We start from the raw sequence: 113,160 nt of genomic DNA, 5'->3' as shown, positions 1-113,160 counted from the left end.
CACCTCTTTTATTTCCCCTTAAACTTTTTGAACTTAGGGCCTAGGCGCTCTCCTTGGGCTCCTTTTGCTCAAGGCTAGCACTCTACCACTTGAGCCACAGCACCACTTCCAGTTTTTCTTTTCTTTCTGTGACTTAATGGGAGATAAGAGTTTCATAGTCTTACCTTCCTGGGCTGGCTTCAAACCACAATCCTCAGATCTCAGCCTCCAGAATAGCTAGGATGATGGGTGGGAGCCACGGGAGCCATGGACCCCATGACATCTTCTCTTTGGTGACTCGCACTGTCCTGGTCTTTCTTTAAGCAACAGCAGAGCCCAGGCAAGAACCTTGATCCGTACATTCTTGTGGGGTGAGCACCTGGGCCAGACAAGGAATGAGAGTGTCATGGACAACTAGGGGGATAGGCTATGTTCCCTCAGAGAGGAAAAGAGTGTACTACAAACTCAGGAAGCTCCTGTTCAGGTTTAGGATGGCACAGGGGCAAAGGCCCTCCTGGGAATGGACTGAATAAATGGCACCTAGGCAGCCCACCGACTGAGGACCCAGGAGGAGGGGGCCCCAAGGTGACCGCTCCCCGCACGGGAGGCCCTGGTCACCAAAAGCTCAGGTCCCCAGGCCCTAGTGACCATCTGCAATGCCACAGCCCCTCCCTGGCTAGCAGGTGCCTTTATTTACGATCACCTTGGAAGGGGCGAGCAGACATATGTTGCTAAGGGTCGTTTCTTCTTGTTTATAAAATTTATGGCTTCACCTCGATTACACACTGTCAAAACGGGCAAGATCGGGCCCCAATGCCTCTTGCCGCCTGACTGCCTCTGACGTGCACGCATCTGTTAGCTCTGTGGGAGCTGTACAGGGAAATAAGCTTTGCTATAACTCAGAAACGCACGGCCTCACCACGAGGTGGGAGCAGCAGGCCTTGAGAAGAGACGTGTGTATGAGGGAGAGGGTGGTAGTTGTGGATGGGGGGGTGCTAGGGAGCCCAGGAACCTTGCTCTAGCCAGATCACAGACTTTGAAGGTGCTCTGAGCATGGGAGGGAGAGCTGGAGCCTTATCTGGAGGGTCCAGCTGCACAATGCCAGCAGCTGGGAAGAGATCCATGCCTGGGGCTCTCCACCTGGCCCCCCTTGCTGGTGTGTGTGTGTGTGTGTGTGTGTGTGTGTGTGTGTGTGTGTGTGTGTGTAGAAATGCTTATTTCTCTGTGGGGGAAGGAGAGATAGGAATGAACTTGGGGAGGGCCACTAGAAACTGGAATGAAGTCTTCTAGGCCTCCAAGTCCATGTCTCAGCCTTTCTCAGGGTAGGACAATGATTAGAGCCACAGGGACTTTCTTCAATACAGTGTCCCCAAGCTAGGGAGTAGTTTATAACTAAATAAGTAAAATCTTTTTCTGGAAGAGTCTGGAAGGAGCTGGGTGCTGGTGGCTCACACCTGTAACCATAGCTACTCAGGAGGCTGAGATCTGAGGATTGCAGTTTAAAGCCAGCTGGGGCAAGAAGTCTGTGAGACTCTTTTTTTTTTTTTTTTTTGGCCAGTCCTGGGCCTTGGACTCAGGGCCTGAGCACTGTCCCTGGCTTCTTCCCGCTCAAGGCTAGCACTCTGCCACTTGAGCCACAGCGCCGCTTCTGGCCGTTTTCTGTATATGTGGTGCTGGGGAATCGAACCTAGGGCCTCGTGTATCCGAGGCAGGCACTCTTGCCACTAGGCTATATCCCCAGCCCTGTGAGACTCTTATCTCCAATGAACCACCAGAAAACCAGAAGTGGCATTGTGGCTCTAAGTGGGAGGGCACTAGCATTGTGCAAAAGAGCTCAGGGATAGCACCCAGGCCTTGAGTTCAAGCACCATGGCTGACTAAAAAAAAAAAGTCTGGAATGAGTCTCAAGTGGTTCCTTCTACAGGATAGTGATTAGCAGCAGCTAGTCAGGGAAGAAAAAAAAAGCAAAATGCCATGTAAGGGATCTACTGAACTCTGCACAAACATATATACATGTGTCTGTACACCACAGAGTTCACTTCTAGCTGAGGCAGATTTGGGTGGCCTTAGCATTTGCGTCCATTATCTGTGGTTTCTCAAAGTTTTCTGTAATGAATTTGGTATGGATTTGAGCAGGGCTTTCCTGGGCAGAAGACATGAAGGAAAAAAGGGGGAAGAGACTAGAAGCCGGTCCTGTCAGCACCGACTCGCCCTTGACCCTTGGGATGGCTGGAGACACACAGAGAAGCATCCAAGGGGATGCCATCCCCTCCCCCGGGCCCTCTCATCGCCTGTGGGGGTGCCCTCAGGTTACCCAAGCCATTGGCCCCTTCAAGTCTGGAACAGTGGGTGAGGGCTGGCTGGGGCCTACCCTGAGTACACATGCCTGGCTGATGCTGTAAAGCCACAGGGGAAGGAAGGGAGAGGATTGCAGGCTCATTGGGGCACCCCTGCCAGGAAACCCCATCTCACTAAATGGACATTGGCAGACCTTGCTCTGTTAGTGACTGACTGCAGTGATACACAGAGAACTTTTTCTCCTGATTGTCTCCTATGCATTTTCATCCTGGAATACCATCCTAATGGACAAAGGAACACCCAGACACGCGGAGTAATGGGTCGCTGTTGGCAAGCAAGCAGCCAGGACCTAACTTCTGGATCAAAACCTGGCTTCCTTCCTCCTCTCTCTGTTCTGCCAAAAGCAAGACAGGATGGCATATGCCAGGAAAGGAAAAAGATACCAGTTCCAACTGATTGTCACGGGAGAAGGAGCCTGAGGCCCTGTCAGGTTCAATGGGAAGAAATTTGGCAATCCATTAGTAATGTCTGCCATGGCCTCAGAAGGAGGTATGGTGTGTGTTTGATGGTTGTGGGCTCCTAGGATAGCATCCTCATTGATCTCAAGGAAGTAGAGACTTCAGAGGGAGATGTGGTTTCCAAACTGTGTTGGGGAGAGGGGAAGAGAGTCAGTCTACCTTTCAAACTAGCCCATAAAGTAGATCTCCCAGCCCCAAGGCTCTTCAAGAGAAATTTCTCAGAGATTTGAGCCAATGATGCATCAGGGCTGTAGATCTCCAAAAGCCAAATACTTACAAATCTGACTAATTAATTAGTCAGCCCTGACGCGCTCCACCACCATAATTCAGTATGTGAAATTACATTTCACATTAAATCATGCAAATTTAAAGATTAAAGACAGTGAGAAATGGTGTGTCATCCCCTCCCCCCCATCTGCGGCCTCTTCCATCGCCAGTCTCTTCCAGCTGCTGTTCCAGATGCCACCTCTTTGGGCTGCCTTGTCTCTCCATTCCCTGGGGTGCTGTTCCCAGCTGTATATGGAGCCGGTTGCTTCCTCCTGTGAGGTGGCTGCCCTTAGTTAGGGTAAATATTAGGATGTGCTCTTCACTGCACAGCCTGTGGGGGTAGGGAGAACCAGGAAAGAGGCTATAGGGAAGGACTTATAGAGTGAGGGGCTATCAGCATGTGTTGGGTGATTCTGGGGAGGGTTCAAAAACAGCTGGGCTTTGCAGGGTGCTGGTGGCTCATGCCTGTTAATCTGAGCTACTCAGGAGGCTGAGATCTGAAGATCATGGTCCAAAGGCAGCCCAGGCAGGAAAGTCTATGAGACTCTTATCTCTAATTAACCACCAGAAAATGAGAAGTGGAGCTTTGGCTCTAAGTCGTAAAGCATTAGCCTTGAGCAAAAAGAGCTCAGCGACAGCACCCAAGCCCTGAGTTCAAGCCCCATGACCTCCAAAAGGAAAGACTGAGAAAAAGAGAGAGAGAAAAAAAAGCATGTCCAAAAGTGAAATTAATTCTATGATCACCAGGTATTTTTCTAGATCTTTCCAAGAAGGGGGGCTGGTTTAAGGAGGCTAACTCAGAGTCTGGTCACTCTGTCCCTTAGCTTTTTTCACTCTGCTACATGAGCCACAGCTCCCTTGCAGGTTTTTAAAGATTAATTATAGATAAAAGTCACAAGAACTTTTCTAGCACAAGCTGACTCAGAACCATGACCATCAGATCTCAGCCTCCTGAGAAGCTCCAATTACAGGCCACCAGCACCTGGCTTCACTATTATATTTATGTAGCAGAAAATCACTCAAGAGCACATTTCTAGTGTGCCCTATAGGATTTTGAAGAAGTGCTTTGAATTCAAGATTATTGCAAGTCCTGATATTTCTCTTCCTGAATTTTCTCTGGTTTTCCCCAATGATCCTTGCACGTACTGAGCAAGGACAGGTGATTGCTTGGGACTAGCTAATTCATGCCCATGGCATGCTGTAGAGATCCAGCTTCTATCCCTACTGCCTGGGCCCTGAACTGCCCTGGTGTCCACCTGCCTGCGGCTGGGGCCTCCTTCCTCCATCACCACCAGCATAATTCTCTTCTAAGGGGAGCAAGATGCCGGGGCCTCCTTCCTCCATCACCGCCAGCATTTCTCTTCTAAGAGAAGCAAGCTGGCTTGTGTGGCTTGCAGCTCAAGCCCCATGGTTTGGGGATGGGCAGGGCGCAGCTGCTCAGGAGTGAGGACAGGCTGCCCAGCATGGTCAGTAGAGCCATGGTGGCCTCAGTGGACCATGTTCCCAGCTACAGGGGTGTGAGGGACATGGTGGGCATTGGCCTTCGTCCCATCTGGGTTTCTGCCTTGGCTGGTGAGGAGAGAGGCTGGGCCCTTGCCATTCCTCTTACCTCCCTCCACCTGGTGAGCCTCCAAAGGAGGGAGCTCCACCTTAGCTCCGGCCCACCCTAAACCCCAACAATGCCTTCTGGCTCTGTAGCTGGGGACCGGCTACTTGCTGTCCTGTGACCTGTCATGGGTCCTAGGTTTGCAGGACTGGAGAGCCCAGCAATCCTTCAAAATCAACATGGGTGTCCCGCTGACCATTTCTAAGACTCTGGCAAGCCTAATTCACCAGGGATGGGCTGAGATGAGAGCGGCCCCTGGGGCTTTGCATGAGCCTGGCCCTTCACACAGAAGGCCCTCTCCTCTCTACATCCCAGCCCAGGGGAGGGCTCACTCACGGTCCTCAACTATGGGCTGAGCATCTCTGAACTTGGAATTTTCCCAGCTGCCAGGTGGGCGTCATGTGAGGGTGGGCGTTGTGTGAGGGTGGTATTAAGCAAGGCAAGGATGTCTCAGGCCTGTCATCTTAGCTACTTGGGAGGCTGAGTTTTGGAGGACCACAGTTTGAGGCCAGCCCAGGCAGAAAAATAATCAAGATTCCCTTCTCAATGGATATCTGGGTACAGTGATATGTGCTTATCATCCTAGTTATGGACAGGAAGCCTAAAATAGGCAGATAGTAACTCAGGAGTATGCCCAGGGAAGGGAGTGAGACTCGATCTGGAAAATAAGCAGAGCAAAAACAAAAAGGGCAGGAGGCATGGCTCAGTGGTAGAGTACCTGCTCACAAGTACGAGGCCTTGAGTTCAAGTTCCAGTATCACACACACACACACACACACACACACACACACACACACACACACACACCCTTTGGGGGCTGTGATCACTGTCTTCCCCTCGGATTAGCTAGAGGTCCTTCCTCACTGGAAAGTGAGCAAGCTGGGGAGGAGGTGGGTATGTGGCCTACACTGTCAGTGGCTGCCGGTCCGGCACGACATTCCACCCAGCCTAGAGCACAAGGGCTCCTCCATGTGTTTGGATGATGGAGAGCAAGCCTGGGCTCCTGGGTCGTCTGGCTTCCTGAGCTGGCTTGTCTCTAGCTTGGAACACCTGCCAGCTGCCTGGCCCATCTGGCACCATCTGTGCTGGTGACAAACCCATCCGGTAGACTGCACACCTTGCCCTTGCCACACACACAGGGCAGGGCGACGCCCCTCGCTGGACAGGCAGGCTGGCCCGCTGTAGGGAGAAGAGTGTGGCATCCGAGGCCTGGCAGGGCTGCCTAGGATCACCATGTCCCCTTTAGGAACCTCTTGGGAGCCTGGCTCTCCCTGCCATTTGAGCCCATAGCCTGGTCTCCAGACCTTCCCCAGATCCAGAGGTGGCACCCTCTAGCGGTATGAACTCCTGCAAGTGAATTCACCTCTGCATCCAGCAGAGTCAACCGCATTCAGTTCCCCACGGATCACGGGGTGGATGAAACACAACTGTCTGTGCAGAGAGGCCTGAGTGCGAGCCTGGCCCAGAGCTGGCCCCACTGGGGTGGTGGTGCTGGTGATTAGAGGCTGCAGGGGTACAGTGAGGAGCCTACAAACCTCTCTGTCTAGATTGTTCTAGATAAAGCCCCTTTGCTTATGTACTGTTCACTCTAACCACTGGCATACAGGAGAGATGCTCTGGACGGGAGCCCAAGTATCTTATGAGCTACTCCAGTGAATTCTTATCACCATTTGCTTTCCCAGGAGACAGGGACAGAGCCTGACTTGGTGACTCAAGGCCAGAGCTGCAGATAGGGTCTGTAGCCTAGGCTGGCCTCAAATGCACAATCCTCCTGGCCCCACCTTCCCAAATGCTGGGATTACAGGCATATAGAACCACACCTGGCCCATGTTATTTTATGTTATTTTTGTCGGTTGTGGGGCTTGAGCTCTAGGCCTGGGCACTGGCCCTGAGCTCTTTAGCTCAAGAGTAGCACTCTACTACTTGAGCTGCAGCACCATGTGGTACTGAGTAGTTGAACCCAGGGCTTCATGCATGCTAGGCCAGCACTCTACCACTAAGCCACTTTTCCAGCCTCACCCATACTTTTACAAGATATTGTTTGTGTGAAACATGGACTGTAGTGGCGCCCATGGAGACCGAGGTGCTGGCTGCTTCTGAGAAGGGCTTGGGGGTAGGCCCCTGGGAATGCTGCTTGGAAACGTGCCACCACTGAAAGCAAAGCCAGGGGCCGGCAGAACAGACCAGCAACTGACACTCTCAAGGGCTGCAGGTCAGCACTGAGTCTTCTTGCTCTTTTGGGTCAGCTCCGTGTGCTGAGCCCAGACACCCAATCCTGAGCCATCCAGGCACACAGCTGGATAAAGGGCAGAACAATGACACTGCACACTCCAGTACAAATTTAATAAAGCCTTCCATACATCTGAATCCATACATCATCTACAAACACCAAAGCAATGACATTTCAAGAGCCATCAGGGTGTCAAGCAACACCAGCTATGACAGTGGACTCAGCGTCTCAGTGCAATGCCACACCTGCTAGAGAGGACCGGGGTGCAGCGCTAAGCACCCCCTCCTGGCCAAGAGGACAGGACAGACGGGTCTGGGGTGTGGGAGCTGCAAGCCACCAGCTCCCCGCATCACCCTGCTCTGGCTCAGGAGGGCTCCATCTTGCTCGGGCAGGTGGACAGTTGACTGGGCACCGGCATCTATGGACAGATTGTCCCCATGCAGTTGGCAGAGCTTCAAAGGTGGAAAATATGCAGGAGCAGAGGTGACAGCCCTAACTTCCTGCCTGCAAGTGCCTTGCCATCCCAGCCTCAATGGAGCCTGCCTGCTCACTGACCTGGGGCCTGGTGCTGGAAGGTGTCCTCAGCTCTGAAGAGAGCAGCAAGGCCAGAACAGGACTGTGGAGGGAGGCCAGGCACTCGGGCAACCACTCTGGCTTGTCTGGAGGCAGGGGTGCTAGAGGCATGGGTGGCAGAGGGGGTGTCCTGGCTTGGAGACAGTCCTCATGGGAAGGGGAACAGGAGGGCAGAGGAGCATGGTGGGGTTAAAAGGAAATGAAGTTAAAAGGATCAAACAAAACAGAAAGAACAAGAAAAGACAGAAACTACAACTCGGTGTGTGTGTGGGAACACAAAGGTGGGGGGGGTCTCCCCAGCCTCCTAGGCTCGCCCTGCTGAGGAAGGATGGCGGCAAGACCCACGATTCTCGGGATTTCGCCGTCTGTGGGGTGAAGGCACTGCCCACGTAGGGAGATGCCTGTGTTGGCTTCTAGCGAAGGGCGGGCGGGGAACCAGGATGGCTGTCCCCTGAAGGTGCTGCTGTGTGGGTCAGGAGTGGAGCGGGCTGGGGAGGACCCCTGGAAGCTCAGAAAGGAGGGTGGGTGGGGCCAGGCTCGGGGCTATGCAGTAGGGGACTGCACCCTCAACTTCCTGTGCTTGGTGGCCTCCAGGGGCAGAAGGACCGCACGGAGGTGGGGACTCTGTCAGGTGCATAGCGGCTGGACAAGGCCTTACCTGAGTAGTTTTCAGAACGGAAGGAGAGGCCCTCACGTGTGGCAGGCCACACCATTGAAAGCACTGAAGAATGCAGTTGCAGGGGCTTGTCAGACATGGCCCATTGAGGAATCAGGAAGACCCACTGAAAGCCCAAAGCAGGGGAGCCCCTCTGCCGTCGCCAGCCTGGGCCATGAGCCCCTGAAAGCACAGAGAGGACCACTGGGGTAGAATGGGAGGTTTATTTCCAGCAGTCCTTTCCCAGTCCCGTTTCCTGCAGGCCACGGGAGTCTCACAGCTGCAGAGAGGCTGTGGGGGCTAATGTGGCCTGGCCCGTGGTCACGCTCCCTGGAGTGGCCGGCGATGGACAGGTGGGGCTAGGACAGCTCGAAACCCGTGTTCATGCTGATGGCGTAGCGCAGCTTGTCACGAAGGGCGCTCTTCTTGCTGTAGTTGGGCAGTTTGAGCAGGTTGAAGCAAGTGGAGGAGGTGGGTAGCCGGCCGCCTGGCTCTCGCTTTCGGATGGTGAAGAAGCCCCGGAGGACGCTGCCCAGGGTGTCTCCCGTGTCCTGTGAGAACACAACACCATGTGGGTCAGGAGATGCCTGGTGTTGGGACCTGGCCACTCTCCAGGCACCAATTGGAGCATGCGTGGTGGGGGCAGGCCCACGGCTTGAGGTCGAGCCTCAGGGCAATGGTCTGAGTGGCCAAGGATGGAAAAGAAAAATGCCTGCTTTGAGACCCCCACTGGGAACCAGGCACTGGGCCGGGCTCAGCAATAGACCTTGTGCTTAACAGCCAATTGGCAGCTGGAGGATTTCCTAAAGTAAGAGCACTCAGGGTCCCACCGCTCTTGTCCCTGCCTCACCAGTGCTGCGGCCCATCCCAGCCGTCGCCTGGGCCAACCTTCCCTGAAGTTCAGAGCCTACCATTCCACACAGCAAGTCCACAAGCTGGCAGTGTCACTTCAATGGCAGCTTCTCCTCCTTCCCCTGGGCTGGCCCTTCACCAACACCTCAAGGCCACGGGTCCCACAGGGTATGTGGGGCACACACCCAGGGGTCACCAGCCCCGGGCCACTCTCATCTAATAGACCACCAGTGTCCCTCAGCCTGCCCACATGCACAGGACTCCAGGCCCGCACAGGACTCCAGGCCCGCACCGTCCACCGCCACGGCACCAGTCACAAACACACAGCACCCCGATCTCCATCCTGACTCCCCTCCCCAAGTGAGGAAGAGGGAGGCCTCCCACCGTGCTTGCATGGTTGGCTCTTTTGTCAGAACTTCAGACCCTCCGCGCCAGCCCCACGGAGCCCAGCGCCCACCTCGCTGGGGCGGACCTGGGGAAGGCCCGCGTGGCTGGCACGGGAGCCTGCCCCAGCTCCATACCTGATCGTCCGACACCTCCACACAGCGAATGGAGAATGGGGGCTTGAGGTAGGCGAATCCCAGGAGTGGGGGCCTGGAGCAGCTGGTCACAAACTGCAACACAAGACAGGGTCAGAGGGCACAGGGAAGAGTGCTGCTCCTTCACTGGCAGCCGAGTGACAGTGGGGCAGTGGCCCAAGTCCCCAGTGCACAGGGTGCATCTTAAGGGCACTGCTGTGTGGGCCCACTGGGGGTGAGACTCTTGCCCATCAGACAGGCTTGGGCTTTGTGAGAGAACACGTGACTGAGAGCTTAGGTGCAATGCACGCGTCCACCAGGGCACTGGTCACTTCCAGGAGGCTTGTGACAGGCAGAGTGGTGAGTGACGCGTGTTCTTAGAGAAAGGCAGTGGCAGCCCTGCGGGGGGCTGAGGTAGAGTGAGACACAAGTTTGTGTGGTGCCATAGGTTTGGTGTGGAAAGGGAAGTGTGCCCATAATCTGATGCCCCAGAGTTGGGCACTGGGAGCCCTGGTTCAGGGTACCTGGTGTCAGGCTGGGCTGCTCAGCTCCAGGGGAGGCCTGGACAGGAGGGGCCTGGTCCAGAAGGGCCAGCCCAGGGGAAGGAGGAGAAGCAGCCACTGAAGTGACACTGCCAGCTTGCCTCAGCCACACACGGCTGCCCAGGGCATAGTCCTAGTATATGGCGAGGTGTCAGGGCTTTTCAGAGAGCAAAGCAGGTGGTGAAATGATTCCATTCTTATAAAACGGTACCACTTTGTAACATACACAGACAAACATGAACGTCATCCAGTGTCCTGTAGCGCTCTGTTGAGTGTGTGCCACCAGAAATGTAGTGACGGGGTGTGGGGGGTGGGCATTGCACAAGTCACAACTTCACTAACATTGGACAGGAACTGATAAACATCAGCCACTCCATTTGCCAAAACACACTGATAGCAACCTAAGCAATTATTTGTGGCTCTTCTTTTTTTTTTTTTTTGGCAGTACTTGGGTTTGAACTCAGGGCCTCATGCTTGTTGCACTTGAGCATGCTTCCAGCCTAATACTGTGTTTTATTGGGAGGGAGGGAGGGAAAGAGGGAGGGAGGGAGGGAGGATAGTCCTTGGTAGACAGGAATGTGGACAGTGGACAATTCTATACTGTAGATTGTTTAGGACTGTCTGGTCTGCAGGACCAGCCCCGCAGTAAGAGGCAGGCAGCAGGCATGGTCTCAGCCTTTAAGTCCCTCTCTGGTAACTGCTTGGTCTAAGGGGTAGGCCAGCCCAGGGGCCTGGCTATGTTGATGATCTAGGACCTTCTTAAAATTCCCTCGCTCCTGGTGTGGCCTTCTAGACTCATGAGAATATCACACATCAAGTGCACACATGTAAGTAATAAATAAGATACCTTCAGAAACATGGCTCTCTCATCGGGCGTGAAGTCGGAGGCTAGAATATCCCAGAGCCAGATGATGACCCTGTGACTTCCGTGAAAGCCACCATAGTACACTGTGTGCTTCCTGCAAACAATCCAGACACAGGGCTCAGCGGAGCCCCCACAGGCAGTGTGTGGGGCTGGGGAACACTAGGGCCCCAAGTTCACGCCTTAATGGTCCCCTTCCCTGGCAGCTAGTGACAGAGAAGCCAGCCTAAGATCCCATGGTGCCCTCAGCTAGACTTCTGGCGAGCCCAGCCCTCCAGCCCCGCCGCTGCTTTGCCAGTGGAGGCCCCTAGGGGGAGCGCTCTGCCTCCGCGCGCAGGGGCACGCTGCCCTTCACAGCTTCCACAGAGAAACTTACTTCAAGTCTTCTAGATCAATCTCGGCGTTGTCTCCAGAGATGAGCCGCTGCAGCTCCGGGGTCGAGAACATTCGGATCCACTCTGGCTTGATGATGGAACGGAACCCGCTGATGAGGGCGGCCGTTTGGTTTTTGATTTGGGTGTGCATTCGAAAATGTGCCATCAGATGGATGTAGCTAATTCTGTGAACAAGGGAGAGAAAACAACCCAAATGACAATGGGGCAGGTGGTTGCCAAAAGGGCTGCATTTCTAAACCACTTCACACAACACCAGTGACCCCCAGAACAAGGACCAGGGCGCTCATGAAACCTCTCCTGAAGGGCGCAGCGGGGCCGCTGAGAGCAGCTAATGTCCGAGGCACTGGCTTCTTCACTTGCCCCCAGCCCCCTAGTTCAGGATGATCTCATGGTGTCAGGAATTTCAGTGAGACAGTGCCCGCAGGTCCTAGCATTCAGATCTCTGTTTACTTTCATTCTTCAGGACACCATCAATTAAGACAAGATTAAATCCTGGAATAATGTTCATGTTGACCTGTCAGCACAAATGCTGCCGACTGGAACCCAGAGTTTGAAGCCATGAAGAACGAGGTTAGAGCTGAAGGCTGTGGCGCAGATGCAGTTCGGTTACACAGAAGAGTGCAGCAGGGCAGAGCTGCTGGCCCAGCTCTCTGGGATGCTCTCTAGTGTGCAAGCCCCTTAGCTGGGTTACACACTCCCACGCTGAGGGCACAGCTGATTTCTTAGCAAACCACTGACTCAAGGATTAAACCTGAACCCAGCCCAAGGAAAACTCACAAGTTCCAACTAAATCTGTTTTGCTCCAGAATAATCCTTTTTTTTTTTCATTGGTGCTGGTCCTGGGGCTTGAATTCAGGGCCTAGGTGCTGTCCCTGGGCTTTTTTGCTTAATGCTAGCATGCTAACAGTTGAGCCACAGCTCCACTTCCAGTTTTTTGGTGACCAACAGGAGATGTGAGTCTCATAGACTTTCCTGCCCAGGCTGGCTTTGGGCTGCAATCCACAGATATCAGCCTCCTGAATAGCTAGGATTCTAGGCATGAGCTATCATGCCCAGCTCGAATCTTGATAATCCAATTTTAAAAATATCCAGTGAATGTATAGTAACACAACCAAGCAAGAATTTTTCTATGACCATCCCTCCTCTCACATACTCTTGGAAGGTTACGAGTGATATTTAGCCAAGAGAAAGAGAACGAAACCTAGAAGCATGGGATCAAATACCCCCTCTGAGGAAGGGGGAACCATCTTGTGCAGGCCTGGTTACCTTGTCTCAGAACGCCAGGCGCTCTGAGGAGTTTGCATGTCCATTTCCAGGCATGGCAGGAATTCCACTCTAACTCAGGCTGTCCCGCCCCTGTCCTCTGGCCATTGTTCCCATGTGTTACACACTTACACACATGCAGCTCTCACTGCCCCCCCCTCTGCTGGGTCAGCTGTCCTGGGGGAGTGGAGGTTGTATGTCCTGCACCTGCTGTCATTTGTTAAACACTCCCCTCCCCCCTCGTTGGGTCTGAGTTCAGCAATAATCATCCAAGTGAGCTGCCCCACCAAGATGTCCATGTCTATGCTGCCTTCCCTGGGTTTCCTGAAGGCTCAGGATCCATCTGTCTCATCGAGAGCCATCGTTACCTTCCTAACACTGCAGCCTCAGGGCCTCTGACCTTAACAGTGCTACTGAAAAAAAAAAAATCGTCCTTTCTTAGCTTGCAAATCGAATTTAACACAATTCCAACTATGAACTGTAATCATCAAATTCCATTACAACATTGATGGCATCTTCCTACTTCCATCCATCTTAATAAACTCTCAACCTAAGCCAGAGAGTCAGAATGAAGTCTTCTCAAGTGGTGACCTTAAGAATGCAATTGCTGTACTCACTTGTTTTCATTTGTAACAGGAATGGTCTTCCCTCCAGGAGTCAGTTCATGGCAGACAAGCTGGGGGGGGGGGCAGGGAGGAAAGAGGATGATCATCACTAGAGAAGACTAACCTGGAAGCAAAGCCTTCTGAAAGGGCTTTGTGCTGACTCTGTGAGAATGATGGAATTAAGATGCTGTATTTGGAAGTGATCCCCCACCCCCTGCCCCCAATCCCCAGGGTCGAAGATCAACAAGCAGACCTCAGATGAGCAATATGAAAAGTTTCTGCACATGGGATCCTGGTTCAAACACATCGGGCTCCAGGATATCACAGAGGGAAATATGTTGGCATCTAGGACCACAGCAGGGCATGGAATAAATGTTGGTACTGTGTACCTACTGGAAAATATGATAAGTGTATAAGTGTGTACTTTTGTTTTTTGCCCATCCTGGGGTTTGAACTTAAGGTGTAGGATGCACTGTCCCCAAGTTTTTTTTTGTTTGTTTTTTGTTTTGCAGTTGTGGGGCTTGAACCTGGGGCCTAAGCACTTTGAGTCACAGGTCCACTGCCAGTTTTTGAGTGGCTAATTGGAGTTAAGGGTCTCACAGGGACTTTTCTGCCCACGAAATGTGAGTCTCAGATCTTAGTCTCCTGAGTAACTAGGATTACAGACCCAAGTGTGTATTTAAAGGGTGGAAAAAAGAGTGATTAGATGCAAGGGTGTGTGATGTGGTATCCCCTCTACACTCCACCCACTACCCCTCCCCTCCACCACATGCACCATGCCCTAAGGAAAAGTCTGGAAGGACACAAACGCCAAGCTACCCCCCCCCCCCCCCACCAGACACGGCGTCACAGGGGTTTTCCTTCTTTATGCTAATATGCTTAGTGATTTGAGATGCTTCTTTCAGCCCGGTGCTCCCAAAGAAGGGTGTAGGGAGCACAGTGACTGCCAGCCACTCTCTAGAGAGCTGCTCTCAAATGAACCATGTACTTGTGGGCAGGGACAAGAAGGGGAAACTGAGAGAAAGCAAGGGAAGGGGTGACATTTTCCAAACAGAAATGTACCCGTTGCCTGACTTATGAAATGGTAACCCTTCTGCACAACACTTTAATACAGTAAAATTACTAAAAAAACAAAAACAAAAAACTGTTCTGTGAAAGTGCCCTTTCCTTCTCTGAAGGAGGAACTCTCTATGGGCAGTGAGCTGGGGCAACCTGGGGTCCACACACCCACACTGGGGCTGCTTCCTCACAGGCTTCCTGGGGTGCCACGTGTCACTGTACGCAATGGCCTCCAGGAGGCAGGTGGGCCTGGCAGGAGTTCCTCCATGTGTAGACACTGGTCCCAAGGACTCACACCTGGCGAATGGTGCTTTTGTGAGCTGTGGACATATGGCTCAGAGGGGCAGGTGGCCTCTAAGGTCTCCCAGGGGCAGGTGACCTGAGGTCTCGCAGGGGCGGGTGGCCTCTGAGGTCTCACAGGGGCAGGTGGTCTCTGATGTCTCATAGGCCCATGTCCAGGAAGCCAGCTCTGCAGCGAAAGCTCTCAGTGTGGTTTCCAGAGCAGCCCTCAGGTGAGGTACACAGAGCGCCTCACTCAGGGGCCTCCCCAGACACAGGTGAAGGGGGACAGAGGGCACCAGCGTGAAGCCCAAACAGTATTTCCTCTAGCAGCAAACACTTGTGCTGACGTGATTTTAAGAACCACGTAGGTAGGATTACAGGTGCGAGCCACTGCCTGGCCTAGATGTGACTGACCAGGAAACAGGGTAGGCTCTGTCCGAGGCACAGGTGTGCCAAGGCCAGGTGCATGGGGAGGGAGGTCAGAGGAGGAGTGGAAGGAGGTGAGAGCAGACGATAGATACAAAGTTTCTGGAGCTCTCTGTAATGAAAGTCCCAGGAGGAGGGCAAGCATCAGAACGGCCACCTACCTGACCCATGACGTCCTCGTCGTAGGACAGGGTGAGGCCGAGGTCTGCCACGTCCCCATCATAGCGCTGAGGCAAAGAGAGTGAGAAGGTTGACTGAGGCTGAGGAGCACCAGGCCCTAGGAGCACCCCCTTCTTCGGGGAACAAAGAACAACTAGGATGTGGAGCAGAGCAGGCTGCCAGTCTTCCTGTGGGGGCCTGAAGGGGAGGGCTGGATCCTGCAGGGCCCAACTGAGTCATCCGCCATTGGGCACTGACCTTAATGGAGGTGAGGTTTTTATAGAACTCCGAGTCAAGGGAAGGAAGTTCGTCCACGGAGCTGTAGAAGATGCTGTGGTGGTGGCCGAGCAGCTGGCTCAGGAAGAAGGAAGCGAAGGGCACATCCACCACAATCCCCTGCGAGGGAGGACATGGAGCTCAGGGTCCTCTCACCAGGATCCCAGTTTAGCAGTTGGCTCAGGCTGCAGGGGGCCTTGAGCGTGCTACTGGCCTAGATAGCTGTACCTTCCATTGTTTAAGGAACCGACTGTCTGTTTGGGGACCTGAGTGCAGGGTTCACAGGTACAGGCCTATAGGCCACAGAGAGCAGAGGAGATGCAGGTGAGGCCACTGCCAGGCCAGGCTGTGGCCTCTCTCAATGTGGATGGGCCAGCACAGCCTTGGTTGCAGGAGCCACGCGGCTGTCACTCTCTGCCAAGCTCTCTACGCCAAACACAGGCACAGGAGCAGGGCTAGGCTCTCACTGGAGGCTGGCTGGAAGCTTCTAGGAGGGAGAGACATCTAAACACAGCCTAGAGGAGCACTGTGGATGGAGCCCGCAAGCCTGCTTCTGGTGCAGAGAGGGAGGGCGTGTTAGACGTGAAGGGTTGTAAACTGGCTGCAGCCTGCATTCTGCAGGGATATGACAGATTTGCACTGCATGTGGGGAGTAGACTGCTTTGTCTTTCACTTCCATCCCACACTCCCTCACGGCCTACCTCGTACACAGCCTTCCCCAGCATCTTCCCCACGAACTCGAAGAGCTGCAGGTAATTCTCGTGGATGTAGGATGTGGGGGAGGGGTACAGCCGCTCATCCCCACTGGTTGTCTGCCAGGAGAAAGGACAGGGAGAGCACAGAGGTCACCTGCCTGGCACTCCACTTGGTCAGTCCCTGCCAGGCCCGCCAGCGCCCCCTCCACCACCTTGAACAGGTTGAGGGCTGGGTCGAACACCCTCTTGATGATTTCTTCCAAGAACTCCTTAAAAACGCCATCCTGGTCAATTCCAGCCTCGTCCACACCAAGGTCATTGACAAACTTGACGCGGATCACGCCCTTCATGCCATGCTGGGAGAGCTGCCGAAGCTGCTCATAGCCGTCCTGCGGGACAAGCACAGGGCCGTGGAAGCCGCTGCCCAGCCCAGGGTTCCCCTGCGCTTGCCCAGGACAATCACTGAGTGCGCAGGAAGGACCCACAGGCCTGCAAGGACAGGGCGCTTGCTGCTTCCTATTAGGGCTGGGGACACAGAAAGAAAGATTTACTCTGGCGATGCGATGTGCTTGTTCTCTGGCAAGGGGAGACTGTCCTCCAAAGGACACAGGGAATTCAGACAGAATGCGTCATGCCAAGCTCATGACCAGCCATCAGACAAAGGGTGATGGAAACCCAGACAAGTCATCTCTCTCCCTTTGAATGTCAAGTGTCTCGCTAAGCTCATGAGGGGAAGTCAGACTTACACAAGCATCTCCACTTTCCTGGAGCCTTTCCCCAGACTGTGAGAGCCCTGCTGAGGAATTAGGCTGAGAGCAGCCAGGGATAGAGGGGGAGGGGTGGTGGTGGAGGGGAGGGGAGGGGGGTGGAGTCCCATGAGTCAGGCACGGAGCAACTTGGCTGGCTTTGGGTTGTGCAGACGGAAGCAGGCTAGGTGCAGGAAGATGCCAGGCCCAGACCAGGTAGGGGCCTCAGCACCTCGGGCTGTGGGTCAGTCCCTCAGCTCAGTAAAGCCTGTGGCTAACTGTGTGCTTAGCACGCATGACATCTTGTGTTGGATCCCTAGTACTACCAAAAAAAAAAAAATTAACCACCACCGCCAACAAAATGCAGCCGTTGACATGGCTTCCATCTCTAGAGCTCAACCTGCCCGGCTCCTGGGGAAAACTTTCCGAGTTTTAATATCCCATTCTGTTCGTGGTTCAAGGTAGCTCTTCCAGGCTTCGGGGTTGTCCTGCATTCCCAGTAGATGGGGCACTGAGGTTCTTACTTTGGAGCAGCGATCATGGACTTCAGTGAACAGGACAGCTGAGGGAGCTGTCTTCTAGTCCAACACCAGTGGCCCTACCACCAGGGCCAAACTGATGCCTTTATACACGGTCACACGGTGAGTTGTCAATCCACCTTCACACCTCCCTCTTCCAGTCACAACTGCAGCACTAGTCGTGTTCTGCTGATATTAGCTAGATTTCCACAGCATCCTCTTACCCATCTGCCCATCAATCTGGTCACCTTGTCACAAAGCCAATGGACAAGCTGCAGGACGGCAAGCTGAGGCACCCCTTGCTGCCCCCTGCTGGACTCACTGAGCAATCCAAAGCACTGTCCTACATGATTAGACCACAGGGTCAGCAAGCCAGGGAGAAATGACCTGTGAAGGCCATTTCTCCATCAAGAAGGAACAGGAACAGTTTTGCCCACACATCTACAAAGCATTTCTTGTGCACACAGAGAAGGAAAAACAAGAGGAACATGAAGGAAGCAAGCAGCTGTAGCAGCGTTTAAACCTCAGTGCACAAACTGAGGCTTATCCTCCTGGCTCTGCTGTGAGGATGCACAGAGGACTCGGCGAGCTCCTGAGGATGGGAAGGGCCTGTCTGATGCCCTCAGCCTCACTTCCCAACCTTAATCCACTTGGCAGACGTGCGGGGTTGTGGGGATTAAAAAGACAGCATATGTGATGCTCTTAGCACATGGCTGTCCACAGGAATGGCTGCCGGAGCCTCTTTAAGAAGGCAGCGGAGGCCTGGGCCCTCTGCCACTTGCACATGTCCTGCCCTCCAGGGATTGGTGGGGTGGATTTCACCATACATGCCTCTTGGGAAGGTGACCGTGTGCCCACTCCCATGTCTCACCATACAGACGCAGCAAACACTGAGCTGGGAAGCATAGGCTTGGCTCCCAGGTCTGGCTTTGGAGTCAGCGACACCTGATTTGAGACTCTGAAGTCCTCTGGCCTCAGGTGTGCTTTTGATAGGGCAAGGCTTGGGCTAGATCACATCTGAGGTTCCATTAGTTTCGAAGTATGAGAGCTGCAGCTCGAGTGTGCCCTCAGGGAGAGAGGTGTCCTGCAGGACTGGAGTTAAGCCAGGAGGTCTACACAAGTGTGGCCTCCCATACAAGCCACTTTGGAGGCAGAGAGTCCAGGACAGTATGAATTGGGAGCTAACTTTCCGAGGCCCCCTGCTGGGCACACTAAGCAAAGTCCTAACAACCAGAACACCTGGTGTTTCAGGATAAAGTACACTTCCATGGAAGCAGAGAGAAGGACACTTCCTACAGGGGAAGTCGAAGGCTCTTCCTCCATGGCCTTGCAGAGCAGAAGCCAAGTGAGTTTCCATCAGCAATGGCACCAAGGAGGAGTGAGGGGGTCTAACACTACTGGGGGTGGGTGCTGGCCCCATCTGTGTGGTAGAGACAGCTGGTAGGACGGGGGGCGCTGCATCAGGGTCTGCTGAGGAATGTGCTGGAGAAGGATGCAAACCACCACCAAGCCTTCTCATACCCTCCAGACACAGTACCCACCTCTGATGCAGGACAGGGGCTCTATAATTCTCTCACCTCCAACATCCGGGACCTTCGGATGGTGATGTGAGTGACGTGAGGGGAGGCAGAGCTCGTTTCCACAAGTCCCAGTTTCTCCTTCTCCTTGGTAACCATGTTTCGGAACAGGAGAACTCTCTGGAAGGAGCAAAGGTAGGACCAGACACAAGGAAGACAAGTCACTGTTTCCATAAAAGCCATGCCATGAAATGACTGGAATTAGAGTTGCTTGGGAAGTAACCAGAGTGGGATGCCTTGGTTTGTATTCTGGGCTGGAGTCTTGTGAGATCACTTTTGGGAAGTTAAAACCCAGCTGAACTTGCACGAAGGGAGAAATGTCCCCAAAAGAGTAGTCTGAGGAGTTGCAGGCCTGGCTCAAGTGGCAGAGATTGGCCTGGGGAAAAAGGTACAAGAGATTATTAAAAAAATAAAACAAAAAGGGGATGTGAGTGTAGTTCAAAGCCTGCTTAGCAAGCTTGAGGCCCTGAATTCAAAACTCAGTACCAGCAACAACAACAAAAATCCCAAATAGCAGCTGGGAATATGGCCTAGTGGTAGAGTGCTTGCCTTGTATGCATGAAGCCCTGGTTCAATTCCTCAGCACCACATACATAGAAAAAGCCAGAAGTGGCTCTGTGGCTCAAGAGGCAGAGTGCTAGCCTGGAGCAAAAAGAAGCCAGGGACAGTGCTCAGGCCCCGAGTTCAAGCTCCAAGACTGGCCAAAAAATATTCCCAAAACAAAACCGCTAGGTTTGCAAACACCACTGAAAAGAAGGCAGTACAACTGAAAGCTAGAACCCTGGGCACTGTACTACAGGGTCACGTGGTGTCTCACTACCCCTCAAAGATGTAAATTCGTTTGGCAGCCTTGGGTACCCCAGCACCTCCACTGCAGATCCATGACACCCCGACTTTAGGATACATAGTACTGAGATGCTAAGGTAAAAAATATAAGGTCCTAGATACATGTCTAGGACAAGGGCTGTGTTTTCAATAAAAAAACCACCACACTGTAGGCAGTCAGGTGATAAAGGGCCGAAATGATTTCACATGCAGGAATATAGCTGGACAAGCTAAAGCTGCCACACTTGGGCAACGGAAGACTTAAAAGACCAGGGAATCTGCAAATCTCTGGCTTCTTAGTTCATAGATTAGCAATCTGCCTTCTGGGACTGTTTGAAGACCAAGAACAGAAGCCACAGAGCAATGGATCAGCTACAAGAGGAGGAATGGCCCATGACTTACAAGACACAGTTCATAAGGCCTGCTCTGTAAAGCTGTATTTACTACTAGATGCAGAGACAGGTGATGGTGTGCATGCATGCATCGACTCCATCAACCAGAGAGATCCCCTGATTCCTAAAAGTCTATCAAAAGCAGTAAGAATTTAAATAGCCACATCATTTGCATATCATTACTTGAGGGAAATCAACAGTAAGTGTATAAAAGCTGAGGTTGAATAGGATGCACACCTGTGATCCTAGCTATGCAAGAGGCCCTTGGCACGGTCAAGGCACCCAGCAATACTGCCCGCTACTCAACAGAGACTTAGCCACGCATTCCCAGACTCTCTAGGGGCTCCTGACCCCATGCTTGACCTTCTCAGATCTCAGGTCCCCTGAGGGATACCACACTCTACTGGTTTCCCCTCTTCTCTAAGAAGCTCACCTCCCTCAACACCCACACTGCCAGTCACACTGCCTTTTCCACACCTGTCCCAGCCTGCAGCATTGCCTACTGCAGTAAGATCACTGTGTATGTACATGTGTGTTTGCGTGCATGCATGTGTGTGTGTGTGTGTGTGTGTGTGTGCATGTGTGATGTTACTCACTCATTCCCAATCCCATAACAGACTTGGAGCCAGGCCTGGGAGGGCAGAGACACACTAGGAGACTTGCCCCCACTGCAACTCACATTTTTGTGTGGAATGACATGAGGGATGTGCTGTAGAATCAGCTGTGCGCGTTTCCGGTCCTTGTCGAGTTCCTGAAAGAGCACACTGGGCTTGAGATCCCTAGGGAAGGAAGAGCCAGGGCTGGGTGAGCAGAGCAACAAAATGGGTCTCAAAACAGAGCAACAAAAACAGCTCACAAACTATAGCACCTGGGCCAACTTCCGCCTGATTAGGCCTGCCTCTGCAAAGTTACTGCCCACCCACGCATGCTTAGGGACAGCAGAGGTATTGGCTGTGACAAACTAGGGTCCTCAGTCAAAAGCCACTGGTCTTTTCATGACTTTCATGGAGTCCAGTTTTGAAGCCAGAGCAGCGGCAGCAATGTAAGTGACAGACATGCTCTTAAGAGTACCAGCTGTGGGAGGATTCCCCTGCTCCCCCACTCTGCTCCCCAGCCTTTAAGCCTAACCTTCCTTCCTCCTTTCCTATTGGCAGTACTGGGGTTTGAACTCAGGGTCTTATGCTTGCTAGCAAGTGCTCTACCACTTCAGCCATGCCCCCAGCTTCATGAGGGTTGGAAGTATGGTTCAAGTGGCAGTGCACCAGCCAATGAGCTAAAGCAAGCATCAGATAGGAAGTCTGAGTCCTTGATTTCAGACAATTAAAAAAAATGTTATGAGATTCTCATACCCCACTGCTCTTCCCAGTGTGGGTAAGGAATAGCAGCTGAACACAATCTGGCTTTGCTGCTACTAATGAACTCTGTAATGATACTAGTGCAACAGAAGTGATGCTAGGTGTTGAGCCCTCTCTGCAAACTATGGACAGGATGAAGGAAGGAAAAGGCCCAGCTCTGAGCACCTCCACAGCACTGCCATGAGGCCTGCCCTGCCCTTCCCTGCCCCACCCCGCCCAGCCAGGGGCTCACTTTCGCAGCCAGTGGTCTTCAGGGGCAAAGCGCCGCCGGCAGTCCCGCTCATACAGCACCATCAGCCACCCATGGACAGACTGGAACAGCTCCAAGGTCTCACCCTTGGCATTCTCTGCAGGGGAAACAGAGGGTGAGGTTGGTATAGGATAGGAGTGGAAAGACAGGGCCTACCTCTTTCCTCAGGGCATGTCCTTGGTGCCTGGGGTGCCTCTCAGACTCATCATGGCCCACTAGGACACAACCCAAAGACTCTTCACCTTAAGTGAGTTAGGCAAGGAGCAACTGTAAATGGGTCAGGATGTAGACTTGCATTTGACGTGTGAACGGGAATGTAAACACTTGAAAGGAGATTTAGGCAAGTCATTAGCCTCTTTCCCTTACCCCCTCCCCATGCACGCACACACGCATGCAGGCACACGTAAACCCTGAGTGGGACTTCTAGGAGCACATTATTCTCTCGAGGTCCAAGAAAGTGAAAAACAAAACTTCTCTATGTGAAGAGATGTGCATTTTCTATTAATTTGGGTAGATAACACAAAGCTAGGTGCCAACAGACATTACAGACTTTGGCCTCCCTCGGTCCAGCATTGATCTGTGGTGGACACCTGTACCTTACCTACGATTCCATCCCAGATCATCTTAAACACAAAGGAATTCAGAAAAGAGGAGATGGTGACCAGCTCTTCCAGTTTGAATGAAATTTGTTCTTCATAAACTTCAATGTCATCAAGAATCCTGTATCAGACAGAAAAGTATTCAGAATTTCCCCCATGAGGAAAAGTTAAAGAAAAAAAATCTTACTGATTTTAGACAAAACTAAGTTAATTAATGTGAAGCTCTGCTTTGCACAGCCGCTTCCTTCAAGTTACAGATCAAATGATGCATTCTAAGAAGTGGTTGGGCCAGGTGCTGTGGCTCATGCCTGTAATCCTAGCTACTCAGGAGGCTGAGATCTGAGGATCATGGTTCAAAACTAGCCCAGTAGGAAAGTCCATGAGACTCTTTTTTTTTTTTGCTAGTCGTGGGGCTTGGACTCGGGGGCTGAGCACTGCCCCTGGCTTCTTTTTTTGCTCATCGCTAGCACTCTGCTCCTTGACCCATAGCGCCACTTCTGGCCATTTTCTGTATATGTGGTGCTGGGGAATTGAACCCAGGGCCTCATGTATACGAGGCAGGCACTCTTGCCACTAGGCCATATCCCCAGCCCTCCATGAGACTCTTATCTCCAATGAACTACCAGAAAACCACAAGTGGCGCTGTGGCTCAAGTGGTAGAGTGCTAGCCTTGAGTTGAAGAGCTAGGGACAGTGTCCAGGCTCAGAGCTCATGCCCATAATAGAAAAAAAAAAAGTGGTTGAGAAAAATTTGGGTGAGGGGAGTCCATGGTGATTTGGCTGGAGTAGGATTGTGAGCTGGTAGCTGCTGAAGCTAGTGGTGGCACATAGGGTTTCATTGAGTATTTCTGCCTCTGTTTACGTGAAACTGTCCACAGTAGATATATTAAAGAAAAATACAATTAAGAGAAACACCACAAAACCACGATTCCTGCATTTTTCTTACTGGCAGGCAAAAGTAAGGGTCAGATACTAAGTTCAAGTTCTGGTCACAATTTAAAAAGAAAAAACAAAACCAAACAACTTTGTTAAATCAAGCCTCCTTCACGCCTGAAGAGGAAGGAACCATGATCAAGTCTGTGGAGCCTGACACTGCAGCACATGACAAATATTTATGAGGGAATGAACATGTTAGGAAGAATATATGAATGAATGAATGTGTGAGACACAGCTCTCCCTAAAACTACCTTACAAGCTTTCCAACACAACTCACTCCAGGGCAGCCTGGATGGATGATAGCAGCTGAAAGCAGTGCCTTTCCAGCCCAGAGCCTGCTCTGGCCTCCACCTGCTCACCCAACTTTTCCATGATGCCCACTCCCGGGCCCTAGGTCCTCTCTCACCTGAACGCAAGTGCCAGAGACCCACTCTATCTTACAATTCTTCATCAACGTTCTAGGAGATAGAATAAGTGCACTAGTCAATATCCCACTCAGAACCAAGGACTAAGTTTTTGACAAATGCTGTTTTAAGTCCTTGACATGCCTTCCCTCACGGACTCTAGTAGATTTGTAATTTCTCTATTCTACTAGTAAGAAGGCTGAGGCTCAGAGAAGGAACTTGCCCCAAATTGGCATTCACTCTCATAATCCTTACCACATGCCTAAAAGGGAAGTGCTGCTGGGATTCCTCTCTTTTTTTTTTGCCAGTCCCAGGCCTTGGACTGAGGGCCTAAGCACTGTCCCTGGCCCCTGGCTTCTTTTTGCTCAAGGTTAGCACTCTGCCACTTGAGCCACAGCGCCACTTCTGGCCTTTTGTATATATGTGGTGCTGGGGAATTGAACCCAGGGCTTCATGTATATGAGGCAAGCACTCTTGCCACTAGGCCATATTCCCAGGCTCGGGATTCCTATTTCTAGAAGAGGAAACTGACTCTCAGCGAGGTCGAATCCCAGGATTGTCTCAGTAACTGGCAGAGTCAGGTTTTGTTCTCTGGTTCTGGAATTTTCAGTAATCTACGTAGCACGGTAAGTAAACCATTTGAGCTGTGATTTGAAACCATTTCTAAGAGCTCCCCTGGTCTCATTCAGACTGACTCAGCTTCCCTGGTAGGATGGGCACAATTGCTGAATGTGAAGTATCTGCTATCCCCTTCATAATGTTCCCTTCCTTCCTTCTCTTTTTCTTGAGATGACACAGGGCTACAATGCCCAAACCTGGTCTCAAGTGACCATGAACTCAAGTGATCTTTCCAACTCCAGCCTCCTGAACCACCACTGGGACTACAGGTGTGCACCACTGCACCTCAAGTCTAATTCCTATGTCGACCCTGTCACCCCAGGTCCACATGTCTGTGGTGATCCCCCACCAGCCACTTGCTCCCCACCACGGTAACCAGGAGCAGGTCCTCGGCCCCTCAGGAGCCACCTACGTGATGAGGTGTCGGGAACAGTCACAGAACAGCATCAGCATGGCCAAGAGCTGCTTGGACTCTCTGGTGTCGTTGTTCAGGCATTCCAAGAAGAGCTTTAACCCTCCATGGGGCCCCAGCTCACAGATAAAGGCCCACAGTTTGGGCAGCAGGTCATCAAGGTAAGTGAGACCTGAAAAAGGACAAAGAAACCCAAGCTTCAGGTGGGGGCTCCAGCTGATCCGTTGTTTCTCTTTTCCCTTGGAAAAACAAACACTGAAACCTATTAGTGAACAGTCAATGTGTGCAAATCAGAAAAGCATCACCAGGGCTGGGAATATGGCCTAGTGGCAAGAGTGCTTGCCTCCCATACATGAAGCACTGGGTTCAATTCCCCAGCACCACATATACAGAAAATGGCCAGAAGTGTCACTGTGGCTCAAGTGGCAGAGTGCTAGCCTTGAGCAAAAAGAAGCCAGGAACAGTGCTCAGGCCTGAGTCCAAGGCCCACGACTGGCAAAAAAAAAAAGAAAAGCATCACCAACAGAATCACAATGATGCTAATGGTGAATGCGTGTGCCAGGTACCACGCTCAACACTTGCCTGCACAGGCTTCGTTTTCTGGGCAGCCCGAGTTCCTCTCTGCTTTGGGGGAAGAGGAAGGGAGGAGGAAGTATGGAGAGGCTTCACAATTTGTACAGAGCCAGTAAGCATCAGAGCCAAAAGAACCCAGATCTACCTCTCTTAGCAATTACACTTTGGATCAGCACATTCCTTCTGGAGAGGGCCAGAGAGGTGGTGTTTTTATACTTTGTGGGCCAGATTGTCTCTTGCTATAATCATAATTTAAAAAAAAAACTTCAAACAAATTAAATCTAGCAGAGTTTAATTGAGCAAAGAATGACTGGCATCTTGGGCAGTGCTGAGCCAGCAGAGGCTCAAAGAAGTCTCTCTGAAGGTGGGTGGGTAGCCTTTATTCCAGCGCAGCGCTTTCCTTATGTGAACATGGGCTCAGTGGGCCGCCAGGGCCTGACTAGAGATTGCTGCTCTGGATGGCTTAGTGGTACACTGCAATACTCTCCTCCGGAAATCAGGTTCCCAGTGATTTTACAAGCTAAGTAAGGGTGTGGTTCACCATGTGAGGACACAGTAGTGGGCATCTGCATACTGCTCAAGACTAACCCAAAGGGGCACCAGGCATTCAGTAAATGGATGGGTTTGGCTGTGATCTAATACAAGTTAATTTACAAAAATGAGTAGTGGGCTGGCAATGATGACCCACAAGCAGACACCTGTCTCTCACCAGGTTTAGTAACGTGTTCCTCTTATCTATGATTACTTTGAATTCAACATGGTAAGGTGATGAACACTGAGCAATAAAGAATTAATCTTGGGGAGCAGAGGTCATTCCAAGTCTACTTCCTGAGGCCGTGTGGCCTCAGACAGACAGATGCATGGCCAGTGTGTCTGAAGCACAGCCAGTGACTTAGTAAATATAAATCTGGATAGTAAGGTGCGCGCATCAGAGCATCAGTAGCCTACTTTGGAGCCTGTATTCTTTTCATGTCATAAGGCCCTCTGTGAGTTCTTTAGTTCTGACTGGACTGTTTGGGCAGACACAGTAGCATGAGGCGGGGCTGTGGGCCACCTGGTCAATGCTACTGAAGGCTGCTTAGAGGTGAACAGAAAGAACTGCAAAACACACACAGAAATGCAAGCTCAGGAACAGGGTCAGGGAGCCCGCTGAGCCCGCTCCGCCCGCTCCTCAGGCCATAGCAGGGAGGCTGTGCCCTGGGCAGCTGTGGAGGGGAACCGGCACAGCTCCCATGCCTCCGGGCACAGAGATATTCCCTTAGCTGTGAGATTACAAAGGCAGTATTTTAGAAGATGCTTGCTTGCCTGCCTCCCTCTCCTTTTCCCTTCCTTTCTTTTGTGCTGGTCCTGGGCTTTGAACTCAGGACCTGCATGCTGTCCCTGAGCATTTTTGCTCAAGGTTAGTACTCTGCCACTTGAGTCACACCTCCACTTGTGGATTTTTTTTTGATTGGGTTTTTTTTTCTTTTATTAAAAACTGTATTTTGTCTTTTCTTTTTTGGTACTGGGGATCAAACCCAAGATGTTGGCAAGTGCTTTGCCACTGAGCTACACCCCAGCCCCCACTTCTGGATTTTTGGGTGGAGGTAAGTCTCACAGACTTTTCCTGCTTGGGTTGGCTTTGAACTCTGATTCTCAGATCTTAGCCTACTGAGTGATTAGGATTATAGGTGTGAGCGACTTGTTATCTGGCAAGATACTATTTCTATAATCAGACTTAAAATGTATACAGCTAAATGATAGACTAAACATCATTTTATTCTTAAAAATATGTATTTTCATGTTGGCCAAGACAGTTTGTTTTTTTTTTTTTTTGCCAGTCCTGGGCCTTGGACTCAGGGCCTGAGCACTGTCTCTGGCTTCCCTTTCACTCAAAGCTAGCACTCTGCCACTTGAGCCACAGCGCTACTTCTGGCCGTTTTCTATATATGTGGTGCTGGGGAACTGAACCCAGGGCTTCTTGTATACGAGTCAAGAACTCTTGCCACTAGGCCATGTTCCCAGCCCCCAAGACACTTCTCACTTGGGAAAATGAACTGAGATATGAGCTCATTTTAGAAAGCTGGACCCAGGCAGTAACCTCAGAATTCTCTCCCACAAGATGGTCCCAGGCCCTCAAGTGCTGGGGAGCCCCAGCTGTGTGTGGTCTCTACCCCCCTCCTTTCTGGTCTCTCCTAGGACCCTGTTCAAGGCTCCATTCCATTCAGGCCGTGTTCACGAAGGAATTGGATACGCCAGTGTGCAGGCTAGCAGGCACCTACACTCTCCTGGACCAACACAATTCAGTTCTCCATGGGCCATGTCCCTTCTCCAACTCAGCTTCTCCACCATCTGCACTCAGGCTCCAAGCCTAGGATCACTTTGCCACTTTTAGTCCTCACACCCCAAATCCATTTCCCCAGGATGCATGCAGTCTGTGCCTCCAGCTCTAACACCTCCACGAGACCAGAGGGGTCCACATGGGACCATCCAGCCATCTCCTAGACTGACACAATGGGGAGCAGGTGTTACTGTGCAGGGCTGGCAGACCTCTTCTCACACAGGAGACGGCCTTGCAATGAAGACACAGCGGGCCCTGTTCCAGGCCGAACCTTTCATTTCTATGGTGCCCTTCAGGCACCTTTCCTTCCACACAGCTGTTCTCTCCGCTCTACAAGACACTCCCCTTGGGACAGCCCTGAGCTTGTGTCCACCTCTGTACACACAGGGCTTTGCACAGATAGCTGCTGCTCTGTGGATAGGTGAAGACGGAATAAAGCATGAAATACAGAGGCGGCAGCAACTTAGGATTTCAAAACGATGCAACACAGCAGAGAAACTCTTAACCTCAAAAGCTTGCATGGCTCACAAAGACTTTTTGTGCTCAGAATACGAACTCCTCCCCATCCCTGCTAGGCTGTACCCCCAAAAAGCCCTGATACCCGATTCTGTGCTTACAGAACAAACTTTCCTTGCTCAACTAAAAGGAAAAAACCATTAGGCCTATCCACAAGATGAGTTATCATCTGGCCAATGAAATGAGGTTTCTGAAGAGAATTTCTGACATGAGAAAATGCTTATAAAATGGCTAATGAAGTGGGGAGAAGGGATGACACATTAGTTTAAATATTTCTATAACTCAGGCATAGTGGTTGTTTGGGGGTTGTAAAATTATTATTTTTTTCCTGCCTTCTAGTCTTTTCTAAAGTTCTAGTCAGGCAAAATAACTTGTTAAACATACTTCATAGCTAAAGTAAGAGCCAGGTGAGAGAAACCTAGTGGAGCTGTCTGAGGCATATCAAAGCTCAAAAACATTTCCCCTCAAAATATACATTTTTGTCTCTCATTAGGTGTAGGATTTGAATTCAGAACTTTGTGCTTGCTAGATAGGCACTAAATAGCTTGAGTCATGCCTCCTGCTCAAAATCTAATTTTTTGAGTCAGCAAAGAAGAATCCACGTTTTCTGAGCACCCCCGCATGGTGCTGGTGAGGGGAGTGGCAGCCAGGCCCACCTGTGAGGATCTGCAGGCGGATCTGGGTGAGCGTGGCCAGCGAGGTCTGGTAGAGGACACAGATGCTGCACACTCTCTGCACCTCCGCCGAGTCCACGCGTCTGCCCCCCACAGGCCTCAGAATATTCCGAACTGATGCAGACTTCTGGAATGCACGCTTGAGAAGACCTGCCATGGCAGAGAGAGAGAAGACATCAACCCAAGTTCAGCCATCTGCGGTATCCACCTGGTACAGACAGAGGAGTGTTGATAAAAACTCCCAAATGCCACACATAGGGCTAGGCCACGCAGCAGGGCTTCTGCCTGGCTTGGCACAGTCCTGCAGGATAAACTGGAAGAATGGAACAAATGGGTTTCAGCTATCACCCCAAGACCTCTTCAGGTTATCAACACCTTTCTTAGAACAAGCCAAACATGTTCGAGTCCCATATAGGATTCTTTCATCATCCCAAAGGTAACAACCCAAAAGGACCATACTAGGGGAAGAGGAGAAAGGTGGGGGTTCATCCGAGTCTCGCTTCCCTGGGCTTCAGGGAGAAGTGGTCTGGTGGTCAGGAAGCTGACTCAGGGTCTCCAGTGGTTTTCTACTTTTGTCTTAAGCCTTCCACTTGCATCCTGAAATATAAGTAGGTGCTCAGCTTATGCCCATCTCCAGCTACAAGACACAGCCATGGGAAACAGAATATGCCGTGGGAGGTAGCCCTATACAGTATATGCTAGACACAATCTTCCTAGCTGCTAATATGACAGACATGTGCCATTATGTCTGGCTAGTAATTCCTTTTGAGTGTGAGCAAGAAATCTTTCCACTGCACCCACTTCTGCCCTGCAGAGTAAGTGCTGAGGAGCTGGGACTCAATACTTTTTTTTGGTATTGGTACTAGAGTTTGAACTCAGTTTGAACTCTCACTTGGCTTGAACTTTGTCACTTGAGCCACACTTCCACTTTTGGCTTTTTCCTAGTTTATTGCACAAGAATCTCAGGGACTTTACTACCCAAGCTGGCTCTGGACTATGACTCTCAGAGCTGAGCCTCCTGAGCAGGTAGGCATGAGCCACCAGCACAGAACCCAGGAAAGCTTCAAGTTCCCTAAGGAATCATCCCCATTCCCCCTCACCCCCCCCACACACTTTGGCCACTAGAAAGTTAACACAAAGCTAAACTAAGGTTCAGAGATAGGCAGTGCAGCCCTTGTAGAATGTGTATCTGTGGCTGTTCCATACGTACAACTGGCTGCTTCCTATTCCTATGGTTTCTTGTCACTGTTTTGCTAACAGTGGCCTTGACTGAAATCACCTGAGAATGTCCTTGGGAGAAGTCAGAGCACCCCACAGCAACAGGCCTCCCTGTGGGAAGAAATGGGAACTGCCCTCTGACTACGAAGAGCACCGGGCTCACTTGTCACTTACTCTTCATGGGGAGCACGTTCTGGGGGGATGCCGGCTGCACGGGGGCAGGCTCTGGGTGCTCCAGCAGCTTCCTGCTGAGGATGTCACTGAAGAAGATGCGGATGAGAGGCACCCCCCACAGGAACTGCAGCTGCTTGGTGACCAAGTACATGGACTCGTTGAGGCTGGGAGAGAGCAGGAGATCCGCATGTCAGCCCCACCTCTGCCTGGCCAGGGACTGGCCACTCCACCCCCCAGTGGGCCTTCACTGTGGAGATGCAGCCAGCACTCCCACAGCAGGGAAGTTAATAAAAAAAGATGAGAAGTGAGCCAGATGTGGTGATGCACACCTGTAATCCTAGCACTCAGGAGGTAGAGGCACATGGAACATAAGTTCAAGACCAGCCTGGGCTACAAAGCAAGATCCTGTCTCAAAACAAACAAAAACAAAAAAACATTCAGAACTGACCAGACCAACCACCAAGGGTCAAATATGTGAAGACATGGAAGAGAGAGAGAGAGAGAGAGAGAGAGAGAGAGAGAGAGAGAGAGAGAGAGAGAGAGAGAGAGAGAGAGAGAGAGAGAGAGAGTGTGTGTGTGCACGTGCATGCGTGCATGTACAAGTCCTGGGGTTTAAACTCAGCCTGGGTCCTGTCCCTGAGCTCTTTTGCACAAGGCTAGCACTCTAACACTTGAGCAACAGTGCCACTTTGGGCTTTTTAGTAGTTAATTGGAGATAAAAGCCTCACAGACTTTTCCTACCCTGGCTGGCTTTGAACCATGATCCTCTGGTTGCAGCCTCCTGAGTAGCTAGGATTATAGGCATGAGCCACCAGCGCCCAGCAAGACATGGAATCTTTAATTGTGTATCATTCCACCCAGACTTCCTATGTTGCCACTAGCATGACTGAATTCTCCAGGTCACTGTCATCTTGCAGACCTCTTACCACTCCCACTGCTTTGTGCCAGCTGCCTGTCTCCCCTACGCTCCATCTAGATGGCTCAGAGCATCCCTGCCTCCAGGGCTTATCTCTATTCCAGACAATAACCCAGGTCAATGCCCATTCCTGAATCTCCTGCATCACCCAACTGCTCAAGGCCTCAAGCTGGCTTCCTCCCACCCCTGGTGGGGACAAGCCACCACCCACTGAGCACAAACCAGCTTGCATCCCTCTGCATGCAATGTGTATGATATATTTCCTGTGCAGTATGTCTCATTCTGTCCTTCAAGATGACCCTGTCAGAGAGGCTAGGACGATTATCTCATACTCCAGATGAGGAAACTGAGCCACAGGCCCTTGGGGCAGAGGCAGTGGTGCCCAGACCACTCAGTCTCTAAAATCTCTTGACTCCAAGCACACACCACCCACTCTCTCCAGGATGTCATTCTGCTGAAGGAAAAAGGCCGCACCACTGCCTAAGCCCCAGCTCTGCTCAGCTCATCCATACCAGTGCCGGGGCTCTTCCCCAACAGTGTTTCCACTGCTTATGTTCTGAATGAGAAAGGGCAAAGTTCACCTCCAGCTCCTGTAAAAGACAAGGGTGACTGTTGTCCCTGTCAATCATCTATCTTGTTCTAGAATCTCCAGAATATGGCAGCTCAGGCAATCAATAAAAATGATGATTAAGAAAAATCACCCACAGATAAGGTTCATAATTGATTAATAGTGAATAAAATATAAAATCATATGATCACCTTTTTGTAAGAAAAACTATCAACACTGAGAAAGGCTGAAAGAAGCCAGGCATTGGTGGCTCATACCTGTAATCCTAGCTACCCAGAGGCTGATATCTGAGGATAGAGCTTCAAAGGCTGCCTTGGCAGGAAAGTTTCTATGACTCATCCCTAATTAAGCACCAAAAAAGTAGGAAGTGGAACTGTGACTCAAGGGGCAGAGTGGTAGCTTTGAGCAAAGAAAGCTCAGAGGGCAGTGCCCAGGCCCTGAGTTCAAGCCCTAGTAAATGGGGAGAAAAAAAAGAGGCTGAAATTCTGCTCACTCAGTCATCTTTGGGTACTAAGGTTATGGGTTATTTATTATTGTCTTGGTCCTATCTTGTTCTCATTCTTTCTCTCTTTCTCTTATTGTTTTATGGTGCTATGGATAGGACCCAGGACCTCAGCCATGCTGGTCAAGTGTGCTACCACACATGATCTCTATTTTATATCTTTGTATAAAATAGAATGCACATTATTTTGTAACAAGAAACAAACAACAGAAGCTGGAAGAAATAAAGAAAAGAGAAGGTTGAGATCTGAGGATCTAAGCCAGGTTCTAAGGTTCTGAGGTTCTAAGCTAGCCTGGGCAGAAAAGTCTGTGAGACTCTTATCTCCAATAAACTACTCAGAAAAAGGCAGAAGTAGTATGGTGGCTCAAGTGGTAGAGTACTAGACTTGAGCCTAAGAGGCTCAGAGACAGCACTCAGGCCCTGAGTTCAAGACCTAAGACCAGCAAAAAAAAAAAAAAAGTGTGGAGGTAGCAAGAGGAGGGGCAGGAAAGGAGGGAAGGCAGCCACATATCTCCAGGACTTACCCATAGTCCACAGACTGGGAAAACCAGCCGAGGACTGGATGCCAGTGGGTCAGGTTGGATTTCTTCTGGGACACGTACTTCTGGCAGTAGCACAGCATCTGGGTGAGCAGGCTCACAAACCCATCTGTCTCCTCCTCTAGCACTCTGGGGTTGAGGGAGCCCAACTGTAGGAGGTTGCCTATACCGAGAGAAAACTGTATGATGGGCTAGACAGACATGCTCAGGGGTCTCCCAACCACATTCTCTGCCTGTGGTTCAGGCAGCCACGGGGTATGTGGAGGAAGAGTTTACATGAGAGAGGCACTTGTCAGTGTGACTACAAACTGTGGCTTGGCCACAGATATGTGGCTGTCGATTGTTTCTCCCTATCTCTGAGGCTGAACAATGACTCCTCTTCATAGAAGATGGTATGAAGAGGCATGTGCAGTCAGGCACACAGAGGTATACAGAACTTACTATCCCACTTAATGACCCCAACATTAAAATGAGAAATGCGCACAGGAAAAGGGTGACTGAATTTCCTGCTATCCACACATTCCCTTAAAATTCAGCCCCAAGATCCCTTCTCTGTCTTCTCATAAGCAATGAGGATTTTGCCACCACCATTTTCTAACACTTTCATCCACAAGCCCTTCCTTTATCTAAGTGAAAGCACTACAGAAGAGGTGAAGCACTTTAGGGCTCTTTCACTTCAAGGCTCACTTCGAGGTTCCTTCCTTCCTTCTTGAATTACCTAGGCCACCCATCAACTTTCAATTTTCCCTTAGACGCTAGAAAGCCAAGAGCCGAAATCCAGTGTTCCCTTATAGTCAAGACATCTAGCTGGTCAGGCCAGTTTTCCAGATCACTTTTAACTTTACATCTACTTTAACTACCTATCTGAATACATGTATTTATAATAAGTACTTCCTGGTGTTACTAAAAACTGATGACTAGAGCAAAACACTCAGGCTTCACGTGATAGCCAGAATTCTCCAATATTCACCTGTCAGACAGAGCGTGTGGCACCCTTCTAAAGTCTCACACACATCACGGCATCGCTCTTCATCTCTTAAGAACATGATGAATTTCCGCAGCATGTCATGAGATTCTAAGACAGCGAGGCGCTGCAAGTGGAAAATGATGGCAGACCAGACAGTTAGAAGTAGAAACTGACCCAAGTTTCCCTGAGGGTACAAACTTGACAGACTGCTGGTTGCCATGGTAATGCAGAACACATCTCCATCGCCAAGAAAAAGGATCAAGACACTGCACTGGGTTCCTAACACGAATGTGTCTACACTGGTTATTGGTTTAGAGAAAAGGGGAAGTAGTGAGAACTGGCAGGGAAATCCTTTTACTTTCTAAATTCTAAGAAAAGTTAAACAGTGTTGGTTTTGGGGGGCCACCCATGGGGCCCGCTTACCTCTGGGGTCACTGTGCCAAGATGAGTCACAAGGGCAGGCACTGACATGATGTGGATGAGGAAGGGCCGGAGAAGATTGTCTGAAAATTGTGCAGCAGTCACAGGGCTGGACACAGACAGATGAGCTTGTTGAGACAGGAACCCGTGCGCACTCAGAACTAAAGACTGAACAGCAGCCTGTCAACACCCTCGCGCCCAAAATGTCTGATTCCCAGGACTTTCCCAAAGTACTGACTGAAAGTAGGTTATGTCTACAGTCATTATGGAGCAGAGCTGGGTATCTGTGAAAAGCCATTCTACAATAAAGAAAATGCTCACTCTATAATAAATTGTAAAACAAAGAAAAGAAGCTCCAAATCTACATAGATGTGAGAAGTGAGAGGGGACTGTGTTGAGAAGGAGGGAAAAACGCTTCTAGTACAATCTATTTCTCAATCCAATGAGTAGTTCTTACTCAAGTATATTCACTTGGTGATAATTAATTAATGCACTATATAGTTTATTTTTTAAAATTAGCTTGATGTTAACATTTAAAATATACATAAGCATAAATATAAATGAACACAAAAAGGCTAAAAAGATAGAAAAATAAAGGTCACCATAGCCAGATATGGAGGCACCCATCTGCCTTAATTCCTAGCCATCCAGAAGGCAGAGATTAGGAGTATCATGACTTGAGGGCAGCCCAGGCAAAGTAAGGTGGAAAGACCCCTATCTGGATAAGTAAACCAGTCATAGTAGTATGCATCTGTAATTCCAGATATACAGGCTGTTCTAGGTAGGAGGATCTTAAGTCTGGGGCTAGACCCAGACAGAAATGTGAAACCCTATAATAACTAAATAATACAACTAAAAATAATCCAAAACAATAAAATAACTAAAAAAAAATCCAGAAAATAACCATAGGGGGAAAAATGCTTGGAGGGGTGTGGTTGAAATGGCAGAATAGCTGTCCAGCAAGTACATGGCCTTGAATGCAAACCCCAGTACTAAAAGAAAAAAGAAGCTCGTGCTCACTTCAGCAGCACATATACTAAAACTGGAACGATACAGAGAAGATTAGCATGGCCCCTGTGTAAGGATGACATGCAAATTTGGGACGCGTTCCATGTTTCAGGGTGGGAATATGGCCTAGTAGCAAGAGTGCTTGTCTCGTATACATGAAACCCTGGGTTCATTTCCCCAGCACCACATATACAGAAAACGGCTAGAAGTGGTGCTATGGCTCAAGTGGCAGAGTGCTAGCCTCGAGCAAAGAGAAGCCAGGGACAGTGCTCAGGCCCCGAGTCCAAGCGCCAGGACTGGCCAAAAAAAAAAAAAAAAAAAAAAAAGAAAAGAAAAAAGCAAGGAAAGGTGCAACCAGCAGTAGCCAGCCTCTTAGTAAGGCTCTACTTACCGCAATGCTAGAGAAAAGACTGCCGTTAAAGTGGCTCTGGACAGACAAGGCCGGGGCCTGGCCAGGCCCCGGGTCAACAACACCTGGAAAGAACATTTCACTGGTCAGCGGATAAGACCAACTTATGTCCATTGGTACATGGGGGGAGGGGGAAGGAAAATGAGTGCTTCAGAGCCTTTGGAAAGGAAGCAGAAGGAAAGTTCTGAATCCTGAAAGTTTGTTCTACTACTCTCTTCCTACTTGAAATACGCTGTTTTTTTTTTTTATATAGTAAACAGTTTTAAAAGTTAACAGTGGCAAGCTGAGCATAGTGGCATGCTCCTGAAGTCCCAGCTATTCAGGAGATTGAGGCAGGAGGATGTCTTGAGCCCAGGAATTTGGGCCAATCTAGTATTAAGAGCAAGACCTCACTTTTTTGAAAAGGAACAACAACAAAAATCAAGGGTGTCAAAATGAATTTTTGTCTTAAATATGGAGACAGCGCCTCATTTCAACGTAGCTCAGTATTAGTACAGAGCAGATGATGAAGGATTGACAGACCCCTCACACCACAGGGCTTTCTTGAAGAGAACATGATACCAGACCAGGAAACAGCTCAGTGCAGTGCTGGGCAGAAGGAAGATGAATGCTGCTTTTCAGAGCAGCAATGAGGCTTTGCCAGTTCCTCAGGTGTGAAGGGACACTGTAAGTGTGGCATGGGCAGGGGGCTAAGTGAGTGAGGAGCCCAAAGGAACAAGCCTGAGGCCTCCCTTAAGAATAATGGCCTACAGCTGTATCATCCTCATGGCTCAAAGACAAGAGTGTGAACTGTGTCCTCCCCATACGTGAACCCACAGGCCACCAGAGACAGAGTGCAGGAGGGAAGGACACTGTGAATCTGCCTCTTCCTGAGATAAATGCTTCTGTGAGGAGGGCCCCAGGCATGCCAAAACCCATGCCAAAGCCAATTCAGTGATTCAGAGTAGATGGGCACAGACCTGCAGCACAGAATAAAATCCACGCTGGTTCAGATGCCCCATTATATTTGCACAAATGTGGTTCATGGCTGGTCGAAGGCTCTCACCTAAAGGAAGAGAGAAGTCTGAGAAAGTATCTCTTGCCATAATGCGTCCTAATTCTGTAGGACAGAAATTGATGCCCTGGGCCCAAGGCCATGAGGAAACATGACACTTGCGGCTTGCCTTCCTAGTTCCTAGTACAGCATCAGATCCTATCTCTCCCGGAAGGCTTGGCTCAAGTGTTCCTTCTTGGGGTTGGGCCCTTTCCTCCTGCTGGCCAAGAGAACATGGCTGCCTCAGAGCTCTGGTGGCTCCTTTCCCATCCCCCTCCCTGGGCTGCTGCTTTCTGCTCTCCCTGTGCCATCTCTGCTCCCTGGCAGGGCTCAGGATCTCACCATGTTTAGATCATGCCAGCCCCTTGTTACATTGGTCATTTTCAAGATAAGGTCTTGCTTTGTGTCAAGTTGGCCTGAATGTGGTTCTCTTAATTTGTGCTTTCTCCAGTCTCTGGGATGACAGTGTAGGACACTGAGCCCAGTCATTAGATGAGATGGAATCTTGTAAACTTTTTCTTCTTTTGGCCTGAGCTATCCCTGAGCCATGATTCCCCCATGCCTAGATCTTTGCTTCCCAAGTAGCTAGGATTATAAGCTTAAGACACAGCATAAAGATGTTTCTTACAAAGGAGAAAAAGTGTCTCCCCCATACAAAGCTGTTTAGGCAGGTATTTTGAGGTGCTTCCCCCCATGTAGGTATTTTGAGATGGGTCCCACAGACCTTTGCCACGGAGAATTTTCCATGTTGAAGTGTCTGTGAAGGTGACAAGCATCGTGAGGTACAGAGTGATGAGTTTGGAGTCTTGTAAGATTTCAGGCTGGTAACAACAAAGGGAGGATTAGAGCACACCCTCCATCCCCACACAGAGAAGCATCCCTCCACAACTCTCCTCCCTGCATGAACTGGCGTCACTGAGGCAGGGTGCAGAGGCACGTTTTCCACTGCAGGAGTTGTACCACCACAGGCTTTTGTCTACCACTACTTAGCCAAGGAAGCCAATGTTCCTGGGAAGGGAGAAGTGAGCGTTCTCCAGAAATCATGTGAGCAGGCTGGCCATATGTGCCTGTATCTGTCTGTGTGTTTGGACACAGTTGGCACAGAGCAAGAAATGCTGCTGAGCCTGACAGTGATTCAGAATTTTTGACTTTGGGCTTGTCATCTTGGGCAAGTTTCTTCACCTCTCTGTGCCTTGATTTCTAATTATTGCTCTAATTAGAATGATAAGTAACCACTGTTTGCAGGGGGGGAGTTGGGGAGGTGAAAGGATGAATGGTGGTGGTGATGGTGGGGTTATGATCAAGTACGTTATATACATGGAAGAAAATAATGGAGGGGGGGAAGAAAAGCTGTAACAGAAGAGGCAAATTTGGTAACAGCATAAATACCACAATAAAAAGTATCCACTATACCAAAAGAACAAGAAGGAAGACAGGATTCCTTAGCATTGATATTTGTAAGTATGTTCCATAGTTCCACATATGGTAGCAAAGAGGGGCTCAGAATGACCACATCAAACTAGCTTCTAGCTTTCTCTCCCAACAGTGGTTCAGCCAGGTACCCCTTACTAGATGGTTATTGATCGATCAACAAAGGCATAGACAGTGAGGAAGGATGAGAACTCTGAAAATATCCACAAAATCTGTCTGATGAGAATGAGATTTACAGATTTTGCTTTTCTCTTTTTACCTTGAGCTGCTCAAGATACTGACAGCAGTACCACAGAACATCCTTGATGTGTTTAATCCACAGGAGAGTGAGGTCCTTGGAGAGAGCCAGGGACACGTACCACACCTACAAGCAGGACAAAGAGGAGTGGTTACAGGACCTTACTACACGCCACATGGTTTGACCACTGGAACTAGACCTGCTATTTAGAACCATTGTACAATAAGGAAAGGAGGAAAAGGGATGAATAAGCAGGAAGTAGTGCTTTTTAACACTAAATCCAAAGAGGAGGAGCCCAAGTCAGATGCTGGTAGCTCATGTTCTAATTATAGCTACCTGTAGGTTGAGACCGAGAGGATTGGAGAAGTTTGTGAGACCCCTCCTTAACCTATAGCTGGGTATGGTGAAGCATGTTTGTCATCCCAGCTACAGAGGAGGCTGAGATTGAAAAGACTGGTTCCAGGCCAGCCTGGACAGAAAAAACCCTAAGATTCCATTTCAATGAAAGAAACTGGGTGAGGTGTCATGTTCTTATCATCCTAGCTACAGCCAGAAGGCAAAATGTTGGAGGATCGGGGTCTAAGTGTGCACCCATGCAGAAAGTTGAGACCTAGTTCAAAAATAACCAGTGTAAAAAAGGGCTACAGGCATGGCTTAATGGCAGAGCACTTATCTAGCCAAGACTCCTGAATCTCAAAAATAAATAAACAACAACAAAAAAGATGAGTCTAGAAAGATATCTGCACAGACAGAACACAGCTTCTTGGAGAGGATCCAGGAATCATTTGCACATACTTTTGTGTCAGTGCAACCATGACTTATTTGCACAGGTGTGTAAGTTAAAGTCCTAAGCTCAGCAGGCACTCTCAGAGCGGAAGCCACTGGCCCTCGGGGCTGGGGGAAGGCTCCTGGCTCCTCACCCACTCACCTTGGGCTCGCTCTCAGCATCCATGCTGCTGAGGATGCAGCGACACAACTTCTCGAACCGCTGTGGAGACAAAAAGGGTCGAAACGTGGGAAAGGGGACAGGGGGAAGGTGTGTGTGGTAGGGCCTGCCACATGCAGGCAACATGCCAGGTGAGTCATGTCACAGTTCCTTCTTATAGAGGTGGAAGTTGGCTGAGAATATGGCCTAATGGTAGAGTGCTTGCCTTGTATACATGAAGCCCTGGGTTTGATTCCTCAGCACCACATATATAGAAATAAGCCGAAGTGGCGCTGTGGTTCAAGAGATAGAGTGCTAGCCTTGAGCAAAAAAGAAGCCAGGGACAGTGCTCAGGCTCTGAGTCCACGCCCCAGGACTGACAACAAAAACAAAACAAACAGATGTGGAAGTTGAGGACCAGAAGGCTAAAGACAGGGCCTCAAACTGGTGGCCTGTAGGCCAGATGAGCCTTCCAGATGTGTTTTAGTAATGTGTGTATTCCACACAGAAATCCAGCATGGGGCTTCTTTTGGAAAACCGGCCATGGATTCCTGCAGCCTGGCAGTTGTCTGCTAACCAGTGCTCTGTAGTCTGTCATGCTATAAGCAGGAAGGACACTGAGCTCTGCTCACAGCCCACGGCTGTGGTACTCTGAGCCACTTTTCACAGTATCACTGCTTTGGTCCTGACACAAAAAAGAAAAATGGAAGCAGGCAAACCAATGGCACTGTGGCTACAGAAGCCCCAGATGCACCCTGAAAGGTGTGTGGCCCCAGAGTTTTCCCGCTTAGTGGAGCTTGTCTGTACCTATCTTCATGACAATGTGCTCTTGAGTTCGACTCCCTCTCCTATTGGGCTAGGAGTGCCATGAGAGTACACACTTGTCTGTCTTGTTTCCTTGCAGGACCTCACGGTATCCTCAGCACTGAGAGGCCCACTGCCTCCCTAGGGATACATTTTCCAGTTACTCTAATCCCCCAAATACAGACTGGTATGTTTTGTTGGTTTGTAAGATGTGAAAGAAAAATCAAATTAGCCACTAATGTTTACACATTAGAACATCAAGCATAAAGACCCAGATCTCCAACATCTCTTTTAAAAAAAGCAGAGTATGGGTCTTCTGCCATGGGAGCTGATGAGCAAAGACATCCATTGGACATAGGAAGAAGCAATCCACAGCTTCCTTGAACCTGCCAGCCACTAAATGTTCTGATTCCTACTTTACATAGTACTTTGTCCCAGGCTGCACAGCAAAGCCCAGCTCAGGCTCTGCAGAGCAGATCCCAAGGAAAGAGAGGGGACAAGTGTAAGGGTATTTTTGTTTTGTTTTGTTTTTGTTGCCAGTCCTGGGGCGTGGACTCAGGGCTTGAGCACTGTCCCTGGCTTCTTTTTGCTCAAGGCTAGTACTCTACCTCTTGAGCCACAGTTCCACTTCCGGCTTTTTCCTATATATGTGGTGCTAAGGAAGCGAACCCAGGGCTTCACGTATACGAGGTGATCACTTTACCACTAGGCCATATTCCCAGCCCCAAGTGTAAGGGTACCTCCTTGCAGAGGTACTATAAGGATAAAAGAGTTTATATCTGGAAATATGGTATATGGGAGTACTGTGTACGTTTATTCTTATGACTTACCTCATTATCTTCTTTGATTCTGAATATGAACAGCAGTTTTCTGGCAGTCTTAAAAATACAAAGTGCACTTCTTTTACTGGATCCAGAGTCATCTGCTTTAAAAAACTCATCAATCTCTCTTCTATGGAGAAAAGGGTTAAAGAAAAGGTGTTTTTGATTAGGAGCTCACAATTGCTGGAAGGCTAAGCACTCTATGGGAAAACTTATTCGTCTTTTTTCTTTTTGCCAGTTAAAGCTTGAACTCAGGACCTGGATGCTGTGTGTGTGTGTGTGTGTGGTGTGCGCGCGCACATGTGTGCTGGTCCTGGGGCTTGAACTCAGGGCTTGGGTACTGTCATTGAGCTTTATTGCTCAAGGCACAATGAAGCCACAGCTCCATGTCTATCTTTTTGTTGCTTCAATTGGGGATAAGAGTCTCACCAACTTTTCTGCCTAGACTAGCTCTGAATCATGATCTTCAGATCTCAGCTTCCTGAGTAGGTACAATGACAGGTGTGAGCCACCTGCATTTGTTGTCTACTACTAAGGAGCAAGAGAATTCCTGCGCCTACCTGATATCTTTGTGCAGGCGACTCCGACTCAGGAAACTGCGCACATGGGCCTGAATCTCCACAGCTGCACGCTCCCGCTCCTTCTGCACCAGCCGTTCTTCTCGGGCCTGCCGGGCTCGATCGATGAACCACGCTCGTGAGGTCTGAGATACTGTGAACATGTTTGCTAGCTGGCACAAATCCTACAAGGCAAACAGCAAAGAGCTAATGGAGACCAGTGGGTAAAAAACATCCACAGAAAGGGGCTTGAGTGTGCAGGGTGGCAGGGACCCAGTACCAGGTATTCAGAGTCAGTATTATCTTAGTCATCCACTCACTGAACAAAAAGCTTGTATGTGGTGCTGAACACACACACAGACACACACACACACACACACACACACACAGAACAGTCTTTCTTTCTTTCTTTTTTTATACTGGGGCTTGAACTCAGGGCTTCGCACTCTCCCACTTGAGCAATACCAGATTCTAGCTTTTCATTGGTTAACTGGAGATAAGGATTTGTCTGCCCAGTGTAGCTGGGAACTGGGATCCTAAGATCTCAGCTTCCTGAGTGGCTAGGATTATGTGAGCCACCAGCATCTGCCTTTTTTCCCCTAGTGGCCATTTTAACATTCAAAAAGCAAAAGGTACTGTACATGATTTCAGAATGTAGGGCAGTCCAACTCAAGTATCACTTGTTCCCAAATCCTTACTGCTCCTACACTGGTGGATTTTGCAGCACAGTTGCTCATATCCACAGACAGGTGGTTTGCTGGACAGAAGCTCTAAAGCACACTGTGTGGTGATCATCTAAGCACAAGTAACGGTCCTTCTTCCCCAAGGATGGCTTAGGTTAGCAGCCAGAGACAGACCTTATCGACCCATGCAGCCTCCATACTGAGATGATTTCTTTAGGGGCTTCATAAATTTGTCATTCTTTCCAAAATACACAATCTGGGGCTGGGGATATAGCCTAGCGGCAAGAGTGCTTGCCTCGTATACATGAGGCCCTGGGTTCAATTCCCCAGCACCACATATACAGAAAAAAAATGGCCAGAAGTGGCGCTGTGGCTCAAGTGGCAGAGTGCTAGCCTTGAGCAAGAAGAAGCCAGGGACAGTGCTCAGGCCCTGAGTCCAAGACCCAGGACTGGCCAAAAAAAAAAAAAAAAAAAAAAAAAAAAAAAAAAAAAACCAAAATACACAATCTGCCTGGCTGACCAAAACACGGAAATTAATTATTTAGAACTCTAGACTTTTGGAAAACCATCTCTCCCTATGCTTTCACTCTCATTTTCTCTTGGCAGTACTGGGGTTTGAACTCAGGGACTCATCTTACTAAGCAAGTACGCTACCACTTGAGCCATATGCTGATTCCTAGAAAAAGCATCTTTTTACCAAAATAACTCACTCAAAATTCACACAGGCATATCGAACCTTCTTCTTCACATGATAGGTTCCTACCACATGACCACAGCCAGGGACCTCTGCTACCCTACTCAGCAGTGACTCCCACCTGTCAACAAATACATGTTGGTTTATCATCAGTTAAAAAAAAATTGGGGGGCTGGGGATATAGCCTAGTGGCAAGAGTGCCTGCCTCGGATACACGAGGCCCTAGGTTCGATTCCCCAGCACCACATATACAGAAAACGGCCAGAAGCGGCGCTGTGGCTCAAGTGGCAGAGTGCTAGCCTTGAGCGGGAAGAAGCCAGGGACAGTGCTCAGGCCCTGAGTCCAAGGCCCAGGACTGGCAAAAAAAAAAATTGGGGGGGGGGGGCAGTCCTGGGACTTTAACTCAGTGCCCCAGTGCCACTTCCAGCTTTTTCTGCTTATGTGGTACTGAGGAATCAAACCCAGGGTTTCACGCATGCTAGGCAAGCACTCTACCACTAAGGCACATCCTCAGTATTTCCAAAACAAATGAACAGAGCCTGTCTAGCCATGGGAAAGAAAAAGGCAGCTGGCTTTCAGTCTTTCCACCCAACTGCTGGCCCTCCTGAGTCTGGACAGCTCACCTGAGGACCTGCCTGTGTAGCAGGATTGCTAGGTAAGCATTAGTAATCTCCCACAGGAAATGTGGTGGAGGACAGCTTCACGCTTCAGAGGAGCTTGTGCTTCCTGATAGAAGCAGAAGGAAAAAAAATTCCAGATTTAGGGGTAAGCTTTACAGATGTGGAATGATCTATCTTAGCACAAGTAATTAATGCTATGATTAAACAAACTCTGCTTTAATATATCATCTGTTTAGACTCTTTTCTAGTACTTGCAATTTCAGAAAAAGGCTGAAAATCATCCCAAATAAGTTACTGAATTAAAGCTAGATATGATAAGCAAAAAGAGATGACTGAAGATAATGTTTAATTTTGTGATGTGTGTGTGCTGGTCCTGAGGCTTGAACTCAGGGCCTAGGCACTGAACTTTTGTGCACAAGGCTAGTACTCTATCATTTGAGTCATAGCTCTATTTCTGGCTTCTTTCTTTCTTTTTTTCTGGTGCTTAAACAGAGATAAGTGTCTCACAGACTTTCTTTCCCAGACTGGCTTCAAGCTTTGATCCTCAGATCTAAGCCTCCTGAGTAGCTAGGATTACAGATGTGAGGCCACTGACACCTGGCAGTGTTTAACATTTTTAATGTTAAACTCTTGTGCCTTAGAAGTAAAAGAAGGGCTGCTTATGATACAACATGTTCCCAATTATCTAATGGAAAAGGAAACTGAATGTGCACATAGAATAAAAACTGCAGTAAAATACACTAATGTGTGAAGACTGGTCAAGTGTGAGGTCTGGTTCTATCTGAAACACTGTGGAGTCAGGAGGTGGAAGAGTGCTCATTTTTGAGGTCGGGGGATTGAGTCCTTGCTTCTATTTTCTAAATTTGCAACAGAAAGTACATAGTAAGTTGACCTAGCACAGGAAGAAGTGCTGTTTTAGAGTCACACAGCTGGAGGCAGAGCCAGTTCCTGGTTATCAGCACTGTCAGTTGAGTTATAGTCTGTGTGTGTGTGTGTGTGTGTGTGTGTGTGTGTGTGTATGTGTGTGTGTATGTGATAGTGGGGTTTGAATTTAGGGTCTCATACTTGCTTGGCTGGCACTCTGTCACTCGGGCCATACCTCTAGCCCTGATTTTTGCTGGTTATTTTGAAGATGGAGTCTCAAGGACTTTTCTGTCCAGGCTGGATTTGAATCACAGTCCTCCAGATCTCAACTTCCTGAATAGCTAGAACTACAAGAGTCACTGGTGCCTAGCTAGTCTTTCTTTAATTAGCTGTTCAGAGGCCCATCATGAGGACTATGGGATGATGTGTATCAAGTTCCTACTGAGGTGCTGACAGAACAGTTAATATGGCTAACTAATGGTTGCATTTTTTTAAATTTCTTTTTTTTTCCTGTCAGTCCTGGTTCTTGAACTCAGGGCCTGGGCACTGTCCCTGAGCTTCTTTTTTGCTCAAGGTTAAAACTCTACCACTTGATCCACAGCGCCACTTCTGGCCTTTTCTGTTTATGTAGTACTCATTGAACCCAGGGCTTCATGCACGCTAGGCAAGCACTCTACCGCTAAGCCACATTCCCAACCCAGTTGCATTATTCTTTTTTTTTTTTTTTTGCCAGTCCTGGGGCTTGGACTCAGGGCCTGAGCACTATCCCTGGCTTCTTCTTGCTCAAGGCTAGCACCCTGCCACTTGAGCCACAGCGCCACTTCTGGCCATTTTCTGTATATGTGGTGCTGGGGAATCGAACCTAGGGCCTCATGTATACAAGGCAAGCACTCTTGCCACTAGGCCATATCCCCAGCCTCCAGTTGCATTATTCTTATGAACACAAATTTGTAATTAAAAAAAAAAACCTTTTTCTAGAGCTTACATAAGTAGTTACTAAGGTTCTTAGGCTCACTGACATTCCATTGAACTTTTTTCTATTCTTGAGTAGACTAAGATTTATCTGTTCTAGTGCTTGGGCTATGAGTCCCTGGTCCTATTCCAACAGTAGAACAGCTACAAGCTCCTGAGAGGTGCATATGAGCAGGGCTCAAGCCCTGAGCCCAAAACTATATTCTCTCTCCATAATGTGTTCCTTTTTGGGGTTTGTGGGGGCATGACATGGAGATCACAAGAGGAAACTTCTTCCCAACAGAAAAATATGTTGTATATTATACCTAAATATGTGTAAGACTATCTCAAAACTTACTTCTCCCAGGGGTTCTCCTAGAATACAATCCCCTTCCTTGAGATGAGCATTCCTGAAGCAATATTCTGTATTGGTTTCAATTTACAGTGTGTAATAATCTATGCTTTATAGCTTTTCTTGTTCTTCCCTAGATACTTCCTTTGCTTGCATATTACAGTCATCAACTGAATAAGACATATCACTATTAACTACTATTTGGCTAAATGCCAGAGAATCAAAGACAATCTGAATCAGAAAATGCATTGAATTAGAAAAAGTAGCACTGGGTCTTTTTCATCCTGACTCTACCTCTCATTTCACCAAGATAATTTATCTACTATTCTAGACCTCAGTTTATCTGTAAGTTGAGGATAGTAACAGTACCTATGTTCTTGAGTTACTAAAAGCATCAGGTGAAGCATTTACCATTCTTGGACCTGAATTTAGTGTCCAAAACATTGTGATGGGGCTGGGGATATAGCCTAGTGGCAAGAGTGCCTGCCTCGGATACACGAGGCCCTAGGTTCGATTCCCCAGTACCACATATACAGAAAACGGCCAGAAGCGGCGCGGTGGCTCAAGTGGCAGAGTGCTAGCCTTGAGCGGGAAGAAGCCAGGGACAGTGCTCAGGCCCTGAGTCCAAGGCCCAGGACTGGCCAAAAAAAACAAAAACAAAAAAAAAACACATTGTGATGGAGATTAAATGTGAAATTAGCAACAAAGGATATCAGAAAGCATACGACATGTGACCTTTACTGTCCTTATAGAGAGCACAATTTAGTTAAAAGGAATAAAATTCTACAGCTAGAAAGATTGGAAAACAAAAGGGAGGTTAGTTGTAACAACAATCACTTGAAAAGGGAAATGAGTGGAGGTCCCTAAGTGTCAAGTGACTTTTCTAAGTAATCGCCTCTAATAAGGGCAGCAACTGTGTGAGAGGACCACACAGTTAGACCATTGGTTAAGTGGCAGGGCCAAACTTTTAATACTAACAAGACAGGATCCCAACTCTCTATTTACTTCTATATTCCAACAAGATTTGCTTCAAAACATTAACTTGTTCTGGAGAAGGCCAACTTTAAGAAAAACAAATGACAGAGCTGGGCAAGGCATTGCACACTTGTAATCACAGCACTCAGGTGGTGGAGGAAGGACTGGTAGTTTGAAGCCAGCCTGGGCTGCATAGCCAGACTTTGGGGAGGGAAAAAAAGACGCTGGACAATCTGGAATATCATCCTAAAATGAGGTGCCATATATGACAAGTGTAATTTTTTTTTCTTTCTGGTGAGATTTAAGGACAGACAATGTATCAGATCCTACACAGACACTTAACCCTGTTTCAAGAGCTCTATCCTGTTAGGTCAGTCCAAAATCTTAAACTCTAGAATGGGTAACATGACTTGGAGAAACCATCAGTAATACTATCATTTATTGAAAGCTACAGCCTATTTGGAAGGTTATCTATCATGGATCCCACATTGGACGGGGAAAATGAAATGCTGAGAGAGAACAAGCCTTGTCAGAATTCTCTCCCCTTCTGAATTGGAACCCCAAAGCAATTATTTATTGGTAATACAACAGACCAAGCCCCAGAGTTCCCCCATTAAAAGGTATTACAAAGAGCTGAGAATGCACGACTGCCCAAGAGACTACGTTTGGAGTCAAATTACAATCAAGTCTTTCTTTTATTAAACAGTGAGCATCCAGCATTGTACTAAAACACTCTGGGAAACAACCTAATGACTCCAGTCTCCAGAGGAAGAAACAGGGTCAGAGAGGTGAGTGGACTCACCCGAGGTCGCAAAGCGAGAGACTAGGATTCGAACTCCAGTTCAGGTGACTTCAGATGCCCAGCGTCTTTCCTCAGGATTAACAACCAAAACGACAAGTTCTTTTCGCCCAGCATTAGTCCTATACTAAGGCCTACAGCCTCACGGATGAAAAGAGACGAAAAGGGCTTCAGAGAGAGGATGCCTGGATGTCGAATGCCAGCGACTCGGACGGGGCCAGACACGAACTCGGTCCCAGCTCCACCGCCCTGAGAGTCCTCCGCCCACCACTCGAAGGATCGTTCACCCGATTGCCCACTCGCTACCCTTTATCCGCTTAAGGCCCCCACGCTCGGGGTCCGAGCCACAGCTGCCGCCTCAGCCCAGTATCCCCGAAATCTGCCAGCCCCGGGGCAGCGGACGAAACACTACCGCCATCTTGCCCCGGGTGTTCGCTGCGCAGGTTCCGCCTGGAAACCAAGTTTCCGGTTTGGGGAAACAACAGTTCCGCAGAGCTTATTTGCTTGGAAAAGAAAAACACTCTGCAGCTGGTCCCTCCACCCACCCCCATTTTCTCGGAAGCTGAAAAAAATGAGAACATTCAGGAAAGGGCGAAATTCCTAACCCAGTTGGGAGGAGGTGAAACATCACTAGCCGCGAAGGTTGGAAAGAAAGCGTTCCATAGGTAAGGACACTTTAAGAGGGTGCTCTGTGCGGGGCGGAAGTGAAGTCAGAACAGCGGAAGTCCCACCCCCTGCCCCGCCTCCGCCTCCGGCTCCGGCAAGCAGGGAGTTTCCTGCCTCTCAGTCGGGACTTGGAGACTCCGGCGTCCTCCGGCTTTTCATGGTGAGGAGGGCGGTGCCCATAGGCTGGGGCTCTGGGCGGCCGGGGGAGCCTGGCTGCGGTCGAATAAAAAGGGTGGTGGCCGCTGGGTCGGAGTGCCGTGGGGTCTGGCGGTGAGGGGGAGGCTGTGGGTGGGGGACGGGTCGGGGGCGACGCCGGAAATGGGAGGGGGGGGGGGTGGAGAAGGGCTTTGAGTGGAGAAATGGTGTTTGTGTCTGTCTGTCAGTCTGTCTCCCAGTCTCCTTGGCCGGTGGGGTCCTGGAAGGAGTTTTGGAGGGGTTGGAGGGTCTGTAAGTCTTGAGTGGAAGATGGTGAGAACAAAGAGACAACAGTGGAAAGTTCAGACATTGGGTGAAAAGTGAGGGTTTTGAGGGATGGTGAAGACGAATGGTGGTTTATGAGGGGGTGAAGTGAGAATCCTTGGAGCAAAGCGTTTGGCGTCTTGGAAGCCTGCAGACGAGTGAGAGTTCCGTGCTTGGAGTCCAGGGAAGGGATGCCAGCCGTCTAAGGTCAGGGTACCTTCGTCCCGAGCCTGGCCACGCAAGTGGCCGCCTGGCTCCCTTTTCTAAGTCACTTTCCTCGAGGCCAGTGGGTGGCCACACCTCAGGCTGGCTCACCTCGCAGTCTCATCTCTGGGAAGCTTTCTGTTGGCTTGAGGTCTTGAATAGCTTTTTGTCTTTGGGTGTAGATGACCAAAGATCAGCCTGAATAGAGCTTCTTTCTTCTCCACTGATCACTCGCCTAAGTAGACGCAGGGAAAGATCAATTCCAAGCTGAAGAAAACTGGCTTAAATCTGCATTGGATTGGATTTTCCATTTTGGGCAAAAGAAATTCACCATCTTAGGGAAGGGAGGCTGCCTAAACAGGTGGTTCTCCTAACCACGGTCTTCAGACCTGCAGCAAATATCCCCTGGGTGCTAGTTAAAAATGACCAGATTTTCAAAGCCTTGCCACGGGGGCGGGGAGGGGGGTGGTGGTGGTGGAAGAGGGGGAGCCCATTGGTGTGTGTTCCTTGCAGAGATTAGTGATTTATTGATTTGGGCTGTGAAATAAGAGGTTCAATTATTTGAATGGGGAGGGCCCTGATAGTTTTGTTGTTGTTGTTGTTTTGTTTTTGCCAGTTCTGGGGCTTGAACTCAGGGCCTGAGCACTGTCCCTGGCTTTTTTTTTTTGCTCAAGGCTAGCACTCTGCCACTTGAGTCACAGCGCCACTTCTGGCTTTTTCTATATATGTGGTGCTGAGGAATCGAACCCGGGGCCTCATGTATACGAGGCGAGCACTTTACCACTGGCCATATTCCCAGCCGGCCCTGACGGTTTTGATTCTTTGTTTTCTTCCGTGAAAAGTGGGATTGGTGACAATGCAGACTGAGCTAAATAGGCTAGAGATGTTGTATGCTAACCAGAAGAGAAGAGCATCCATTAGGAATCAGTGTCTTATAAGCAAGTTGTGGTTGCAGAATATTGCTACAGTTAGGTAGTTGATGTGGTTTGGTTTGGTTGATATGGAACAGACTTTTCTGAGTTAAAGTAGTACCCTCAGTTTGAGAAACTGTTATACCTGCATTCAGTGCAATCTTTGTTAAACTTCCCTGCAGTAAGAACCTCCTCCCCCTTCCCCACCCCCGAGCTCTGGTTTTCCCTCACATCTCTTGTGGTTTTTGGACCAAGAGCTAGTTTCACAAACACCTTATTTAACTCGGTGATACTGAGCCCCAGCAATGCATCTGAATCACCTGAAGAACTTTTTAAACACCAGCTACTGCTCCTCCCCCTCCCTGGGAGTCTGATTAATTGATCTGGGGTTTAGCCCAGGCAGATACCAGCTGCTTTTGTTTGTTTGTTTGTTTTTTGCCAGTCTTGGGACTTGAACTTGGGGCCTGGGCACTGTCCCTGAGCTTTTTTGCTCAAGGCTAGCACTACCACTTGAGCAACAACGCCACTTCTTGCTTTTTCTGCTTATGTGGTATTGAAGAATCTAACCCAGGGCTTCATGTATGCTAGGCAAGCACTCTACAACTAAGCCACATTCCCAGCGACCCCCTTCCCCACTTATTTTTGTTGTTGTTGTTTTTGGTGCTGGCACGGGAGCTTGAACTCAGAGCCTGGGTGCTGTCTTTTAGCTTTTCCACTCAAAGCTGGCATTTTATCACTTGAGACACACCACATCTGGCTTTTCAGTAATTTAATTGGAGATAAGAGTCTCAAAGATTTTCCTGCCCAAGCTGGCTTTGAACCATAATCCTCAGATCTGTTTCCTGAGTAGCTAGGATTATAGGTGTCAGCCACTGGTACAATGGCACTGTCATTTTTTAATGCATACCCAAGTGACTAGTAACCTGGGCTGGGAACAGCTGGTCTTAAAGCTTGAGGGATTTAAGGGAAACTAAGAGGTAGGTGCCAAGTGCTTTACCAATAGGTTAATTACAGGTCCAAACATCAGGAAGAAAGTGGTGGTACTGGGGTTGCAATACAGGTGCACAGGACTCTTAATCATTTCCGTCTGTGCACAGGTACACATATATGCTCACACTTACACATGAGAAAATATTACAGATGTAGCATCTTTGTTCCTATCATCCTTACCCATGCCCAACTTTGTCTGCAAGTCATTGATTTCCCCCCTTAGCTGATTTCTTTTCCTTCCTGTCCATCGTGAAGCTTGAGCTCACAGCTCTGACACTGTCCCTGAATTCTTTTTTTTTTTTTTTGGCCAGTCCTGGGGCTTGGACTCAGGGCCTGAGCACTGTCCCTGGCTTCTTGCTCAAGGCTAGCACTCTGCCACTTAAGCCACAGCGCCACTTCTGGCCATTTTCTGTATATGTGGTGCTGGGGAATCGAACCCAGGGCCTCATGTATATGAGGCAAGCACTCTTGCCACTAGGCTAGGCCATATCCCCAGCCCTGTCCCTGAATTCTTTTGCTTATAGCTAGTGCTCATTGGAGATAAGAGTTTCATGGATTTTTCTGCCAGGGCTGGCTTTGAACTGTAATAATCAGATCTCAGCCTCATGAGTATCTAGGATCACAGGTGTGAGCCATTGGTCCCTGGCCCTTTAGCTGATTTTTATTTTTACACAATAGCTTCCTGCCTGTGACTTGAAACTGTGAAATGAGGTTTGATTTTATTTATGGTGCTTTGGTTTGTTTTTAATGCATGGGCCAATAGAGCAAGAAGTCTAAGAGCCTTTTCAAAACCACTGAGTTGATTATAGCCTAATTAAAGGTTACAGAACTTTTTAGAGCAAAGCATTGCAATATTGGCTGCACATTAGAATTACCTGGTGGAAGTTAAAATTTCTGTTGCCTAGGCCAAACTCCCAATATTCCCACTGACAGCAGAATTTTAATGTGTAGGACCCAGACATTAGTTTTTTTTTTTAATTTTTTTGTTGTTTTATTTTCATTATTTTTACTGGTACCAAGGTTTGAACTCTGAGCCTCACCTTGCCCAGCTTGTTTTTGGCACTTAGGTCTTTGAACCATGCTTTTTTTTTTTGCTGGATTTTTATTTATTTATTTTTTGGTCAGTTGTGGGGCTTAAACTTAGGGCCTTGGTGCTATCCCTGAGCTCTTTTGCTCAAGCTAGTGCTCTACCACTTGAGCTACAGCACCACTTCCAGTTTTCTGGTGATTAATTAGAGATAAGAGTCTCACAGACTTTCCTATTCAGGCTAGCTTGAATTTGTGACTTCTAGCTCTGATCCTCCTGAGTAGCTAGGATTACAGGCATGAGCCACCAGTGCCCAGCTTGCTGGATATTTTGAAGATGGATTCTCAAAGACTTAACTGCCTACACAAGCTTTGAACCTCAGTCCTCTGGATCTAAGCCTCTTGAGTAGCTAGGATTATAGGAGTGAACCACTGATTCTCAGCTTTGGATATCAGTTTTACTTTTATTTCAAATTTTTATTTTTGCTGGTACTGGGCATGAACTTAGGGCTTTGCATTCGCTCACTTGCTTGTCATAGCTTTTTTTTTTTTTTTTTCTTGCCAGTCCTAGACCTTGGACTCAGGGCCTGAGCACTGTCCCTGGCTTCCTTTTTGCTCAAGGCTAGCACTCTACCACTTGAGCCACAGTGTCCACTTCAGGCCTTTTCTGTTTATGTGATGCTGGGGAATTGAACCCAGGGCTTCATGTATACGAGGCAAGCACTCTTGCCACTTGGCCATATTCCTAGCCCTTGTCATAGCTTTTTATGGCTGACTCCTGACTACTTGAGCCATACCTTCAGATTTTTGTTTGTTTTATGGTTACTCAGAGCTTGATAGAGTTTAATAGACTTTTCTGCTTGGGCTGACTTAGAACCATGATCCTCCAGATCTCTCTCCCGACTAGAAATATAAGCTCAAGCCACTGGCAGTTGGCAACATCAGTCATTTAAAATTTTTCTCCAGTGATTCCATTGTCAGATCTGATAGACTGTTACTAGTTTTTGTTTTGCTTGTTTGGTTTGGTTCTTTTTTTTTTTTTTTTTTTTTGCCTGTCCTGGGGTTTGAACTCAGGGCCTGAGCACTATCCCTGGCTTCCTTTTTGCTCAAGGCTAGTACTCTACCACTTGAGCCACAGTATCCACTTCCGGCCTTTTCTGTTTATGTGATGCTGAGGAATCAAACCCAGGGCTTCATGCATGCTAGGAAAGCATTCTACCCAGCCCTGACAGTTACTGTTTTGAAGCAACAGTAGTAGTGCTGAGGGCAGTCAGGCAGGAGATGAGCCTTGGTTTACCCATCTTACTGGAATAAGCTGATTGAATCCAACAGCAATATCTTAAGTATTAGTGACTTAACTTTTTCTCCTGCTTCCCCCCTCCCTTCTAGCCTTATTAACAATGGCATCAAACCTTTGGAAGGGGGAGCAACAAGATCTCTGGGGGACAGGAGGGCCACTGGAGAGAGTAGTAGCGAGAGGTCCACTGCTTACTGTCCTTGGGTCACTGGGCTGAGAGACTTGTTTTGGGCCAGTCCTGAGGTTTGAACTCAGGGCCTGGACTCTCTCTCTGGGTTTTTGTGCTCAAGGCTGGCACATCTACCTTGTAAAGATCACACCTCAACTCCTGGCTTTTTTTTTTTTAATTTATTTATTAATTGAACACAAATTTTTTTGACAGGGTGTTGTGCAAAAAGGGTACAGTTACATAGTAGGGGAGTGTGTACATTTCTTGTGATATCTTACGCCCTGTTTTTCTTTCCCTTCTCTAGGTCAGATAGACATATATACAATATACAATGTATCAAGAACATATAAGGTAGCCACGTGGCTGCGCCCAAGAAAATTCGCCTAGGGCTTTAAATGCAATGTCGATATTAGACAATATGTCGACAGTAGTCTTATATGAACGTACATACATAGATTTTGAGCTATTGTATTCCACTGAGAGGTCAATTTTTGACCTTTATTTGTTGAGTAATTGTTTGGTTTTAGTTACATACTGTTGGGTCGCTGCCCCAATCCTGTGGGAAATACTATTTGACAAGCAATTTTGGGTTTCACAGACTTGGTCTCTACTGTCTCTCCGTCTCCCTTTCTTAACAGCCATATATCAGGGAGATCATGCCCCTTTGTTTTCTGTGTTCTAGGCTTGTCTCGCTCAACATTATTTGTTCAAGTTCTGACCATTTCCCTGCGAATAACAATATTTCACCATTTCTAATCGCTATGTAGTATTCCATTGTATATAGGTACCATATTTTTTTGATCCATTCATCTGTGGAGGGGCATCTGGGTTGTTTCCATATTTTGGCTATTGTGAATTGTGCCACGATAAACATGGAAGTACAAATGTCTTTTTGATATCTTGGGGTTTGCTGTTTAGGATAGATGCCTAGGAGTGGTACGGCTGGGTCATAGGGTAGGTCTATGTTGAGCTTTTTGAGAAACCTCCATACTGTTTGTCAAAGTGGTTGTACTAATTTGCACTCCCACCAACAATGGAGAAGGGTTCCTCTTTGCCCGCACCCCCTCCAGCATTTGTTGTTGCCTGAGTTCAGAGTATAGGCCATTCTAACTGGGGTGAGGTGGTATCTCAGGGTTGTTTTTATTTGCATTTCCTTTACTGCCAGGGATGTTGAACATTTCCTCATATGTTTCTTTGCCATTTTTATCTCTTCTCTTGTGAAGTCTCTCTTTAGCTCCTTTGCCCATTTCCTAATTGGTTTATTGGGCTTGGAGGGGCTTAGTTTTTTGAGTTCTCTGTAGATGAGATATTAGGCCTTTGTCTGTTGCTGTGCTGGTAAAGATCCTTTCCCGTATTGTTGGCTGTCTTTCTGTTTTGGTGGCTATGTCTTTAGCTGTGCAGAAACTTTTTAATTTGTAGTAGTCCAATTTGTCGAGTCTTTCCCCTATTTGTTGTGCCCCTGGGACTCTATTCAGGAAGTTCCTTCCTGTGCCTATAAGTTCTAGCGTCTTTCCTACTCTGTCCTTCAGTAGTTTCAGGGTTTCAGGTCTGATGTTGAGGTCCTTGATCCATTTTGAGTTGATGTTGGTGCATGGTGATAGGCTTGGGTCTACTTTGAGTTTTCTGCATATGGCTGCCCAGTTCTCCCAGCACCAGTAGTTGAAGAGGCTATGTTTATTCCATTCTATGTCTTTAGCTCCTTTGTCGAATATCAGCTGACTGTGGTTTTATTTCTGGATCTTCAATTCTAATCCATTGGTCTTCAGATCTGTTTTTATATCAATACCAGGCTGTTTTTGTTATGATGGCCCTGTAGTAGAGCTTGAAGTCTGGTCACTCCTGGCTTTTTGATAGTTAATTGGAGATATGAGTCTCATCGACTTTTTCCCCCAGGTTTACTTTGAACCTAGATCCTCAGTTCTCAGCTTTCTTAGTAGCTAGGAGCACAGATGTGAGTCACCAGTGCCTGGCTGGGCTGAGGAACTTGAACAGCCACTGCCCACCCTCCAAGAGCCCCTCCTGGTATTTGGTTTTTGTTGGTTGATCTGGAGTCACAGGCTAGATTAGGAAGGCTTCTGACTTTGTCTTGTAGTAATTCAATCTGTCATTAGGGCTGCAAACAGTCTCCAAAGAGAAGCTAATTGGAGATTTTGAGAGTATTTCAAATAATAATTGCAGTGTTTCTTGTCCCAGTGTTTATTCAGAGCCATGGGCTAAACTTGAGTACTTGCTGTGGTCTCCCTCATAGCAGGGACAGGAGGACATTGCCCCGTTGAGAGATGGGAATGGATTCAGGTATTTCACCCACACCCCCAAGCAGGGCTTGGGGGCTTAAACACAAGTCTGAGAGTCAGACTGTCCCTTAGCTTTTTCTGCTCTAGGCTAGTGCTCTACCACTCAAGTCACAGCTCCACTTCTGGCTTTTTAGTGGTTAAGTGAAGATAAGAGTCTCACAGAAGGCTGGGAATGTGGCTTAGTGGTAGGGTGCTTGCCTAGTGTGCATGAAGCCCTGGGTTCAATTCCTCAGCACCAAATAAATAGAAAAAGCAGGAAGTGGTGCTGTGGCTCAAGAGGTAGAGTGCTAGCCTTGAGGAAAAAGACCAGGGACAGTGCTCAGGCTCTGAGTCTAAGCCCCAGGACCGGCAAAAAAAAAGAGAAGAAAAGAAAAGAAAAAAAGTCTCAGACATTTCTGCACAGGCTGGCTTTAAACTGTGATCCTTAAATCTCAGTTTCCTGAGTATCCTAGTAATACAAGTAATACTGTACAGCTGGCTCTCTCTTTTTTTTTTTTTAAAGAAAGGAGATGGAGGGCTGGGTTGTAGCTCAGTGGCAAAGCCTAGCAAATGTAACGCCCTGGGATCAATCCCCAGTACCAAAAGAGAAAAGAAAAAAAAGAAGGAGATGGGCTGTTTATGCCTATAATCCTAGCTACTGAGGAGACTGAGATCTCAGGATCAGGATCACAGTTTGAAGCCAGCCCTAGTGAGAATGTTCGTGAGACTCTTATCTCCAATCAACCACCAGAAAACTGGAAGTCAAGCTGTGGCTACAAGTAGTAGAGAGCTAGCCTTGAGCAAAAAATGCTCAGGGGCAGTGCTCAGGCCTTGAGTTCAAGCCCCATGACTTACCAAAAAGAAAAAAAAAGAATTGGGACTTTTCTTACATATCATGGTTCTAAATAGACAAGCATGACAGATTCTGGGCTAGCCCATCAGTGACTCCATTTCTGGCTTTGAGATGTGACTAGCACTCTCAGGGCCAAGGTACCTTTTGTTGTTTTGAGACAAAGTCTGGCCATGTAGTTCAAAATCCTCCTGCCTCAGCCTCTTGGGTATTGGAATTACAGATGTGCACCACTACACCTGTCTGAGTCCTGGTGTCTGCATCCCCAAAGTGGAAATGACAGTATGTCTTCTAGCATCTCTTGGATTTCCCAGTCACATGGTAGAAATGAAGCGGGGGCAGGGGGGGGGGCTTCTAGAGCTGTCAGCCGCCATCACTGCCTTGACTGGAGCCAACCGCACATCCAGCTGTGCACTTAAAATACACTTGGTGTTGTGCCAGTGGTCTATACATAGGTGTTGATAGCTCTGAATATGTACATGCAGTTAATGTGAAGTCTTTTTTTGGGGGGGGTCTGTTTTATGAATCCTTACAAGATGGTGGGCCATTCCCCATTAACATATAAATTGTGTAAATCTAGATCTGCAAAGGTTGCTAGAAAGGTATTTCCATTTTTGGACAAATTTCCTTTAACACACCCCGCACACACAAAAAGCCCCAAAATCCCAATCACTTTTTTCCTCTGAGTCTCTTCCTGTAAGCCATTTCTGTCATTTCATAAACTCACCTAGGGTGTCTGCTCAGATGCCACCCCAAACAACGGAGGCAGCTTCGCTGGGGCCTTGGCCAGCATGCCTTGTTGTGGTGCTTTTACTTGAGCAGTCACGTCTCTCACAGCAAGGGATCCTGAGATGCAGGTGATTCCAGGCCACCCTGGGGGCCAGAGGGCAGGAGGTGTGGCCAGCAGAACATGCAACTAGAATGTGCCCATGGAGCTCCCGCGCACTCTCTGCTGTTTCAGGTCATCACTGTGTCAGCTCCTTCCCCACTAGCAATGCCGTTCTTGCCTTACCAGTTATAAACGTATCACCTTTGCTGTGGGAAATCATTCTGGAAAAGATAGAAAAGCATGAAAGTTGTTTTCCAGGATGGTTCAAAAACTGTAGCTGGGGGGCTGGGAATATGGCCTAGTGGTAGAGTGCTTGCCTAGCATGCATGAAGCCCTGGGTTCGATTCCCCAGAACCACATAAACAGAAAAGGCCGGAAGCAGACAGTGTGGCTCAAGTGGTAGAGCACTATCCTTGAGCAAAAATAAGCCGGGGACAGTGCTCAGGCCCTGAGTTCAAGCCCCGGGACTGGCAAAAAAAAAAAAAAAAAACACAAAAAAAGAAACCAAACAAAAATGTTAGCTGGGTGTTGGTGGTACACACCTTCAAATCCAACACTGGGAACACTTTTAGGCCAGGATTTTTAGGACCAGGATTTTTGAGGTCAGCCTGGGCCATCTAATGAAGCCTTCCCTCAGAAAAACCACATACAAAAATAATGTTTTGTGCCATGAGTGCCGGCCCTGTAGCCAGAAACCACCTGCAGCACACCAGCTTTGCTGGGTATGTCTCTGTGTTGCCTGGAGGGAGGGCAGGACAGCCCCTCGGAAAGGATTTGGGGTGGTTTGGAGAAGGGTCTTTGCTCTATGTTGGATGCTGTTGACGGTGGCTAATTCTGTGGCTGGATCTCGGCGATTCCTCTGAGAGGTGGGAAGATGAGACTGGCGAAACCCACCATTGGCAGAGGCTGCTGAGACTTGCGTTAGCCAGATGAAGGGGTGTGGCTTTGTGTTTTGAACACTGTGCATGTTTTCTGGTATGTGTTCAGACACGATTGTGGGATGGTCTTGTTTTTGTCTCGTGACAACACAGCCCCAGCATGGCCTTGTCTGATGGTGAAGTCCTGGAAAATTGTTCTAGGGAAAGGCCAGGCTCAGCCTTGGCTATCGGATGCTTTTCTCTTTCTCAGTGCTGGGCCCCAGACATCTCCTGCTTTAGATCTTTACAGAATCATTCATTCTAAAAAACGATTTCTTGGGAGTATGTATGCAAGTGTCAGTCTCTTTCCCATGCCTGCTTAGCTCAGACATTTCTGTGTTTCTTTCTTCTCTCCCTCTCCCTCCCTCCTCCACTCCCACTCTTTCCCTCCTTCTCCCTCCTTCCTTCTTTCTTTTGTGATGGTCCTGGGGTTTGAACTCAAGGCCTGGGCACTGTCCTTGAGCTTTTTTGCTCAAGGCTAGCGCTCTACCACTTGACTTATAGCTTCACTTCTGGATTATTGGTAGTTAATTGGAGATAAGAGTCTCACAGACTTTCCTGCTGGTTGGCTTCAAAATGTGATCCTCAGATCTCATCCTCCAGAGTAGCTGGGATGACAGACAGGAGTCACCAGTGCTCAGCTCTGTGTAGCAGTGCTGTCAGATTGCCAAAGGATCTTGTGTTTTGGAGTTTCTTGTTTTTGAGAACTTCTAGGAGTTTCTGTTTGTGCATAGAAACTGACCTGTAGGAAATGTTGGGAGTGGGAGCTGGATCGCATTTAACATTATAAAAGTGTATTTTACCCGAAGTTAAGTGCAAAGAGGGTGCCTTGAGTTTTCATGGTGTGTGGCGGGGGTAGGGGGTTGGAGGTGGTTTATTCTGGCACTGGACAGAAAGGAAGTTCTTACAGCACAAGAGTTCACAGCTAACTTGTGCCTTTCTAGGTGAGGCGAAACTGTCTTGAGTGGGGTTAGCTCCCCTGGCTACCGGGGTTGTTGTCCTCCTAGCTTACATGGTTTCCTGGACTCTGATGTCAGAGCTTTCCTGGGTTATCAACATGAGAAACAAAAGTTTTAAGTTTTAATTACCAGGGACTGAACAAACAACCCCTGGGGGCCAAATGGAGCCCACTGACTGAAAGGACACCGGCTGAAGGGCTGAAAGGAGGCAGGCTCCATGTGCTGACCCCATCTTCTCCCCTGGCAGGAAGAGATGTCAGGAGAAAGCGTGGTGAGCTCAGCCGTGCCAGCGGCTGCTACCCGCACCACCTCCTTCAAGGGTGCGAGTCCCAGCTCCAAGTACGTGAAGCTGAACGTGGGCGGAGCCCTGTACTACACCACCATGCAGACGCTCACCAAGCAGGACACCATGCTCAAGGCCATGTTCAGTGGGCGCATGGAGGTGCTCACTGACAGTGAAGGTAAGTCGCCCTACCGCCGCCATGGCCCGCTGTGGCAGGGTGCTGGGTGCACACCTGCCACCACTCTGCATGCCCAGGACCTGCTTGTCAGCTCTGAGGGTGAACACCAGTGGGGCTGCTGTACATACAGATGGCCTCTCAGTAGACAAGGAGGCCCTGCCAGTCCTGGGGAGACTAGATCTACTCTGGGAGTGCTTGGGAAAGAAGCAACATTGGGGTCTGGGCCTGATGATGGGTGGGACTTAGTTGGATGGGGACTCGTTAGAGTCTTCACTAAGTTGACTTAGCTGATTTGCTATGTGACTTTGAGAAGAGGCTTCCTTCCTCCAGGCCTCGGCCTGCCTCTCTGAAATGGAGGTGAGTCTAGCTGCCCTAGTAGTCTCCTTTTAGTTCCCTGACTTGTGATGCTCAGGCCTTGGGAGACATGTGCTTCTCTCGCTTCTCTCCTAGCACGGGGTCCTGACAAAGACTACTAAGCCTGAATTTGAGCCCAGCTTCCTACTTAGTCACCAGTAGTCTTAACCAGGTGGCTTAGTGCTCAGTGTCACATTTTTCTGGTATGGTGAAATGGGTGCAGTGGTTCCACCTCATCTATTCAGTGCCTCTGTGTGTCATGCACACACATGCATACACACACTCTTCCTGTGGAAAGTCATGTTCATAGAAGGCAAACAGTTGTTTAAAGCACCCTTCTGGAACAATCACAGAGCACTGGGCAGGGTGGGGCCCCACCTTTACCTGGTGAGCTAATGGCAGGCCTTAGGAGGTGTAAACATCCCTTTCCTTCATTCCTTGGCCCTCCATTGCTTGGGACCCACCCTCTAGGGAGCTTTGGGAGAGTGGTGAGTTTTGACTTATGCCAGAGCTTGGGGCCATAAGCCTGGAGGGTCACATTGCACTCTCTAGTTTGGCTGCCAGCGAGTTAGGGTATTTTCCCTCTGAGTTCTGGAGCAGGCTGGACTGCAGGCAGAGGCTCTGCTCCCTGGTGCCCAGGTTTTGGTCAGGCAGTGGTTAAGCGTGATGAGTGTTTTATGAGTGGGAGACTCCCCTTTGCAGTGTAACCCCACTACCCAGGGGGATTTGTGGAAATCAAGACAATGGCCCTCCAGCCACAGAAGGAAGCAGATATTATCTGAGATCCAGGGATTGTTGGGGTTTTTCTTCCTACCCAGTCCAGAAGAGCAGGTGAGTGGCTTTGAAGGCTAAGTGGAGGCCTCTTCCAGAAAGCCCCCACCCAGTGGCCTAGTACCATAGCAGATGTCCACCGAGCTGGACAAAGAGTACACATGCACACCAGCAAGACTACGCCTGTTCTAAATCCCTGCTAAACTATGGCCTTTGCCCAGTGCCACTGGCACCTCCGTCTCTGGGAAAACAGTGTGGCCACTGACATGCTGAGTGTGTGATGTGTGTCCCATCGCTTGAACTCCAGCCCCCCCCCCCCCCTTCTTTCTCAATTTGAACAGCCCATGGTATGGCATTAATGTAATCCTCTGGGAACCCCACATGTGGTGGAAGCGGACTACCATTCCGCTGAGGAGCTGGACTTCAGAAATACTTTGTCCAGAGCTACACCATAGGGCTAGAAAGTGTGAAGCTGCTGGCCCCTAGGTTTTGCTGCCTCTCAGCTGTCTGTGGGCACTGGGGCTGCATCACCTGAGTGTGTGGCAGCCTGATGGGTCAGTCCCGGTTTTCTTCTTTGTCCTCTCTTAGTGGTGAATGGGAAAACCTTGCAGAGTTAGGAGGTTGAATGAAAGTACTAGAAAGCACTTGGCCCTGCTCTTGGCTGTTGATGACCTGCTCCTCCTACCTGGGGCAGCTCGAAAAGGGATATCACTGAGACCTTCAGAGGAGGAACTGTGGATCCACGTGCTGCTCTGCAGATACGGTGGCAGTGAGCAGGCCTTCCCTGGCTCCTCCCCAGAAATGTCTGGTTTTTATAGTGCTAGAAGTATGTGTCTGTGCGCACACACACGAGGACTGGGGCTTGAATTCAGGCCCTGGGCGCTATCACTGAGCATTTTTTGCTCGACTAGCACTCTGTCACTTGATACCTGTACTTCTGGCTTTCTGCCTGAGTTGGCTTTGAACCCCAATCCTCAGATCTCAGCCTCCTGAGCAGCTAGGATTATAGGCGTGAGCCACCAATGTCAGATCTTAGTAGAATTTGTTCCTGAGCCATTGTCAACATCATGGTTGGTCCCATGGATTTGTATCACACGGTTTGAAATAAGAATTAGGATTCTCTTCATCACTGGCTTGGAGTTTTTTTCCTGTAGCTTGATATACTGCATCTCCCTCTTGCATGGTTTCAGGTTGCTGGATAATGCTTTCAGAATTAGAGAGTACACAAGCTAGAGCAAAGCAAACTTGCTCTCTCCCCCCCCCCCACCCCCCAGTCCTGGGCCTTGGACTCGGCCTGAGCACTGTCCCTGGCTTCTTTTTGCTCAAGGCTAGCATTCTGCCACTTGAGCCACAGCGCCACCTCTGGCCTTTTCTATATATGCAGTGCTGAGGAATCGAATCCAGGGCTTCATGTATGTGAGGCAAGCACTCTTGCAACTAGGCCATATTCCCAGTCCCAGACTCGCTGTTTTTATGATAAGCACATTCCCCTCAAGTCACTCAGAGAAAGCATAAAGCGTGTCCTCTCCTGTACCTTGCCTGTTGCCTCTGTCCCTTCCAGGAGCGTCTCCTAGTCTCACTTGGGGGTTATGAGTAATCTTGTCACTCAAAGACTTTGATACTGGCCCCCAGGTCTCAGCCCAGAGAGTCAGGTATGCTGGGACCTCTGGGCCTCAAGAGTTTTCCAGGTGTGTAGCATGTGGCTGAGGCTCTGGACCCCCAGGGTGGACCTTTCTAGGTATTGTCTGCCACAGTTGTATGTGCCCCGGAACCATGTCCTGGTGCTGTGTCTTTGAACATTTCATACATGGTGCTATATTGTGTGCATTCTTTGCTTATTTAGCATGGTGCTTGTGCTTAGGACCATGAATAAATATCTCAGACATTTCCCTGTGGTAGTATTCCATTCTAGAAGCACAGTGCCTCTGTTGGAGCCATGCATGGTTCCTGACCAGACAGTTTCTAGTGTCCCTATTCAGGAATGATAACCTTCCCAAATGTTCTCCCTGTACCCAGGTGAGTCTCTCTAGGACACTCATTCCCAACCTTTGCCACACCATGGCCACACGCGCGCACACATGCACGCATACACACACACGACCCTATTTTACTTTATTACGTGAGGAAACTTAGGAACAGGTCCCACCCTGCTACCTCAGGGCCCCAGCATTAAGGTTTTCCCTCCAGCCCCATCCCACCCCCGAATGCTACATTGGTTTATTCCCAACAGGCAACCAGGGCATAGCATCTTCCAGCCCCCGGCCCCACCCCTGGTCCCTGTTGGTTATGTCAGCTTATACTCACAGTGGTCTGGGCTTTTGCCATTATTGGGTGCTGTCAAACCTTTTAGCTATGTGGTTACCCTTTGGTACTCCAGAATCTAAGTTCTGTGTCCTGTGGGAGCAGGAAACGTTTTCCTCCCTATTTCTCCCTACCTTTAGTCTGCTATACTAAAATAAATCCTTGCTTAAAACTGTCAAAGCAGGGGCTGGGGATATAGCCTAGTGGCAAGAGTGCCTGCCTCGGATACACGAGGCCCTAGGTTCGATTCCCCAGCACCACATATACAGAAAACGGCCAGAGGCGGCGCTGTGGCTCAAGTGGCAGAGTGCTAGCCTTGAGCAGGAAGAAGCCAGGGACAGTGCTCAGGCCCTGAGTCCAAGGCCCAGGACTGGCCAAAAAAAAAAAAAAACAACAACAACTGTCAAAGCAGGGCTGAAAATAATGGCCTAGTGGTAGAGTGCTTGCCTTGTATACACAAAGCCCTAGGTTCAATTCTTCAGCACCACACATATAGAAAAAGCCGGAAGTGGAGCTTTAGCTCAAATGGTAGAGTGCTAGCCTTGGCCAGGCAAGGAAGAAATCAAGCTATCCCTATTCACAGATGACATGATCTTATATCTGAATGACCCAAAAAACTCAGTCCCCAAACTCCTACACCTAATAAACCATTTTGGCAAAGTAGCAGGATACAAAATCAATCCACAAAAGTCAGCAGCTTTTCTGAACACCACAAATATACAAGCAGAAAAGGAAATTATGGAAATAATTCCTTTTACAGTAGCCAAAAGAAGAATAAAGTACCTAGGGATCAACCTAACCAAAGATGTGACAGACCTATTTAATGAGAACTATAAAAATCTAAAAAGGGAAATCAAAGAAGACACAAGGAGATGGAAAGACCTCCCATGCTCATGGGTAGGCAGAATCAATATAGTGAAAATGGCCATATTGCCCAAATTGTTATACAAATTCAATGCAGTCCCCATCAAAATCCCAGCTACATTCTTCACTGAAATAGAGAAAGCAATCCATAATTCATATGGAACAGCAAAAGACCTAGAATAGCCAAAGCAAAAAAAGCAATGCAGGAGGTATCACAATACCAGACTTCAAGCTCTACTATAGAGCCATCATAACAAAAACAGCCTGGTATTGGTATAAAAACAGACCTGAAGACCAATGGATTAGAATTGAAGATCCAGAAATAAAACTGCACTCTTACAGTCAGCTGATATTCGACAAAGGAACTAAAGACATACAATGGAAAAAACAGAGCCTCTTCAACTACTGGTGCTGGGAGAACTGGGCAGCCATATGCAGAAAACTCAAAGTGGACCCTAGCCTATCACCATGCACCAAGATCAACTCAAAATGGATCAAGGACCTCAACATCAGACCTGAATCCTTGAAACTACTGAAGGACAGAGTAGGAAAGACGCTAGAACTTATAGGCACAGGAAGGAACTTCCTGAATAGAGAGAGTCCCAGGGGCACAACAACAGTTAGGGGAGAGACTCAACAAATGGGACTAATACAAAATAAAAAGTTTCTGCACAGCTAAGGACATAGCCACCACACTAGAAAGACAGCCAACCATATGGGAAAGGATACTTACCAGCACAGCAACAGACAAAGGCCTAATATCTCATCTACAGAGAACTCAAAAAACCAAGCCCCTCCAAGCCCAATAAACCAATTAGGAAATGGGCAAAGGAGCTAAAGAGAGACTTCACAAGAGAAGAGATAAAAATGGCAAAGAAACATATGAGGAAATGTTCAACATCCCTGGCAGTAAAGGAAATGCAAATAAAAACAACCCTGAGATACCACCTCACCCCAGTTAGAATGGCCTATACTCTGAACTCAGGCAACAACAAATGCTGGAGGGGGTGCGGGCAAAGAGGAACCCTTCTCCATTGTTGGTGGGAGTGCAAATTAATACAACCACTTTGGAGAACAGTATGGAGGTTTCTCAAAAAACTCAACATAGACCTACCCTATGACCCAGCCGTACCACTCCTAGGCATCTATCCTAAACAGCAAACCCCAAGATATCAAAAAGACATTTGTACTTCCATGTTTATCGTGGCACAATTCACAATAGCCAAAATATGGAAACAACCCAGATGCCCCTCCACAGATGAATGGATCCAAAAAATATGGTACCTATATACAATGGAATACTACATAGCGATTAGAAATGGTGAAATATTGTTATTTGCAGGGAAATGGTCAGAACTTGAACAAATAATGTTGAGCGAGACAAGCCTAGAACACAGAAAACAAAGGGGCATGATCTCCTTGATAGATGACTGTTAAGGAGGGGGAAGGGGGAGACAGTAGAGACCAGGTCTGTGAAACCAAAAACTTCTTGTCAAATGGTATATCCCACAGGTTGGCAGCGATCCTACATTATGTAACTAAAACTAAACAACTACTCAACATATAAAGGTCAAAAATAGACCTCAGTGGATCACAATAGGTCAAAAGCTATGTATGTACGTTCATATAAGACTATTGTTGACATATTGTCTACTTTCGACATTACATTTAAAGCCCTAGGCGAATTTTCTTTGGCATAGGCCACGTGGCTACTCTATATCTTCTTGGTACACTGTGTATTGTATATATGTCTACCTGACCTAGGGATGGGAAAGAAAAACAGGGTGTAAGATATCACAAGAAATGTACACACTGCCCTACTATGTAACTGTACCCCTTGTGCACAACACCTTGTCAAAATTTTTTGTTTAATTAATAAAAAAAAAAGATGGAAAACATGCAACCTATTAAAAAAAAAGCCAGGGACAGTGCTCAGGCCCTGAGTTCAAGTCCCAGGACTGGCAATAAACAGAACAAGCAGCAAGAAAAAAAAACTTTCAAAGCAGCAATAACAAAAAAATGAGACAATAAAAAAAATGAGACGTACTCCCTGGCTTTATGTCTTGCTCCCTAATTTCTAATATGCATCTTTTTAAGAGTTTGTTTGAGTCTCATTTTTAAACTTCCTGGTGGCATCTTGTTTACACATTTCTTTTGCTTCTTGCTTTGCAGAAGTGCAGTCTGGATCCTATTTCTTTGTGGTTCTGGGTTACAGATACATTTTCCCAATCTGATATCTCCCCCTGCCCTGTGTGTGTGCATGTGTGCATGTGTGTTTGTGTCTCTCTGTCTCTCTTACCAGGGCTTGAACTCAGGGCCACAGATCTCACTACGTTTTGTTTTTTTTTTTTCACTGACAGCTGGTACTCGTAACAAGCCTCCAGCCCAGCATATATGCTAGTTAACTGGCTATTGACTCTCTCAGAGGCTTACTGTCTTGGACTTGGCCTCAAACTGTGATCCTCAGATCTCAGCCTCCTGGGTAGCTAGGATTGCAAGCCTGGGCCATTGGTGCCTGACTTGCTCAACTTTTTTAATGGTGCCTTTTTCCCCCTCCCGGTACTGGGAATCAAACTCAAAGCCTCCCTTATTTTAGGCAAGTGCTAAACCACTGGGCTATACCTTCAGCCTGTATTTAGGCCTATGATCTACGTTTGTGTTTTTTTTTTTTAACCTAGAAGACAGTTGACAGTATCTAAAAGATACTTTTGGTTGTCACAGCTAGGGAGTGGCATTGAGTCCAGGAGTGATGTTGCCTCACTGGTGGAAAGCCCCCTTGACAAAGTTATTCAGGGTTTAGATCCATAGTCTCTAGTCAGAGATCCTGACCTAGAGATGAAGTCTCGGGAATGAGGCAGGTTCCTCAGATTTGCATTTGTATCAAGTATTTCAGGTCACTTTTAAGGTCAGGAAAGTTTATACAACAGTTATAAATAATTTGTATGGCAAGGAAAGGCCTACAGAAGCTCCCTGGAGGGAGAATAGAAGGAAAAGGACATCTGGACCTCCCCAGAGAGGAGATAAGTGGTGTGCTTTCATGGCTGGCAGGAGGTGAGCCAAGTGATCCAGCCCCCAAAGCAACCTTCCCCCTTGGGGTCCTCACCGGCCCTCCTCCTGCTCTGTTCTCAGCAGGCATGATCAGATGCCCAAGACTGGCCTTGGGCTCTGTGCCATCTGTGCATTCACCTTCTGGCTTTGTGCCAGCCCTTTCTGAGGGCATTTTGGAAGAGGAGACTGCTGGACAGGGAGCTTGAGTGAAGTACTGATGCATGTGCAAGTATGTGGCAGAGCAAGTTTGTCAACCTGGGCCCCAGCTCTCCTGGCCGTGCTGTGGGAGTCCTGGGCCTGCCCAGCCTGCTCCAGCCCATCCGCAGTGGCCAGGGGCTCCGTGGCAGCGGGATGGCCACCCCACCAGCACGGAGTGCTTGATGTCCTGTTGCTGTCCTACATACAAGCATCAAGCAGTTCTTCAGGGATAGATTCCTGCTTTGAAAGCAACCAAAATATTTTAAAGCCTGAATAAGTAAAACCTCATGGAGAGCGCAGCCTGCGCCTTTGCCCTTATTTGTCCAAAGTATGATTCCTTCACCACAAGCATTTCCTGGCCACATTCTTGATCTGGAGCCCAGTGTCACTGTCCGCCTATTAGTTTATGGAAACTCTGGGCTGTCGCCTGGGGTCCTTGTTCTCCACCCTCTCCCCCAAGTTGGTTTTACCTGCACCAAAGGCAGAACATGGGCCAGGGGTGACTTGGCCACCATGTTTCTTTAAGCCTGGGTTTCTTATTGTTGGTGGTCCTGCCCTCCTCACTTGGGCATGTCACTGAACCTCTGTGGGACCCTTTTATTTGCTGAATTGCAGAAAATGAGCCTCCCCCAAAAGAACAGCAGGGAACTGAGCAGTGGAAGTCTTTCCACCCCCTGGCACCCTTGGGAGAGCACGGGCTGCAGGCTGTTGTCTGCACGCCGAATTCTGCTTGCATGTGCATTTTACTGGCTTGACCATGGCTTGGTGACATTTTAAGTCAGTTTACTGTCCTTTAAAGATGAGATTCACAGAAATCTGAGTTTCTGCCATTGCTTGGAAGGTCCGAGTTTGACAGCCCTGGACCCACATTCCTATCCAGCTACTGTGGCTGGCCAGGGGGAGCCGGCCTTGGGGGCAGGGCATGCTCCCCAGCCAGCCTCCTCCTCAGCCCAAACTCACTTCAGCTGCTCACAGCCCCTGCAGGCATCTGAGTTGTGTAAGATATTAAGATGCTGTGTCAGATGTGGAAAGCGGTGGGGAAGGAGAACATCTGGAGGTCACTGTCGGGCGCTGTGATCTCCCGGGCCTGTGAAGGCCTCTTCCTTCCTTGTAGCCAGGGGTGGACTTGCCCAGTCCGGCATTTTTCTTCCTGTGAGACTCAGGAAGCCAGAGTAGAGGAAGGCCACGCAGACTCAGAGAGGAACTCGGATGGGCATGGCTTCTTAGCAACTCCATTGTGATTACTACAAAGGAGAAAGCCTGGCCGTGAGGACTGGCAATGGGGCACTAAGGCAGGGAGAGGTGGCCAGGCTGTGAGTTGGCACATGAGGAAGGTACGTGTGCTGCTCTTGACCCGAGGGCCCAGTGCACTCAGGAATGCCCAGGTCCCTCCTCCTCCAAGTTGGGAGCAGAAGGGGAAGAAAAGGAATGAGGGGCACAGGAGATGCTGAAGCTCCTTGCCCATCTGCCTGGCTTCTGTATTCTCATTTTCTTTCTTCTTTTTGCCAGTCCTGAGACTTGAACTTGGGGCCTGGGCACTGTCCCTGAGCTTCTTTTGCTCAAGGCTAGTGCTCTACCACTTGAGCCAGTGCCACTTCTGACCTTTTCTGTTTATGTGGTGCTGAGGAATTGAACCCAGGGCCTCATGCATACTCACTAACCCCTAAGCCACATTCCCAGCCCATCTTCCCATTTTTTGTTGAGGTTGCTGGTCTGGTCTTTGCACCCCTTCTGTCTCTTCCCAGGCCCCAGTCCTGGCTCCTCCACCAAATATGCCATCCAGTGAACTTGCATTGTGGGAGAGGAATTTTGAACCCCTTCGGCGGTCTAGTACAGCACCACAGAGCAGGGGAGGCAGAGGGGATGCGTCCCCTGACCCCCTCCTGCATCTACTGTGTCTGCTTCTGTCCAGCAGCTAGGACATTTTCCTGCACCTAATAAACCAGGTCCTGCCTTCCCATGTTGACTGAGGGGCTGGGTGGCAGGGTCTTTGGTTCTCATGCTGCCACTAGGCAGGAAGTGCCTAAGAATAGGTGACTTCCTGTGTTGGTACTGGGAAACCTGAGGTGGCAGTCTGAGGACAAAACTAGGCTCCCTCATTCTCAGCAGTGAGGGTGAGCATGGTTGTGTACAGTGGGGGAGTACCCTTTCTCCTGGGGGTGTTTAAGGATACTACAGACATGCCTTTAGGCCCAGGGGGCCTGGAGTTGTTGGTGTGTCTAGTCCCCAGGACCTGTAGGCTGTAGCACCACTGCCTGGACATAGACATGTAGAGGTGCACCTACTCTCCCCTGGTCAGAGGAGGGGGTCAGAAGACAGCCCGGGGTGCGCTGTTCGCTCCACAGGAGGGTACCGTATAGCTAGCTCCTTCCCCCACAGGCTGGATCCTCATCGACCGCTGCGGGAAGCACTTTGGGACGATACTCAACTACCTTCGGGACGGGGCTGTGCCACTGCCCGAGAGCCGCCGGGAGATTGAGGAGCTGCTAGCAGAGGCCAAGTATTACCTCGTCCAGGGCTTGCTGGAAGAGTGCCAGGCAGCCCTACAAGTAGGTACCCCTTTCTTCCCACATGGAGAACCACCACACACGCTCCCTCCCTCCTTGCCCCTCTTTGCAAAGCAAGGTGAGTGGACCTCACATTCACATTCCTGGAGCCTGTCTTCTAGTAAGTGACCCCAAAGTAAGGACTCCCCAAGAATGACTGTGCTACTGGACTCTGAATGTGGTGGGGGTGGAGTTTTGTCTTGCTGGGATATGGACCCATTTTACCCAGGGGGATGCTCTAGCCATGCTCCTCCAGGATGCTGTGGTTTGAGGAGTACTGAAGGCTTTTAGAAAAGCTCCTGACTGCTGCTGTCTTCAGCCTTGTGCTGTTGCATCCTCCTGTGGATATTGCAGCCCTTGATGATCGACTCACTCGGAGTGGCGTAAGCACTTCTGCGGACGGTGCGGACAGCTCTCCTCAGCTGGACTCAGGCCACTTGGGTCAGGTCTGGGTTTAGTGCTTCTAAATGTCACCAGCAGCCTCTCTCTGTGGGCCAGGTTCCAACACAGTAGAGAACCAGAAAAGTTCCTTTGGCTGCCATAGAGCCTCACTTTGTGTGTGCACGGTGCTCCATTGTGCCTTCCCCAGGCCCCAGGGCTGCATCTGGCCCTCAGCTGGAGCAGTGCCCATGGCATCAAGCTCCTTGAGGCACTGGCCTTGCCCCGTTCCACCTCTGCCCCAAGAGCTGTGGGCCATGGTAAATCTCATCTAGGGTTGTAGCCTTCCCTCGTCCTCTCAAGTAATGTCCCACAGAGTCATACGCTGCAACAGGAACACCCCTCCCAGCCACCCTCACGGGCGGGATCTGTAGCCACTTTACTGTTTATTTTCTGACTTCCTCAGAGCTGCTTGTGCCACTGTAGACTGACTCTCCCATCTCTGACATTGTCTACTGGCATTTCTATAAACAGATAAGCTTACATACTTGTTCCTTCCCCCAGTGTAACTCATCAGTTTGCATTGTGGTTGTAGCTCTGGTTGACAGTTGAGCTTGGGGGGGCCCCCCCATTCTCAGTCCAAGGGTCAGTGTCACATTGGACGGTCTCCCCTCCATAAGACCTCCGCCTGCCTCTAGAACTGACCCCAGGTTCTCTCACATAGTGTTTATCTTCTGCTTTCTCAGACTTGGATTTTTTTTTTAATTTTATCTTTCAACCCTTCTTATGTTTCACTTTTCCTATCATGTTTCTACTTTCTAAGAGTGCTCTCTTGCTCTCTGAAAGTTACAGTTGTTCCAGAGGCTCCCCGTCTACCCTCTGTGTGTCCTTCCTCTTCGGTCTGCTGGTAGGATGTGAGGTTTGCTTTCTGCTCCCCCTTCCCCCGTCTGATTCTTCCCTTTTCCATTCTCTGTGTTGGTTTCTGTGAGCAGTCCTTGTCATCCCATCCAGTGGGCATCATGGGTGGATGGCAAGCCAGCTTTCTTAGTGCAAACCCCACATGTCAGGACCCCTCAGCCTTTTTGGTGGACAGATACTGCCTGCGGGAAGTCTGGATGTGGTGGCGCCCATTGCTATCCAGTTTCTTGGGAGGTGGAGGCAGGAGGATTTCAAGTTCCAGGTGAGCCAGGCTACCTAGCCAGACCCTATCTCCAAAAAATGCCCCACGCCCTTCTGGGGGCAGGGGATATGCGATTGGCCATGTGGAGTGCGAGTAGAGGAAGAGCCAGAGTGGTCATTAGTGTTCCTTTAACCCCCTTTCCAGAATAGTGGCTTGCCCCTGTCCTCTTCTGTTCAAACCACTCCAGGAAAAGGGACCTTCTGCCAGGAGAGGGGCCTGGAGAGAGGCATGGACGGACTTAGGTGCTCACTGATGGGGAGCCAGGCTCTGCTCTTGGCTCGTACCCCACAGCCTGAGAACTCGGCAGGCCTCCTCCCCACCCACCAGCTTGGGTGTCTGCTGTCCATCTGGGTCAGCACTCAGCCTTCACCGGCTTCCCAGCGTCCCATGCTATGTATATTGATGATAAGTGTGTGTTGTAAGGGTTTGAACTCAGAACCTTGCTCTTGCTCTCCTGGCAGTCTCCCACTTGAGCCATGTGTATGCATGCTGGTCCTGGGGCTTAAACTCGGAGCCCCCACACTGTCCCTGAGCTTTAGCACTCTTACTTGAGCCACAGCCCCACTTGCGGCTCTTTAAGCAGTTATCTGCAGATAAGAGTCCCCTGGACTTTCCTAACTGGGCTGATTTTGAACCCCGATTGTCAAATCTCAGCTTCCTGAATAGCTAGGATTACAGATCTGAACCACCAATGCCCAGCTCAGCTCAGATTTTTGTTAGATATTTTGGAGAGAAAGCCTTCAGACTTTTCTACCTTGGCTGATGTCAAACCTCCACCCTCCATATCTCAGCCTTCTGAGTAGCTAGGATTATAGGTGCAAGCCACTGCCCCCCAGATATGCCTTCTAATGTGACACTTTTTGTCTGCTGAGCTCACCTCTCCCATTCTTCTTCCTTAGTCCTCTGTGGTCATAGGGGTTTGTAGGAGCTCTTGGTGAAACTGGGCTTCATCTGTCACATTGAGAGCCGGGTGTTAGTGGCCTCCTGGGTGGGGGAGCTGTATCATCCTTAGCACCTGTGGAGCCTCTGGTGTGGAATGGCAGTAGACATTGCATGCTTCTCCTGCAGTGAATGCCCCACCTTTCTTCCAGCCTGTGGCCTGGCAGCCCAGCTGAAAAGCCCCTGTTCGAGGCAGGCCACCTAGGCTGAAAGTATGTTTTGTTCCAGCAGAACAAAGACACTTACGAGCCATTCTGCAAGGTTCCTGTCATCACTTCATCCAAGGAGGAACAAAAACTTATAGCCACCTCCAACAAGGTATGTCAGAGGCACCCATGGGGTTTCTTTTGCTACCAGGAATGATAGTCTTAAGACTGTGTGAGTTTTGAGATAGAAGCATGTGTAACTGCCAGCACCTGTCATATTGCCCTTGGGCCAGGCTTCCTCCTCTCCCCAGCTGGCAAGCTATGCTCATGGTCACAGCCTCCTCCACCTCTTGTCAGGGTCGCAGCACTTTGCACAACCCTCAGCTCATTGCGCCTGCATACCGAGTAACTCTCTTTCCATTTTTTGTTTCTTTACAACAACCCACAGCCAGCTGTGAAGTTGCTCTACAACAGAAGTAACAACAAATACTCCTATACCAGGTAAGGAGTCAGCCGCCACATATACCTCACTGGCTAGGAATGCCATACTACACTCACACTGGCCAGCCCCAGCCTGCAAGCTCCCTTCAGCACCTCCGCACTGGGCACACAGAGTGATCACTAGAACAGTAGGCCACAGTGCCCTAGAACCTGCCTTTCCAAACCAGTTACAAAGTTATACAATCATCAGCATTTTCTAATTTTAAGATATTTTCATCGCCTCCAAAAGAAACTGTTCTTTAGCAGCCACTTGCCCCAGAAGCCTTGGGAAGCCATCAATCTGCATTTTCTCTGTAGATAGGTCTTTTACAGGATATTCTACATGAATGGAATCACATAATGTATGCCCTTCTGTGACTGGTTTCCTTCACTTAGCATACTGTTCCCAGGATCCATCCATGTTATAGCACCCATCAGTACTCGGTTTTTGTTGCCAGTCCTGGGGCTTGAACTCAGGGCCTGAGCATTGTCCCTGGCTGCTTTTTGCTTGGCCACTTGAGCCACAGTGCCACTTCTGGCTTTTTCTATATATGTGGTGCTGAGGAATTGAACCCAGGGCTTCATGTATACGAGACGAGCACTTTACCACTAGGCCATACTCCCAGCCCCACTCAATTCCTTTTTTATGGCCAAATAATACTTGGTTGTGTGGCTCAACCCCATTTTGCTTACCTGTTTGTGGACATGAGTAGTGTCCCCCTTTTATCTCTGTTGAAGAGTGCCACTATGCAAGTGTGTGTGTGAGCTTGCTGGTCATGTGTCTCCATTGCTCTCAGGTAGTAAGGAGTGAGGATTTTTAGGAGTCCTATGATAATTGAAGTTAGTCATTGTGGGTCTGTCAAACTGTTTTCTAAAGTTTCTGTCTCTTAGCACAATGTCCCCACAGCATATGTAGATATGTATATACCTTGTGGCTTTCCTGGGAGCATGGGGCTGTAAGTCAGGGTTAGAGGGGTAGGAGTGAGGAGGACTGGAGGGAGGAGGGAAGCAATGTAGTGTAGTGGTTGGCGATCTGTAATCTCTTCTAGGATCCAAAGTGTTCCTTGAGCAGCCATGTTCTCCTCCATGTAGTGGGGTGCTCCCCACCATGGGTCCTGTACCCAGAGGCCCTGCATCCCAGTAGCTTGCCTCCAGCTGGGGAGGGCAAGCATAGAGGGGCTCGAGCATGGGGGTTAGGAGTGCAGGCTTGGGGGCCAGAGCTGTTTGAGACCCCAGGCCTTGGCTGGATTTTTCTGGCCTTGCATTTTCCTTCTTGGAGCGAAGGAGGAAATTGCCTTTCTCTTGGCATTAGGGTGAGCTGAAATGAGACAGAGGCGAGAGGGAATCTGGGAGTGAGTAGCCATGCACAGCTGCAGTCACCTCATGGAATGCTTTTTTTGCAGCAATTCTGACGACAATATGTTGAAAAACATTGAACTGTTTGATAAGCTGTCTCTGCGCTTTAATGGAAGGGTCCTGTTCATAAAGGACGTCATTGGGGATGAAATCTGCTGCTGGTCTTTTTATGGTCAGGGCCGCAAGATCGCCGAAGTCTGCTGTACTTCCATCGTCTACGCCACCGAGAAGAAGCAGACCAAGGTGAGAGGCCAGAGAGCTTGGCACCCTGTGGCTACTCTGCAAGTCTGCGCACAGCTTCTTGTTTTGTTTTTTTGCCAGTCGTGGGGCTTGGACTCAGGGCCTGAGCACTGTCCCTGGCTTCTTTTTGCTCAAGGTTACCACTCTACCACTTGAGCCACAGCGCCACTTTTGGCTTTTTCTGTGTATGTGGTGCTGAGGAATCGAACCCAGGACTTCATGCATACTAGGCAAGCATTCTTCCACTAAGCCACATTCTCTGCCCTGCACACAGCTTCTTCCTACACACAGGGAGCCTTCCAAAATGCTTGCCTGGCCTTGTGCTTGCTCACGTGAGACCCTGGGAAGTAGTCACTGTAAGTCTTAGAGAAGCAGGCTGGCATTTCCTCCTGATGCCCAGCAAGTGGATACAGCAGCCATGCCACAGCCCGGTCACTTTGCCGTACATGCGGTATGAGATTCTGCCTTGTGCCTGTATGTGGCCTGCTGCAGTGTTTCCTTCCTCTGGTTGTTCTGACAGTGCCAGTGCTGTTCCTCCTCATCCTCCAGGAGATAGTGCTGCCCACCAGCATGGTCCTGCTCCTTGAGGATCTTGACCTTGACTTTCTAGTCATCACCTACCATCTACTCACCGCCTGTCCATCCTGATCTGCCTGCTACCTAGAGCTGCCTACTGAGTGCCATTCTGTACCTCTTGCTCTCCTTGGCTTCCTTCCAGCCACACTCGACTCCCTGCATAGACTCACCTCTGGATTTTGTTTCTTCATGTCATCCTCTCAAAACCAGCACTCGTGTGTGTGCATGCATGCGTGGTGCACACGTGTGTGCCAGTCCTGGGGCTTGAACTCAGGGCCTGGGAACTAGTTAGCTTTTGTGCTTGAAGCTAGCACTCTGCCACTTAAGCCCTAGCTCTACTTCTAGCTGTTTTGGTAGTTTATTTGGAGATGAGAGTCTCATGGAGTTTCTTGCCTGAGGTGGCTTTGAACCAGGATCCTCAGATCTCAGCCTCCAATGTAGATATGATTACAGGCATGAGCCACCAGTGCCTGATTCAAACCAGCACTCTTGACCTCTCCCTTGGCTTCCACTGCCTTTCTGCAAAGCTAGCTCATGCAGCAGAGTGCTGCAAGAGATCTGCTCTGCTGTTATTTGAATTTCACCTCTTCCACTTGAAGAGACCTTGTCTTCTCTTTTGGTCTTCTGCTGTTGAACTCTGATACTTTTCCTTTCCTTCCTTTCCCTTCCCATCCTATCCCCCTCCCATCTCATCTCTTTTCCCATTCCATCCCTTCCTCTTGCCCTATTTCCCCTTCCCTCTCCCCTCTTCCTCTCCTACCTCTTTTCCTCTCCCTATCTCTCTGTTTGCTATATTTTACTATATACCCAGTCCTTTCTCTCTTAGCTGATGTAAGGGAAATCTGAGTACCTGTGACATAGAGCAGTTGTGTCACAGTGGATTGTCATGCCTCCAGTCATCCAGGTGCCATCTGTTGGTCACCTGCTCAGGTTACTATTATACCTGCAGCTTTAGGAGTTAACATAGTTCTGTGGGATTCTGAGCTGGTCTCAAGGAAGACACACATGAAAGAAGTGTAGAGGACAAAGAGAAAGGCCTTTTCCCCTCATATGGAAATGTCAATTGCCTGCAGAATTGGACACACAGTGACAGTGATCTCCGTGTTGCAGTCAACTAGTTTCAGTGGCCACCGGCTCACAGCGGCTCCGTCTGTGTCCACTTCCCCTCCCCAGCAGAGCGCTGACCTGACAACCCATTATATTCACGAGTATTCAGGAGATAGCCTGAACAACAGAGGAGATTGTTTCTAAGGTAATGAAGAAGGGGAGAACACTGAAGTTGTTTTTTGTGTTCTAAACAGCGTGGAGCCAGTATCTCCGCCTCACTAGCAGGCTACGTCATGCTGCGTGACTCCTGTGAAGTTCTTTTTTAAGGGTATGGGTTCCTCCTTTAAACTCCTTTTTGTCATGGCTTGAGCTCTCTTAAAATATACCTGGGTTGCACCCTGGGTATAAAAAGGATAATCATCATGTTGACTAAGGTAAAACATCAAAAATTCTTATTTTTAGTGCTTATTAGGTAGCAAAAGAATCCAGAGTCACTGTGGCTTGATCTCGGCTGGGCTGTGTGTGGTGAGCAGGTGGTTTCCCGAGCAAGCCTGCACTCGTGTCTGTGAACCTGGCTATGGTCGAGCCAGGCTGAGCGGCCAGCCTTCCCTGTGCCTTCTCCCTTCCTGCTGTTGACTCCCCCTGCGGTTGGTGTCAGGGATGGACAACTAACCAAACCTCTGGGAGCTGCGCCTTGAGGCCACTGCTCAAGTCTACTCTCACTGGAGTTTCTTGCAGAGTTGACATTTTCTTGGAAGAACTGTAGACATAATTTCTCTTTTATGATTACTTTGGAAAGGGTATGGATAGCCAGCATTAAAGTTGAAGCAAGTCTTCAGTGCATGCACCATCCACGTTCTCAGATGACAGTGGAGCCTGACTTCTGTGTTAGTGGCCTCTCCTTCCTTTTGTTGAGATAGACTCATTGCTGTCACCTCCACGTCATCCTCGCCACACACTCACTGAGCCCTTCCCGTCAGGTGACTTTTGTGTGTTCTAGAATGTTCATGTAGTTCTTTACATTGTTGTGTCTGCTCTGCACTTGGTGGCATGTCTTGGTGATGCTGCCCTTCATCTGGTCGGGCACTCCCAGCCTCTGTGTGGTTTGGGCACTAACGCACCATGTGTTGACTAGCTTTGTGCACAGGAATTGGGATAGTTGTTCTTCATAAGCTGAGTGGTTTTGAACTGTGTGCTGACATCTGGATGCTCTGTCATGGTCTCTTCCTAGAGAAAACGTTGACATTTTTCAGTTGACCCAGCTGGGTTCAGGCTGAAGTCCTAACCAGCCTCTGTCTGGCTTGTGACTCCCGTGACAAAGCTTTCAGACATGTGCCACCTGAGTGCCCTTGCTTTGGGGCAGCATCTGGAGCCACACGATTGCTGACCCATTGGTCAGTACCCCTTGGAATGTGGAGCAGATCCTACAGCTGGCCCGAATTCAGCTCCCTTTCCTTCATGATCTCCGCAGTACTCCCCAACTTCCTGGGCTTCCCCTCCTTGTTGTATGACTAGAATGTTAGGGCTATAGCTGTGGACTCTTCTGCTTCCGTAGCCTGTCTCTGAGGTGGTCCAGCATGAAACTCAGGAAAAAGCAGGAGTTCACCCCACCCTGCCAAGACCAGGAGCCTTCTCATACAAAAGGAAGGTTTCACTCCTGCAGGCTTTGGTTGCTGCTGGGAGGTGGCTTGGTCTAAGATGGGGTGCAAGAACGTAGAGGACAGGAAAGCAGGGATTGCCTTCCACTGTGTGTGTGCTTAAATGCCATTGGCTTCTCCAGCCACGTGAGACTTGAGGAGTTCTTGCTGCTCTTGTGTCTGTTCCCAGGCTTCCGGCTGATGCCATGCTGGTATGGCAGAATGGTGATCACAGTTCTAAGAACCCTCCTTGCTGCTGTGTGGTCCTCCTGTGGCTCCACTGAGGAAGATAGCAGTGCTCGCTCGCTCCCTCCTGGACTCTTAAGAACTGTGCCTGGGGAGGCCAAGTCTGATCTGTGTGTCAAATCTGGAACATACTTGTGCTGCCTCCCTTCTGTTCAGGGCTCATGGAGGAGGACAAGCAAGCAGTGTTTTCCTAGGAAGGATGTGCCCATTTCCTTAGGGTTCCCAGCTCGTGCCTGCTCAGAAAGAAGGCTGCTTCTGTGTCTGCTCAAAGCCTATGTGCTTTACCCACAGCCTTAGCTCTTCCAATGGCAACATACCGCCCATCAAAGTGAGCTGCTATTATGCATTGTCCAGTTTCTGTAAATCTCTAATCAGAGGTGCTCTCCAGCTTAAGCTGGGGACATGTGCAGGGGCCCGGAGCAACTAGGCAGCCCAAACTAGATTCAAACCTCTGACCAACCTGCCTCAGCTTTTGCTTTCTTAAATGTGTGGGTACACATGTACAAATGTCCATGTGCATGGACTCGGGTGTAAAAAGTGTTGACTGTAAAAACAGAAATGGGGAGGGGGAGAGGGGTCCTTGCCTGACTACGTCTCTTCAGTCTCTGCTGAATTTACCACCACATGTAAGTATTGTGAAAATAACTGCCTTGAAAGTGGTAGCATTTTCCTCGGCCCCAGGGCCCCATTGAGCTGCAGGTCCAGGTTTGGGTAGCTGTGCTATGTCACACTAACCCTGTCCTCTGTGGGGGAACAGGTGGAGTTCCCTGAAGCTCGGATTTATGAGGAGACCCTGAATATTTTGCTGTACGAGGCCCAGGACGGCCGGGGACCTGACAATGCGCTCCTGGAGGCCACTGGCGGGGCGGCCGGGCGATCCCATCACCTGGATGAGGACGAGGAACGGGAGCGGGAGCGGATCGAGCGTGTGCGGCGGATCCACATCAAGCGCCCAGACGACAGGGCCCACCTCCACCAGTGAGCCGCCGGCGGACCTGGGCGCCCTCCTCCCCACCTCCCCCTCCCCCCATCCTGCCCCACTCAGATCCTATGCAGGCTTCCAGCACCTTCCACTTCCCCTGGAGCCACTTTTGTAACACGCCAGATGATTATTTTGCTATGTCTGGACAAGGTGGGCTGATTCTGTCTTGCCCGGGTGTGTGCACCCCTCCTGTTGAACACGCTGTGGCTTAGGTCTCCACTCTGCGAGAATCTGAGGAGCCAGGCTTTCTTGGTTCTCTGAAAAAAAGTCCAAATGTGAGAAGTGTATGAGAGGACTTTTGTTAGCAGTATTTATTTTTGTGAGTATTGACTACCTGTTAGGGTTTCTCTTCAAGTAGGGCTCTGCAGTTGGCGGACAGGAGTGGTACTGAGCCTCCTATCCTTTAGCCTTCTGGCCTCGGCACACCAGTCCCTGTGCGTTCTGGTGAACAGCTGCAGTGTGTGGCCGTGGAATGGGACCTGAGGAGCATCTGGTCTCTTGTGTTCCTTAGTGATGCTTTGGGTGGAAAGTCCCAAGGAGCAAATGTCTGCCACCCTGGCTGACCTTGGTCTGGTGCATGCTGGAACCACCAGCCCGGCAAGGAGCAGAACTTTCCCTGGCAGTGCATACCCTGGTTCTCCCTGGCTCCTTCCACTCCCTGTCCTTAGCCCACCCCATTCCTGGAGGGTCCCCTGGCCGCCTCGCAGGCTGAGCAGCCCAGGATCCACTCCTTCCCCTGCACAGATGGGCACCTTGCCTTTTTGGTCAGCATCCGTGTGGCTCCAGTTGCTTCTCCCAGCCTGGTACTCAGGCAGGTGCCAGCTCCGAGGGAGCGTGTCCATCTCGGGGCGGCCTGGCTGCTGTAAGCACCGCCCTCTGTAAATCGCCTCTTGTCCTTGAGTTTGAGCGGCCAGCAGTGACTAGGCTGGGTGTGCGTGCAGATACCCATGGGTCCTGTTTGTGTTCGTGTTTGTTGGGGGAATGTGTGTGACTGTCGGTGGGGATGGATGCTTGCAGGGCACAGGCAGCCCTCGCTGAGCCTGGCTGTGCACGGTGCTCGTGTAGGATGGACGTTCTCGGTTACCTACCTCCCAGATTCTTCTGCATCTGCACGGGAACAGTGAGTTGTGGCCGATGAAGTGGTTGAGAGTAGCCTAGGTAAAGTAGTACAGGGAGATGTGAATGTGTGTCTGGTAATGGATGGAACTGGTCTGCTTGGCCAGGGACTTGTTGTCATTTTATACCAAAGGTATTCTCACATGGGCAGCCTTTTGACAGGTGTATTCCAAAAAATGAGGTTCTATTTTGGAACTCTTTTTTTTGTTGTTTCTTTTTCGGTGTAGTGTTTGTATGCAGCGCCCTTCCAGTGACAGTTGTATGCCTTTCTTTTGTATCCAGCAGCAGAGCCACAGTAAAACTTTCAATCAATCATGCCTTCCACCCAAACCCATGGATTGGGTAGACACTTTTTAAACTGTTGTATGGGAAACTTTTATATTAGGCTATTTGGGCTTTATTACAGTGCTAAGGAAAGGGAACTTAAAAAAAATGTTGTTTCATAAACATTTTATACTGTTGAAGTTTTAAATGCCAACCTTGGCCCTTGGGTTAAACTTTTTTAGAAAGTTCAAGTAAATGTCAGTTCTGATGTTTTCCGTAGGAATGGAAAGCCATTGTGTATCAGTTGTTTTTTTAAGATGTTTGTGTGCAGAGTGAGTTTGTAGAACAATCACATTTGTTTCAGCTTCAGCACCTCAGGACCTGGTGTTCCTGGCAGTGCTCCCCCCTAACTGCACCTCTCATTGTGCGTCCGTCCCCTAGGGTCCAGGCGACACGGGCTACAGTGAATAGGACTGTTAGTAAAGAGTGAGGTTTTATTACACTGTAATAGCTTACAATTAAGAGGCTGGGACAGCTGTTGGTCCATGGTAATCAAGGTTTGTGTGGCTGCGGCCCATGTGCCGCCCTCTCCTTCCTGTGGCACAGCTGGTCGGCCTTGGTACAGGTTCTGGCCCTGCTGAGGCATCCTCCCCTGTACCCTACCAACTGTGCGTGAACAGCCACTCCGCCCCCCCCACCCCCCCACCCCAGACTGTGTGAAGCCCATGCCACACTTCCATGAACGTGTCACTCCATGCTGTTAAGTTTTGAAAGTAGTCACAGTTTGTCTTGTACAAGCATTGTGGGCATACGTAAAATAAAAGTTTTACCATGCTGTGTTTTGGTCTGTCCTGGGTCTTTGCAGACATGCAGGGTGGAACCCCACCCCTGGCTTCACCACCTGTGGGTGTGCACGGGGGAAGGAAGTGGTACGTCGTTTTCCTGCAGTGCTTGAACACTGAGAGGAAGCCTAGAGTGGCAGTGACAGCTGGCTGGTGACCCAGCCTGCACAGCCGGAGCCAGAGCCAGAGCCGGGCTCAAATCCTTGAAACTTGTGAGTTCTGTTTATTTAAAGCTGCATTGGAGTTTTGTAGCTTGATGGAATCTTTACTTGCTGTGTGGGGCCCTAGGCAGTACTTTGCCATGTCTCCATGGAGAATCTCCTGCCCACCCTGTAATGACATGCCGACTGTCCACGGAGCGCAGGGCTGCTGGGGACATCCACCCATCCTCCAAAGCTGGAGGCCGGCTCCCAGAGGAGCCTTTTAACGGAGATGTGGGGCTCAAGCAGATTTTCCAAGTCTGCTGGCATTCTTCCTTGAAGGTGTAGCTTCCCAGGACGTTGCTCAGTCGGAGCCAGCTGGTGATGGGAGCAGTCAGATGCCAGCCCCCATCAGGACTTCCTCCGCACCGACACCTGGGGGAAGAGCCACGCGAGGCGCTGCACACCAGGTGCTGCGGGTGAGGTGCCATGCTGCCACCTCCACAGAGAGGCCCAGCAGTGTGTTAGCCTGAGGTGGAGGCAGGCAGACCCTGTAGCTGCACCAGTTTGAAGACTGCATAGTAACTTGTCAACAGGAAAGTCAATACCCTCAGTTTAACCTGCTCTTGAAGGGGAGACCATTTTGTTACATTGTTTAAAAAGGCACTTTATGTATGGGTTAAATTTATGTATGTAAATTTAGATGAGACTTGGGCTGCATAGGTCAGCCCTGGACTCTCATGCTCTCATCTCAGCCTCCTGAGTACCTAGGATTATAGCTGTGTGCCACTGCACCTGTCATGACACAAAATATAGTTGAAGGATTTCTCTGCTTTTGAGCAGGCCACTTCCTGGCACTAGATCAAAACTCATGCTACCTGGAGGGACCAGACTCCCAGGGTCTTGGCCTCGGGCTCTTCGTGACTAAGGGTGTGCCCCAGGCACAGGGTTTGCCATGTGGGGACAAGGTGGACAAAGGACATTTAAGACTGCTGTCTGCACAGCCACTCACCACTGTTAACTGCCCGTTTTTATCTTTATACACTTGTTCTTCTGGCCCAGTGTCAAAAACAATCGTACCTTCTTTCCCAGGACTGATGTAAAACTGTAAACTGAAAACAGTGACAAATTACTTCCTCTTCCTGAGAATTACTTCCTTCATCCTTGGTCTGCAAAAGACACTCCTTTAGGAAGTGTGTGTGTGTGTGTGTGTGTGTGTTACTGTGTTTCACTACAAATTTATGTAATCAAAAGAAAGCATTTGAACAAGGGGCAACTTTCACACTTCTAGTTACTTCTCAGATCACTTGGACACATTCAGTTCTAGGCACCAATTTGAGAAATGATCTCCGCTGCTCATGCTAAGTATCTCCCGCTCCACTTCAACAGAGGGACAGCTCGTTCCACAGTGCTCTCCCATCCTCAGTCGCCGATTAGGTTGTAAATACTTGGAGCAGCACCGAAGCTGCTGTTGGGCCTGAGAACAGGAGTCAGCTTGCTTGGCCCAAGAAATACAAAAGGCGGCCATCACTTCAGAGCTGAATTAAATAAGGATATGCTATTTTACATGATAGATGCTTTCCTTTTGCACTCTGGAGGACCTGTAGCTCTTTTTCTGCTCAGTCGGTAGGCAGGTGCACACCAGCTCTCCCACCGCATTCTCTGTGGGGGCTGCACCCAGCCCAGAGCCCCCGAGAACATGAGTATGAGTGCCTTCTTTGGAGATGGGAACTGTGGCTTCCAGAGGGCTATGGACAACACTGACCTCGTTTTCATTTTCTGGAGCCCGAGGTGAGAGGAGAAGGAGGGAAGAAGGTGCTCTTTCAGGTAAGGCAAGGGGGACTTCCTCAGCCCTCAGAGGAGATAGGCAGGCACAAGCAGAACTGACTTTGCAGGCCCCATCAGCATTGGAACCCCAAGCTGAAGATGCAGCCACTTACCTTCCTTGTACCACCTTGATGACATCATCCTTAAGCAGCATGGCAAGTTTGGTGACTGCTTCAAACACGTGCTCACACTGTAGCACAGCGTCCCCCTGTGGAGAGGCAGGGGCGGTGCGGTCAGAGCTGGAAATGGAAAGAAAAACTCCCAAGACAGCAGGGACACTGAGGCCTCCCAGTCACCTTTTGCTTGTGGTCCTCCGGGGAGACGTGAATGACTAAGATCCCATCGCTCAGATTGCTGGTGGAGATGCCTTGAGACAGATGAAGTTAGTGTCCAGGAAGCAGGCAGCGTAATGTTAACAGAAGCCTGGTGCCCAGGGGCATGGCCCAGTGGCTGAGCCAGCCCTGGGCGGGCAGGATTAGCCCTGAGGCTGTTGGCCACTTACCTTTGAATGCTGAGTACTCTATTTTCTGCTTGATCTTGGCAAGTTCAACCACATAAGCTGCTTTCTGGGTAAGGATGAGTTGCCTCTGCCGTGCCTTGAAGCCTTTCCTGTCATACTTGATGACTGGGACTGCATACTGCAAGGAGATCACCATGAGGGGGAGGGGCACTTGCAAGCTTCCTGCTGCTCCAAGCACCCAGAGTGCTCCCCTCTGCCTGGGCTCTCTGTGGTTGGGATTCTGATCTCCAGGCCCTGTTTTCCGAAGGCTTGAGCAGGTCTACTCTGAGAAGCCAGTAGAGAAGAAATCCCTCTGCCCCCATTCTCTAGGGAGCCACCAGCAAGTGCAGCCTCCAGGCCTGGGAGGAGGGCTGCAGCCAAAGCACACCACCCCACAGCCCGGATCCACACATGATCAGAGGCACCCAGACTCTCCCAGCCACTGTGGGGACCAGCTTGTTCACCCACTACCCCTCACCAACTTAGGTTGTTACTGGATGAACCCATTGTCCTCACTTCTCAATTCCACAGAAAAACATGGTTTTTTTAGGGTGAAAGACCCAAAGAACAGCAAGAGATGATAGACAGTCATCCCATCATTGTAGCTAATTCCCATGGCACAGTTGAGAGCCTCAGCCCCCTCTCCCCTCACCCTGCTCCGACACTGCACAAAGCATACCCCACTCTCTGCCATAATGAAGGGTTCTGCTGGAGGCTGAGAACAAACACCCCTACCTGGATTCTCTCGCTGCCAATGAGTTGAAGCACTTTGGGATTGATGTCTCCTTCATCTGGCAAGGGAACCCAGCGCCATGGTTAAATAGCACCCTGAGGAGGTGACCTGAGCCCCTCTAGGCTGAAGCGTCAGAAGTACTATGGAGCCGAGCATCTACCCCAGCTTTACAGAAACCGGAAGCCACGTACATGCAGTGAAACAATGAACTTACCTAGGCGACTGCTGGCAAAGGGTTGCTTTAAACTTTCCACATAGCCTTCCTTCTTTCCCCTGAATATGTCACTTGTGACTGCCTTTTGCTGCATCTGGCAATACACAATTAAAAAGGTAGCCAAGGGACAGCAGAGCACAAGGCCCAGGCTTCTGTACCCTGGCTGGATTTGCCATAGGAACCTTAGAATGCTTTGGCCAAAATATTTTTAAGGGAGGAGCCCCAAGATGGCGCCAAAACAATAGGGAATCACCCCAGCTTGCTCCAACCAAATAGTGAGTTAAGGGTCCTAACATGCAGTCCTCCCAAGAGCTTGACTAACAGAAAAATCAGACACAGGAACTAGAAAAGAAAAAAATCCCATAAACGGCACACACACAGACAAAATCACGAAGACCCTTCCTCATCCCCTCGCCAAGCCATATAAGTGGCACATAGCCACCTGGGACGTCAGGATGTCAGCTGCAGAACCCAGAACAGAAAACCCCCACAGCACAAGACCTGGACAATACAGAGACTGAGTGAAGGGATGGAAAAAGATCTTCCAGGCTAATGCGCCCAGCATAAGGCAGGGTTGCCATTCTGATTTCTGACAATAGATCACTTCAAAAAGACAAAGTCAGGGGCTGGGGATATGGCCTAGTGGCAAGAGTGCCTGCTTCGGATACACGAGGCCCTAGGTTCGATTCCCCAGCACCACATATGTGGAAAACGGCCAGAAGCAGCGCTGTGGCTCAAGTGGCAGAGTGCTAGCCTTGAGCGGGAAGAAGCCAGGGACAGTGCTCAGGCCCTGAGTCCAAGGCCCAGGACTGGTGCAAAAAAAAAAAAAAAAAAAAAGACAAAGTCATTACATATTAATACAGGGAAGAATCTGTAAAGGGCATCACCATCATCAATTTATATTCACCAAATAATGGAGCACCTTAATATATCAAAGAAATACTCTCAGACTTACAGAACAAGATAGACCCAAATACAATAGTAGTGGGAGACTTCAATACTCCACTCTCACCAAGAGATAGGTCAACCACACAGAGCATAAGTAAAGAAGCCTCAAGTCTAAATGACACCATATCCCAAATGGTCCAACCAACGACCCAATACACATTCTTAGCACCCCATGGAACATACTCTGAAATAGATCCTATCATAGTTCACACGAACTTAAGCAAATACAAGAAGATTGTCAGTGGAGTCGATCTAGTTCTTAACAACAAAGCATACTGCAGAAATTACTCATACATGGAGACTGAACAGCACATTACTGAATAACACTTGGGTCACAGAACAAATTAAAGAAGAAATTAGAGAGTTCCTACAATTAAATGAAAATAACCACAAAGGAACCTCTGGGACACAGCAAAAGCAGTGCTGAGGGGCAAGTCCATTGCCCTAAATACACACATCAAGAAAACAGAAGCAGCTCAAGTAAACCATCTCATGATGGAATTTTTAAAAAACTGGTAAAGCAAAAAATAAAAATCTAAAGCTACTAGACAGAGATCATGAAGATTAGGGCAGAAATTAACAAGATAGAGAAAATTTAAAGCTACATAAAAATGAAAACGTGGGGTTTTTTTTGAGAAAATAACTTACAGGCTACTTACAAGATTAACAAGAGAAGAGAGGAGACTCAAGATCAAGGATTATTGGGGTTCAGCTTTGGCCTTGAGGGGGAAGGGCAATGGAGAGCGCTCCCAAGACGCCGCCCTTCAGCCCTGGGGGAATGCGGAAGCAGGCCACAATTCTCTGGGTCCGGAACCAGAAGAACTGGCTTTGCGAACAGCCCCCCAACTTTCTTGCCAGCCCATGTGCTCCCCATTCTCGCGGGCTTTTTGCCCCTGGGGTGGTGCTAAGCAAGTGACTTTAGCTCATGAGGGGGTCCTATGACAAGCTCACCAGCCTATCGCCAGCTCTCTGATCGATCACCCCTTCTCTCTTCGCCCCCTACTATATCAACTGCTAGCCACTCCCTTATTAAATCAGATTTGCTCTCAAAGCGTCTCTGAGATCCGCGTACGCCTGGCTTTCTTCATGGGTAAGGAGGGAGGTAAAGCGATCTCGTACGGCCGCGTGCACCTGAGGTCTTTCCTGAGCCCCCCCACTCTACTCTGGCCTTACCTGCGGGTCAGGTGACCAGGGGAGAGGGTGAGAAAGGGAGCGATTAGAGTAGAGTAGAGCCTGACCCCCCGCGCCAGGGGAGGCGACCTGAGCCCGGCAAAGGATGCCACAGGACACATTACAACAAACATCCAAGACATCCAAACAATCATAAAGAACTATTTTCAGAACCTATGCTCACTAAAGAAGGAAAACCTAGCAGAACTGGATGAATTTCTAGAGAAATACAAATTGTCCAACCTGAACCAAGAAGATATAAATCAATTAAAGAAACTAATAACATACAATGAGATAGATGAAGCCTATAATCAAAAGTCTTCCACTAAGGAAAAGCCCAGGCCCAGATGGATTCTCCATGGAATTTATAAGACTTTTAAAGAGGAATTAATCCCTGCACTCCTCAAGCTCTTCCATGAAATAGCAGAGGGAGAAATCCCAAACTCATTCTATGAAGACAATGTCATACTCATCCCCAAACCAGGCAATGATCCAACAAAGAAAATTACAGCCCAATCTCTTTAATGAACACAAACGCAAAGCTTCTCAATAAAATATTAGCCAACAGAATTCAGAAAAAAAAACCATACATCATGATCAAGTAGGCTTCATTCCATAGATGCAAGGCGGGTTTAACAATCGATAAATGTAATTCACCACATTAACAGAGCCAAGGTCAAGAACCATATTGTTATTTCAGTTGACATGGAAAAAGCCTTTGAAAAAATACAACATCCATTCATGTTAAAAGCTCTAGAGAAAATAGGAATAGAAGGAACATTCTTTAAAATAATAAAATGACAGACCAACAGCCAATACCATACTAATTGGGGAAAATCTAAAAAAAAAAAAAAAATTCCCCTAAAATCAAGAACAAGGCAAGGATGCCCACTCCACTCTTCTTCAACATAGTTTCTGGAATCCTGAGCCAGAACAATAAGGCAAGAAAAGGACATTAAAGGGATCCACATAGGGAAAGAAGAAATTAAACTATCCCTATTTACAGATGACATGACCTGAAGGACCCAAAAAACTCTACTCCCAATCTCCTAGAACTAATAAACCACTTCAGCAAAGTAGCAGGATACAAAATTAACCCACAAAAATCGGTAGCCTTTCTGTATTCCAGTAATGTACATGCAGAAAGGGGATGCTGACCTCACCTACAGCTCATGGGTCAGCGGGCCCTTGGCTTGCAGGTGGATTGGTGGACATGCACTTGTGAACTTAGTCTGTGATCACTGGCCCGGCCAGCCCTTGCCCCTGCCCCTGCTCCATCCTGCCACCCTGAAGACACTGTGTTCCTACCATGGCTTTCCGCTCAGCCGTGAGCCCGCGGCAGTACTTTCGAACCAGGTTCCTCAAGCACATGGTCCGGAGCAGATCAGAAGCCTGTGTGGAGAACACACCCTTCTTCCCCACCTGCTTCTGCGCATGCTCAGGAACAGCCATGTGCGTGTGGTCTAAGTGCAGCGTGAATAGTTTACAGTCAGAGCAGCTCCACTTCCAGTCTGACGGGAGAGCCCAAACTGTCCTCAAAGCCCTGGTCCCCCCTCTGCCGCAGCCAACCAGGTGTTGGGGTTACACTAGGCCCGTATAACCAGTGCTTCTCAAAGTAGAACATGGCTCTGAGGTGGCTGGCTTTGTGATAAGATCCCAGAGCCTTTGACAGTAGGTCTGCTGAGGTGTCCTGGGTGCCACCCTCATGGGCCCATGGGCCACCCGCCCCATCCCAGGCCCGTGCCGGGCAGAGCACATGGGCCACCCGCCCTTACGGTCTCCAGGATGCCTGGGGGCCGCAACCAGCTCTTGTCCAGCACACTTCTCGGGATGTGGTACCGGAGCTTCAAGATGTAATTCTTACGTGTGAACATAATAAACTCCTCGTTGTCAGGGCCAAGTGGTTTGTTGCGGTTGATGAATCCCTTGATGAACCTCAAAAGCAAAGAGCATAGCACCACTTCCAGCCCTTTCCCTCAATTTACGGAACCACAGCGGCTAGATCTGCCAGAACGGTTGTGCTTTATCCATGCTGCCTTTTGTGTTAACTAGCTTGACATCATTTTCAATTGAGAAGTGGGGGAAACAGCATCAAGCCAAACAGAGTATTCCATAAGAGCCAGACTCAGCTTTCCTTGAAAAGCAAGCTGCCCAGGAGCGTGGCCTGGCCTGTCTCCACAGCACCAGCTCCTGGGCCAGAACACTTCATGTGAACTTCTGCGGAGCCCTGGCATCTCCCCACCGCTCCACCCGTCCAGCTCCAGGACGCCCTACACTGAACTGGCTGAGGGACATCACAAACACACAGAGTTGTCAGCCCCTGGATGGGGCATGGGGCAAAGAGAAGGCCGGCAGGGCAGGCCTCCTTTCTGCCCAGATGCTTGCCTCTCCTGCCCCACTCCCCAGCCTACCTTCTTACCACCTGCACGGCCCACCTTCTCCTCTTGATCTCCCTCCGAGCCAGGGCTCCACGCCAGTAGGCTTCCAGTGTGGTGGCTGGAATTAAGAGGTGAGCGCTAGTGTGTGGAGATACAGGAGGCTTTTCCAGAAGGCTCCATCTACACTCAGCACACAGCTGCTGCATGCAAGGCCAGATGCGTGGCCACTGGTCGTACCTGGGGTGCTCAGATAGCCCAACCAAGAAGAAGGAGTGCAAGGCACCCTGGGAAGCTGCAAGTTACACCACACTTTTTCATGGACCAGGAATGCATAAATTGGGACACTCAAAACTTTTAGATCGTGGCCTATCTCTTCATTTTTAAGGCCTTTTCAGATGTCTTTGATTATTCGCATTCTTTTTGGTGGTACTGAGATTTGAACTTGGGACTTTGTGTCCGCTAGGCAGGTACCCTACCATGTGAACCATGCCCCAGCTTGTGGTTATACAGATTCTTAAATGCCTTTTTTCTCTGGAGTAGCATTGTCTATTACAGAAACAGACAAGCATCAGATATAGCCCAAATTTCTTTTTCCTTTTTGTTAGTCATGGGGCTTGAACTTGGACCCTGGGCACTGTCCCTGAGCTCTTTTGCGGATGGCTAGCACTCTACCACTTAGCCATGGCAACTTTCTAGTGGTTAATTGGAGATAAGTCTCACAGGAATGTTCCTTCCCAGGCTGGCTTTGAACTATGATCCTCAGATCTCAGCCTCTTGTGTAGGTAGGATTACAGGTGTGAGCCACCAGCTCCCGGACCCAAATTTCATCCACAGAACTGAGACTGCAATACACAGGTAGCTCAGGAACCAGCAAACAGTGGCCCAAGGCTGCCTACAAGAGTATACAAATAAAGGTTGATTGCAACACATCTGTGCCCATTCATTTGCATTCTGTCTAGAGCTATATCTGAGCTACATGGCGAGAGACCCATAAGTGTAAGATATTTGCTCTTGCCAACTTGTAATCTAGGGGAACATATGGTTCAGTGATCATTTGTAGATGGCAGAACAGGAGAAAAACAGGAAAACAAAATTCAACAGGTCACTTCTAACACATGAGGGTGGGGGACCTTGCCTGAGAATGATCAGCGAGGGGCTGCAAGGTGCTGAATGAAGCCTTTCCAAAAAAAAAAAAAAATATCCCCTAAATGTGGAAATAAAAGGTGGGCACCAAAGGCTTGTGCCTGGAATTCTAGCTACTCAGAAGGTTGAAATCCAGAGGATCACACACAGTTCAAGGCCAACCCCAGGCAAGAAAGTCAGACTCCACCTCAAATTAACCAGCAAAAAAGCAAGGCTGAGCCTGGTGCTGATGGTTCACACCTGTAATCCTGGCTACTCAGGAAGCTGTGATCTGGGGATCTCATTTCAAAGCCAGCCCAGGCAGGAAAGTCCGTGAGATTCTTAACTCCAATTAACCACCAGAAAACTGGAAGTGGCGCTGTGGCTCAAGTGGTAGAGTGCTAGCCTTGAGCTGAAGGACTCAGGGACAATGCCCAGGCCCAGAGTTCAAGCCCCATGACTGACAAAAGACAGAAGGATGAGGAATTGCTCAAGTGGTAGAGCACCAACCCCGAGCAAAAAACTCAGAGCAAGTGCGCCCATAGTAGGCATGGATGTAAAATCTACCAAATGGATGAAATCCAGCCATAATGGCGGTGTCTCTGGCCAGATAGCAATGAGAGGAGCCTCCAGAACCAGGTCCTACCAAAGTTTCCATTGCAGGCAGGTGAGAGTGCAGGGGATTCCAACTGGAGAGAGGGAAGGTTGCCTTCTGGCCCCGTGCGCCTGTTACCTGCTTGTCTTTTCCTGAGGTACTCCCTCCGTCCCAGGCAGCCTCTGTACGTGGCCTGGATCCTCGCAACTTCAAATGAAACGAAGCTTTGGTGAGATGGCTTTCCTCCGTGTGCCTGTGGCCAGCCAGAGATGCCCAGGTCCCTTTTCTGCCTGCCTCTACTCCCCGGGGTTCTGCATTACAGCCCATCCTCAGGCCCCCTCCTCCAAAGCCAGGCAGCATTGCCAACCTCCTGTGCCAGCCCTACCCAGGCCCGGGTGGCAACGATGCCACTGCACCCCAGGCCACACAGCCACTGAGCCCAGAGCTGGAGGACCACAACTGCCCCTATGAGATCCCACCCCAGGCCAAGGTCTTGGGGGGGTCTCAAAGGTCAGCAGAGGCATCCTACAGGAGCTGGCTCCGCCTCCTTAAGGCCACCGGTGCTGGCTCCGCCCCCTGCAGGCCACAGGAGCTGACTCCACCCCCTGTGGGATGACTCCACCCCTACAGGCCACAGGAGCTGACTCCGCCCTCTGGGATGACTCCGCCCCCTGTGGGCCACAGGAGCTGACTCTGCCCCCTGCAGGCCAGAGGTGCTACACCCTTACCTGAGCCTCAGCCAGGTCCTTGGTGACCAGGAACCTGCTGCTGGAGAGGCTAAACGTAGGACTGTGGTGTGGTGGTGTAAGCAAGCCCAAGCCTCCACACCCAGCTCTGGTGCTTGTGGGCCTTCAGCGAGCTACCGACATCCCTCACTTTCCCTGATATATAGTAGTGCTGACACCCCTCTGTAGTCTTGTTCTGAGAACAAGGCAGTGTGCAAAGGCCTTCCCGAGCACTGGGCACAAACCAAAGGCAACTTGGGTTGTTCAACTTCCCAGACTAGCTCCTACTTCCAGGAAGAGAGAGGTCCCCTCTGGTGGATTTTTAAAAAATTTTGTGCCTTGGGCTGGGGATATAGCCTAGTGGCAAGAGTGCCTGCCTCGGATACACGAGGCCCTAGGTTCGATTCCCCAGCACCACATATACAGAAAACGGCCAGAAGCGGCGCTGTGGCTCAAGTGGCAGAGTGCTAGCCTTGAGCGGGAAGAAGCCAGGGACAGTGCTCGGGCCCTGAGTCCAAGGCCCAGGACTGGCCAAAAAAAAAAAAAAAAAAAAAAAAATTTGTGCCAGTCCTGGGGTTTGAACTCAGGGCCTGTCCCTTGGTTTCTTTGCTCAAGGCTAGTGCTTTACCACATGAGCCACAGCTCCACTTCTGACTATTTGATGGTTAACTGGAGATAAGAGTCTCACAGACTCTCCTGCCTGGGCTGGCTATGAACTACAATCCTCTGATCTCAGCTTTTGGAGTAGCTGGGATTACAGGCCTGAGCTGCTGGGCCTGGCTCTCCTCTAGTGGTTCTGATTATTGTTTGCACCTTCCCTAACCCACGCCACTGTCTTGCTTTTCTAATCACTATTCACAACACATACCCTGGCCATAGGCTTTGAAGCTAGTCATGCAAGTGCTGATTTAAGATTGCATGGAAGGGGATAGACACCTCCAGTTTTCTATCCTGCCGTGCACCCCAAGAGGTCTCAATGTACACAGAACTGAGGCACTGTCTGCCTGGTTTCCAAATGGAATCTTTCTCCCAGTTAAATGACACTCAAGCTAAACCTGTTCATTTCAGTCTGCTCAAATCAGGTTTAAAATCATACCTAATTGATGTTTACTAAATTCAAAGGCATCTTCAGTGGCAAACAGAGTTCTGGGGAAGCGAATGAATATTTTGGTTCTAGAAAAAAAAACATTTTAAATTATTAATTGGTCGGTTTCCACCTGTGTTGGTTAAAAAATGTCATTTTTCCCGTAAACCCCGCAGCTCATGCCCTTCTGGCTTTGAACCATGGTCCTCAGATCTCAGCCTCCTGAGTAGTTAGGATTACAGGTGTGAACCATTGGTACCTGTGCTGCGTGGGTTTTAAACAGTGACCAAGAGCACAGGTATATGTTTCAAAGACCTCACTAGGCAGCGGCAACTTACACACACTCATCTCCAGTGTGGAAACTTCCCTGAGTGGCCACTGGGGGGTAGCAGTGCATCACGATCCAACATCACCTTCTAGGGCAAAAGGAGGGGATGCCGGTGGCCGGACTCCTTCCCACCTCCAGAATCGGGTAAATAGTAATTTGTCAGAACAAGGCCAAAGATAGGACCCCAAAGATAGAAAGGGGCCAGTGGGGCCACAGAGGTCATATGCAAGTCGTTGGAGTCGTCGGAGAAAGCCCACTGGGGGACCGAGGCACCCCCAGTGTTCACACCTGGCCGGCTAGGGGATCCCTTCCAGGTTTGGGCACTTCCTTGCAAGGGCATTAATTCTGTCCTGGAGGTGTGGCTCAAACAGTAGAACAGCAGCCATGAGTGGAAATTAACTCCCAACCGAAATGACTAATGGCCCAGATTCAACACTACCCACCCCCACCCCCAGTACTGGGGTTTGCACTCAGGACTTCCCATTGCTAGGCAAGTGCTTTTCCACTTGAGCCACAGTCCCAGCCCACACACCATCTTGATCGACCCACTGAATTGAGCATTTTCAAGGTATACAAAGATTCCCTCCATGGGGGCTGAGAATATGGCCTAGCGGTAAAGTGCTTGCCTCGTATACATGAAGCCCTGGGTTTGATTCCTCAGCACTACATATATAGAAAAAAGCCGGAAGTGGCGCTGTGACTCAAGTGGTAGAGTGCTAGCCTTGAGCAAAAAGAAACCAGGGACAGTGCTCAGGCCCTGAGTCCACGCCCCTGGAATGGCAATAAAAACAAAACAAAGATTCCCTCCAGGTCTGTGGTGATGAATTCCATCCTAAAGATGCCCAATGTTCTAGAACCCCATTTTCTGGAATGCTAAAGTCAATGTCATATTGCATGCGTTCTAGAATGGCCTCTGGGAGGCCACACGTACACTTGGACAGTGAAAGAATCTAGACACCCAGAGGCAGAGGGTCCACCCCACTGCTTCCTCAGAACACAGGGACTTTGGGATTGCCTCTTCCTCTGAACCCATGAGAGCCACTTTTAAACAGTGTGGAGGCGGCTGCCTGCAAGCCCACACAAGTTCTGGGTGCAGAAGTGCCACAGAAGAGGCCACATTGGGTGGTTCCTGGCCACTTACTTCCCTAGCTTGTACTCCTCTGGCTTGTAGCCGATGTACTTGATCAGCCGTTCCACGCCCTCTCCTGGGGGCCCGTGCCAGTGCGGCCATGTGTCCGGGCACAAGGACTTGTACCTGGCCAGGAGGAGAAGGTCAGGTGGAAGGCACTGGCAACCCCTCAATGGTCTCCTTAGCACCCCAGGGTATCTCAGCCACCCCTGGCATGTGACCATCCTCAAACTCAGTGATTTGTTTTCAGCAAGAGAGAAATGAGAGACGGAGCACTAGGGGCTCACACCTGTAACCCCAGCTACTCAGCAGGCTGAAACCCGAAGATTGTAGTTCAGAGCTAGCCTGGGCAGAAAGTCTGTGAGACTCTGATCTTCACTGAACCACCAAAAAGCCAGAAATGGAGCTATGGCTCAAGTGGTAGACAGCGCCTATGCCCTGAGTTTGAGCCCCAGTACCGGAAGAGAGTGGAGGAGACAGGAAGAGGAGAAGCAGGAGGAAGAAGAGAAAAAATAGGTTGAATGACTTATACATGTTGACCTACAAAAGTGTCTTAGGATGTTAGTGTGTTGCTGATTAAGGAGCACAAATTCACATAAGATCATCATGCAAGAAGTATTTGTGTGCAAGGAGTTTGTGTGTGTGTGTGTGTGTGTGCATGTGTGTGATCCTCACTACACTTACAAGCTCCCCCCCACCCCCCACCTCCCCTTGCAGACATTCAGGTTGCCCGGAAACCTCCATCACAGGTCAGGAAATAAGTTACAGCTCTTAAGAAACACGAGGAGCCTCCTGACCCAAGCTTGAGTTGTTCCAGAGCTTGCTAACCACCCCACCACCCCACCCTTGCTGACAGCCCAGGGGCTGAGGCAACAACCACAACCCAGCATCACCAATGGAGACTCAAAGGGCCGCTCGGCCTGCCCCCTGCTGGTAGGCCTGCGCAGTCGCTCTGCCCTGGCCCACTGGAAGTTAGGACTTAAATAGAAGAAAACGGCCTGTTTGGAGGTGCCCTAAGGTTGGTGTTGTTTGTTTTGCTTTGCTCTCATAGTTCCCGAAATTTAAGATCTGAGCCGAGTTCTCCGAGCAGTCCTGTGTTATTTTTCATATCCCAGGTCTCCACGTAGTAGGTGATCAACAAAGCAAACGGTACCTTTGCAGGAAATGCTCGTACTTGCGGCGGTAGGCGAAGCCCGCCCTCCTCACCCGCAGGTGCTCCATCAGCCCCAGGTACTTGATCTGATGCCGTATGAGGAAGTCGTCAAACTTGCCTTAGGGAGGACAGGAAAGGACCCGTGGCTCCATTTCAACCCTGACCCACCAGAGGCCACACGGCTGTGGGTCCCAGTGGTGCTTTTGAGCTGGAGAAAGTTGACAGGGAAAGCTAGCCGTGGGCTTTCTCCTGTCCCCATGGGGCCAGAGTTCCACGCAGCTACCACTGGCGGGGAAGGGGCCCACACTGCTGGCCTGTGGGACAGGCTGTGCCCTCTCCAGTTCCCCCCAGCCTCCTCCACTCAGCCTACTCGCTCATCTGCTGCACCTGCCTGGCTTCTGGAAGCCCCTGGAAGCCTCTGGAAGCTTCTGGAAGCCCCTAGAAGCCTCTGGCTGTACAGCTTCCTTATAGGCCATGGCAAGAGCTTAGAAAATACCCCAGTTGTGGACCATTCTGGAAGGCTGTGTGCTGCCTGCAGAGAGAGCCATGTTGTCTCCCCATGCCTGACCCCTGCCTGGCTGGGCTGGGCTGCTCCTGTTGCCGGCCAAGCACTGAATATGGCACCACGTGGGGCGCCCCTCACCGCATGGGTCTGGGCACTCACTGGGCTCTTTCCGCTCATTGGGCTTGATGCAGCGGATGTATGAAGGCTCCTTGGAGATGAGAATTTCTAGAAGGCTGCTCAGGCTGTTCTTAAACTGCGTCCCCACCTGCAGAACAAGAAAAGGCACGGAGGAGACATCAGTTAGAGAGAGGGCAAGGCGTGTCACCCCTTAGGCCCAAGCTCTCAGCACATTGCTACTTGGTTTGCCCCCTTCTTCCTTGCCTTTTTCTGTGACAAGATCTCCCCATATTAACTCAGTCCAATCTCAAGCTCATGATCTTCCTGCAATCCAAGTGCTGGGATCACAGGTGTACACTACCACACCCAGCCACTGTGTTGCCTAGTAGGTGGAAACTCCAGATGTCCTGACCCAAGAAGCCCAAGGTTTGTCAAAAAAATCTTCCCAGGATGCTTTGCTGGCTCAAATCCTCGTGAGCAGCAGCGTCATTGTCAGCCTCCATGATGACACTGGCCCCTTCTGCCTCCTCCCAGTTCCTGGAGCCTTGGCTGCCTTGTTAGGGCTAACTACCACTCCCCACCCCGAAGCTCAGCATGGTGTCTGACACACAGTAGGTGCACAGAGATTGTCCACAAATGAATGAACTGCTACAGAACTTAGGATGTTTTAAGTAACGCTGGCTGGAGAATGATTCTTTCCAGAAAAGAAGGGGGTGGCTTCAAAAGTGTGGCTAGGCCAGGGCCCGGGGCTCATGTCTGTAATCCTAGCTTAACTCAAGAGGTTGAGATCTGAGTATCGCTGTTCAAAGTCAGCCCAGGCAGGAACATCTGTGACACTCTTATCTCCAATAAACTATCTCCCTACCCCCAAAAAAGCTGGAAGTGGTTCCATGCTCAAGTGGTAGTGGTAGAGTGCTAATGGGGCAAACGCAGCTCAGGGACAGTGCCCAGGCCCCGAGTTCAAGCACCAGGACTGTTTTGGGGTGTTTTTTTAAGTGTGACTTGCATTCCTTCCGCTCACCGTCGGGGGGCGCCGCCGGCTCCGGAGCTCAGCCACCAGAAAGCACTCCCTCAGGATGCTGTTCTTAGACCTGCACAGCACCTGCAGACAGACAGATGTAGACACCGTGTCCACTTCGTAGATTGCCGAGGAAGCCCGCAGAGGCGGGACCGGTAGACACCTGCTTCCTGGGAACTTGCAGCCACTGCTCACCAAAAACCAATGCCCCAGGAATGTACCTCAGTGGTAGAGTGTGTGCTTAGCATGCCGGAGGCCCTGGGTTTGATTCCTCCATACCCCATAAACACACTAAAGCCGTTGTGGGGGAGGGGCTGGGTGTGACCCAGTGGGACAGAATGTGCCCTGTCTTCGTGAGGCCTGAGCTACACCCCGGGACCCATTCCCACACAAGGAGAGGCCCCTTTGCCACTGGCCCAGGCCGGTTTTTTTCTATGACATCATGAACAATTGTGTCCAGCCAGGTGGCTACAGAATAACATTGATAAGTTCTAAGACGATGGTACTGAGTAAAGATGCCAGATGAGAACTTTACATAGGAAAGAAGGGGGAAACAGACAGACATGCACATGCACATGCACACACTCTCTCCTGGCCTGTGCTGTCCCTGGGGGTGGCACACGAAAGAGCAATTGGCTGTCAGGACAGACACTGGACATGGGGCCAAAGACACCAGAATTTGCACTATTTGACTTCCCTCCTACCTACATATTTTCAAAACAATCTATATAAGCTGGGCATCAATGGCTTGGGCCTGTAATCCTAGATACTCAGGAGGCTGAGATCTGAGAAACAGGGTTCAAAGCCAGCCAGGCAGAAAAGTCCTTGAGACTCTTCTCTCCAGAAAACTGGACCCCACAATTTTCTCACTGAATCAGAACGTCTCTTTCTCCACATAGCTGGTGCTTTCCTCCCCTCTCCTAAAATTTCTCTCCCTGTTGCATGCACTCTGAGTACTCAGAGGAGGTGCCCTGTACTCAAGCCAGGTCCGCCATGATGCATGGAGTCGTAATGCCTGGACCAGAACATTCCAGAAGCTACCCCAGGTCCTGTGTCACGGTGATATTTCAGAACCATTGGAAAGGCGTCGGGTGAAGTGCCAGACTTACTTCTTTCAGATGTGTATAAAGGAGATCATTGTTCTTTTCCAAGAATCCTGTAAAACACAATTCTGAATGACTGGCTTTGCCCACATAGCCTGCGCCATCCAACGGATGGTGGCGACATCCCAGCATCTCCATGGGGGCTGATGGCTCGTGCACCTAGCAGCTGTGCAGTGTGTCTGCCCACAGCTCGCATTCACCATCTTTCCCCTGATGACCACCAAACACATCATGATGGTGGTGGCTACCCCTGGAGCCCGGCTCCCTGCTGAGGACCAGTTCTTCATCTGCAGTGCTCAGGCTGCCCTCAAAATGCCAGCCATCTAGGTGTGAGCCTACAGCACTCGGTTAATAGGGACATTGTCTTGCTGTGCAGTCAGTCCCTCCTGGCCTCCAACTCCCCGTCCTCCTGACTCTGCTGCCTGGGTGCTACGATTCTCATGACTTGGCTTCCATTTTGTCTTAAACCGTTATCACAGGCACAGGTGGCTCACACCTGGAATCCCAGCTACCCAGGAGGCTGAGATCTGGAGGACTGCACTTTGAAGCCAGCCTGGTCAGCATAGCAGAAATGAGCCATATGAATGGAAGACAGGCACAGTTATTCTGAGACCCTGCAATGTTGCCTGTAGCGCTATACCCAGGAACAAAAGGAAAACACTAGAACATAACACTGGCCCACAGTGTTCAGAACAGCATTTCCTATGACAGCTGAAAAGTCCCCGTGACCGCAAACCTCCAGTGATGGTGGGTACACACAGCGGCCTTCCCTGAGCGATGGTATATTGACCATGAAAACGAAGGACAACATGGAACCAACTCTGAGACACTACACTGAAGGCAAGAGGCCAGACCCCGGAGACTACATTTTGCCGTGACCCTATTTCTAGAACATGCTTAGAAGAGGGCAAAATTTTTAAAAAATCAAGGGAGGCTGGAACTATCCCTCAGTACCGCAGTGGGGTATAAAAGGAATGAGGCTGCAGCAGTGGGTAACAGGTGGGGAGATCTGAACTGGGCACCCCCCCAGCACCCAGCAGGGCACCCCGGGCCCCTCACCCTGGGTGCAGTAGGTGACCTCGCCTGCATAATGCAGAAGCCGGAACTCCATCCAGCCAATCCTCTTCCGGGCCTGCGGCCCAGCCAGCTTCCGGCTGCGAGACAGGAAGGCAGGACCTGAGGAGGGGCCAGGCCGCACCAGGTACCATGCCCAGCAAGCCTGGCACCCACTCTCTGGCTACTGGCCAAGGCCTCAGGCTATCAGTCATGGTCTCTGGCTACAGACCTCCACCTCTGGCTATTGATCAGGGCCTCTGGCTATTAATCAAGGCCTCTAGTTAGATTACTCCTTCTCCTAAGGAAGAAAATTGCATATGTGAGCTGTAGAAACACATTTGTGTGTGTGTGCCAGTCCTGGAGCTTGAACTCAGTGCCTAAGCTGTTTTTGTTGAAGGCTAGTGCTCTACCACTTGAGCCACAGCTCCTCTCCTTTTCCTTTAAGTGGTTAATTTGAGATAAGGAGTCTCAGAGACTTGCCTGCTGGGGCTGGCTTTGAACCCTGATCCTCAGATCTCAGCTTCCTGAGTAGTTAGGATAACAGGTGTGAGCCACAAGTGTCTGCGAAAACCTATGGTGTGTGTGAGGGTGTGTGTGTGTGTGTGTGTGTGTGTGTGTGTGTATGTGTGTGTGTGTGTGTTTGTTTGTGTTTTCCAGTCTTGAGGCTTGAACTCAGGGCTTGGGAGCTGTCCCCGAGCCTCTTTGTGCTCAAGGCTAGTGCTCTACCACTTGAGCCACAGCACCACTTCTGGCTTTTTTCTGAGTGGTTTATTGGAGATAAGAGTCTCTTGGACTTTTCTGCCCAGGCTGGCTTTGAAAGGCCATTGGTACCTGGCTATGTTTGTGTGTTTTTTAAAAAAAAAACAAAACAAAAAACAACTTCTGTCTTTCCAGTTGATACCTAAGAAACAATTTGACTACCTTACATTTTTTTCAGAGATTAAAATACTCCTGAAACATCGTATTTCTGATGTGAAGTATCCCTAAATTTCTAATAACATGTCATTGGTGACACAGATATAAACATGAGCCCCTACATAAAAATACAATAATTAAAATCATGAGGGCTGGGGGTGGTGATGGTGGGGATGGGAGTGGCTCAAGTGGCAGAGCATTGGCCTAGCAAGCTCAAGGACCTGAGTTCAAACCCCACGGCTCTCAGTAAAAAAAAAAAAAAAAGTATTTTTGAGGCTCCCCCCAACCCCCAGAAGGCTGTCAAGCATGTACGTACGTTTGGAAGTGTGCATGCTTGCCCACTTTTTCTTCCAATTTCTCCAGGAAGCTCAGGTCTGTGGCCGGGCCAGGGCGGATGCACTCCTCATCCTTCAGAAGAAAAAGACAACCACGTGACCCACACCTCTTCTTTTGGCTTCTAGTTTGTTTTTCAGAGAGGGTCTCGTGCTTTGCCTGAACTGGCCTCAGACCCGATCCTCCCACCTCTGCCTCCTGAGTGGGGATAACAGGGGTGTGCTGCCCTTTTGAAGGCCACGTTGCACACAGCCGATGAACGGCCTGGAAGTCCCAACCATTTCCTCACCAGAATGGCTATGATTCCTCTGTGTCTCTCTTCCACCAAGTCACAGATGATCTTGTTGTTGAAATACTGAATGGGCTCCCACTGAAAAATGACAGAGAAGAAAGATTTCTCCAAGGTAGAAAGCACATTTGCTTTTTGTGTTGGCACTGACACTTGAACTCAGTGCTTCATGCTCTCCCTTGGCTCCTTTTTTTTTCCAGTAATGAGACTTGAACTCAGGGCCTGGGCACTGTCCCTGAGCTCCTTTTGTTCAAGGCTAGCACTCTACCACTTGAGCCACAGCACCACTTCTGGCACTTTCTGTGTATGTGGTACTGAGGAATTGAACCCAGGACTTCATGCATGCTAGGCAAGCACTCTACCACTAAGCCACATTCCCAGCCCCTCCTCTGGCTTTTTGTTGTTGTTGGTTGTGGGGCTTGAACTCATGGCCTGGGTGCTGTCCCTGAGCATTTTTGCTCAATGCTAGCACTCTACCACTTAAGCCACAGCTCCACTTCTGGCTTTTTGTGTGTGTGTGGTTAATTGGAAATAAGAGTCTCATGGACTTTCCCACCCAGCCTAGTTTTGAACTACAACTCTCAGATCTCAGCCTCTTGAGTAGCTGGGATTATCAGTGTGAGCCACCGGAGCCCAGCAATACATTGGTCTTAAAATGACTTTCCAAAAAATTTTTATTTTTCTACCATTTTGGTACCCCATCTTAAGCAAACAAGATTTCTCTGAATATTGAAATTAGTTTCCAAGAAATAAGCAGAGGAGGAAAAGCAGATGAAGCGCTGCAGTGCGTTTACCTGGATGCCTTCTGTCTCGTACTCCGCCTGCTCCGCCGTCAGCGTCCTCTCAATCAGCAGCTGCTGGAGCTTCTCATTGCAGTAATTTATACAGAACTGCTCGAAACTGGACATGCCAGGGAGGCGGTGACACACAGACACACACAGCAAGTCTCTAACAGATCAGGGCTTACGTCTGTCATCCCAGCTGCTCAGAAGGCCAAGCTCCAGAGGGTCACAGTTCAAACCCAACCCAAGCAGAAAAGTCTGCAAGACTCCTTCTTCAAAATAGCCAGCAAAAAGCCAGGCTAGAGGCATGGTTCATGTGGTAGAGTACCCACTTTTCTACTTCTAGTGATCAGCCCGTCCACAGAAATTACCATTACTCACTGTGTGATGACTCGCCTGTCCTTTCTCCAGTCCCTCCCTCCCTCCTTCTCTCCCTCCCTCCCCCATCTCCCTCCCTCCCTCCATCTCTCTCTCTCTCTCTCTCTCTCTCTCTCTCTCTCTCTCTCTCTCTCTCTCTCTCTCTCTCTCTCGGTGCTGGTCCTAGGGCTTGAACTCAGGACCTAGGCACAATCCCTTAGCTTTTTCTACTCAAGGCACTCTACCACTTGAGCCACAGCTCCACTTCCAGCTTTTTGCTCCTTAATCAGAGATAAGAGTCTCATGGAATTTCCTGCCTGGGCTGGCTTTGACCTTCAATCCTCAGATCTCAGCCTTCTGAGTAGCTCCGGTTACAGGGGTGAGCCAGCGGCATGTGGCCAGTTTATATTGATAATTTACTAAACAAATCACAATAGTCGTGGTGAAACATGTTCATGATTTTATGGTCCCTGCACTTCTAAGCTGAAACAGGGCTTAGCAGATCCACAGAAATTCCGGGGATGGCAGAATCCATCCCAGCATCACTAGAGATGACTCTACCAGGAATCAAACCACGAGGAGAGCCCCCAACAGGCAGGCAGCAAGACTCACCCATTCTTGTCCAAGACTTCAAAACCATAGATGTCCAGCAACCCAATCACCGTTTTCTGGGGGAGATCCTAGTCAAGAAACACCCACCATCGGCAGGTCAGGCGGTGGATGGATGGTTTCATCTCTCTCAAAGGATCATGGATGGGACTTACCCCTCCCCCCCCAACACACACACTGAGGTATTAAGAGTTAGAAATTTAATTTGGTGGAGTTTGGAGGCAGGGCTTTATTTACTTTTTATTTGGGGTTGGTTCTGGAGCTTGAACTCAGGGCCCATGGGCACTCCTTACACTTTCTTGCTGAAGGCCAGAGCTCTACCACTTCTGGTTTTTTGATCACTGGTGAGTCTCACAGACTTTCCTGCATGGGCTGGCTTTGAACCATGATTCTCAGATCTCAGCCTTCTGAGTAGCTAGGTGTGAGCCACGGGCCTTTTGAGAGGTGGCTGGTATAACATGATCAGCAGGGCCAGGGGGCATTCCTGAATCCTGGTGGCTTTCTGACAGGAAGAGAAGCCAGAGTCTGCACCCGTGCCCTCCCTGCCCCCTGCCACGTGACGCCCTGGGTGGCCTCAGAACTCTGCTGGCAAGAAGCTCACGCTGGATGTGTGCCTCTGAGCATCCAGGAGCGTGAGCTAAAGACACCTCTATTCCTTGTCCAGGTACCCGGGCTCCGGCATGTCATTGTAGTAGACACATTTTGATCATTTCTTAAAAATGAAATTTGTGCTACTCAAAATGCAGACATAAAGCTCATGCTCTCTCCCTCCTTCCTCTCTTCATCTCTACAATGCCTGCAGCCTTCCATTCCCCCCCCCCCCCCAGGCCTTCATCCCCCTGGAGGTGACCCCTTCCATCTTTGTTTGATGCTTCTGCAGCCACCAGCGCCCACATTCTCTCCAAAAGGAAGAACGTACCAACGATGGACAACCCAGGAGATGTCTGTCCCAGAGAGAGGACAAGTGGCACAACACTGCTTCACAGGAAACAAGGCCAGAAGCAAGCCTGACTCCTTAACACTAGTGCTACGTGTGACTGCTCCCCAGACCTGAACCCTGAAGCCTCCAAATAATATTCCATTCACACAGTTCCACTTGCAGAGGAAACGTGAATTTGAAGGTTTGTTATGTGATTTTTAGACACATTAACATAGATTTACTGTGGGGGACAGGTGTGGTGGCTTCTGCCTATAATCCCAGCTATTCAGGGAGCTGGGGATTGTCAGAATCTGGTTCAAAACCAACACTGGTCAAAAAGTTAGTGAGACTCTCATTTCAAGCAGTACATTGGCTCTGGTTGCATATACCTGCCATCCCAGCTATGTGGGAGCAGGCTAGCCTAGGCAGGCAAACAGACAAGTAAGTGAAATCTTATTCCAAAAATAAAGCAAAAATGCTAGGTGTGTGGTTCAAGTGGTAGAGCACGTGGCTAGCAAGCACAAGGCCCTAAGTTCACATTCACATAGCTCCCCAAAATTATTTGAGTATCTTTGTTAATATTAGCTGTACAAGGTGGGGTCCGTGCCCCCCCCCATGCAAACGATGAACTTTGGTCAGATTCCCCTCTTAACAATCGTCAGCTGGGGGAAGGGCGGCGTCTCGGGAGCGCTCCCAATGCCCATCCCCCGTCAAGTCCAAAGGCTGGACCCCAACAAGTGCCCTTCAGGCTTTCTTTCCCACACCCCTGGTCACATGACCACATCCATCCAGGGTCATCTGATCAGCCCCTCCCTCTCTCCACAGGCCAGCTGGTATGTAACCACGGGCCTACTGCCTATGACCCATCAGAAGGCAGAGAGAGACACAGCCCAGGCCCATGGGGTGTGCCCAACCCACTCACGGGTTCTTTAAGTCAACCCTGGCAACGTTAGACATTCCCACTTTAGTGAGAGCGAATCCTCACACTGAGGACCCACCTTGTTCACTAAGGACAAATTGATTTTGTTGACCAGCCAGGTAAACGTCCGCCCATAAACAGCCTTTGCCAAGGCGTCTCGGGCATAGACGGAGAGCTCAACGGTCAGCGGACAGATCACCTGTGCAGAAGAACAAGATGCACCATCACAGAGTGACACATGAGGAGGACAGGACCAAGACGCACAGTCGGGGCACAGTGCAGAGGACTGGGAGAATCACGTGGTCAGCCTGCACGTGGGGAGCACAAAGAGAAGAGCGAGAACGAGAGCCAGGGAAGGCTCCCTGGGACACTGGGGGACCAAGGAGAGCTCACTGCAGCCTAGGGAACAGTGTTCCAGAAGCAGGAACAGCCTGGGCAAAGACCCCTGGAGGAATGAGATGGCACAGAGGGGCCTGGTTGGCTGGGCCTCCTCCAAAGCCACCGCCATGCTGGTTCCCCCGGGAGAACAGGGGAAAGCTCCACCCAGAGTCATTGTTACCTCCTCTGTTTTGGCTTCAATCTTTCTGTGGGTAAGAGCTTCCAGAAGAATTGATGGGCAGAAGCCCAGGAGCTGAATAAAAAGGATCTCAATGAGCCATCGAAGGACTTGGTTTTCCTTGCTCCCATAGGAAAGGTTCTGGACATTTCCAGGGGAGCCCGGGGTTGTCTGTCAGGGCCCCTCTGACCTCCCCCCAACAACCCTGCAGCAGGGTCACCTTGGCAATCCATTTAATCTCACGGTTGACCGGCACCATGGCACAGCCTCGCTCGTCCTCTTCAAAACAGATGTTCCCCAGGTGCAGGACACTGGCGATAATCCCAAAGAGGTTCTAGAATGTGGCCAGGAAGAGAAGGGAGAGGGCAGCAGTCTGGATGCCACATGACCTCAGCAGACACATTTGATCAAGGGAGGACCCCCCCCACCCCCAAATCCCAAATCCCAGCCAAGCTGACACTAAGGCTGGAGCCACAGCTCCATTTCTGGGGCTTTTGTTTGTTTGCTACTTGTTCATTGGAGATGAGAGTCTGGCAGACTCTTCCTGCAGGGCTGGCTTCCAGCTGTGATCCTCAGATCTCTGCAGTCGCTGGGATGGCAGGAGTGAGCCACCTGCACCCTGCAGCCTTCACTAGTTTTCAAGTTGTTGTTTTCTTTTTCTGTTTCCCATTTGTGTTCATTAGGACATACTTAGGCTAAAATAATGGTTTCCTGCATATCTCTCTAGTGCCTATAGTTGCTGACTGTGGGGCAGATTCCAAGAGAACGGGGCATCCCAGCCCAGGCCTTACCTCCAGGTCAGAGTCCGTGAAATCAATGATGGAAAAGGCATTGCAAACAGTTTTCCAGTCATTCTTGTCATTGATAGACGACTCTTTGGTGCAGTGACCCTGCAACACAACTGGGTCATTAATGACATTTGGAAGACAATTAAGTGAGCACCTATTTATTCTCAGCCTATAATCCTAGCGACTCAGGAGGCTGAGATCCAGAGAATGGAGGTTAGAGGCTAAGTGGAGGGAAGGAATATACTGAAGTCTATCTCCAAAATAACCAGTGAAAAGCTGATCTAGAGGTGTGGCTCAAGTGGCAGAGCACTTAGAGCATTTAGATTCATCTTTCAAGGCAAGCTTCAGTCTAGTGCTGTCTTCTGAAATTTCTCCAATATGCTGGTCCTTATTTTCTGAAATTCACTTCATGAAGTCTGGTTTTCTTGATCTGCAGTCTGCTAGCGGACTTCAGTTCAAAGCCAAGTCCAGTAAGAAGAAAGTATTTTCAACTGTAACCCCCTCTGTACATCACTTTGACAATAAACATGTAATTGTTTTTTTAAAAAAGAGAGAAAGGGGGAAAAAAAAGAAAAAATTTTCTTTAAAGACCTGAAATATTACTCATACAGCTTGGGCATTCTAGAATGCTAGTGTCAGCTGCATGCAAATGGATGTGATGAAGCTAAATTCTACACTGGACTTCAGGACTGCTTGCAGACTTTCTTGAACTGTTTCTGTAACATGGCATGTTGTTCAAGGTGGAAGGCAGGAGGTGGGAAAAGTTCTTTTGAAAAGTAGCTTGAGACGGGTGCTGGTGCCTCGTGCCTGTCATTCTAGCTACTCAGCAGGCTGAGATCTGAGGATCATGATTTGAAGCCAGCCTGGAAGCTAGAAAAATGAGATACTCCACCTCTAACATAACCAGTGAAAAGCCAGCCTGGAAGCATGGCTCAAGAAGTAGAGCACCAGCCCAACAAGCAAGCCAAGTAAACTGGAAGCCTTGAGTTCAGACCCAGGTACCAGCAAAAAATAAATTGTAAGCCAGCACTGGTGGCTCACGCTTGTAATCCTAGCTATTCAGGAGTCTGAGATCTGAGGATCACAATTCAAAGCCAACCCAGGCAGAAAAGTCTATAAGACTCTTATCTCCAATGAACCACTAAAAAACCAGAAATGGAGCTGTGGTTCAAAGTGGTAGAGTGCTATCTTGAGCAAGAGAGCTCAGGGATAACACTCAGGCCCTGAGTTCTGGCTCCAAGACTGGCCAAAAAGAGAAAAGAAAAGAATATCATTAAAGGATCTCTTGGCTTTGTAGTGCTCAGGATTCAAATCCAGGGCTTCACTTGGGTTAGGCGAGTACTCTACCCTAGTGATGTTTAGGTCCTAACCTATATCAACTAAGTTCAAAACTCTGGAGAGGAGGGATAATGCATCCTCATTTCTATTTGTTCATTTGGTGCTGGGGATTGAACCCAGATCCTTGTACATGCTGGGCAAGTGCTGTGCCTCTGAGCTACACTAGGCTGAAGACAATGGGCTTCTATACCTGAAGGCCAGAGCTATTAGTATCCAAGGAGATGGGTTAGCGTGCTTGTCTAAGGGTCACGCATGCAGCCAGGAAAGTACATCCAGAAGGGCAACAAGAAAGTTCTAGAACACCCCTAGCAGCCCCCACTAACACCCCAGACCCACCTGGGAGAGGTATTTATAGAGCCGGGGGTCTGGCTCGAGCCCCAGCCGGGCCAGGCGCTCTGCATCACCACCCGCCAGCATCTGGTAGAAGACGTGGAAGTTCCGCTCACCCTGGCTTTGGTAGACCACGCGAGACTTCTCGATCAAGTAACTGATGATGTGCCCGCCCACAGGGATGCCCTTCAAAACACGACAAGCAAAACCAAAACGGTGCACATGACCCTTCACCATGGAGCCACTGGGGTCCGAGGATCGTAGTTCCAAGCTAGCCCAGGCAGGAAAGTCTGTAAGGCTCATCTAATCAAACACCGAAAAGCTGAAAGGGGAGGTGTGGCTCTAGTGGTAAGAGGGCTGGCCTAGAGCACAAAAGGCTCAAGGACAGCACCTAGGCCTCAACCTCAAACCCCAAGACAGGCACAAATAAGGGGTGAGCGCCGTGGCTAGGGTGGTAGAGTGCTAGTCAACCAGCAAAAGCACCAGATACTGTGTTTTAGTCCTGGTCTTGGACAAAACCCCCCAGATTGAAGGCTCACATCACTATTTGAAATGACCCCCCAATGGCAAACAGTCCCAAGTCCAACCACAGGAGAATGGATCAGCTGTGATGCATTGTACAAGAAAAAAAATGAACCACTTCTATGAGCAACGTCACGGATGACAGAAGTGTGACGGAAACAAGAACTGGCGGTATCGTCCCACGTGCATGAAGTTCAAGGACTAACAGCTAAATCTGGGCTGATGCAAACCAGGAGAGTGGAAACCTTGTACATTTTGATCAGATCATTGATCATTGATCATTTGATCATTGACTATACACAGACAACTCTGTGTGAAAACCATCAAGCAGGCTGGGAATGTGGACTAGTGGTAGAGTGCTCGCCTAGTATGCATGAAGCCCTGGGTTCCATTCCTCAGGACCCCATAAACAGAAAAAGCTGGAAGTGGCATGGTGGATCAAGTGGTAGAGTGCTATCCTTGAGCAAAAGAAGCTCAGGGACAGTGCCCAAGCCCTGAGATCAAGCCCCACGACTGGCAAAAAAAAAATAAATCCATCAAGACATTATCAGGACTGTCCTTGGCAGCAGATATGAATTTTGATTGTAAAGAGAGAGAGAGGAGAGAGGGAGGGAGATAGAGAGAGAGAGAGAGCACTCTAAAATATACAGAGCTATCAAATGTCACAGAGTCTCTGCAGATGTCGTGGCTCACACCTGTAATCTTAGCTACTCAGGAGGCTGAGATCTGACCCTCTCTTCATATTGTGCTGTGTTATCCAAACAGAACCATTTCTTATCAGGGTCACAACCCATTTGGAAAACAACCCACATCCAAAACTGTGCTCGTCATGTACCCCTCTCGCCCCAGCCAGGTAGCAGAATTCCTGACCATCTGCCCTCCCCCAATCCCGCTTGTCTCTTCTGCAAGCTATGAAATGGTCCCCCAGGGGCTTTCATTTGCAGTTCCAAAAATGAGCACCAATCCTCAACAATTTTTTCTTGTTTTGGTCAGTCATTGGGGCTTGAACTCGGGCCTGGGAGCTGTCCCTAAGTGCTTTCGCTCAAGGCTAGCGTTCTACTTCTTAGAGCCCAGTGCCACTCAGTTTTCTGATGGTTAATTGGAGATAAGAGTCTCATGGAGTTTCCTGCCCGGGCTGGCTTTGACCCTCAATCCTCAAATGTCAGCCTCCTGAGTAGCTAGGAATGAGCCACCAGTGTCCCGCTAATCCTCAACATTTTTTAAAACACTGTCTGAGCCCCTAAGTGTTCTTCCTACTCCCAGGAGCCTTGGGTGGGTTCCGCCACCAGCCTACAGGGGTCCCCAAGAAGGAGCTCCAGGAAATTCACTGTACCTGAGAGTCAAACTGTATGTCCATGTATTTGCCGAATCTGCTCGAGTTGTCATTCCGGAGTGTTTTGGCATTTCCAAAAGCCTTGGAATACAAAGTGTCCTGTAAGCTCACTACGCGTATCAAATTCCTGACCCCCAAATAACATGCTTATTATGAAAACAGCACCCAGGAAGCCAGTGGCTCACACCTTAATCCTAGCCACTCAGGAGGCTGAGAGCTGAAGATCAAGGTTTGAAGCCAGCCTGGGCAGATAAGTCAGTGAGGTCTTTATCTTCAATGAAGCACAAAGAAGCTGGAAGTGGAACTGTGGTTCTAGTGGTAGAGCACCAGCCTTTGGTGAAAAGGCTAAGAAATAGGGCTGGGAATATGGCCAAGTGGCAAGAGTCCTCGCCTTGTATACATGAAGCCTTGGGTTCGATTCCTCAGCACCACATCTATAGAAAAGGCCAGAAGTGGCGCTGTGGCTCAAGTGGCAGAGTACTAGCCTTGAGCAAAAAGAAGCCATGGACAGTGCTCAGGCCCTGAGTCCAGGCCCCAGTACTGGCAAAAAGAAAAAAAAAGCTAAGAACTAGTGCTCAGGTACTGAGTTCAAGTCCCAGTATTGGCACAAAGGAAAAGGGAAGAACAAAAGAAACAGGAGCAGAAAGAAGGAGCCAGGGAAGAAAGCCATGTTTATCTAAGGACTTGCCAACTACAGGGAATTGCTAGCATTGGACCTGGTAGGAAAGGAGTGGAAAATGCTTCTCCCTAGAATCCAGTCTAGGGATCAAAGTGGCCTGATGATGGAGAGAGTCTTATCTCCAATTAACCACGAGGAAGTGGTGCTGTGGCTCAAAGTGACAGAGTATTAGCCTTGAGCAAAACAGCTCGGCAATAGTGCCCAGGACCTGAGTTCAAGCCCCACAACCAATCAAGGAGGAGGAGGAGGAAGAGAAGAAGAAGAAGAAGAAAATATCACCATACAGTAGTGTTGTGTTTCCTAAATCTGTGTAGTTATTATATGATCATCTCATTTAATTCCCCCAAGCCATTACTGGGGCTGGGAATATGGCCTATTGGCAAGCATGCTCGCCTGGTATACATGAAGCCCTGGGTTCAATACCCCAGCACCACATATATAGAAAATGGACAGAGGTGGCGCTGTGGCTCAAGTGGTAGAGGGCTAGCCTTGAACAAAAAGAAGCCAGAGACAGTGCTCAGGCCCTGAGTCTAAACCCAGAACTGGCAAAAACAACAACAACAACAAAACCTATCTATTAATTCCCCCCAAGCCCTCTTAAGAGGAAGGTATTATACACAGATCTATCTGCAGAAGGAGAGACAGGCTCTGGGATGTGGAGGGGCTTGCTGCAGTTTGTTAGATTAGGCTCTAACCTTTCCTTCAAGGTCTCACCCTTCTCTCTAATTCTACCTGTGCTGACGGCCCTTCCTAGAGCTCCTCTCCCCATCCCACCCCCCGCCCCAGGGCTCCTATGCCATCTTTACCTCCAGTACTGGGTTAGAAAGCAGGAGCCTGTCACGGGCTATTTGTAGGGACTCCGTCATGGGGCAGGTGACAGCGAAATACTGCAGGATCTTTTTAGAGGCCTCGGTCTTCCCCGCCCCACTCTCTCCAGAGATGAGAATGAAGTGGTTGCTGAGCTCCGAGCACATGGTGCGGTACGCGTTGTCAGCGATGGCATAGCTGGAGGGGGCAGACACACAGTGGTCTTCATGCTGCCTCCCTGGCTCTGTGAGCCCCCTAACCTGGGGCAGAATGGCAAAGGGCTGGCCTCCAGGAAGCCGTAGCAGACAGTGCTACAAGGATCACACACACACACACACACCCGCCACGAGACCTACTAGGTGCAAGACCTACTATGTGTCTTCTGTTATCTAAGTTTTGTTTATTTTGTGTTTGTGCTGGGGCTTGAACTCAGGGCCTGGGTTCTGTCCCTGAGCTCCCTCTGTTCCAGGCTTGCACTCTTACCACTTGAGCCACAGCTCCACTTCCAGCTTTTCTAGGGTTACACTTATTGGAGGTAAGAGTCTCCTGAACTCTCCTGCCTGGGTTGGCTTTGAACCATGATCCTTCGATCTCAGCTTCCTGAGTAGCTAGGATTATAATCATGAGCCACCAGCACCTGTTGTTATTTGAATTTTGACAGCTAAACATAAACTATACTAGATATCAAAACTCAAATACCAAAAGGTATTTGAAGAACTTAAGAAGAAATGGATTTTTTTTTTTTTGCAACTTAACTAATTTGATGGTGAGGCTCAGAGCCAAGGGCCTCTTGTATGCTAAACCCTTCTTTACCACCAAGCTGCATGCCCAATCCCACCTATACTTTAAACCCTTCTATGTTTTTTAAATAATAAACCAGATATTGGTGAAGGACCGGTGGCTTTCACCTATAATCCTAGTTACTCAGGAGGCTGAGGATCAAGGTTCAAAACCAGCCCAGGCAAGGAAGTCTGTGAAACTGGTATCTCCAATTAAGCACCAACAAGCCAGAAGTGGAGCTGTGGCTCAAGTGGCAGAGTACTAGCCTTTTCCAAAACAGTTAAAGGGACAGCCCCAACCCCCAAGTTCAGACCAGTACCAGCCCACATGCATATGCACACACAGAGAATAAACCAAATACTAAATTACTCCCCCAAGTGATATTCTATTAACTGTACATAGAAACAGCATCTTGTCTAAAGATTAAAAAATTCAATTAACAGGATCTCATGTCTTCTTTTTCTCTTAACACCTGGAGTACTAAGAAACTAGAAGCAGGAAACCAGAGTGATTAGAAGTTTCTGAGATACTGTTAGGAAACAGTTTTATTTCCAAGATCAGAAAGCAAAGCCTGACACAGAAAGGTTTATAAATGCCTGGAATGGTCAAGTCTCCCAGACAGATTGTGGGTGAGGAGACTAAATATTTGCTCAGAGACCAACCATGGAGGAGAAGTGGGAAATCCAGCAAAACCAGCCTGTTGCAGACTCTGCCAGAAATGGCTCCCTTGAAGGATCTGCGACCCTGCTAAATTCCCACTTGGTGACACTCTTCCTTGTCGCCATGATCACAGAAACCAGCAGATGGCAGCAGAAGATTTCCCAGGGAAGACGCCTCTCTAGCCACACACTTTCTCAACAGTTACACAGACTACCTCTTGCCTATTTGAGAGTCCAAAATGACCTACTGACATTTTCTAGTATTTTGACTGGTTCCATAAGAAGGCAGCAGATTAATGAATATACATATTAATGAAGCTGCAAGAAGAAAGAAGAAGCTACTGAACATTCTCAAGGATTTGGGTGGGCGGAAGGAAGGGCAGATGGATGGTGGGTAGATGGGTGGATGGATAGGTAGGCAGGTGGGTAGTTGAATGGGATTGGTGGATAGATGGGTGGGTGGGTGGATAGGTAGAGATGGGTGGGAAGGTGGATATGTTGATAGGTAGAAGGGTAGGTGGGTGGATGGGATGGGTGAATGGGTAGATAGGTAGATGGGTAGGTGGGTGGATGGGATGGGAAGATAGATGGGTGGATAGGTGGATAGGATATGTGGATGGATGGGTGGGTGGTGGGAGGATGGGTGGGTGATAGATGGATGAAGAGGTGGGTAGATGGGTAGATAGATAGATAGGTGGGTGGATGGGGGGAGATGAATGGGAAGAAGAAAGAAAATAATGGGAAGATAGAGAAGGGAGAAGAAAGGAAAACGCTGCCAGTCACCACCCTGCAGACGTTACTTACACATGTGGTGGCAGTTCGAAGAAATTAACCCCTTGGTAGAGCTCCATCTGGCTCACGGTGTAGATCCCAAGCTCCTGGTATGGATTCACGGACACGAGGAGCGTCCCAATGTACGTCTGCAGGAATGGATCATAGCACCCATGAGGGATTCTGGTAGAGCTGGCTGTCACCCAGGCTGGTCCCCAGTGTGTCGCTCAGCACCAGGCCAGGGGTGTAACAGTGACTAAGGCAGGCAAGGTATGTTTCATCAGCGCTCACACAGGGAGGGGGAAAGTGGATGAACAATCAGCCAATGGGGTCGGTCTCTGGGGAAGCCAGCATGAAGAAACCTGTGCAGAGGGTAAGGGGGAGGAGGCCATGCTAGCTAGCAGGCATGTGACACTTTCCTACAGCAAGTGGCAGTAGGATGACAGCATCGTGTTCACTCACATATATGAGGTTCTTGCTGAAACGCTTGCGAAGGTTGTCCATGAAGGCTGCCTCACTGGTGTAAGCATCTAGGAGCACGAAATCCTGCACCCCGACCTTGTCCCGCGCGGTCAGTGTCCCCTCCATGTGCAGCCGGATGTGTTTCCGCCTCACCTCTTCTCTCTGTGGGGAAGCAACAGCAATTCGTTCCTTCCTTCTGAAATGCTCACCTCCTGAAATGCAGCCTGGAAGCAAGCAGATGCTGAGCTCTGGGAGAGCACAGAAACCCCATGAGGGCAGAACTGAAAAATCACTATGACTCTGTGTTTTTGCTTAGTATCATCTTTTGGAGGATGGTGGGGGGGTAAGGCTTGTCTCAGAATTTGAACTCAGGGCCTCACACTTGCTCTGCTGGTGCTTTACCA

At 49.4% G+C, this 113,160-nt stretch overlaps 3 protein-coding genes and 1 non-coding gene across 7 annotated transcripts; 2 read left to right on the top strand and 2 right to left on the bottom strand.

The window, feature by feature from the left end:
• Positions 1-6,996: 6,996 nt before the first annotated feature.
• Positions 6,997-47,672, bottom strand: Ube3b (ubiquitin protein ligase E3B). 3 transcript variants are annotated; one of them, XM_048342791.1, is made up of 28 exons: positions 47,246-47,672; positions 43,305-43,407; positions 41,308-41,489; positions 40,757-40,877; positions 39,126-39,185; positions 38,219-38,323; positions 37,253-37,349; positions 36,455-36,540; positions 35,478-35,560; positions 34,082-34,187; positions 33,662-33,782; positions 32,677-32,854; positions 30,167-30,330; positions 28,757-28,924; positions 24,692-24,863; positions 22,325-22,443; positions 21,706-21,820; positions 20,798-20,897; positions 18,902-19,021; positions 16,273-16,449; positions 16,067-16,177; positions 15,348-15,485; positions 15,092-15,157; positions 13,176-13,234; positions 11,277-11,459; positions 10,886-10,997; positions 9,500-9,592; positions 6,997-8,677 (listed from the first exon to the last, which is right to left on the bottom strand). In XM_048342791.1, the coding sequence occupies exons 3-28, from the start codon at positions 41,466-41,468 to the stop codon at positions 8,486-8,488; spliced, it is 3,207 nt and encodes a 1,068-aa protein (XP_048198748.1). In that variant the 5' UTR covers positions 41,469-41,489; positions 43,305-43,407; positions 47,246-47,672; the 3' UTR covers positions 6,997-8,485. The 3 variants fall into 3 exon arrangements, with proteins under 3 accessions (XP_048198748.1, XP_048198750.1, XP_048198749.1); XM_048342793.1 differs by having other exon boundaries at positions 43,317-43,407; XM_048342792.1 differs by lacking the exon at positions 43,305-43,407.
• On the top strand, positions 35,091-35,197 carry LOC125349846. Its single transcript, XR_007210642.1, has one exon. It is a non-coding gene; the product is annotated as a U6 spliceosomal RNA (small nuclear RNA).
• Positions 47,673-47,999: 327 nt separating the features above from the next.
• On the top strand, positions 48,000-80,759 carry Kctd10 (potassium channel tetramerization domain containing 10). Of its 2 annotated transcripts, none has more exons than XM_048342790.1 (7): positions 48,000-48,068; positions 59,040-59,253; positions 69,169-69,338; positions 72,064-72,150; positions 72,427-72,479; positions 73,862-74,057; positions 78,318-80,759. In XM_048342790.1, the coding sequence occupies exons 1-7, from the start codon at positions 48,066-48,068 to the stop codon at positions 78,540-78,542; spliced, it is 948 nt and encodes a 315-aa protein (XP_048198747.1). In that variant the 5' UTR covers positions 48,000-48,065; the 3' UTR covers positions 78,543-80,759. The 2 variants fall into 2 exon arrangements, with proteins under 2 accessions (XP_048198747.1, XP_048198746.1); XM_048342789.1 differs by having other exon boundaries at positions 72,061-72,150.
• Positions 80,760-80,813: 54 nt separating this feature from the next.
• Positions 80,814-112,915, bottom strand: Myo1h (myosin IH). Its single transcript, XM_048342788.1, has 31 exons — positions 112,757-112,915; positions 112,328-112,443; positions 110,084-110,282; positions 108,599-108,679; positions 106,750-106,929; positions 105,079-105,177; positions 104,508-104,621; positions 104,291-104,362; positions 103,811-103,930; positions 101,897-101,964; positions 100,940-101,045; positions 100,146-100,226; positions 99,840-99,931; positions 98,612-98,706; positions 97,559-97,605; positions 96,453-96,533; positions 95,474-95,579; positions 94,810-94,927; positions 93,669-93,782; positions 92,212-92,288; positions 90,529-90,597; positions 88,707-88,791; positions 88,071-88,230; positions 87,604-87,687; positions 84,178-84,271; positions 83,966-84,021; positions 83,234-83,369; positions 83,028-83,098; positions 82,845-82,939; positions 81,917-82,016; positions 80,814-81,339 (listed from the first exon to the last, which is right to left on the bottom strand). The coding sequence occupies exons 1-31, from the start codon at positions 112,880-112,882 to the stop codon at positions 81,316-81,318; spliced, it is 3,066 nt and encodes a 1,021-aa protein (XP_048198745.1). The 5' UTR covers positions 112,883-112,915; the 3' UTR covers positions 80,814-81,315.
• Positions 112,916-113,160: the final 245 nt, after the last annotated feature.

Source organism: Perognathus longimembris, chromosome 3 (assembly GCF_023159225.1).
Source record: "Perognathus longimembris pacificus isolate PPM17 chromosome 3, ASM2315922v1, whole genome shotgun sequence".
In the NCBI taxonomy this organism is placed as follows: domain Eukaryota; kingdom Metazoa; phylum Chordata; class Mammalia; order Rodentia; family Heteromyidae; genus Perognathus; species Perognathus longimembris.
This window is presented reverse-complemented; position numbering and strand designations above follow the sequence as displayed.

Coding starts and splice junctions, on each gene's coding strand:
- Myo1h (XM_048342788.1), bottom strand. CDS start 112,882: ATGGAGGGGACACTGACCGCGCGGGACAAGGTCGGGGTGCAGGATTTC. Junction 101,046..101,896: donor GAAGTCTTGGACAAGAATGG/GTGAGTCTTGCT, acceptor TGGCATGTCCAG/TTTCGAGCAGTTCTGTATAA. Junction 82,940..83,027: donor CGGAGGACCACAAGCAAAAG/GTGACTGGGAGG, acceptor GCCTCTCCACAG/GGGGACGCTGTGCTACAGTG.
- Kctd10 (XM_048342789.1), top strand. Junction 59,254..69,168: donor GGTGCTCACTGACAGTGAAG/GTAAGTCGCCCT, acceptor CTTCCCCCACAG/GCTGGATCCTCATCGACCGC. Junction 72,480..73,861: donor AACAAATACTCCTATACCAG/GTAAGGAGTCAG, acceptor CTTTTTTTGCAG/CAATTCTGACGACAATATGT.
- Ube3b (XM_048342791.1), bottom strand. CDS start 41,468: ATGTTCACAGTATCTCAGACCTCACGAGCGTGGTTCATCGATCGAGCC. Junction 40,878..41,307: donor CGCCTGCACAAAGATATCAG/GTAGGCGCAGGA, acceptor TTTTCTCCATAG/AAGAGAGATTGATGAGTTTT. Junction 10,998..11,276: donor ATTGATCTAGAAGACTTGAA/GTAAGTTTCTCT, acceptor GATTGTTTGCAG/GAAGCACACAGTGTACTATG.